General features: G+C 43.3%; 2 protein-coding genes across 4 annotated transcripts; both read right to left on the reverse strand.

Annotated features, from left to right (window-relative positions):
• Nucleotides 1-29,675: 29,675 nt before the first annotated feature.
• On the reverse strand, nt 29,676-50,270 carry Nup42 (nucleoporin 42). Its single transcript, XM_052173043.1, has 7 exons — nt 50,052-50,270; nt 47,383-47,605; nt 44,620-44,714; nt 39,250-39,326; nt 36,805-36,891; nt 31,449-31,533; nt 29,676-30,715 (listed from the first exon to the last, which is right to left on the reverse strand). The coding sequence occupies exons 1-7, from the start codon at nt 50,176-50,178 to the stop codon at nt 30,147-30,149; spliced, it is 1,263 nt and encodes a 420-aa protein (XP_052029003.1). The 5' UTR covers nt 50,179-50,270; the 3' UTR covers nt 29,676-30,146.
• A 4,269-nt stretch (nt 50,271-54,539) lies between these two features.
• Nucleotides 54,540-102,942, reverse strand: Klhl7 (kelch like family member 7). 3 transcript variants are annotated; one of them, XM_052173046.1, is made up of 12 exons: nt 102,648-102,735; nt 102,116-102,209; nt 82,661-82,763; nt 81,837-81,930; nt 81,510-81,634; nt 76,631-76,806; nt 73,018-73,192; nt 70,278-70,420; nt 64,369-64,609; nt 58,431-58,632; nt 56,827-56,924; nt 54,540-56,004 (listed from the first exon to the last, which is right to left on the reverse strand). In XM_052173046.1, the coding sequence occupies exons 2-12, from the start codon at nt 102,164-102,166 to the stop codon at nt 55,721-55,723; spliced, it is 1,692 nt and encodes a 563-aa protein (XP_052029006.1). In that variant the 5' UTR covers nt 102,167-102,209; nt 102,648-102,735; the 3' UTR covers nt 54,540-55,720. The 3 variants fall into 3 exon arrangements, with proteins under 3 accessions (XP_052029006.1, XP_052029005.1, XP_052029004.1); XM_052173045.1 differs by having other exon boundaries at nt 102,116-102,321; nt 102,648-102,730; XM_052173044.1 differs by lacking the exon at nt 102,116-102,209 and having other exon boundaries at nt 102,648-102,942.
• Between the last annotated feature and the right edge of the window lie 41,237 nt (nt 102,943-144,179).

A 144,179-nucleotide genomic window follows, 5' to 3' on the forward strand; every position in this document is an offset into this window, starting at 1 on the left:
ATGCCTTAGGGCTGCTGTGCTGCCCAGGCGAGGTACAGGGCCTGTTCTCCTGAATGCTGCAGCCAGTGAGAGGTGGGGCTGCAGGTGGCAAAGGGCAAGAGGAGGGGGCATCTCTCTTTTGCCTACACCGTCCCATGGCAGACAAAGTGGCAGTGACAGCTCTCCAACACTCAGGCCCTCAGAGCTGGATCACTCACAACTCCACAACCAGCGTCAGCTCTACTGTGCTTCCCGGCTGAGGTGCAGGGCCTTCTCTCCTGAACACCACAGCCCTCAGACATCAACACGCCTCAGGTTGGCGCTGACCAGGGACGTGTGCCTGGCCTTTGTTGGTAACAGACTCCCACTGCTGCTGGGTCATGGACCCAGACGTGGCCCTTGGTGGCAGCACAGGCCAGGACCTCACCAAAGCCTTAGGTGGCATCACCAGCTACTCATGTTAGGCTAGTCCTCACCTCTCTTCACTGTGCCCACATCACTCTGCTTCCTTCTCTAATATTCCTCCACCACTTGCCTGCTCATCTTGGTGACGCCCAGGGCCTCTACGTGTCTGGGGTCATCTCAGGAGTCCTATGCCCTACCCATGCCTTGTGGCTCTGAACAGAGGTTGTCTCAGGCATGGTCTGTTTGCCTAGGTCCTGTGGCACTAGGCTATGGGCCATCTCAAGCTCACTCCTTGTCAGGGCTTCGAGGGCCTCTTTTTATACATGTATGTATGTATGTATGTATGTATGTATGTATGTATGTATGTATTTAAATGTATGTGCTTTGTGGGCATCAGAGAACAACCTAAGGTTTCCTTCCTCTGGAGACATCTACTCTCTATCCCTTAACTTTGCTTTGAATCAGGGTCTTATGCGGCTCAGGCTGGCGCCAGCTATGTCACTGACTGACTCTCCTGTCTCCAACTCCACGGTGCTGGATCATCACGGACACACGTGTGCTACCACACACGACGTCTGCTTCTTTCCATTTTGATACAGCGTCTAATTTAGCCTAGGACTTGACAGGTAAGCTAGGTGCCCCGTGTCTGCCTCTCAGCTCTGGGATGACCTGGCTCAGATTGTTTTTCTGTGAGTTCTGTGGACCAAGTCAATGTTCTCACGTTTCCAAGACCAGCACTTACACAGATGACCTCTGTCCAGTGTCTAGAGTTTATTTTTACACATGTTGTTTTTATATTAATTAGCATGTTTTTATCAAGCATAATGATGGTTTCAAGTGGGGTCCTGACCTCACTTGCTCGTGGATTCTCTGACTGCATTTCCACTTCTAATGTGTTTTCCTTCCCTGGCTAACCCCCTTTCTGCCTCTAGGCTGTCTTCTTTCTTTTTTGGTACAAATGAATGTGTGTGTGTGTGTGTGTGTGTGTGTGTGTGTGTGTACAGCAAGGGCAGAGGTCAGTGTTGTATGCCTTTCTTACTCACGGTCCACCTTAGTTTCTGAGGCAGGGTCTCACTGAAGCTGGAGCTCACAGAGTCACTCTTCGAGCCTGGATGGCCACTGAGCTGCAGGGACCCTCCTGTCTCCACCTGTCCTGGCGCCCAGGGCTAGAGTTACAGACATGGGCAACTGTGCTGGACTTTACATGAGCACCACGGATCTGAACTCAGAGCCTCACACTTGCATAGCCAGGATTTGCTGAGTGAAGCACTCACTGCTCCAGCTCGAGCTCTGCAGTTTCTCAGGGTGCCTGTAATGGAGGCATGAGGAGAAAATCAGCTTCCTTACCCTTTTGAGATTTTTGAAAGGTAACTATGTGCCTTCTATCTTCAGCTCCTGAAAAAGCAGATTTTAGACTCTTCCTACTTAAAATGTATTTTCATTTTTAACTTGTGTATTATGTGTATATTTCTATGTGGAGGTTTGTGCACATGAGTGCAATGATCACAGAAGCCAGAAGAGGGCACTGTTTCCATGAAGCTGGAGTTACAGGCAGTGTGAGCTGCTCAAAGTGGTTGCTGGGAACTGATCTCAGGTCTTCTGCCAAAGCAGCAAGTACTCTTAATCTCTGAGCTCTCTCTCCACCTCCTGCCTCTTTTCATTCTAACACAAAAGCTAGAATACTATACACGTTATTATCTGTCATTTTCTTCTAAGATCTGCGGGCTTTCCCTACAGCCCACAGACTGGACTAATTTTTTTTTTTTTTTTTTTTTGATTTGGTTTTTTTGAGACAGGGTTTCTCTGTATAGCCCTGGCTGTCCTGGAACTCACTCTGTAGATCAGGCTGGCTTTGAACTCAGAAATCCACCTGCCCCTGCCTCCCAAGTGCTGGGATTAAAGGTGTGCACCACCACTGCCTGGCTCTGGATCATTTATAAACACATATCCTATCACTCAGTGTAACTCTATGTAGCTGTACCCTGACTTACTGAACTGCTGCCCGTCTCCAGACTCTTGTTGTTACAGACAGTGCTGGAGAGAATCATAGACACACGCTTCCATGTGTCTGTAGAGAGTTCTTGGAGCTAAACCAGGCATGGCAGAACACCGGCCAGATGACGAGAGTGTTGGTATTGTGTTAGCTTGTACAAGGCAGCTTTCCCATGGCACTCACTGAGGAGGGACATTCCCCTGCAGCCTCCCCAAGAGGGAGCTGGAAACGTCTAACAGAGAACTCAGTGGGTTTCCTTTGCTCCCTGGTCATGGAGACATTTTTGAGGTATACTGGAAAACCATAAATGGGGTCCACGACCATCCACATGAGGGTGGAATGAAAGACAGCAGCAGTGTGCGTGTCCCTAATGCTGTGGAGAGAAAGAAACCAACGGTAAATGCAAACGTGTGGAATGGCGGCTTCGTGGGTGGGACACAGGGTGTGTTAGTGTGTAAAGTGAATCATGACAATATAGTTTGGATTTCAGCACACTGGAGGTTCCGAGCACACAGTAGACTGGCTGGACAGAGTCTTGTCTGTGAGTCAAGGGTGGGTAAAATCCTGCCTTGCCCAGCCTTCTCTGTCTCCCCAGTGGGAACTCAAGATGGGGGTCACTTGATCACCAGGACTATAGGAGCACCTCTGTCATATTTTATTAGGTTATGAGTCAGAATGACTTTATTTTTTTTAAGGGAAGATGTGATCAGGGATTTCACCATCTATCCCTATCCCAAAGATATAAAATACTAGGCATCTATTCAGGAAAAGTTGCTTATGATACTGTCAGTCAGTGTGTGACCACTCTGTCCTCCCCTGTGCCTGGTGTGGGACTGCAGTGATGATTTTAGAATTTGTTTTTTTTTAAATCACAGAAATATTAAAAGAATATGTTTTCATTTGAATCCCAAGTGTGGGATGTGAGGCTGCTTCAGATTGTCCACAGCCGCTGACTATGATTTGCCTCGTGCTCTGGCAGGGGTGTGATTTTGCCAGCTGCAGATGGTTTCTGCAATTGTGTGACATTTGGGATTCTGGGGACTTTTCAGAGGGTCTATTAATGCTAGGGACCTGAGAGGGATGGGGGGTTGTTGGTTATAGTGTGTTAAGTAGTCATGTACAAAGGAACAACAACAAAAAGAAATTAGATATGCTGACTGCCAAGATCAAATTTGCCCCAAAGAACTCGACGGCCCTAATCAGCAGAAAGTAGTCAGAAACTATAACGTCACCTCCTTTCCAACTCCTGCTAACCTTTTCTCTCTTATCTAGTGTTAGGGGGTTGAAAGGGTGGAAGAAAGAAGACCCCACAAAGTAGCAAAAGACAGCTGCACACGACTGCCCACCAAGCCCTGCTTGGTTCTCCCATAGATGGTGGCATTTCCCCACACAGGCTCCTCAGGCTGGGAGCCTGCGTGTGACAGTGGGCTCCTTCTCCAGGGTCCCTCTGTGTTCTAGCTTCACTCCTCGTTCCAGTAGGTAGGGGTGAGATTCAGAGTCCTGGTGTATGGCTTGGGCCTGAGAGTGGGGGAAGGACTCTAAGTGGACCTTGCTGTTACAGGTAGTTTAATTCCCTTTGACTTTTTGTTTTGTTTTGTTTTTTGTGTTTGTGTTTGTTTTCTGATCACAACACATTGAGAGAAATGCAGAGAAAAATCTCTCTCCTGTTGAGATAAAGGCACAGAGCGGGGCCCAGATGTCTACACTGCTGGGCATCCTTCACTATCAGACGACAGGGATGGGGATCTGGATGAATTACACCTAACATGAGTTGCAGGCTAATATATAGGCAAGGGAGGTTTTGTGTAGTAATCAGGCATGCCAGGGAGGAGCTGAGCCCCAGAACTGACACTTCATGTTGTTGATTTGAACCGTGTTTCCTTGTTGGCCATGTGCCTTTCCTGAGAGTTGGAAACATGTTGTGTGTACATGAGAATCCCAAGTTTTCTGGAAGATTCTTCCAGAGAAGCTTTCTCACTTAACTCTATGCCATGTTTATACCCTGCTACTTTCCAAAGTTAGTTACAATCCTACCTCACCAGTGGACTTCCTGTCTTGGTCCTGGACGGGACTCTTGCTGTGTCCCCTTGGCACAGTGGAGTTTAGTCTGCAGAGAACAAGATCTCCTCACTGTGACAGTGAAAGTTGCAAGCCTCGCTCGCCCCACGGCCTGTGAGCTGCTCAGCTGCTGTGAACCTCAGTCCTGTCCAGTGCCGGCTGGCCCTGGCGATCACTGGCAAGGCTGGTCTGAGAGTCCCTTTGCCCTCTCCAAGCCTCCTTCCTGTGGGTCACCACGGCTGTTTGGCTCAGTGGACGCCGTGCACCCTGGGAACGCCTCTCTCCCCTTGTCTTGCTCCTCCGCCAGCCTTACCTTGCCCCTGTAATTGATCAGGGATCACATGGCTCCGTACTTCCAGGCTCCATCTGGGCAGAAGTGGGTGAGACAAGAGGCTCTGACTACACCAGGTGATTCAAAGCCAGGAGGACATCATAAAGAGCATCAATTCTGGTTAAATTTGGTCATGCTGTGTAGCCAGTGTTTTGAAAAAAAATATATCCGTCCCTTTGACTCCTGCTATTTAATCTACAACATTTGAAATAAAATTTTCCATTCCACCAAGCCCCATATCTGGGTTGTAACCAGGATTTTGCTAATTTGTGGGTTCTTCTTTCTTCTACCCTCCCAGCCCCCTAGCACTAGATAAGAAGGAAAAAAAGGATAGAGGGGAGAGGAAAGCGACCTCTGAATAAGGTCAGGGGTTGGAAATGGGGCAGCCACTTCCTGCTGATTAGGGACATCGAGTTCCTTGGGGCAAGTTTGATCTTTAATGTCAGGATATCTAATTTCTCCTTGTTGTCATTTCTTTGCACATGACCACTTAACAAACCATGGCAAACAACAACCAACAACCAACAACCAACCAACCAAACAACTACCCCTAACAACCCACCAGCCCTCTCAGGGCCCTAGTATTTAGAGACCTTCTGAAAAGTCCCCAGAATCTCAAAAGTCACACAACCACTGAAACTATCTGAAGCTGGCAAAATCACACCCCTGCCAGGGCATGAGGCAAATCATAGTCAGCTGCTGTGAACAATCTGAAGCAGCCTCACATCCCACACCTGGGACTCAATACTCTTATACTATTTCTGTGTTTTTTAAAAAAAGAAACCAGAATTCCAAAATTGATACTACAATAACACTCTTTGAAAAAATTTATAAACTGGATTTCACCACTGTTCCCCCCCCCATTTGTGTGTGTGTGTGTACTGATGTGTGAATATGTGTATGTGTGTTAGTGTGTGCTGATGTGTGTGTGTACTGACTGACGTGTGAGTATATGTGTATGTGTGTTAGTGTGTGCTGGTGTGTGTGTACACTGGTGTACATTCACTTTTATATATGTGTGTGCAGATCAGGAGACAAAGGAGTTGATTTTTTTGGCATCACCTACTTTCCCCCTTATTTTTGTTTCTCTTCTTTACTTTTGTTTTCTGTAGACAGTATTATGGAGCCCAGGCTGGACTCTAATTTAGCTTACCTCTCCTTCCCCAGTGCTGGGATTACAGGTAAATTCTAACACACTGTATTTTTACTTCCATTTTGGAACAGGGTCTCTCATTGGTCAGGAGCTTGACAAGTCCACTAGGTGGGCTGACCAGGGTGTTCCAGGGTGTGTGTGTGTGTGTGTGTGTGTGTGTGTGTCTGGCTCCCCAAGGCTGGGATTACAAGTGTGCACCACCACTTCCTCTGGGTTCCAGGTATCAAGGGGATTTCCTTATTCTGTAAGGTCATTACCTAATTCTGTCTGTCTAATCTCTAGACTTCATTTAGAATGTTTTGTTTTGTTTTGTTTTGTGAGACAGATTCTCTGGCTATCTTGGAACTCGCAGGCTGACCTCAAACTCAGATCTGTCCGCCTCTGCCTCTACCTCTGCCTCCCAAGTGCTGAGATGAAGAACAGTGCTTAGAATGCTCTCCTATGACCTGAGTGAGAGACACACGGGGCAAGGGAGCACTTAGCTGCTGGTGAGCCTTCCTGATGCGGATCAAGGCATGTCACTCTCTACAACCTGTGGTGCTGGCTGCTGTCCCCTCAGAATTCCCTGGAGTGACCTTTCTATTTCTTTATTCTCTTAGCACCCTCCTCAGAGTCCTCCCCACAGACCTCTGAGCTGAGCTCTGATTGCCTCTGCTCCCACTCAGCTAGAATCACGGAGTCCCTACTGCATGCACAGCACCACCAGCCAGCTGGGGAAAGACAGGCTAAAGAGAGCAGTGGCTTTCAGTCAGGCTACCCATTATGTGGCTGAAGTGGCAACACATGCTCACACACACATGCACACACACACACACACACACACATGCACACATACATGCTTCTGCAGTTGCACAGTTTCCTTAGGCATATGATCATTGACCTGGGAAAATTTACCTATAGCCTTCGTGAGAGAGACCCAAATACAGACAGTGAAAAACTCATCTGACACAAAGATTCAGTTCCCCAATTGCCTTCCTTTGCCCTGGACATCGAGGCCTTTTAGGGAACACTAGAAAAAGACGAATCCATTCCACAGTCACCTGTCTGAGTATGTGGTCAGTGCCTTCTGCAGCTCTTAGAAGAAGCATAGTTGGTGAAGTTGAAGGGTTTACTGTCTGCGCCTGGGTGGATGTCTCTGTGGCTATTAGACAAGGGTGGGGCTGGATATAGGGTTGTAGGTCCCACTGAGGTTGAGAGGAGGAGACATGAAGTAGACCTTGTGCCCAGGAATCCAGTGTCTGACATGACTGTACATTTGTACCTGGGTGTCTTTGAGTGACACAGAAATTGAAAGGTGAAATCACTTTGGACACAGGACTTGGAAAAGTCAAGCTGGGATGGACCCAGAAGCCTCGCTCGCCACTGAGGACAGCTCTACAGAATCAGAAGGTGCGATCAAGCAGCCAAGGGAGAAGAGCAACCTAACATCCTACCCAGATGGAGAGCCTATGAATCACAATAGTGACCAGCCTGGCAGGATATCCCTGATGGAGCAATAGTAGCATTTTTATCTTGGGTAACCAATAACTATCTGATTGGACTTACAGTTCTCTTGATAGAAGTGAATTAATGCTTGGTACTGTATCCCAACCAACTACTCTTGGCTTGAAGGTCATAGGCCCTAGACGAGACCTTACTACTGCCATGAAAAAAAGTATCAATATAATTTCTAACTATATTCTAACTGTATTCTAAATACTCTTTCACTCATCAAAGAAGCTTCCGTTTGACACAGATGGTGACTGTTATAGACAACCACAACTGATCAAAATGCAGAGAAAAAAATGTGATTTGGGCATGCCTACGCCCAACTGGCATATCTACCATCCATCTCCTAAGCTTTGGGGAGAGAAACCTGGAAACAGCGGCACAGTGAGGGGCTTAGGGGTCTGAGTTGCTGGGCCTGTTCCAGAATGCCAGGTGCATCTACGAGGGTGAGCGCTTGGGTACATTTCAATTAAAGTTCAGTTGTAGAACAGGAATTAGGCAAAGAGAAATGTAGGCTCTCAGCAGGGACATGTGTGTCCCAATGTCATATGTTGCACTCACAAGTATGGGGAACACAACCTGTGTGCTCAACAAAGGCCCAGCTTTCCCACTGCTTTCTTCTGTACAGGGAGTTTTCTCACTCGGCTCTTTATGCTAGGTTAATATTCTGTTGCTCTGGCCAAAGTTGGCTAGAACCTTCCTCTACTAAGGGACTTTCCACCTTGGTTCTGGACTTGAAGGAGAATCTTGAAGAATCTTGAAGGGGTACTGCCCCTCAGCACTTTGGTATTGTGGTAGTTTGAATAGGAATGGACTCCACAGACTCCAAGAGTGTTTGAATGCTAGGCCAGGGGGTGTGGCACCATTAGAAAGTGTGGCCTTTTTGGAGTAGGCGTGGTCTTGAACAAAGTATGTCATTGTTGGGGCGGGCTTTGAGTTTTCTTAGGCTCACACTCCAGAGTGGAACACAGTCCTCTTCTGTTCCCTGCAGATATGGATGTAGAACTCTCAGCTCTCTCTCCAGTACCATGTCTGCCTGGACACGGCCATGTTTCCCCCCATGATAACAACAGACTAAACCTCTGAAACTATAAGCCAGCACTGATTAAATGTTTTTCTTTTTAAGAATTGCTTTGGTCATGGTGTCTCTTTACAGCAATAAAACCCTAACTAAGACAGTTGGCTAAAACCATCCTCTACGAACAGGACTTTCTGCCTTGGTCCTGGACCAGACTCTGTCCACATCCCAGTCACTGCTCCTCAGCACATTGGTATTTGGTCTACAAAGAACAAGATCTCCTAATTGTGGCAGTGGAAGATGCATGCTGTATCTGCCCCTTCCCCTGTGATCTGGTCCGAGAAGCCTTTCAGTGTCCAGGCCTCCTACTTGTTGAGTTTCATTCTTGTTTGACTCTGAAGAAATGTCCCAGCCTGAGACTTCCATCCACTGGGCACCCATACCTTTTGGAGCTGGGGGGCAGGGCCTGTGACTCACAATCATTGTGGTATAAGGATCTAATCTGACAGGAGTGGGCAGGAGACAAGGACCTTTTAGATAGTACAGACTGAGCAGGACGCATGCTCAGCTCTGATTTTAGTTTTTAGGTTTGAAGAGTTTATTTTACCAGTATACACACACACACACACACACACACACACACACACACACACACCCAAGTGGATGTATATATACCACAAACATGAAAATTATCACCATAGAAATTCGAAAAAGGCATTGGACGCCCTGAAACTGGAGTTATAGTTTTAAGCCTCCATGTGGGTGCCGGAAACCAAAGCTGGGTCCTCTGCAAGAGTAGCAAAGGTTACTAACATCTTAGTTATCTCTCCATATTCGAAGTCTGCTTTAAAAAAAAAAAAACAAAACACAGTGTACTTTGTTGTGTGTATGCATTAGTGTGTATTTGCTAAGGCACACTGCTTCTGTGCACAGGGGAGTGGATTTCAGAAGAAAACAATGTGTCATTTTTTTTCAGAGGCCAACCCCTCTCTGGTCCTCCTCGGATTACCCTTCTCTCTCTGCTTTGGTTTGAAAGCAGCTCTAATTTAGCCCAGGTTAGATCAGATTGATTATGTAGCACCCCATCTTTTCATTTCCAGCCCCCCTCTCAGGTAGACCCAGTTCTCCAGAGCTGCTGGATGGCTGCACCCATGCCCACAGTGACATGTCTGCTCCAACAGGCCACTACACACATGAGCCACCTGTGCTGCCTGTAGATTTTTAAACAGATGACCTTGATGGGCATATATTGATTGATTATACATAGTGTGTATACATGATATGTTGTGCTCACATTTGCCCACTGTTGTCCCCCTTCTACTCCTGTTACCTCCCTTCTTTTTCCCAACTAGCTCACCAACGACACTCTTGTGTTTCTCTCCCTTTCTTTCTTACCCAGTGAGTTTCCTGAGTGCTGTTTACTTGAGTGTGGCTCAGGGGCTGTACACATGAACATGAGCAACTGGCCCAAGGTAACACCATTGTGGAAAATCGTCTGTTTCCTTTATCAAGCATTTTATATCTCTATAAATCCTCCAGGATGGGAGGAACCACATGAGCCCCTCTCTTCCATAACAGCGTGCAGATATACTTCATTTGTAGACTTGTTTGGAGAGGAGTTTCTAGTTCGTACCAGAATTGAACAGGAAATATAGAGAGCTGTCTGTTCTCTTCCCGGCGTTACATCTCCCCAGCTACCAGCATCCACCCACTGGTCCATGTGCCACAGAGGCTGAACCACAGCCACCCCATTACTACCCAGAGTCCATACTGGACACTGGGATTCCTGTTCGCTGTGCATGCAGAGGATCGTGGAAAGGGTGTGTACCAGGCACCTGCCATTGCAGCGTCAGGGGGTGTTCCCCCCCCCCCAAGTCCTCCAAACCCTGCCTGCTCTTCCCTCTCTGCAGGTGTATCCAGGGCATCTACTGATACATTGTCTTTCTCGAGGGAGCAAGCGCACAGCTGTAATCCTGCAGTAGGCAGTCAGTGTGTATCTCTTGTGTCTCCTGCCCTTCAGGACTGGTCTCCTACTTTAAAATCTCACACGATTCAGGAGAGAGGCTTAGGGTCCTTTGTGACACACCAGCAGCAGCCGGATGCTGTGAGGAGGCCGCTGGAGCAGCAGTGACAGTGGGCACACAGAGGCCAAGGCAGAGCTCGGAAGCAAACGACCCTCCCTGCCGCAGAGAGGAAGCATGCCCACTCTTCGCAGCCCACTCTTCACAGGGACCTCTCCACCTCAGACGGCCCGGAGTGGCCGCCTGCTGCCTCGTCCTGGCCTTTGCTCTCCCTGGCCTCTGCGTCTTTCTGTCTGCTCCTTTCATGCCATCCATGCCTTCCCCACTTGCCAGCCTCTTTGGTGCACCTGTGAGCTCTGCTCTGTCACCCCATTGTTCCCCCACACAAGCGCCATCAAGTCCCTAAGCAGCAACATGACCAGAAAGCTGAGAAAAGATGGAAAAGAAATGAGTAGTGACTTTCTGTCCTCAAGTTACTCTCAGCTTAGCAGGGTAACAACGTTCTCTCTCTCTCTCTCTCTCTCTCTCTCTCTCTCTCTCTCTCTCTCTCTCTCTCTGTGTGTGTGTGTGTGTGTGTATGTGTCTCACACACATGTATGCTCTCTATTTCTCTTTCTCAAACATATACTCTGTCTCTCTCTCTGTCTCTCACGCACATACTCTGCCTCTTTCACACATATTTTCTGTGTCTCTGTCTGTCTCTCACACACAAATACACACATGCACAAGCAGTTGCACATATACAGCTTCCAGCTGTATATAAATACACATGTATCATATATGTACATATACATATATATCATATAATATACATCATATACATACACAGCATACACATACACATATACAGCACACCATCACCGAGATGGGAAAATTCACCTATAGCCTCCATGACAGGGATCTGGACACTTCAGTGAAAAACTCATCTAACTCAAAAATTTAGTGTCTCCTTTGGCTCCCTTTGCCCTGGACATGGGGAGAGGGAGGGAGGGGGGAAGGAGGGAGGAAGAGGGGGGGAACTGTCTTGGTTAGAGTTTCTATTGCTGCCATGAAACACCATGACCCAAGCAACTTGGGAAGGAAATCATTTATTTGGCTTTGGATACTTAAGCATCTCTATTCTTCATTGAACCAAGTCAGAACAGGAACTCAAGCAGGACAGGACCCTGGAGGCAGGAGCTGATGCAGAGGCCATGGAGGGATGCTGCTTACTGGCTTGCTCGTCATAGCTTGCCTAGTCTGCTTTCCTACAGAACCCAGGACCACCAACCTAGGGATGGTGCCACCCATCATGGGCTGCCCCACCCCGTCAATCACTAATTAAGAAAACGATGCCTTACAGTCTTGCCTACAGCCCGATCTTATGGAATATCTTCTCAGCTGAGGCCGCCTCCTCTCAGATGACTCTAGCTTGTGTCAAGGTGACATAGGCAGCACACACTCTGCTAAGCTGAGAGTCGCTTGAGGACTGAAAGCCACGGCTCCCTTGAGTTCCTCCTTAGCTCCCTGACCATGCATCTTGCTTGTCATTTGTATATTTTGAGTCAGGACTTCTCTCTGAACCTGGAGCTCACTGGTTCTTCGTGACTGGCCTGTCAAAAAGCCACGTGGATCTGACTTTGTCTACCAGCCCCAGAGGCAGCTTAAAATCATGCTTCACTGTGTTCAATTTTATGTGTTGGGATCTGAACTCAGGTCCCCAGGCCTGAGGCCTAGCACTTTAGTGACTGACCCTTTGTTCGTATCCAGCCCTAGAGTTCCTTCTTCTTGTTGTTTCATTGGTTTTGTCTGTTTTTGTTTCCAAGACAGGGTTTCTTTGTGTAACATTGGGTGTCCTGGACTTTGCTCTGTAGACCAGGGTGGCCTGGAACTCAAGAGATCCTCCTGCCTCTGCCTCAGTGCTGGGATTAAAGGTGTGATCCACTTAGCTCCACGTTGGCTCCTGTTGTACTGAGCCAGCCCCTGGGGTTTTGGTGAGAGGACTTCAGTCGCTGGCTTCCCCTCTTCTTCCTTCTCCAGGCTGTTATAGGCTGTCAGCGGGAGGAGCAGTGACATGCAGATCTGTCCATAAAATGCTATAAAATGTGTGTTCTCACCAAGTATCTGCGCTATCTGATCTCCCAAGACTCTAGAGCCCACTTTTGCAAATGAGGAATAGGAAACTAAGCCAAGCCAACACAATGGAGGCCCAGCCTAGCAGCTGGCACGACCTCAGTTCTGTCCTATTACAGCCCTGGCAGGATGAGGTGCACTTCTCAGGCCAAGGTGGCATCAGGGTTAGATGGGGTTACTAGTCAGGCGGCCACACTCAGGCGCAGGGTAGGTGCTGGTTGTTAGGTTTCCGTCCTGGGACAAGTGGCTAAGGTTCATATTTAACACATCAAAATGGACCTGGCCTCCAGGTTCTCCCAGCATCCCTCAGTCACAGGGCGTGGCTGGCATACTATGGTGAACTTTCCAGCCCAGGGGCTGGACTTCCTGTCCCCCAGAAGCTGTATAATCCAGACATTCTGGCTCCCACTCTCCCCCTTCTCTGCCTTTTTCTGTCACCCAGTGTGCACACAGGCTCTTTCTCTTTCCCCTCCCTTCTGTCTCCCTATCCATGGTGACTTCCCTGACCTTGTTCCTTGGGACCGGGGATTTCGCCTGAGAGCTGCCCCTCCCATAAACATGCCTTTATACTTTAATTTGAATTGAATTGGCTCATTTGGGAGCTGGAGGATGACTGGCCCTGGTTGGTCCTGGGCCCTGGAAGTGGGATGGAGTGGCTCTTCTCTTCCCCTGGCTCTGCTACTATCCCCAGTTATGCACCAATGGGAACAAGTGTGTGTGCTGGAGCACTACTCAACGCGCGCTCTCAGTGCACAAGACCCGCTAGACCAGGTCGCCCAATGATGTGTTTATAAAAAGATAAAGAGAAGGGGTGGATGTCTTGGTGGATGTGTGGTGAGTAGGTCCCTGGGCCTGGGAACATGAACTTAGTTTGATCCTGCCACAAGACAGAGAAGTTGTTCCTGTTCCCTTACAAGCTTTCCCTGAGATGTCTGGATTCAAACAAGTGTTTCCTTATGATAGAAGCTGTTCAGCTACTGGGAACTCCCTACTTCCCCCAGGGCCTGGGACCTTGAATTTAGTTTCTCCCTATGATTAAATGGAGCCTGGAACTTTTGCTTGTTCCCAAAATTCCACCTTCTCCCCCTTCCCCCCTCCCCCTCTCCTCCCCCTTCCTCTTCCTCCTCCTCCTTCTCTTCCTCCTCCTGAGAACTTGGGTTCAATTCCCAGCATCAACATGGTGGCTTACAACTATTTGTAACTCCAGGACAAGGGATCTGACAGCTCCCTCTGACCACCTCACGTACCAGGCATGCTTGTGGTGTACTAACATTCACGAAGGGAAATCACTCATGCTTGTAACAGTTTAGAAGGAAGTTTATGATTCCAAGAGCAGTAAATGGAGCTTGGCTCGAGAGGTTTCAGAGAAGAATTTTAGCATGTTGTCTAGAGATCATCCTTGTGAAATTTAGTGAAGAATCTGGCTGCTTTTTGCCCTTGTCCAAAATTGTGCCTGAGGCTAAATTGAAGAGTTTTGGATTAGTTACATTTGCAGAGGAGATTTCAAAACAGCCTAGTGTGGACTGTGTCCTGTGGTTATTCGTGGTTTAATGCAGAGTTATAGTGCAAAGGAGCACACGGAGCATGGGAAATTACAAAGTGTACCATTTGTGGAAAAAGTTGGCACCAGGAAGACTTGAGCAAAATCCTGTGTTCAAGGAGATAAACAGGTGAAAGATCAGATGGTAAATGGAATAAATAGAATGATGACCTCAGAGGAAGACCCGCACCCAGCTAAATTTCCAGTTTGTGTAAGGGAGTTAAAGAAAAGCTTAGGTACAGACCTAGTGGCACAGGCCTTTAATCCCAGCACTCAAGAGACTGAGGCATACAGAGCTCCGAGTTCAAGGTCAGCCTGGTCTATAGATCCAGTTCCAGAACAGCCAAGCTTGGGCAGTGAAGGAAATCATTGGGAAGAGAAAGCTGGTGAAGATGTAATTGAATGAGGGGGCCGTGTTCCAGCTCCAGAAGCAGCAGAGCTTATAAACTTCAGCCATGTGGTTCTGGCTTTAGAGTCAAGGATAGAAGGAAGGAGTTTGGACTTCCCCTCTGCGACTAAGGAACGTCTCGGAGGCCAGGTGCATGGCAGGGGTGTCCCTGCACGGAAGCCTAGGGAGGCCATCGTGTGAAGCTGTGAAAGTGAAGCCTGCCTGGCCTTGGAGAGCCAAGAGGTTAGAGACACCAGCGCCTGCCAAGGAGAGCTGCTAACAGGGAGCAGAACCAGCTTCAAAGAAAGATGTGTGTTGCAGTCAAAGCTGAGAGGGATTGGAGATCTAAAGAGTGCTTTGATACCAGACACAGAGATGCAGACTCTGGAATTTGCCCAGCTGGGTTTCTATCTTGTTTTGGTCCAATGTTTCCACACTGTTCTCTTTTCCCTGTGTTTCGGAATGGTAATGTATGTCCTGTTGGAAGTTGTGATCTGGTTTTGATTTTGATTTTGTAGGGGATCACGGTTAGGAGATTGTATGAATCTCCGAAGAGACTTTGTACTTCAGAGTTTTAAACATTGTTGAAATTGATAGACCATGGAGACTTTTGAGGTTGGACTAAATGCATTTTGCATCATGTTATGGCTACAAGCCTATGGGGGCAGGAGAATGCAATGCTGTGGTTTGAATAGGCATGGCCAACATAGACTTGTGCTTGAAGGCTTGGCCATGGGGAGTGGCACTGTTAGGAGGTGTGGCCTTGTTAGAGTAGGTGTGGGCTTGTTGGAAGAAGTGTATCATTGTTGGGACGGGCTTTGGGGTCTGCTGTGTTCAAGCCATGCTCAGTGTGGCACTCAGTCTCCTACCTGCTGATGAAGATGTAGAACAACTCTCAGCACTTCTCCAACTCCCATGTCTGCCTGCTCTGCCATGTCTCCCACCATGATGATAATGGGCCGAACCTTTGAAACTGTAAGCCAGCCCTAATTAAATGTTTGCCTGCTGCATGTAATTTTATAAACATGCTTCTGCCGTTGCCTGGGCCACAGCACCAGCTCCAGGCTTCGCTCCTGGATTGGCTGCTCCTGGTCCCAGGCCTAACCTGTCTGTTCCTCCTGCCTTAGCTCCGCCCATGGCCAGCTACTGCCTTTCCTGGGAGTTCCTGGGAGGGGCTGCCAGCCTCTGGGAGTTCCCAGCCCCTTCTTGCTTCTGTTTTGTTTCTCTCAGCGCTTGGCCAATGGATGCTGCCAGTCCCACTCCCAGCTTGGTAAGCTGCCATCATTGACTCAGCTGTCTCTACCCACCTTTGCTCCAAGGAATGAAAAACATTCAGACATTTTTGTTATCTTAGAACTGGCCAGAGAGCACAGTAGAGAGCACACAGAGAGCTGATAGGGCAGGAGATTGCTGGGCACAGAATCTCCTGCCCTATCAGCTAGCCTATATCAGCTATCAGCCGCCGCTGCCAGTGGTGGAGGCTGCTGGTTCTAGCTACCCCAAGATCTTACATGGCTGTAGTGTGCTTCTCTTCCCAAAGCCCGGCCTCAAAGGCCTTCTCTTTCCTTGCATCCCTTCTTCCTCCTGGGACCCAGAAGTCCCACCTTTACCCTTCACCCAGCAATTGGCTTCTGCCTTCTTTATTAACCAAATCAAGAACCAATTAGGGAACCAGTTTTAGTATCAGCTTCTCCCCTACATTTGCTTTTATAAGAGTTGCCTTGGTCATGGTGACCATTTACAGCCATAGAAACCCTAACTAAGACAGATGTTTTCATGCACAGCTGGTGCTTTTCCTTCTGACTTCTCAGGAGTAGATATTTAATAAGAGGTAGCCAGGGCCAAGTTCCTGTCACAAGAAATTGGTTTACTGACCACTTCCATCCTCAGCTGACTGACTCCAGTGCTCTTTGGAGTGGAAATGAATCCTGCAGACCTCGAAGCTTTTGATCTGATCTAGTCATGTGTGTCTTGCTTTAGATAGTGTTTCCATGTCAACTGGGAAATAACCATCTCTTTGGCAAGGAGCTATGGAGGTGCAGAGCCCTGCCTACAACTTCAACAATTTAAAACTTTGTTCTGAAATAACATCAAAGGCATGGAAGAGTTACAAAGTTAGCACATTGAGAATGGATGTGCCCTTACTCAGACTTACTGATTTTACGATTTCACTGTATTTATACACCTAACGTACATGCATGCACATCATTTTTCAGTGAACTCTAAGTTGCAGACTTGACTTAAGCTCCTTTCCTCATCTTCAGCTGCTGTTCCTGAGATGGAGGATGGTCTTCAATGTGGCAGTGCATATGGCAACATTGGGGGACGTAACTCCAATACAGTGATCAGTACAGTGATCTGATATTGGCATTCATTTCAATAACACACTGAGCAGTTTTACCCCACATCTATTCGTCAGGATCCTATCCAGGGTCATGGATCATATCTGGTTATGTCATGTTTATTCCTTAATCTGGAATGTTATTACTATATCCCATTGTGTTTCTTGATATACCATTGGTAAAGACAAGCTTTTGTAGAATGCTCCTTACTTGGGAGTGATCTGATGCTAATATTTAGTTACACTTGGGTCAGGAAAACCAAACACTTGATTTTTACTTCCTTTGTAGCACCTTTCAAGCTCAATAGCCTTTGTATTTTGATCAATAAATTAAAGATGATAGGATTTATTTATTTATTTGTTTATTTATTTAACACAAGGTCTCATGTATGCTAGATTGGTCTTGAACTCACTCTGTAGGTAGAACTGAAGTGTTTGCTATCTTTGCTGGGTTTTATTCAGTGCTAAAAATCACACCCAGGGCTTCCTGTAGGCTAGGCACACATTCCACAAACTGAAAAAAATATATGTTGTACAAGGCATAGAACCTGGGACATCATTGTTGTCTGATTACATCTAGGAGACTATCACTAAGGATGGCCACTCAAATTCTTTTTATAATATATTCACTTTTTGTGATCATAAAACTCAGTAAGCTTAGCAGGGTGGTAGTGGCACATGCCTTTAATCCCAGCACTTGGGAGGCAGAGGCAGGCAGATTTCTGAGTTCGAGGACAGCCTGGTCTACAGAGTGAATTCCAGGACAGCGAGGGCTACACAGAAAAACCCTGTCTCAAAAAAAAAAAAAAATCAGTAAGCTTGTTCTGATTTCAGTATACATAGGGACTCTGAAAAATGTTTAAAGTGTGATTTACAAAATGTTAACGAAATATAGTTTACATACAGAATAACACACGTTTGTTAGCAGAGTTTTAGAAGAGGCATTGCATTTCCCATTACTCTGGGGTGATGCCCACTTACCCTTGAAATTTATGGGGCTGCTTTTCTTTCGGAATTTCAGAGCCTTAGCATAACCCCCATTGTAAAATATTCCTGGCAAACCTGGAACTCTTGTGATGACTGTGTTTGCTTAGGTAATGGCCCCTAAACCATCTAGATCTGATAAGATTTGGTATTCTGGAACTGACTTGCTAAACGGCCTTTTGTGTAACAATCAATAAAGAGCGGTCCCGACCTTGAAGCTGCCAGCCTTCAGTCCTTTAGAGACTCATCCCACGGCTGCCTAAATTCATCCTGCAGTGGGTCTCTCTCCTCCTTTGACCAACTGTCTCACATACCCCAGAACACCGACACGCCCTTTTTTGTTACAGCAGGTCAGTTTCTATAGAAGGGCACGCCGTGCAAGTCTGCCCTGCACTTGGTTTTCCACACACTTTAGTTCTCTGGGTTGGGATAACTGCCCTGTATATGTATTCACCTTTTTAACAAGCTTTTACACATAAATCTGACAGCTCTTTAGAGCTAATTGGTATATTTCCAGCGATTCTTTACAGGGTGGGGATAGAATGGGAACTTTCATAAGGCTTTTAGGTTTTGGCTAAATATGGGCATGGAGGGCAAAGAAGTCCATTTGGCTGGGGTGGGCCTGCTGTGTGGATTGAATCCAGGTGTGCTGCAAAGCAAAGCCTCTGGGCAGAGTGGAAATTGGGGCCTCGCATCGCCTGCCTGCATACCTCAGATCCTGCCGGATTTGCCCTGGGACCCACCCACGCTGCCTCATTTCTTTTCTTTTCCATCCCTTCTTTACAGATGAAAATTCTAATCAGATCCTTTTATGTGTGTGTGTGTGTGTGTCTGTGTGTGTTTATAGCATCTTTCCCCTGACAGGTTTGCCATCACTTCACAGTTTGGCCTTTTGGAGTGAATTCTGAGAAGAACCACAACTACTTGCCTGGAGGAGAGACAACTGATTGTCCGTTGCAGGATGTCTGGCCTCCAGAGGGCTTTTGGTTGTTCTCTCACGCTGTTAGCTCACTTCCAGAACTATTAACTGAGTAGTGATCACGACTCACTCACGGCTAAGTTCTTAGAGATGGACGCGCTGGTTCCTGGAGGAAACAAGCACGCAGGAGGCCTTTCAGCACCCCTCAGCCTTAGAAGCTGTCAGTGACAGCCCTTATGCTTAACGCCTGGCATATTCTTGAAAGCAGCAATGCATTTTTAAAACACGTTTTAAGGTTTGATCAGGGTCCAATATGGTGCAAATATGGTTTATAACAAAAAATGACGGACTTATAAATTCAAAACTAAATTATTCAAAAGGGAAGACTTTGAAAGCCACAGCAAAGGGCTTTAGATTGCACTGAGGCCAGAATTAGTGCAGAAGCTTGCACAGCACATGCAGTGCTGGCTCAGGTCCCTTCACTTGTAGACGCTTAGGAAAAGACACTGCGGTTAGCCGGCTGATGTAGTGGTGGACCACGGCCAGCACTGGCAAGCTAGACATGCCTGCTTAGAGACCAACCTTTGGTTTTAAACCCTTGGTATTCCTTTGTAAGATGCTGTGGTGCTTTCAAGTCTGCTTTCATCCTTACGGTCAGACCATATCTTATGTCTGCATTGCAGACACTTGTGAAAGTCTGAAGTGGAAACTTAAGGGTTTTTTGGAGAGTCAATTGGATGGTGTTTTGCTGGGGCAAACAGGTGACAGAACGTTTCACTGAAGCAGACACAGGAGAGAGGATGGTCTGCTAAAGCAAGCACATGAAAGGACACGTGATGAAAGAAACTTTGCTAAGGACATGTGTGTATTGGTCTGCCTTACACTGCATAGTTGAGCTCCATTGGTCAGGACTCCATGCACCAAAAAACTTCTGGGGTGTGCTGCAGATTTTGCAGCTTCTGCAGACTCGGGCTGATTGGCAGAGTGACGTCAGCTGAGACGGACGCACGTGCTGAGGCACGACCTGTGGAGGACACGTGATGTCTGGTGTGACTAGGACTCGACTGAGGCCTAGTCAGGCTTGCTTACAGAGCTGGCTGCGTTGCTTGATGTTCGCTTCCCTGAGAGGCACAGCGGAGAACGTCCCCTGGCTGAGAGAGGCACAGCGGAGAACATCCCCTGGCATTCCTGTCGGCTCTGCTGCTTCCTGCTGACTTGAGCCACGCCTGAGGCCTGGCTGTCTCCGCTAAGTAGTGCCACCACTGCTGACTCATATTTGCTATCCTGACTCTACCGAACTGGATGGCTGGTGTATCCGTGAAGTGCTTGTGAGTGGACTGAGCTGCCGCTGCTGCTGACCTGTGTGAACTGAACTGCTGATCTCCACACAACACAGACGGGAGTTGCTTCATGAGGGCTTGACACAGTACACACTCTGTGAGAGGCCAGCTTTGGCCTGCATCCTGCGTCTGCATCTCACTGACACTATGATCTTGGGTAAGGGAGAAACTTCTGTGCCTCACTTTTCTCACCTGTGAGATGGGTTGCACAGGTATCCACGTACACAGTATGTTCCAGTTTTATCCTGATAACTAAATGAGTTCTTTACCTGCTGAGCCATCTCTCCAGCTTGCTAGCCAGGCTTTAAATGCTGAGCCATCTCTCCAGCTAGCTAGCCAGGCTTTAAATGCATCTTAAGCGACTTTTCCCATGAAATCAGGAATCTGATACGCTATGATTTTTTAATGTATTATAAAAATTATTTTATAAATATAAATTAATAAATATATAATGTATTATATTTGTCTACTAGTATAAAATGGGTCTGCATGCCTCTGAAGGCCATCTCCTGCAGTGCCTGTGGTAGATGTGCTCACCCCAGACTGCTGCTGGAAGAGACTTGATCCTGGGTCTCACCCACTCCCCAGGGAGCTGTTGGCTAGTGTAGGATTCAGAGAATTGAAGAAACTGGTTTTTTTTTTTTGAAAAGTCTATACACAGAGAGTCTATTGTAGAGCAAGATATAATTGCATGCCATGAATATTAAATGGAAGAAATATAAATCCAATTAGCAAACATGTGTTGATCCTTCTTCTCGACTAAGCATTGTTAGCAGTCCAGCTGGTTGGTCTTCTGCTTCAAACATTAGTCCTTAGAAGTTTTTAATTAAAAATTGTTTTTTTTTTTTTTTACAAGTTTTATTGTTTTGCTGGGTTCTCTGCAGGAGGAATGTAAGCTCTTAAGTGCTGATCCATCTCTCCAGGCTCAGCACTGTGTTTCTAAGTTGGTTTTTTTCCTTCAGGGCTCCTCTCCTGAAAGTCTCATGAGTAAATGGAAATCAGCTGTCTATGCTGGGCTAGAGTTTGAGTTTCCACACGCAGCGAGTTACCACACGCAGGGAGTTACCACACGCTGGGTTGAGACCCCCCAGGAGCCGATTCTGATGCAGTCACACTAGGGTCTTCATTCAAGCTCAAGCCTGGGCTATCCCACCATTCCCGATGCAGCAGGATGGGAAGGCGACGCTCGGAGCCCTCAGCAGGACAAGGCTTTATAGGTAATGTCAAGCCAGGGAGTTGGGGCCTGGCAAGCATCTGACTGAATGACAGATGGGTGCTCTGAATCGAGACCATGAACTATCACACATGGTCTCAAAGTCCAGCTGGAGCTCCCAGACTCATCCTGATTGGCTGCTGCAGAGAGTGGCTAGGGAGTAACCCTGGGGTCTGCGCCAGAGAGAAGCTATGGAGCTTTTCTTGGAACTTGGGTACAGCTTGAGTTTGGCCACAGGTCAAGTTCTCAGGTTCTTTTTCTTTTAAAATGGAGGCCCGTCCCAAGACGGAGTAGGTCTGGCCTCTCACATGCAGAGGCAGAACAAATAAACTGGAATTACAAACATGTAACTTTGACACCATTCCCATTTCCCATGATACATCTCTTCAGATAAAACTGAACCTTTAAAACAAATGTGTCTGGGAATGCCAGCAACTTAGCGCTTGCAAAGCCCACCAGAAACAATGTTGCTGGTTAAACTCGTTCCTTATTAATGAATAAACCTTGTTCATTCAGTTTGCCATGTTAGAGTACAAGAAAGTTTTCAAAACAAAACCAAGCCAGCGTGGTCTGAGGGAAACTGCATTCCACATTATCCTGGAAGCTTCCCTAGAACCTGAGGGGTTAAAGGCGCAGTGGGCCAGTATGGCAGGGTAGAGGTGGGGTGGGAGTGTGACAAGAAGGGACAACGTGGAGAGCAAGTCCTGTTGTAGGAAATGGACTCGAAGGCATTTAACAGGGCACAAGTGAAAGATGTGAAAGCGAAAGAGAAAGACAAATTGGAGACAGTTTGTGCTCACCCCCCACGGCCCTGGAATTAACCAAGTCTTTTTAGTGGCAATTAAGCAGAGAGCGGAAAGTACAGCCAATCTTTAACTCACTGGGCCGTGTTAAAAGTCAGAAATGGGTTGGTCTAGAGAGATGTGTAAGATGATGATGATGGTGGTGGTGGTGGTGATGATGATGATGATCAATTGTGATGATGATGGGGATTATATGATGATTGATTAAGAACAATATGATGGTGATTGATTGTGATGATGATTGATTATGATGACGGTGAATAATAATAATCAGGTATCTGAAGGAGAAAGGACACATGGCACACTTCTAAAACCCACTCCATAAATCAGCTCAGTTGGAAGCTATGGCTTCAATGGTGGCCACAGATCATAATGCAGGAGCATTATGGAACAGGCATGACAATTCATCATCAATGCAAGGCACTAGGACAAAGCTGAGAAGCCAGATCCTGGACTGGGGGGTTAGCTAGATCTTGGTTCTTTGGAGATAGAAGTTGGAAGGCTACTAAAGCTCCCTGTCTATCACAAAAAGCAGAGGCTAAAGCTCCCAGTCTATCACAGAAAGCACAGGTCCATAGAGTGGGATGGAACACTATGTAGCCCTTACAAGATGGAGGCAGGTCATTATACTGGAGTTAGTCCAGTCAGCACAAAGGCTCTGCCTCTGCCAAGTGTGAAGCTTCACTGAAGGGCTTCTTACAAGGCCTGGGCTGGGGATACCATAGATGCCCGCCACCAGAAGATCCAAACTGAGTGGTTCCCATAGGTTGCAATGGGCCTCTTTTTGACTTTCCTACCTTCTGCAGAATCATATCCTATCTTTGACCAGGTCAGGGCAGAAAACACCAGAGGAGAACACCAGCCACGGCCTATCCTCTCAGCAGGAGCCACTGAGTATGTGGTAGAGAAATGGGGGAGAAAGAAAAGCTTGAGTCTAATGAAGAAAGATGAGGTGGAGATGGGAGGGTGGAGAGGACCAGTGCCTGCCCCACCCAAGGCCACGGTCAAGTGCCAGCCTGTTACTGCTGCTGAGGCCATGCCGTGGTTGGAGTCTGTGTCGATATTCTTGTCATAGCCACCAAAGGCCATGTGGATCCCTGGTCTGGGCTGCTGCCTGGGACCATGCTGCTGTCCAAGGGTATGCAGAGCTGTTAGTGGAACACCCTTCCCTCTCCTGCCCACTGCTCATCCAGCCCCTCCCTCTCCTCCCCCACCGGATTGTCAATCTCCTCCCGTGGACCGTGGACCGGGAAGCTCCCTGCAGTTAGGAAAGACTTGCATCCAACTGGTTGAGAGGAATGGTTCTCAGGGGAGGTAGACAGGTTTACGGAGGACGACACTTGAGCTGGTCCTCTGGTCTCCATCCCCCCCCCCCACACACACACACGTGCACCTGCACATACATGGACACGAATTCTTCCCTCACACACTCAAAGCAAAGAAGTGGATCAACAAATGGATAAACAAGACAGTGCTATTCAGGCATAGGGATGCTACTCGGCAGCCAAAATGCAGGCTGCTGCTGCTGCTTATCACTGCGGTTGAGTCTCAGAAGTGTTACGCAGAGGGAAAAGACAGGCAGAATAAATGGCTTCTCAACAAGCAGTGACCCTCCCTACAGGGTGAGGGGGTTGGGGACTGCTGGCAAAGGGGAGAAAGAACTTTCAGAAGTGACAGCCCTTAACCTTTGGGGGAGGGGTGGTGGTCACACAGGCCTGTGCTTGTCAGATCCCACTAGGAAGAGGTGCATTTAATTGCATGTGATTCAAATACTGCACCAATAGCAATTTAAGAGAGAACCGCACTGTACGCCAGTGGTTGTGAACTTGTAGCCTGGGTTTGGGGCCACAGTAGCACATTCTTGTGTGGTGTGGGGCTATCACCAAGGCTGTTTATTTTTGTTCTCTTATGGTGCTGCATTTGGGTTCTTTCTTCTTATAAAAATGTTTCTTTCCTCATCTTTTAGATTTGGTTATGTTTGTCTAAGGCTAAGAAGCCCACAAAATCTATGTGACTGACAGTTGTTCCCTAACGAGGGAAGGCCCACTTTCAATGAGGACTCCCTTTTCAGCCAACAAATTATTAATTGTCCTTTGTGGCCACACTCTATGCCAGGCTGTGGTCAGATGTGGTGGGGATGCTCAAGAGGCTGAGAGCGAGCATTGATGGGTGGGGGTAGGTTGGATATTACATAAATGCTCAAAGACATGTCAACATCATAGTCATAGAAGACACACACGTGTGTAAGGAGACTTGGGCTGCCTCTCTTGGTCTCCTGCCCGTTGAGAAGGGATGCTCTGTGGTTATTCAGCTCTGCCCTCTTGACCAGGTTCAATTCTGAAGCAGTTCCTAACTACAGCCAAATCCTGGGCCTGGCACAATCTTAGCAAATGCTCCAGTGGCATTTTCCAAAGTCACATCCTAACCGCAGAAGAGGATGTGTTCAGTTCCCAGCACTCCCGGGTGGCTCACAACCATCCATAACTCTAGTACTAGGTCTGATGTGACCTTCTGACCTTTGATGTCATGAAGTGTGCATGTGTACACATCTATACATGTATGCATAAGGTATGCACATGGTGCACAGCTATACTTGTAGGAAGAACACTCATACACCTAAGATAAAAATAATCTAAAAAATGCCTAAACTTGGAAATAATCTATTTTCTATCTAAAAATGAATAGCTAAACAAATTATAGTCAATCCATAAAACAAATATTACTTTCAATTTAAAAAAATACCAAGTCGCTGGCAGGGGAACATAGGCGACCTCTAAATGACTTCTCCAGGGCTGGAGCCAGGGCTCAGCAATTAAAAGCCCCAGCTGCTCTTCTCGGGACCCAGGTCTGATCCCCCACATCATATGGTAGCTCATAAACATCCCTAGTCCCAGGACCAGCCCCTCTTCTGGCAATGGCACTGCTTGCATGCAGGCAAAACATACATCCTTACAATTTCCAATAAATAATTGAAAAAGTGGAAGCTGTGCGGTGGTGGCGCACGCCTGTAATCCCAGCACTTGGGAGGCGGAGGCAGGCAGAGTTCTGAGTTTGAGGCCAGCCTGGTCTACAGAGTGAGCTCCAGGACAGCCAGGGCTACACAGAGAAACCCTGTCTTGAAAAAACGGGAAAAAAAAAAGAATGAAAGAAAGAAAGAAAGAAACAAAGAAAGAAAGAAAGAAAGAAAAAGTGGAGCTTCATGGGTCTGCAGCTAAAAACTCTTGCAGAGCACCCAGGATCAAGCCCAGCACCCATACGATGGCTCACAACCATCTTTAACTTCAGTTATGGCTCACAACCATCTTTAACTTCAGTTCCAGGGGTCTGGTGCTCTCTTCTGACCTTGATAGGTACTAAGCACGCGTGCAGCACACACACATATGTGGTGCCCTGTGGCAGGATTTTCCCTGTCCAATTAAAATATTAGTGCAGCAGGAGGCCTGTGATTGGACAGGGAAAGGGGATGCAGAGCTAAGAGTTGCGGAGATGGAGACAGAGAAGACAGGAGAGGGGAGGAAGCGATATGGAGGACGAACAGGACGATTCAGGATGAACAGATCTAGAGCGGCTCTAAATACCACAGATAGATATATAGGGATAGAATTATCAATTGGCTCTGAAATTGTTGTGTGGGCATCTTGTGAATTCATTGTTATATGAATCTGACTGGTTAACTATAAGCTTTGGGAGTTTACTTGGTTAGTGTATTGTGATCTAACCACGAGGTGGGCGCTCATTGCATGGGGCTGGCCTGGCAGTGACCCACCAAGGGAAATTAGCGAGTTGGGTGGAGATGTAGCCGGAGCCCTGGGCCAGACAGTCTGCTGAGATGAAAACCCAGCGTAGCACGGGGATTTGCTGTTCTATTTTATATTTCCCGCAACAGTGCCCAATGCACATCTACGTACATATGTGGTATACATACAGGCAGTCAAAAACACATAAAAAGTAAATTTAATAAAAAGATTAAAGTAGTGACTCCATCCAAAACCATGAAAACTGTGATATCCGTGTTTCCTTACATCAGAGTCCTAGGGAGAGCAGTCCTATGTCTAGTGTCATGAGAGTGGTCAGCAGCTGCCCAGGCTGCAGAGAAGGGTCATTGGTGGCGGGGCTCTCAGGGCTACACTGGGGATGGAGATATGCAGTGTTGGTCTCATGTGTGTATGTCATGTTGTGTTTGAGGAAGTCTGAGCCCTCAAAGAAGCAGAATGAGGGTGTGCTTTAGACCAGGAGGCCAAGGGCCATTTGCATTAGTCTTTTCCCAGAAGGAGTTTCTGCAGCCTGAGTGAATTTATGGAGGGCTTGGGGCAGAAGGACTACTGCTGACTGGTGTCACCAGTAAGACCAGAAGATATACTGGGATACGGGGCTATGCTTCAAAAAGGAGACAGTGGGGCAGGGAGGGAATACCGTGGTTGGACCAAGAGGTGTTAAGTCCTCCTGGGTGGAGCTTGGGGTCAAGAGGGTTGCAGGTTGACTAAGTTTGAAGAAGGTGGAGTCAAAGTTTCAGAAGAGTGGGCTATCAAAGTGGTAAAGAGGTGTTGATGGCCATGGTCGGTCTCTAAGCTGGACACAGAATTAGTGTGACCAGACATAGAATCATCTCCCTCCTGCTGACTTGGTTTTCTCTGCTAGGCCTTGTCACTGTGGTTGCTAACCTGACACTACCGACCTGGACTGCTGGCGCATCTGTGAAGGGTCTGCGAATGTCTCTCCTGCCGCTGCTCACCTGTGAACTGAACTGCTGACAACAGAGACAGGAGCTACTCCAAAAACCATTTCGAAGCAGGTCTGTATCCTTTCTTTCCCACTACCTCTGGTGGATGGTGGGCTAAAAGGGAGGTTAAAACGTTTAAGAACAATCATTAAAAGTAAGATTTGAAAGAATTAAAAATACAAGGAAGAGCTGAAGTGGGTGATGTTTGGCTCCCGGCATTAGGGAGTGCACCGTGGAGCACAGCCATTCATGTCATGGCAGCCAACAGACACGGCCGGCACCTCTGAGACTCTTCCTCCAGCTAGCTCCTGGAGCCCCCACAACCCCACCACACCAACAGCTGGGGACCTAACCTGAGGAAGCTGGACCGGGGGCATCTGACAAGACATACTAGGATTAGCCATCACAATCTCTACTCAGTATTTTCAGTTATACTCACAACGGTATAAAGACCTATGTCCTAGAATCTGCCAATTTGGTATTGTCTACTCACAACTGGAGCTGAGTTAAATCACTCAGCAATGGGCAATAGCCAGATAAACCTATATGCTATTTTCGTAGGGTTTTATTGCCGTGAAGAGATACCATGACCATGGCAACCCTTATAAAGGAAAATTTTTAACAGGGGCTGGGTTTCAGTTCAGAGGTTCAGTCCATTATCATCATAGTGGGAAGCATGGCAGCATCCAGGCAGACAGACATGGCGCTGGAGGAGCCAAGAGTTCTACGTATTGATCTGAAGGCAGCCTATCTTTCACAGACAGACTCTGATTCCATGCTGGGTGGAGTTTAGACATAGGAGACCTCAAAGCCTACCCGCACAGTGACACACTTCCCTCCAACAAGGCTATACCTACACAAGGCCATACCTCCTCCTAATAGTGCCATTCCCCGTGGGCCAAACATTCTAACACATGAGTCTATGAGGCCAAACTTATCCAAACCTTCATAATTACTACTATGGAAAGTTCTTCAGGATACTTTATAATAAGATACAAAATAATATGATTCCTCATAATAATACCCTGCCTCGTTTTAGTTATCAGATGTGGGTAAAGACGTAACACTGGAGTGATGAGCGTGTGGTGGTTTGAATGAGATGCTCCCCTCCCCGACCATACTGCTGTAATGCTTGGTTCCTAGTTAGTAAAACTGCTTGAAGATTAGGATTTAGAGATATGATGTAGATATCTATTAATTCTCATGGCCATCCAACCATCCCCCCTGTCCCTCCCCATATCTGACAGTGGGGAGGTAGGGGGCATCTCCAGGAGACAGAGACCTGGGATAGGGGAGGCACCCAAGAATCAGTGGGGGTGTCCTTAGCTTTGACTTAATGTGGGTCTGCATCTGCCCTGCCTCAGGGCACAGCCACAGGGGAGGTGTGACATGAGGAGTGCCTGACCGCTGGGCCTCAGGGAAGCACCTAGAGACGGCTCTGGGGGTGAGAGCAGTCAGACGTGGGAAAGCTGGAGCTGGTTTGGGGGTCCCTGAAACTGTGACAAGGCTGGTACAGTGGGGTTCTCTGACTCTTGGACATCCAGAAGAGCGGAGAACGGATTGGGAAGGGGGCACAGGCTGGGGACAGCATCTAGCCCAGGACCTGGGGAGAAAGGGGAGCGCCAACTTGTCTCAGAGGTGATTGTCCTTAGCTCGGTGGAGGCAGGCTGAAGTGCAGAGAGGCCTTCTACAGGAGATTTAGTTGCAGCAGCTCTGTAAGCAAAGACTTGCATGTTCCCCATGGCAGTGGTAGATGACAGAGACAGTCCACGTTTATCCATATTGTTTATTGGTTAATCATTGTGGAAAATGGATGCATACTGTACCGTACCCACTTCTCAGGGTGGTCTCCAGATTAAATCATGAAGTGGAAATTTAAGAGTTCTTTGGAAAATTGGTTGGATGATGCTTTTTTCTGGGGCAAATATGTGAAAGAAGGTTTTGTTAAAGTGGACACCGGTATTAAAGGCTAAGGCAGACTTAGGAAGGAATGTTTCACTGAAGCAGACACAGGAGAGGATATTCTGGTAAAGCAAGCACACAAAAGGACACATGATGAAAGATTCCTTGTTAATGACAGGAATGTATTAGTCTGCCTTACATTGCGTAGTTGGGCTGTGTTTGCCGGGACTCCTCAGAGAGAAACGCCTCTGACGTTAGATGGGAATCTCAGTGTTTAAAGGTCAGACGATGGGTCCTCAGGCAGTGAATGCTTTGCATGACGGCATGGCCATCTGGAGGGCCCATCTTTCAATAGCCATTTAGTTTTGTTTTTGGTTTACTATGTGCATGTGTGTTTGTGAGCAGGTATGCGTGGTGGCCAAAGGTTGGTGTTGGGTGTCTTCCCTATCATTTCTCCATCCTTCTGACAGCATTTCTGGAAATGGCTGGTCAGCAAGTTCTGGGCATCTCCCTGTCTCTGCATCTTCAGTGCTGGGGAGACAGAGTCACGCACTCGCATGCCTAGGTGCAGGGTGTCACTGAGATCCTCACACCCGCATGCGCAGCAACTGCTTCACCCCCTCAGCACCTTCCGCGTTTGCTTTATTTTCCCCCATATAAAAAGTCAGGGCTTGGGACTGGAGACATGGCTCACAAGTTAGGGGGACTGCTGTTTCAGAGGACTAGAGTTCAATTCCTAGCACCTCTACACGGTGCCTTACAACAATCTGTAACCCCAGCTCCAAGGAATCTGATCTCCATAGGCACCAGGCATGTATGTGGCTCTCAGACACACATGTAGGCACAAGTCAGAGTTGCGGGATGTAGCATAGTGACAAAGAATTTGCTTGTCATACAGGAGACACTGTGCCTGGGTTATCTCCAGCAACCATTGTTCCCATCCCTATTTAAAGGGAAGGAGAATGAATTGGAACAGAATGAGAAAATTACTTTATTCAGTACACTGTACTTTTTAGTTCCACTCATAATTACAGCACAAAAGATTTCCCTTGCTTATTGACTTTCTTGGCTGTCCTTTATTTAGCTAAGTGTTTAGAAAAGTTAAACTTTAAAATCCCTCAATTACTGAAAGCTTATGGGCCATATATATAAATTCATTCAATCTCAGAAGCCAAGGTTAGGGATGGGGGATGGGTCAGGTGGGCCTGGCCTGGCCTGGGGAGGCCGCAGTGTGATCCCCAGCACTCCAACAGCATTGCTTTAGAAGCCATTCAGATCTTTCTCTTGGAGGGTCCCGCACAGAGCTGCTGGTCTCTTACTCATTCTGTGCTGTCCACACTGGCCTGAATTTGTGGTGTTCTGCTGCTTAGCTTCCCAGACTGTAGGCAGGCACGACATGCCTAGCTAAAGGCACTCTTTCTGTATTTAAACCTGACCTTTATATGGTCAGAAGCTCGACAGGTGGTGGCTTCAGAGGGATTTTCCCCAGGGTAAACTTCTGGGATTGAAACTGCTCCAGTTCTTCCTTCGTCAGCTGATCCCTGGGCGTGAACAGTGCGTTATCAGTGGCACTGGAAGCTGGGGCAGAGGTAGATATGCCACTACCTGCAAACACGTCCATGGAAGGTTTAGCAAATACAGCCTGAGAATGTGGGCTAGGACTGCCAAAACCAGCCACAGAGCTGCCGCTTCCGAAGGCAGGGGCTGTGGTAGGGCCAAAGGGACTCGCTGCCACAGAAGCTGGAAGTCCTGAAAACCCAGGTGACCCAAAACTGGAAGCTTCCGGGCTCTTGAATGAAAATGAGGCAGCAGACACAGCTTCAGGGTTCCCAAGTCCAAAGGCTGGAGTGGAGGAAGAGAGGGCGGAGCCAGCAGAGGGCCCAGTCCCAAAGGCCGGGGGACTTCCAAACACTGATGCACTTCCAGAAGGAGCAGTGGCCAGTCCGGGGCTTGTTTTAAAACTAAAGTTCTGAACAGTACTGCTGCTGCTGTTATTCCCTGGAAAACCTACACACACAGATTACAGTCAGAAACTGTGGCCGTGCCACTCCGCTCTCGCATTTCTGACATGTGTAGATACTGAACAGTTTAGGGACCTATGAAAACAAAGTTAAACCGCCCTCTAAGCCCACTGCCCTGTCAGACTCTCGTGCCCATGAGAGTCAGGGTGGGTGTGCACTCTCGGCTTGAAGGCTTTTCAGCAGAGCGGCCTTGTGACTGCTGCGCGCTGACAAAGGTCTCAAAGACACTGCGGCCACACTAGTGTGCACTATCAAATTCCTGAGAGCCTTGCCATGAGGGCCAAGCTTGCCTTAGACAGCTGACTCTTCACTGCAGCCTCTGCAGGCTAGAATTATGTGTGTATCATCACGCCTAGTCTCCTATGAGGCTGAGAGACATTCCTAAAATGTTCTTCTAGAGCTGGGCGTGGTGGTTCCATCTGTAATCCCACTGCAGGGGGCAGAGACAGAAGGATCACAGTCCAGGTTTACAGAGTGAGTTCCAGGCCATGCTACCCGGTAATACCCTGCCTCAGAGATAAAAGAACTTCTCTAAGCTGAACCACAGTACCCCCTCCCCCACCGCACCAGCCAGCCTTTCCAAGGCATTTGTGGAGGAGTTAAGTTCTTCAAGGCTCCATTATGGAGGACTTTGTGAGAACTATTTAAAATGGTGATTCAGGTTTTCTAAAGTTGAAATCTATAGAATCCCAGTTTTCTGACCACACTCTGTCTCTTACCTGGTGACCCAAATGTCCCTGCTTGCTTACTTCCAAATCCAAACGCAGGTGCTGCTTGACTGACCCCATCCTTTACATCAGAGAGCTTAAAAAACCAACAAATACTTCATGAATAATTATCATGGACTGTTGCTATACAATACATTTTAAAAATGTATTATTTAAATATGCACTTTTAACAAACAAAATGTCCATAATGTGATCAAGAAAAGGAAAGGATACAATTCTCCATAAACTATAAAATCAACTAATATGAACATCTATATAAAACTGCCCTAGAAATAAACAATAGTTATCTCTGGTTGTGGAACAATTTTAATTTTACACTTGTTAAATTTGAACTTGTTAAATTAAAATTATTAGAATTCAATTTGTTAAAAACATTATAATCAGAAAAACATTTTTATCAAGATACATTGTATCCATATAAAAAAACTTCAAGAATAAATAAAACTGCATTCTAAAAAACCACACATGTCAGTGTTTATCAAGTTAATCTGCATTTGTTAGTCAGTCCAGATACAGGGGAAAGGCGTCAGAGGTGCCCAGTGCACCTACTCAGAGGCCTCAGCTCAGCACAGTGTGATAAAAGCTTACTACTAACACTCACTGGGACTGCCTCTCTGCTGACTTTCAAGGAACCTCTCACCAACTCTGACTCCTTCCCTCAAAGACACCTATCTTTCCCTCTCCCCCCTTCCTCCCTTCCTTCCTTTCTGAGACAGAGTTTCACTATGTATTCTTGCCTGTACTGGAACTTGCTACATAGACTAGGCCTTGAGCTCACAGATATCCACCTGCCTCTACATCCTAAGTGCTGGGACTAAAGTTGCATACTGCTGTACCCAGCTTGAAAATTTTGAAGCTCAGCTTTCTTTCCTAGGGAGTTTCTTAGACAATTTTGTGTAGTTCACAGAGAGCTAGTTTTCAACCTTCCTAACACTACGACCCTTTAATACTACTTCCTCATATTGCAGTGCCCCCCAACCATAAAATTATTTTAGTTGCTATTTCAGAACTGTAAGTCTGCTACTGTTATGAACTATAACATAGATATCTGATATGTAGCTGTCTCCTATATGGCCCTGTAAAAGGGTCATCCCCTTGGGTTGAGCAGAGATGACTTGTTTGATACACTTCAGTCCTAACACACTTAAAATCACACACAGACTCCTCCTGCCCTGAAGGGCTCCCCGTTTCCTTCCTGGGCAGATAACCCTTTCTCTACTTTTTGTCTCACACCAGCAGCTCATTAGCTTATCGCTACAGACTGTGCCACTTCATAGTTTCATAATGACAGAATTATAACTTTTTTGTTTGTTTTGTTTTTGTTTTTTCCTTGTTTCTTTTACTGGAGCAATAGTCATCAATAGGCAAATGGATAAACAAATGTAAGCACATCTACACTCATGATCAAAGAGTAGCAGTGAGGATGCGCTAAGCCACTGAGGCCGGGTTGTTCCAGGGACCTTACAACATTAACAACGACCTGGAAGCATTCTTCCCCGAGGGAAGGTCTACAGATCCTTAGACTCAGGCATTACTGGTCTACCAGCCTCAGCAATGGTGATGGGTCACTTCTCAGACGGGGTCAGAATGTGCTGGAACAACCCTACTGAATTTAAAGAGTGTTAAACATCTGTAAGATGGAGTAAATGCATCTTTAAGTAGTTGAATTTGTAGCAGTTTCTAACTTTCAAAACTAGTCTTACCCAGTTAAAAACCTTTTAGAAGTTTAAAATTTATAATATTTAGACACAAGGTCTAAGCATTCCCAGCTGTCTTGGACTCCAGTATGTAGATTAGGTTGTTGCAGATTCAGAGAGATCTATCTGTCTGTCTCCCTAGTGCTAGAACTAAAGGAGTCTACCATGTTTAACTGAACATTGGTTTTAAAAAGCACAATTGTCCCTACTTTTCTGAGAAATAAGTTCTAGAGCTTCAGCTCTAGGTGACCATGTAGTAGGGTGTGTGTGCACAGGGTGAGGTGTATGGGCACAGGGTGAGGGTGTGGGCCCAGGGTGAGGTGTGTGTGCACAGGATGAGGGTGTGTGCACAGGATGAGGGTGTGAGCACAGGGTGAGAGTGTGTGCACAGGGTGAGGGTGTGTGCACAGGGTGAGAGTGTGAGCACAGGGTGAGGGTGTGTGCACAGGGTGAGGGTGTGTGCACAGGGTGAGGGTGTGTGCACAGGGTGAGGGTGTGTGCACAGGGTGAGTGTATGTGCACAGGGTGAGGGTGTGTGCACAGGGTGAGAGTGTGAGCACAGGGTGAGGGTGTGTGCACAGGGTGAGAGTGTGTGCACAGGGTGAGGGTGTGTGCACAGGGTGAGAGTGTGTGCACAGGGTGAGAGTGTGAGCACAGGGTGAGAGTGTGAGCACAGGGTGAGTGTGTGTGCACAGGGTGAGAGTGTGAGCACAGGGTGAGGGTGTGTGCACAGGGTGAGGGTGTGTGCACAGGGTGAGTGTATGTGCACAGGGTGAGTGTGTGTGCACAGGGTGAGGGTGTGTGCACAGGGTGAGGGTGTGTGCACAGGGTGAGAGTGTGAGCACAGGGTGAGAGTGTGAGCACAGGGTGAGTGTGTGTGCACAGGGTGAGAGTGTGTGCACAGGGTGAGTGTATGTGCACAGGGTGAGGGTGTGTGCACAGGGTGAGAGTGTGAGCACAGGGTGAGGGTGTGAGCACAGGGTGAGAGTGTGAGCACAGGGTGAGAGTGTGTGCACAGGGTGAGGGTGTGAGCACAGGGTGAGGGTGTGAGCACAGGGTGAGAGTGTGTGCACAGGGTGAGAGTGTGAGCACAGGGTGAGTGTATGTGCACAGGGTGAGGGTGTGTGCACAGGGTGAGGGTGTGTGCACACAGAGTGAGGGTGTGAGCACAGGGTGAGGGTGTGTGCACAGGGTGAGAGTGTGTGCACAGGGTGAGAGTGTGTGCACAGGGTGAGAGTGTGTGCACAGGGTGAGGGTGTGTGCACAGGGTGAGGGTGTGTGCACAGGGTGAGTGTATGTGCACAGGGTGAGGGTGTGTGCACAGGGTGAGAGTGTGAGCACAGGGTGAGGGTGTGTGCACAGGGTGAGAGTGTGAGCACAGGGTGAGTGTATGTGCACAGGGTGAGGGTGTGTGCACAGGGTGAGAGTGTGAGCACAGGGTGAGTGTATGTGCACAGGGTGAGGGTGTGTGCACAGGGTGAGAGTGTGAGCACAGGGTGAGGGTGTGTGCACAGGGTGAGAGTGTGAGCACAGGGTGAGAGTGTGTGCACAGGGTGAGGGTGTGAGCACAGGGTGAGAGTGTGTGCACAGGGTGAGGGTGTGAGCACAGGGTGAGGGTGTGTGCACAGGGTGAGAGTGTGAGCACAGGGTGAGAGTGTGTGCACAGGGTGAGAGTGTGAGCACAGGGTGAGTGTATGTGCACAGGGTGAGGGTGTGTGCACAGGGTGAGAGTGTGAGCACAGGGTGAGGGTGTGTGCACAGGGTGAGAGTGTGTGCACAGGGTGAGAGTGTGAGCACAGGGTGAGGGTGTGTGCACAGGGTGAGAGTGTGTGCACAGGGTGAGAGTGTGAGCACAGGGTGAGAGTGTGAGCACAGGGTGAGAGTGTGAGCACAGGGTGAGGGTGTGTGCACAGGGTGAGGGTGTGTGCACAGGGTGAGGGTGTGTGCACAGGGTGAGAGTGTGTGCACAGGGTGAGAGTGTGTGCACAGGGTGAGAGTGTGAGCACAGGGTGAGTGTATGTGCACAGGGTGAGGGTGTGTGCACAGGGTGAGAGTGTGTGCACAGGGTGAGAGTGTGAGCACAGGGTGAGGGTGTGTGCACAGGGTGAGAGTGTGTGCACAGGGTGAGAGTGTGAGCACAGGGTGAGGGTGTGTGCACAGGGTGAGGGTGTGTGCACAGGGTGAGGGTGTGTGCACAGGGTGAGAGTGTGTGCACAGGGTGAGAGTGTGAGCACAGGGTGAGTGTATGTGCACAGGGTGAGGGTGTGTGCACAGGGTGAGAGTGTGTGCACAGGGTGAGGGTGTGTGCACAGGGTGAGAGTGTGAGCACAGGGTGAGGGTGTGTGCACAGGGTGAGAGTGTGTGCACAGGGTGAGAGTGTGAGCACAGGGTGAGGGTGTGTGCACAGGGTGAGAGTGTGAGCACAGGGTGAGAGTGTGAGCACAGGGTGAGAGTGTGAGCACAGGGTGAGAGTGTGAGCACAGGGTGAGGGTGTGTGCACAGGGTGAGGGTGTGGGCACAGGGTGAGGGTGTGGGCCCAGGGTGAGGTGTGTGTGCACAGGATGAGGGTGTGTGCACAGGATGAGGGTGTGAGCACAGGGTGAGAGTGTGTGCACAGGGTGAGAGTGTGAGCACAGGGTGAGGGTGTGTGCACAGGGTGAGGGTGTGGGCACAGGGTGAGGGTGTGGGCACAGGGTGAGGGTGTGGGCATAGGGTGAGGGTGTGGGCATAGGGTGAGGGTGTGGGCATAGGGTGAGGTGTGTGAGCACAGGGTGAGGTTGTGGGCATAGGGTGAGGTGTGTGGGCACAGGGTGAGGATGCAAACCATAATCCTTTACAGAGACTTTGTTTTGCCCTTCAAATTACAAATGAAATGAGTGGCCCCTGGTTTTGGAAAGACTCAGTGTAGCAGTATATGGCAAAACCAGAACAGGGAAGTGGGAAGGGTTGGGTGGGAAAACAGGGGGAGGGAAGGGGGCTGATGGGACTTTCAGGGAGTGGGGGTCTAGAAAAGGGGAAATCATTTGAAATGTAAATAAAAAAATATTGAATAAAAAAAAAAGAAAAAAGAAAAAAGAAAAAGAAACATCCTCTACCAAAAAGCAGTAGGGGGCTGGAAAGATGACTCACAGGTTAACAACACTGTTCTTCAAGAGGACCTGATTTCGGTTCCCTGCACCACATGGCAATTCTTAACTATAACTCCAATTCCAGGGGATTGGACACCCTTCTCCGACCTCCACTATATCAGGCACATACTTGGTGCACAGATATACATGCACGCAAAACACTCACACACATAAAATAATGGAAATTAAAAAATAAAGCAAATAGAGCTAGTGTACACCTTTAATCCCAACACTCAAGGTGGGCACAGGGGTCTCTATGAGTTCCAGGCTAGTCAGGGCCATTTCAGATAAAACCCTGTCTCAAGAAACACACGAAAAGCAACAAAAAGCTAGACATGGTAGAACATGTCTATAATCCCAGCATGGAGGAGGCGGAGACAGGTGGATGTGAGTTCAAAAGCAGCCTGGGCTACATGACAAGCTACAGACAACCTAGTCTACTTACTCTTGTCTTAAAAACCAACACAAAACAAAATAGACTAGATAAAGACACTTCTTTGAAGAAAATTCTTCGGTACTCACCAGAGCTCCTTTGGTTGACATATTTAGATTTTTCAGTTCATTTATCCTATTCCTCCACTGACTTACTAGCTGTTGAACAGAGTTTAGCTGGAGAGAGAAAACAAAAATAACTCAGGATTGACTGTTTAAGCCCTGCTCCTGTTTGCCAGAGATATTCCAGGTCTAGCTGCCTCTTTCTGGTCTCTCACAGCTGACCACCTAGAAGTACAGAACTGATGCTATCTGGGCAGGAGGGAATTCGGTGTAGTAGCTGGAATGCACGTCTTGACTGTAGACAACAGAAATAATTTCCTTCAGGCGCCAGCTACTCTACTGCCCCACTCAGACTGGTTTCTTTCTGATGTCTGCTCTGTGAGTATTAATCTGTTGGGCAGAACTCAGCTTTCCTGGTATCCCTCATGGATCAGCACCAATGGAAACAGAAATGTTTTTCCGATGACAGATGGTTTGAGCTGTAGGACTGGTCAATGGGTAACTTATAATAAAAATAATATGCCTTATCATGACAGTACATCATTATCAATTTAGACAACAAAACAGTTTTTAAAAGGCATTGACCTACAAAAAATTAACAGTTCTCACTGTGATGATTTAAATATAATTGGCCCAGAGGGAGTGGCACAGTTAGGAGGTGTGGCCTTGTTGAAGGAAGTGTGTCACCAACCAATAGCCTCTCACAGGCTCTCTTCACAGTGCCAAGCCTCAACTTCTCTCCATGACTCCTTCATGGCTTCAAAACCAGTACCACATGGGTGAGTCTTACACATTACCAAGTCCAGCCACAGCACAAGGTACAACCTTGGCTTTCTCTGGAACACAACTGCTTTGTGATCGCAGAAAACACTTCCCAGAATCTCAGTGTCTTAAGCACTGCCAATTTCTTAGCTCCAGATAACCTGCATCAGTTGTTCCAGTAACCCCTTCTATTCTTGCAAGCCAGAGCCACATGGCCAAAGCTGCTGAGTCCCGCTGCTTGCTGGGGACTGAGTATGGCCTTGGTCTATTACATCATCACCAGCCTTGTTTCCAACTCCTTCAGTGCCCAAGCCTGGCTGTCCTGGAACTTCTTCTGTAGACTGACCTTGAACTCAGAGTCTGCAAGGCTCGGTCTCCTTAATGCTGGGATTAAAGATGAGTACCACCATGCCTGGCCTTCTGCTTTTCTTTACTTGAAACTTGCTATGAACTTGGCCTTGAACTCAGGGATCTGCCTGCCTCTGTCTCCTGGGATTAAAGGGATGTACCTCCATGTCTGTACCTAAGCTTTTCATTATAGATCTTAAGTTGAAAACTGAGACTAGCCATCACGATCCATCCCTTGTCAATTTGATTCACAATGGTATCTCCTTATTTCCAAATGAAAACAATAACTAGGTCAGAGTTAAAGCCTAACACAATATAACTCTCCCTTATACAACTGCAAATGCATAAGCTTAGCTGGGTGGGATCTTGCCTCAAGGTCACCACTCCCTTAATTTCATTTACTCTCCTAGACACAGGATTTAGCCCCGTTGTACTTCCTATGCCCCTTTACCCTTTGAACCATGCATTTTTAAATTTTTCCTTCCTAAGCTTGCTGTGCTTGATGAAAACGCTCTTTATAAGAGCAAACTGCAGGACAACGTCTATGTTGGATTTTTCTGAGATTTCCTTTGCCAATGCAATTAATATAAATCTCTTTACTTTAGCCTCAAGCAGACTCTTTTGGCAAGGGCAAAAAGCAGCAACATTCTTTACCAAAACATCAGAAGAACAATCTCCAGGGTTGAAATCACCCTCAGCACCACTGTCTTCCATATTCCTACCGGGCAGACCATTAAGCCCCACTTAAAACATTCCATGGCTTTCCCAATCAAAGTACCAAAATCCATACTCCCTCAAACCAAGCACTGTTGGGCCTATCATATATTGCTATGATATGATACCCAAATCCCTGGTACCAACTCCTGCCTTAGGTAGAGTTTCCATTGCTGTGAAAAGACACCATGACCAAGGCAACTCTTACAAAGACAAACATGTAACTGGGGCTAGTTTACAGTTTCAGTCCATTATCATCATTTTGAGAAGCATGGCAGCACGCAGGCAGAAATGGTGCTGGAGGAAGAGCTGAGAGTTCTGTATCTTGATTTGAAAGCAGCCAGGGGGTGGGGTGGGGTGGGGTGGGGTGGGGTGGGGTGGTGGTGTCTCCTTTCTGTAGGCAGCTAGGAAGAAGTTCTCTTCCACACTAGGTGGAGCCCAGGCATAGGAGACTTTCAGGGCCCAGTCCCTCAGTGATACTCTCTTCCAGCTAGGCCATACCTCCCAACAGTGCCACGCTCTATGGGTCAAGCATATTCAAACCACCACTCTCAGCAAACATGCCACAACACAGGCAAGCCACTACACACACAAGGCAGTAACTGGCAGCCAACGCTACTGAGGAAGAGGAATAGAAAACAAACTTACATAGCTCTGTAAGTTATTGCTGGTTAAGAAGTTATGGTATTCAAGCCTCAACTCCTCGGGTGAAATGTCTGTGAAACCTAAAGTGAGGAATCAGTTGGAATTTAAACAGTAAGTACTGTTGATTCTGGTAGTAAAGCTAGAATTTGAGACAAAAATGTGATAATGCTGGTTATCAGAAACATTTCAAGGTCACAGGAAAAAAATCAAAACCAATACACTAATGTTTAAATTAATAAATTGGAAGAAAATGTTATTTCACCCTTGAACGAAGAATTCTGTAAAGATAAAGAGTGAAGGAAATCAAGAGCTGACTACAGACACAGTCAAACCAATGCTGTTATATCTGCATTAAACAAAGGGCAGACGAGGAACCAGGAACACCACAACTGCATACACACGAGTAACATTTTTAATACAGAAGCATTGTTCCTAAGTCAGTAAGAGACAGGCAAAGACAGAAATACAAACAGCTCACTACAATTTCAAAAGGTGAGTAAATAAAAGAAAACTTAAAATTCAACTTAGTAATAAAAGACCGGCAGACGTTAAGAACAGATGGTCACTGTCACTCAGGTGTTGTGACGGATGCTGTTCTGAACACACTAAGGAGTTTTCTGGGGTGAACTGTCCATAAACAAGCACAAGTGCTAAATGCTCAGACTCTGACCTACATTTCTAGGATTTAACTTCAGATACTTGTGCTATGCAAAGGAGGTGTATTCTAGTACTTCCATTGATAAATGTAGAGCAGTGGGGCTTAGGAATGTAGCTCTGTGGTAGAGTGTCTGCCTGGCAGGCACGGGATCTGGGCCCTGATGAAAAAGCAAGTACGGAGAACAAAACTGCACGGTACTTCATATATACATGCATAAATAATGTGGGGCATGGATGTTTTGCCTACATGAATACATGTGAGCCATATGTGTGCCTCGTGTCAGATCAAAATACCCTGGAACTGGAGTCACAGTCAGTTCTGGGCTGCCATGTAGAAGCTAAAACTGATTACAGGTCTTCTGGAAGAGCAGCTGGTATTCTTAATATGCATATATTTTGAAGGAAATACCAAAAATGTCCCAGTTTATCTGTACCACCAAGTGATTTTATTGTCTACACCAATGACTGTACTTTTAACACTGAGGACATTAAGAAAGGCAATGTTCTTATTTTGACACAGATGTCCTTGGAACCCATGTACCATTTAGTTTAGTACAGTGCAAAAAGCACTCAGGAGTCATACTGGATTTGTTTTTCTGTATCTAAAATATTAGCACCCTGCTGGTTCAAACAGAACTCAACTTTGGCTGAGTCTGTGCTCACGGCCACAGCTCTAAGTTCATCACCAGCAATCACTTTCTGACTTGTCTCCCGGCCTCGTCTTGTCCCTACTCCTAGCTCATTCTCCCTCCTTCCTGCACCTGAATCAGCTTTCTCTAGTCAGACCACATCCTTCTGCTGAAGCTCTTCAACAGCTGCCTCCACAGTGTAATCAGGGCCGATATCATATGGAGCTTGGCTGACGCTCTGGCTCTGCGCTGTGTGTTTGTTATTTTTCTTCTGTTATTTGGGCTCATTGCTCTCACCTCGAGGCCTCCGTACTAGCTATCATATTGCTGGGAATGTTTTCCCCCAAGCTTCCTATAACAGATACCTTCTCTTTATTCAGGGCTTAGCTCTTAAAAGGATTTCATAAGACTGTAACAACTCTCCATCAAGGAACTCTGTTCACCTCAATCTCTAGTCTTTCAAGCTGTGATCAACTAGTTTCTTATCTGAATCACAGAATACAGAAATTAGAACACAGAATTATTTGAACAGCTATTTTCTCAGGTTTTAAAAGGACAGTATGTGATGGCTAATCCTGGTTGTCAATGGCACTCTTGGAAGACCTTCAGTTGAGGAGCTGCCTGTTAGACTGGCCTCTGAGCATGTCTGTGGGACATTTCTTAATTACCAATGGTGGATGAGGGCGGAGGGCCCCGCTCAGCAAGGTTGAAACCCTCCCTAGGCAGTCGGACCTGGGCTGTGAGAAAGCTGGCTGAGTACCCTGGGGAGGCCAGCCAGTGGGCAGTGTTTCTGGGCTCTGCTTCAAGCTCGTCCTGCCTTTGGTTTCTGCATGGGCTTCTCTCAATGATGGGCCATGAGCCTGTAAGCCGAATAAAACCCTTCTTCTCCAAGCTGCTTCTTCATGGTGTTTATTACAGCAACAGAAAAGCAAACTAGGACCTGGTACAAAAGAAACATTCTAGCCACAGAGAAAAAGTTTGCTCTTTGTTTGTTTGATTTTTATTTTTTGAGACAGGCTTTCTCTGTGTAGCCCTGGCTTTCCTGGAAGTAGGTCTGTAGACTAGGCGGGCCTGGAGCTCACAGAGATCACCTGCCTTTACCTCTAGAGTGCTACGATTAAAGCTGTGCTCCACCACCAAACAGAAAAGTTAGGTCTTTATACTGAAAATGCAGCCACATACATTTTCCAAAACAAAAGAGTCCGATTAGTGAGGTGGACAGCTCCCCTAGTCAATGGAGCTCATTAACATTCGGCTTCTCAGCTAGGTTAGGTTGTCACAGTGTGTGTGTGTGTGTGTGTGTGTGTGTGTGTGTGTGTGTGTGTTCTGGAGCACTGACATGTCAGTGTGGATGTCTGCAGAGGTCAGAATGCAGTGCTGGCTCCCCTGGGACTCTTTAAGCCAGCTGTGAGGCAGCCACCCTGAGTGCTGGAAACTGAACTCACAGGCTTTCTCTGTGTAGCACTCCTAACTGCTGAGTGGCCTCTCGCCGGCTCTGGCGCCAGTTCCTGTCCGTGCTGTCTATGTGCTTCTGCATTCATCCTGCTATTGGCGGTTGTATACAAACTACATCCTGAAGACACGCCACTGGAAAAACAAGTCTCAATGGCCTTTTTTCAGATAAATGTGGCTATAGAGTGGAAAGTTTTTATTTTTTTTCATTTTTCAAGACAGGGTTTCACTCTGTAGATCAGGCTGGCCTTTAACTACAGAGATCAGCCCATCTCTGCCTCCCAAGTGCTAGGATTAAAGGTGCGTCCACTATGCCCAGTAAGTGGGGGAGGAGGGGTGTTTAAGGGCCAATTATAAAGCAGATGCAAAGCTAGTGAACTTTTGTGTGGTTGTGTTAGTTTGTTAGTTCACCATGCATGTAGAATGGATTTCGGCCAGTGTGTCTGTAACAAGACACTTGGTCTTGAACATGTCCTAAGAACTTCCATACATAACACAGGCCTGTCTAGAATGCAAAAACAAAACCTCGAGCTAACCCTGGAGTCCACGCATACTCATGTGTCTTACTAGTCTTCTAGAAGAGATTTGTAAAGACTGAGAAGCTGTTGTCCTCAGGTGACAGAAAGGTTTCCCATGACTCTACCTTGTCCTAGGAAATCTCAGCTTTACTATTGGCAGTAACCCTGCTATTCTCTGCCACTCTTGCCCCTTGAAGTGACAGGTTTATCTCATTCACTGTTCAGAAACTATCTGCCCAAGCTAAGTGTGAATAACCACAGCTGCTACACTTTCCAATACAATTTGTGTGTGACAGAAGTCCCTTAGAGTGAGCACTGCATGTGTACAGGGCAGAAGCATGGTGTGGATGTGCCCTCCCCCCCTTTGTCTAAGATATTTAAAGTGCATAGTTAATGGCTAAGAAGTTTTAAAAATCAGTGATTTTTATTCCATTAATAATAGGGATAATTTTACCTCCTCAAGTTAGGATAATATTCCAAATTCTTCTTTCCATGATTACTATAGTCTACTGTTTGTTGCTTTGTCTCAGTTTATGTTAAATTCATCAGTTTTGCTCAACAATACTTTTGTACCAATACTATACATTTCAACCATGAAGTGGTCATTAGTGTCTAGGTACTATTATGAAAACTTTTATGAATGTATCCAGTTCCTACAGATATCTCAGGGATAGGTTGCCAGATTTAACTAACAAAAAAAACCCAGATGTCTACATGAATTAAAATTTCAAATATAAAACAAATTTAAGTATGTCCCAGATATTACACAGGATACATGTTGAAAATATTTTCTTTTTAAAAAAAGATTTATTTATTTTATATATGTGAGTACACTGTAGCTGTCTTCAGACACACCAGAAGAGGGTATCAGATCCCATTATAGACGGTTGTGAGCCACCATGTGGTTGCTGAGAATTGAACTCAGGACCTCTGGAAGAGCAGTCGGTGCTCTTAACCACTGAGCCATTTCTCTAACCCGAAAATATTATTTTCTTATCTGAAATTTAAATTTAACTGAATGTCCTATACTTTCCATGGTCACCCTATGCAGGGCTCTCTATATTTCATATTTTGAAATGTAAATCAGAGATGTAAGACATTAGACTTTAGTCTACTTGTGAATTAAGATTTCATACTTGGCAGTTCTTAAATACTAGTATTTAAACCAACCTAGGGCTTACAAAATTTATCATTTCCTTACATAAACTACCATTATCTTAAATGTTCTATTTTCACAGTTTCTTGTTTTCTTTCGTTCAGAACACAGTGTTCCTGGAAGAACCCCAACCACTCAGGGTTTATGTGTCCCTCGAATACAGGTCAGGGTTCAGGACAAGTGAAAGTCAGTAAAGAGTTTTTACCTGAATAAGAGAGTGATGGAGGTGAGCCGGAGGTGAGGGTGAGGCCCAGTGGCGCTCCTGGAATCTGACCCTGACTTCATGGCTCTGCTGGGCCACACCTGTTGTCTCCTCAATAGGAGAGACTCAGGCTCTCTGTGAGAGGCTTGGAAGAACTTGGTAGCCATAGGGGTCATGGGAAAAACAAAATGGAAAAGAAAGGAATCTTCTAGAAATGCCATCCCTATGGCTCCTTGGGAGTCTCAACAGGCTTTTGAAGAAGCAGTGTTCTTGGGAGGGAAGAAGAAGAAACGTAAGGCAGCAGCGAGGTCTGTCATGGAAGGCAGCAGGGGACCCTCCTGGCTGCTGAGTTAACTAGTGAAGACATCCTGAGGGTTTACAGAGGGAGCCAATAAAGCTGAGCCTCTCCTTAGGTTGACGAGTTAGAAGTGTGGTGGGTCCTTATTCTACTATTCTTTCTTGAGAATAAATAATACAACTTCAAAAAATTACATTATGGTTCTCAGTCTCTGAATCATGAAGTTTAGCTGGAATACTTGGATACTTTAAAAAAAACCAATTTCTAGCTGTGCCTAAGTTTGGAATACATTTATTTAGCATGGCCTAGTTTTTGACAGTAGAGATTTTATATTTTAAAAACACATACAAGTGCAGGGCTGGGCCCTCAGCCTAATGGCCCGGCCGTCGTAGCATTGCGCAGGTCTGGGTTCATCCTCACCAAAAACCAACCAACAAGTCAAAAACACGTTTCCCAGTTACCTGAAATGCTGGGTTTCTTTCTCACTGGTGAGTAAACAGAAAACATCCACTGCCCCGATGACTCCCAAACTTCTACATCCTTAACGATTCCTTCCCTGGAAAAATGAGAAATAAAAATGAGAGTAATAGATATTTTCACTTGTTTGTTAAAATTTGTTACTTATGAAGTGAATGACTACAAATTTAAAATTCTAGTAAATATATAAATTCATATATTTTTCATTTTCTTTTCTTTTTTTGTTTTGTTTTTTGAGAAAGGGTTTCTTTCTATAGCCTTGGCTTTCCTGGAACTCACTCTGTACACCAGATTGGCCTCAATTCAGAGATCTACCTGCCTCTGCTTCTGAAGTGCCAGAATTAAAGGTGTGCATCACCGCCATCTTATTTTCTGAAGACTCTTTTCCACCTTAGAAGTTTACAAAGCTATGAGTGCCGAGCTGAGCATGGGGGACACAGCTGCAATCCCAGTACCTGGGTGGGGGAGGAGAACTGTGGAACCAGGCAGGGCCATGCAGTGAGTCTAAGGCCAATCTGGGCTGGACATTGTTTTTAAAACAGCTAACACCTTGCATTTTGTAGTTACAAATAATAGTAAATTATTATGCTGAATAATTAACAAATTATTCAAGTTACAAATATAATGCTGAATATATTAAGTTACAAATATAATAAAATATAATGCTGAATAATTAACAGCATTAGCTTAATTCACAGAAAACTAATTGATATACTTAAAAATCGTCATAAATATATGTTTTAAAGAACTAAATCAATGCACAATATTTTTAATTGTAAACAATAAAAAGTACTACTATCAGTTATAGAGAATCACTAAAATTTAAGAGTGGGTTACAGGACTTCAGATATATTTTACTTAAATTTTCTACTTTAAGTACAGGAAATAGGCCCATGTACTTAAAAAATATATTTTTAAATAATTTAATTTTAGTTCTGTGTGCCTTGGTGTTCTGCCTGGGTGTGTCTGTGTGTGGGTGTCAGATGCCTTGGGACTGGAGGTACAGACAGCTATGAGCTGCTGGGTGGGTGCTGGGAACAGAACCCGAGTGCCCTGGAAGAACAGTTCAGAGTTCTTAACTGCTAAGCCACCTCTCCAGCCTTCAGATCTGTGCACTTAATCGCTAATATGGACAAAGTTATAGATACATACGACTCTAAATTAATGTTCCTTTTATATTGAATGTGACTATTAACTAGTAAAGTGATAGGTATCACAAAGAGCATGTTATTACATGTAGAATCACAATAGAACTTTGCCTTGTTACACACAACACACACACACACAAACACACACACACACACACACACACACACACACACCAATTGATGCTTGCCCAAAACAGTTTAAGATTTAAGTTCAGTCCTCAGCATTTCAGAAACAACCAGCTGGTGAGGTGACACACACATTAGTCCCAGCACTCTGGAGAGAGGCAGTGAGATCTGAGTTACACACCAGCCTGGGCTACATAGGGAGACCTTGCTTTCAAATAAAACAAAGCCCGCCTGCCCCCTTTAAAAAAAATATACCCCAAACAAACCTAAAGATCCACTGTTCATAGAAATTCAAACAGGATAACCGAAATAAAGGTTTTATAAAGAAAAATATGTGAAATTATCAGTAACTTTGAGGATAGCGATTGTTCTGGCTGTTTAAGTAAGACTAACCTTTGAAATGTGCTAGTACAGTAGGAAGTGGACCAGAGCAGACAGACCTAAGAACATACACTGCTAAGAGACATGGTCTGAGATGCTCACAGTGTGTACAGGCTGGCTGAGATGTTCACAGTGTGAACAGGCTGGCTGAGATGCTCACAGTGTGAACAGGCTGGCTGAGATGCTCACAGTGTGAACACGCTGGTTGAGATGCTCACAGTATGTACAGGCTGGCCGAGAAGCTCACAGTGTGTACAGGCTGGCTGAGAAGCTCACAGTGTGTATAGGCTGGCTGAGATGGTCACAGTGTGAATAGGCTGGCGGAGAAGCTCACAGTGTGAACAGGCTGGCCAAGATGCTCACAGTGTGAACAGGCTGGTTGAGATGCTCACAGTGTGTACAGGCTGGTTAAAGTGCTCACAGTGTAAACAGGCTGGCTGAGATGCTCACAGTGAGAATAGGCTGGCTGAGATGCTCACAGTGTGAACAGGCTGGTTGAGATGCTCACAGTGTGTACAGGCTGGTTAAAGTGCTCACAGTGTAAACAGGCTGGCTGAGATGCTCACAGTGAGAATAGGCTGGCTGAGATGCTCACAGTGTGAACAGGCTGGTTGAGATGCTCACAGTGTGAACAGGCTGGCTGAGATGCTCACAGTGAGAATAGGCTGGCTGAGATGCTCACAGTGTGAACAGGCTGGTTGAGATGCTCACAGTGTGTTCAGGCTGGCTGAGATGCTCACAGTGAGAATAGGCTGGCTGAGATGCTCACAGTGTGAACAGGCTGGCCGAGATGGTCACAGTGTGTACAGGCTGGCTGAGATGCTCACAGTGTGAACAGGCTGGCTGAGAAGCTCAGTGTGAACAGGCTGGCTGAGATGTTCACAGTGTGAACAGGCTGGCTGAGATGTTCACAGTGTGAATAGACTGGCTGAGATGCTCACAGTATAAACAGGCTGGCTGAGCCATGGGACCATGGGTCACTTTTCTTGTTTTGCTTACTCTGATTTTTAAAACCATTTTTTTTTAAAAAAAGACACTGTAAGTGCTTCTGGAAAAACCAAGTAACTGATTTTCTATGATACTTTAACTCACAGAAGTTTCTTTTCATCTTTCTGCTCATCGGAGAGAGGTGAAGCAAAAGGGTTTTGAGACGACCCGAAGCCCCTGCTGGTGGAAGCTCCAGAATCCAGAGAACCGAATTGTGGTTTGTCCTGCGCTCTGCTGCCACCCCATGGTGTGGGCCTGGGGAAGCTGGAAGGCTGGATGACACTGGTGTGCCTTTGGCTGCTGGTACCCCACCCTCGACGGTCACTCCCTAAAATAACCAAGAAAACAAAACAATCAGAAGATTGGTAACTTTTTCATATCTTGAAAATCTCTATTACACTTTAGTTTATTATGTTTTGAAATTATGCAAAGGCTAATAAAGTGCTATTTTCTAGTAATTTTAAGTGGTAATCCCTTTATGATTCATAGTTTGTTATATGTTATAACAAATCACATAATGTTCTATTTACATTAAAAAATGAGAGCAAGGCCAGGCATGTTGGTGTACGAATTTAACCACAGCACTGTGGAGAGATACAGGCATATCTCTAAGTTCCAGGTCAGCCAGGGCTACATAGTGAGGCCTCATCTCAAAAAAGCAAATAAAAAACCCAAAACCCAAGCTGACAAAAAGCAACAACAAAATGAGATCAATGTGATTGTCTTAGTCAGGGTTTCTATTCCTGCACAAAACATCATGACCAAGGAGTAAGTTGGGGAGGAAAGGGTTTATTGAGCTTACACTTCCACATTGCAGTTCATCACTAAAGTAGGTCAGGACTGGAACTCAAGCAGGTCAGGAAGCAGGAGCTGAAGCAGAGGCCATGGAGGGATGTCTCTTACTGGCTTGCTTCTCCTGGCTTGCTCAGCCTGCTCTATTATAGAACCCAAGAGCACCAGCCCAAGGATGGCACCACCTTGATCACTAATTGGGAAAATGCCCCACAGCTGGATCTCATGGAGGCATTTCCCCAACTGAAGCTCCTTACTCTGTAATAACTCCAGCCTGTGTCAAGTTGACACACAAAACCAGCCAGTACAGTGATCATAGAAATATAAAGATATATTGCTGAGTTCAGTGTTAAACCTATTAAATTAGCCATGGGGGATAAATAAAAAATACTCTAAACATCTCTAAAAGCTGTGGAGTGAGCCTGGCATGTTCAAGGGTCTGTCTGACCTAGTGCTGGATGTGTGTGGGTGCTTCTGCACCAGGCTCCTGTCTGACCTAGTACTGGATGTGTGTGTGTGCTTCTGCCCTGGGCCATACAGAAACAATGAAGGAAAGAGAACAATGAACAAACTGGATAGTAGAAAGGGTTAATTTTTACTTTCTGTCCTTAAATACATATTTCTTTACTCTGTGGACACAGTGCCAAATACCTATCCTTCATATGGAGATTACAGAGCTTACTAATAGGTGGATAAAGTACAGTGTAGATTTCTAACAACTCATAAATATAAAAAAAATTAGCCAATAGGACTTATTTCAGGTTTTGATACTTTTTAAAAAAAATCTTATCACTTCCTAGATGATGCTAGGATAAAGAAATTCTTAGTATTTAGAAAATATGTCATTTAATATATATTAAAAACAGAATGATAGATATACTACTCAATAAATCCAAAGAGAAATAAGACAGCTGAACTGCATCTCTGAAGCAGGAATTAATGGCAATTTTTTTGAAGTTCCAAATCCTTTGGAAGGGGATTACACAGCATGGAAATAAAACTTTTATGCTGCACTCGTTGGCCCTAATTTGGGCCTTAAAATTCCAAAGCATTCTTTTTTTTTATCCTAAAGTTTTATTTACATGTTATTTTTCACCTAATTTTCTATGTACTGTACATTTATTTGCAAATTACTACATTTAAAGTAGGTTTCCTGCGTCCAAAGGACAAAGACTCTCAGCAGTCCCTGGGAGTACACCACTATCTATCAGAACCTGAGTCCTAATTTGGAGTCTTTCACTAGACGGGTTGCAGATGATGCAATCTGTCTCCTTCACGAAGAGAGTAGAAACATGAAAGCACCATGTACCACGGGCTGGAGGAGCCTTAAAGAGAAGGGGAAAGAGAAGCCCAAACTGATAACCTCAAGAACTGGGTTTCACTAGGCAGTGGTAGCACATGACTTTAATTTCAGCACTCAGGAGGCAGAGGCAGGTGGAACTCTGTGAGTTCAAGGACAGCCTGGTGTACAAAGAGAGTTTCAGGACAGCTAGGGGCTGTTACACAGAGAAACCCTATTTTTGAAAACCTAAAACCCCAAACCAAAACCAAATCAAACCAAAAACTAGGTTCCAAAACTAAGAAGTATTTATCTGACTTGTAAAAACCTTGTGTTGTGCTGGTTTAACGTCAGGCCCCTGAATGCCCTTTCCACAAAACCCGTAAGGTTCTTGGCTCAGTGTCGTAAGCTACCAACTAAAGCCCAAATTTTAAGAGCTTGTGATTAAGGACATGGAAGGGGAGAGTAGGGAAAAGGTTTGAATGGACCCACACGAATTCTCCCAACCACTGCCATTCACCAAAAAGGAGGTTTTGATGAAGATACTTCTGATTTTAAAACGCAGAGCAGCACCCAAGTCCAAACGTCTGTCTACGTCTGACCAGCCTTAAGACTAGTCCAGTTACTGGGCGACTCGTCGTAAGCCAGGGCAGGGGTCGGGGTGGAGGTGTGCGTCTGCATCACGTGGCCAGGGGACCTTCACCTGAGGGTGGCTGCTGCTGCGGTGGCGGCTGCCGGGCCCCGCCCGCACCCCGGGCGCCGGGATGCTCGTTCCAGCAGCGGTCTCCGAAGCGGCACCGGCCTTGAAGGAAAAACTGGCAAATGGTCATGGTAGCGCCGTCCCAGCTAGACCCTACTCGCGGTCGAGGGCCCAGGCTTCCGCAACCGCGGTCCGGCTAGTGTGACGTCATCGCCTCGCGCCCAGAGGGTCTGTGACCTGCTGTGCGGTGAGAGGGCTTTAGCCAATGGGATTTGAGAAGAGCAGAGCTGTCAGCGCTCGCTCGCTCGCTCGCTCGGGTAAAGGAGTCCTGAGAAAGCGGGGTGTTGAAAAGGGACGCAGGCGTTGGATCCCGGAACCAGACCCGAATCTAGAGGATATCAGATAAAGCAGACAACCAGCAACCCTCTAGTTGGCTGTATACAGTTAGCGAGACTCATTCGTTCTTTACATTTACTTAGGGGGAAAAAAAGGTAAAAACGGGCTCAAAAAAGAAAAAAGGCCTGGCTGTTTATCAAGAGGGGAAATTTACAGAAAGCCAGCTATAGCCGGGAAACAGGACTCAATGCAGGCGAAAGCATCTATTAGTTTCTTAGTCGGTACTGTCTTACAATTTCACCTAAATGCTGCCATTTGAAATTGTATCAGGAAAAATGAAAAAGTGTACCAGACACAGAAGCAGCCCGCTTTTCCTCAGGAGGATAGTTTCAGATAAGTTTGCTGAAAATATTCAACTTACTGTTTTTGTTTTGTTTTGTTGAGATACAGTCTTACTATATAGCCCTGGCTGGCCTCAAACCCACAGAAATTGACCTTAGTGCTAGGATCAAAACCGCACACCCTGTACGTTTCATGTATTAACTTTACAATTCACATACAGGAGCCTGTATCCCTATAAAACAAGTACACTATATAAAAAGGAAATGAAAGTGCTCTTGGAAATTAAAATTGGATACCGGGGACAAACTAAGAGTTGAAGACAGCTTAGGGATTCCTCAGACTCAAAGTATACCATGAGTCTCATTTTACATTTTGGTTATGCCAGAGGATGGAGAGATCAAAAGCAAAATTCTAATTAGTAAGTCTAATTAGAATTTGCGATGGTAAATACTGTCAAGTTGATTCCTTTTAGAATTACATAGACACATCTTCGGACTGTGAAGTGTTAGGCTTATGGTCCCCACAGACACACATCTCTGAGCAGATCTGTGAAGATGCTTCCAGAAAGGTTGAACTGGAAAGCAGATGTACCCTGAATGTGGATTCTCAAATGAGTGGGCACACACTGAGTAAAAAGGCAAATTCAAGGTGAACATCCACTGCTGTTGCCTGACTGCACATGCAATGTGACCAGCTGTCTCATGTTCCTACTGAAATCCCTTCCAAGCTGTGACAGATCTGTGAGCCACAATCAACACGTACTTCCCGTGGCTACTTTTGCCAGGTTTTGTCAGAGTAATAGGAAATGTATACATTCTAGATAGTTCCGTATGTAGGTGTAGCCCATCCTAGTCTCAAAGTTAGTTGTCCTCCTGCCTCAGCTTACCAAAGTGTGAACTGCCACTATTTTGAATCTTCACCCCCCCCCACAAACACAACAAATTGAGTTATATGTTAAAAAGGAGTGAAAAGGAGTAAAGATCAGAGTGAAACCTTAAAAATCTTTGGAGAAACTAAAGGATCAATCAGAGTTTAATGCTGCAACCCCGAAATTCATATTACCAGCTTACGGAAGTTTAGTGAGAACTGGTTTGGTGCCATATTGGATGGAGTAAATTGGATTTTCCCTAATGCAAACAAGTCAAAAAAGAATATAGACTTAGTTGAATAACTGTTTATTAAATGGCACAGTTTGATATTGGTATATTAAAATACTTCATGACTCAAAGTTTTCATGAGACTATAATGACAAGCTTTAAAAACTAGACCACAAAGCCACAATTACTGTTTATAATCTGTAACAATTTTTGGCTACTAAAAAGTTCATACTCAAATTGTGATTCTCAAAAGTAAAAATCATGTATTATCAAAATAGACCACTTCAAAGGACAGAAGACTGACAAACCCAGTATCTATTGAAATGAAAGCAGAGTATATTATAGGAGAGGAACTTCTTGAAAAAGTAATGAAATGTACTTTGTATACAAATTGTTTACTTTTACCCATTATCCTTTAGAATTGTGTATGATAGTTCTGGGGTTGGGGAAGACACGGTCTTATTAGGAACATAATATAGGCTATTAGGGGTAAAGGAACTTTATTGAAAGCTTTATAAAATTTGTTATGTGTTCTAGTTAATTAGCAACCTAAAATTAAAAAGAACAGCTAGTATAGTTAAAATATTTTAACACTGCTGCATATTCTACAGGGGTAGCCACTCTTATCAGTATAATTATAGCGCAATAAATGAGTATTTTGTCACCAGAAAATTCAGCTAGGTTAACAATTCTTCTCATGTTTACCATATGCATGCATGTCCTTCACTGTGTGCCTGGGACTTGCAAGAGGGCACCGAATCCCCCAAAACTAGAACCGTAGATGATTGTGAGCCTCCAAGTGGATACGAAGGACCACACCCAGGTCCTTCTTCTGCAAGAACAAGGGCCTCTCTAGCTTCAACTAGCCACATTTTAAAACAGTACAAAGTTCAACATCCTACATAAAAATGTTTGCAGCAGTCAAATCTAGTGCTGTAGGGTGCTTGTTTCACTATGAACCCCCGAGATTGTGTTATTTACTGAAAACAAAAACAAAACAATTTCTAGTTGTGGTGTAGCTCAGCCTTTAGCACATACCCCTAATTCCTCTGGCTGGAATACAGACATGCCTTTAGTACACAGCTTTAATCCCAGACAATGAAAGTAAAGTTAGTTTGTAGAAGGAAGCAGCTATGTTTGAAAGTGATGTCTGAGAGGCAGAGTGACGAATCAGAAAAGATTTGACAGAAACGGCTATGCCCAATGCCCCCAAGAGGAGGATCAGGAAGCTGCTTAAGAGGGAGCAGAGCAGAGCGAGAGGAGGTAGTCTGACCAGACAGCTGTAGAGAACAAGCGCGACACAGGTGAAGTCAGAGGAGCCAGAGAATGAGGGGAAGCTACGAGTAGAACACATTGCCAGATGTAGTCTGAGGTGAAGCAGAGCAATGTTTCCAATCAGAGACTGGGAGGGAAGCCAGAATGAATCAGCCTGGAGAGGAGTTTGTGCCAGAACAGCTAAGTTGAACCAGCCAGAGTACAGAAAGAACTAGGAAGGGGTGAGCTTATTCAGCAGTAAGTCTCAGAGGCTGAAAACATTCTAGGCCTAGATTAGATTGTACAGAGGCTAGAAGTTTCCAGGACTGGGCCTAGGTTAGCAGACAGAGACAGTGAGCCTGAGATGACAATTACATCAAGCAAATAAAAGATAATCTTATGGTCTGGAGGTGGAGGTTGCCTAAGGCTGGAGTTTGTAAGAGTGTACTGGGTTAAATAGTGTTCCTCAAAAAATTCATACCTATCCAGAACTCCAGAATGCATTTTCATTTGCAAATAGGATCTTTGCAGATGTGCATAGTTTAAGACAAAGTCCCCGAATCCTTCTGATGTGGTGATGCATACCTTTAGTCACAGCGTTTAGAAAGCAGAGGCAGAGGTGGGTAGATCAGCTGGGGATGGCTATAAGGTTAAGGGCACCAGCTGTTCTTCTAAGGACCTGGGTTTAGTTTCCAGTACTCACGTGGTGGTTCACAACCAGATTCGGGGGGGGGGGGGGGGAAGGATCTGACTCCATTTTCTGACTTCTGTGGGCACCAGGCACACATATGGTACATACATTTATTTATACAAGTAAGTTAAAAAAAAGGAATGGTCCAAATAAATGCTGTTTACAAAAGAACTATGTGACGATAGTTACACAAGAGAAAAGAAACGGCCATGAAAAGAGCAATGCAGCTCTAGGCATAAACTAAGAAGTAAATGCCGAGGACCACTGGCAACCAGCAGCAGGGGTGCGAATGGGCTGTGTGCTGGTTTTGCCCAATCTTCCAAAAGCCAGATTTGAGAAATCTGGCCTCCTAAACAGTGAAAATACATTGGCCATTTTAATCCATTAAGCAAGCAGTAGTTTGTAGCACTCTAGAAAGATAATACATGGGAAACAGGGAGTGATTACTACTAAGTAGGGTTTTTCTTTTTTGGAGGAGTTATGAAAACATTTGAATAATACAATGATGACTGTACACAGTTAATATAGTAAAAGCCACTAAAACAGTACAGTTTAAATGGGTGAACTGTATGTCTATGGCTTCCATCTCAATAAAGCTGTCTATACATAAGAACTTGACAGATAAACCTGTCATTTTTCAACTTCACTTTTAATTTAAACATTTTAGAGTCTGTTCTAACCTCTACATAGAGAAAAATTTTAAATGGAAACTTCCACAAATTTTAAAAATATTATTGAACACGCTTAGAATGAATAAACAAAGCAAATCTATTTAAGTTAAAAATATTTAATATCAGATAAAAACATTGATTGACAGTTTAACATGGCACATTTCATTCATAGTCAAAGGGTAAAACGTTACTGGAAAAAATTAATAGGCCGTTTGGTAATTTGTTGTCCACATAAAAGCAATGAATGTGATACATTTAATGCCACTTATTACAGAACTTTTAGAGAAAACTCAGTTATCTCTAACATGTTCTGCTAGGAGAAAAGAAAACCGTATTTTTTAAAAACCATATGATACTGGGCTACAATTATCAGTGCTTTTCTAGTAATCTAGACATTTCTTCAAATAGCGTTTCTTCTCCTGGTTAGCCGGTCTTACTGATTGGGTCTCGCAGTAGAGAATAAGGACACTGAGCACTTTTTATACTGCCGAGTAAAACCATATAAATGAATGATGGATACTAAGCTTAATATTTTATGCAGAAATGTGTAATATTTCATTTAATTGGACTGAATATATTTCATGGGTAATTGGGTAGAGTTAAGTCCCAAAAATCTGTGAAATTTTGTGAGAAAGTGTGTGTATTTGTGCCGCTCTTGCTTACTTTAAAATGGAATAATTTGGCACTAAATCAAATAAATGAAGACAAGCAAAATACATAACACTATTATAGTTACTCTATCAGAGTTTACCATCTAGAATTGTAATTTATACTACTAGTTGGTTCTTGACCAAACAGAAACAAAAAGACCTAACTACATAGCACTTACACATTATGAAAATAGAATCTAGAGCTAAGCTGAGGCTACTTTTCTGATGAGCATGCCCCACTCTACCACAATCAGTTAAATAGTTGCAATTTATGTTTTCAAGAAGTGCTTGTAACTTTTCACATTTTCCGGCTGATAGGTTTCTTGGTTATATGGCCAACTAAAATATGGTCTTTGAATTAAGTAAGGAGGTCCAGATCATATAAACTGTTATCTTACTGGAACCTTACTTTATCAAAATACCGGATTAGAACTTCATAACCCAACTCTTGGGATAAACCACTGCAGATGAGCAAAAGTCCATTCCTTGTTCTTGTCTCTAGATTCTATTTTCATAATGTGTAAGTGCTGTGCAGTTGGGTCTTTTTGTTTCTGTTTGGTCGAGAACTAAGTAGTAGCAGTATGACTTACAATCCGAGATGGTACACTCTGATAGAGTAACTATAATAGTGTTATGTATTTTGCTTCTCTTCGTTTGCTCCACAAGTATCAACAACACAAATTAGACAACTTGTGACTGGGAAAGCACGGACTTTGGAGTTGGCAATCCACTTGTCTGTTTCAGTGTTATACTCCAGGATGTGCCCCAATCTGCCTACACCCTGAAAACCTGCCAGGACATAGATGATAGAGCCAACTGCTGCACACTTCACTGTCACGCCTCTCCATGGCATCGGTGACACCATCTTCCATTCATTTAACTTGATATCATAATACTCCACGTTGTCCAGACCACCTTCAAAAGAGCAAAGTATGAGAACTGTATCAGTGATTCTTGGATCTCTTCACAGATTTAAAAAATTTTACATTTTAGTTTCAAACTAAAATTGTTAAACACATAGGATATAAGAGCTTTATAATCATTACCCACATGCTCTCTACCTAAATACTTATTCTTAAACATAAAAGAAATTGACAAATTTTTAGAAACATATTTTTCCTACAGAGTTAAAACAAACAAACAAACAACAACAACAACATAAACCTCACACGTTTTCTACAAATGCTCTATCCTGGAAAAGAAAATTAAAAGTACCAGTGATTTGCTTCGATTATAAACTATTTCAAATGTTTTTCTATCTTTTAGCAATTTATGGAAAATACCAGCGGAGAATAATAACAGAAAAGAAGTGTTTTACTTAACACTTAAAATACTTGAAAAAAATGAAGTATTATTTCTAGATTAAGTTCATATTTGTCATTATTTAAACTAATTATTTAAGATTATTATTAGCATTACATAAGAAAATGAAAAGGTCAATCTTAAAGAGTAAAGATACTTCCAAGCAGTATTTAAAGTGTTGAAAGCTAAGACTTTTTAATATTCAGATATCTCAACTGCTCAGTATTTTTCAGTCAGATGTGATAGCACTTCCTATGGGCACATGAAAAGGCACAGACCTGTCTGAGGTAGTCACAATCACTGCTTGACATGTCATAAAGTTTGTTAGTGCTTAGACATAATGCTGTGTGGATTCAATTTTAAAAAATGTTCCAGTAATTTAAGAACTTATCAGCAAACCCAGAGGAACTAAAGAGTTAAGTTAACATCATATACCTAAACCATTCTGACCACCAACAGCAAATATCTTGTCCTTCACAAACACCAGCCCATGATTCTTCCTGGGCTCAATCATTGAACACAGCTCAGTCCATCTGGAAAAAAAAAAAAAAAGGTTTTTGTGTGCTCTCTTACAAGAAAGAAGTGAAAGACTTCATCTTAATAGGATGGGCTTGCTACCCAAACAAACACTCACTTACTACAATGTTTCATACATATACACACATGTATATATACAGACAGACATAAAACCTCAAGGGGTTTTAGATAATCATTTTATAGTTTTATAGGTAAGGTAAATTGGGGACTTTAATGGGATATAAAAACGGGATGAAAGAGCTTATGCCTTTTGAAGAAATCCATTTTCCATAGTTTCCAATAATTCTTGGAATGGCAACAGGGGTGAAGAGGAAAACTGTAAAACGCCACTCACATCCTTTTTTCTCTTCTGAGATAGGGCAGGGCCCCTCTGTGTAACCAGAGAACTACAACTTGTAGTGTAGAAGACGCTGGCCTTGACGCGTGATGATCCAACCTCTGTCTCTCAAGTGATGGGAGTACACAATACACCCCACAGAGTGAATAAATACATGTGGGGATTTTTATAGCCACTACTATGGATGCCACTATGGCCCTGGTTTTCAAGAAACACACACATTTATGTGTGTGCTTACCCAGGTAAAATACCAATCTTGTAGCTTAAAAAGGGGAGCAGTAAGTACGGTTCCTTCACTGCTTCTATATAGTAAGTTGTCTCCATCTATTACAAAAATATCTGACTTGGAAAATTCTGCTTACATTTTTCTTTCTTTTCTAAATATGTCAATAATATAAAGTTCATGTTTTTATGTACATACATTCTGAAACCTGACAGGTTAAAAGTAGCCTAATGTCACTTGCTCTATGCAGGACTCTCGAGTACCTCTCCAGCACCAGGTCTGCTTGTATGCCACCATTCTTCCTACCATGATGATAATGGACTAATCCTCTGAACTGTAAGCCAGCCCCAATTAAATATTTCCTTGTAAGAGTTGCCATGGTCATGGCATCTCTTCACAGCAATACAAAACCCAAGACACATTTCGTAAATGTTGTTTTTTTAGAATTGAAAGCAATAGCGAAGAAGAGGAGGAGGAAGAGGAGGAAGACGAGAAGTAAGAGGAGGAGGACTAGGAGGAGATCACAGTTTCCCAACTAAAATGCTAGTGCTTATTTTGAGCATAGGATTTATTGGGAGATATGATCCATGTAATGACAAGAACCAGTTTGTAATATTGCTACTTAAGAACAAAATTATTCTAAGTTTTCTCCCCTTCTCTTCTACATTTCTTGGCCTCTCAAATAACAATACTTTATGAATCCAATGGACCAATCAGGTGTATCTTATTCATATTTACTACACGAGCAGGACCAGAAAGAGAGGGGCTCCCATGTGTGAGAAGGTCAAGTTATTTCCTAAGATTTCAGGCTAGTCAAGTGTATGGATATTCTGAAAACGAGAATTACATCTCTGTTGGGTTCCTTCTACCTTTTTGCATCTTCATCCAGTGAGCTTACGGCATGTAACAGCATTGACAGGATCATTTTAAATAGATACATACGTTTCTGTGGCAGGATCATACACTTCACAGGAACTAAGCACTCTCCCGGAAACATTGTTTCCTAAGCTTCCTCCACAGACATAGATGAGGCCATTGGCCTCCACCATCCCATGGCTGCAGCGCTGGGTCAGCATGCTGGGCTTCGTGTGCCAACTCTCAGTTCTTGTATCATAGCACTCAAACAAATAGAGAGCTGAGTTTCCTGTAAAAGAAAAGGACTCCAATTGAGAGGCTGGGGCATGAGGACTGTGAATGAGGCCAGTCTGGGGTATATAGTGGGACCCTGTTTCAATACCCACACTGGAAAAGAAAGGGTCCTTCCTACACTTATCATACTCGGGCTGGAGTGGTTTGAACTGAAATCACTATAGAGCTAGATGAAAAGAGGGAAGAATTGAGGTTTATAGAGAACATTTTTCTATTTACCACAATAGTGTTTTTAAAAAGCTAGTAATCTTGTATGGATCTTGAAAGGCATCACAAAGGGATCTTTGGTTCAGATTTATTATATATCTAGTATTCTATAATTGCAACTGTTTATTAATAATAAGACAATGTGCAGATGAGCCCTAAAGTCATCCTGGTCCTTACTTGAATACAACATCAAAGTATCAAGGTGTATTTCTGTCTGGTACACTAATTATGCATTTTCAGAGCAAACACATATTTACTATATTTTGTAACTTCTGCAAACTGTAGGAACTCAGAATTTAGAAATAATCCCAATAAAGATTAAGTGCTTCTTGTCCTTTCTATAAAAAATAGAAAGGACTGAGGAACTTTTATCTAATTATTTCAATTATTTCTTTTCTTTTTCTTTCTTTCTTTCTTTCTTTCTTTCTTTCTTTCTTTCTTTCTTTCTTTCTTTCTTTTTTTTTTTGGTTTGTTTGGATTTGGTTTTTTTGAGACAGGGTTTCTCTGTGTAGACTGGGCTGTCCTGGAACTCACTCTGTAGACCAGGCTGGCCTCGAACTTAAGAAATCCACCTGCCCCTGTCTCCCAGAGTGCTGGGATTACAGGTGTGCGCCACCACCACCCGGCTATTTCTTTTCTTTTTGAGACAGGGTCCCACTATGTAGCCTTGGCTGTCCTGGACATTAATATGTAGGTGCCAACTTTTAGTTCTTGTATCATAGCACTCAAAATAGGGCTGAATTCAGCCTTGAATTTACAGAAATATGCCTATATCTCAACGAGGGGATTAAAGATGTATATCACCATGCACAATCATTAGCACATAAGTTATATAATAATTTCTCGGGTTTTCTTTTGCTATTTTTATTGTTTTGTTTTGTTTTTGAGACATAGTTTTTCTGTGTAGCCCTGGCTATCCTGGAACTCACTCTGTATACCAGGCTGGCCTGAACTCAGAGATCAGACTGCTTCTACCTCCTAAGTGCTAAAGTGCTAAAGGTGTGTGCCACCATGCCTGGCTCAGAAATTTTTTCTTTGGTTTGATTCTGACTTAGAGGAAGACTTAAATTGACTTTATGTTAGTTTACTACTATAGAAAAGGAAGTAAAGTCTGACAGAAAACTGTTTCCTGTCTTCCTGAAAGAAAGTAAAAATTTCTTATCTCCCTTGTTTTGTTATAATGGCAAATAATTAAAAACGTGATATATGGGTCTTTCTAAATATTTAATAAAATTCTATAGACTTTGAAGATTGTCTAGAACATTCAAGTTTCTTTATCTGACTTGCAAATCCATAATAAAAATTTCTATCTTAGTTATCTTGTAAGGCAATATGGAAAAACATTAATTTAAAATACTGTTAGAAAGAAGGTGATTTTTCTTTAGATTTACATAGTTTTCACTTACAAATCAGAACTTACTGTACAAAATTGACTTCAATATTTTATGTATGACAAAATGGAGTATATACTAACTATGTTTCAAACCTAAGACCTTGCAACATTGAAGCATCACATTTTGTTACATTTTAAATCCATGTGTAAACCATTAGTAACGGCAGGCCCAGAAATAACTCCACTGGCAGCTGCTCAGTGTGGCGCTCAAGGCGGCTTGGATGGATGGATGGGTGGCGGTCTCTTCTGCCTGTTCCCTTCTTTGATCCTCTTTCACTGAGTTCCTATGAAAGCACCAAGGACGGGCTTCTGAGAGACTCAACAGCTGTAGCACTCAACTACAGTCTAGAGAGGTTAGACATAATTATTCCTCACTGTGACTGCATTTTTCCTTCTAGAAGCATTATTTCAGATCCAGGTTATACCTCGTTGGACAATAGCCACGGGAATTCAGACCACAGAGTAGAGATGCATGAGACAACAATAACTATTCACTCAAGACCCTTTCCCAAGCAGTGAGGTGTGAGATGCGAAGAAAAGGCAGGGCCCGAATCATTCTCACATAGAATAGTAACAGGCTATGGAGCTCTCAATGTGCTAGAGAATGAGGGGAAACAGGTTAGAACTGTAGTCATACTGCTTTGAGTTCTGTCACTGTCTCTAGGAATCTAGCAAGTTCACAGGGAAGTATTCCTAAATTAATATGCATTCATTTCACTGTTTTACATTTAAATAAAGATGTAGTATATGACTTTTACCTATAAAGAGAACTCGGCAGAAAAGACAGACTTTGGGAACCACAAATATACACAAAATTTCCATCTGAGAAAATTAGTGAAACAAAGGGACTGAATTACTTGTATTTCCAATGCAAGAACCTTAATTTACAATTAAGACATTATAGGCTCAATATGATACATTAGTAAACTAGTAAATATGGTACGGTAAATAGGAATAGCGCCCCCCCCCCCCAGATTCACGTATTTGAATATTTGGACATAGGAAGTGGCACTATTAGGAGGTGTGGCCTTGTTAGAGGAAGTGTGTCACTGTGAGGGCAAGCTTTGAGGTTTTATTTGTCAATGCTACACCCAGTGTGACAGTCTCCTCCTGCTGCCTGCGGATCGAGATGTACAACTCTTAGCACCACGCCTGCTGCCGTCGTGATGACGGACTAACCCTCGGAAACTAAGCCAGCCCTAATTCAATGTTTCTTTTAAAAGAAAGAAAAGGATAGAACACTTTCACCTAATTCTAAACTGAGAGTTTGAGAGGAACAAGTAAAAGCATTAGTCATGAAGAGCAATAACTTTCACCAAGTTTGTTTGATAAGAGAAAGGGCTTCGCTAGACAGCCCTGACTGGTCTGGAACTTGCTCTGTAGACCAACCAGGCTGGCTTCAGACTCATAGAGATCTAGCTGCTCCTGCTTCCCAAGTGCTGAGACTAGAGGTGTACCTACTAGAGGTACTCCTGGATGCTACCTTTAAACAAGTGCCTAAATCTGGAAGATTTAGTGGAAAATAGTATTTAGCAGATATTACAAATATACTATTTGAGGGGCTGGATAGATGGCTTAACAGTTCAGAGCACAGTCTACTGTTGCAGAAGACCTGGGTTCAGTTCCCAGCACCCACATGGCAGCTCATAACAATCTGTAACTCTAGTACTAGGGGATCAGACACCATCTTCTGGCTTCTTCAGGTACTATGCATGCATATGGTATACCTACATACATACAGGCAAAACACTCATACACATAATAAAGTAATAAAGTAATAAAGGAAAAACAAACAACAACAACAACAAAACAACATACCAACAAACTCAAAACAAAAAAAAACCCAATCCAAATATCCTATGTTAAGGTAAAAACCTAACTCAGTGTTAAAGCAATGAAGTTATTGCTTCTATTGGCTTTAGGTATATTTGAAATATACTATATGATATATGATAAGAATGCTTTTAAAAATAGTAAAAGATTGTGTTTTAAAGTTACATTTAGAAAAATCCTGTTTTTTCTTATTCTCATTTCATATGTAGCAGGAAATAAAAACTTAAAAAAACAAAAAATAAAAATTTTGGGCTGGTGAGATGGCTCAGTGGTTAAGAGCACCGACTGTTCTTCTGAAGGTCCCGAATTCAAATCCTAGCAACCACATGGTGGCTCACAACCATCTGTAATGAGATCCCTAATGCAGCTGTCTGACAGCTACAGCGTACTTACATATAATAAATAAATAAATCTTTAAAAAAATTTACAATAGTTAAGTATGCTGCTTCAAAGTCAAACATTCTGTGGGCTAGTTAAACCACAAAGAAAAGTAAACCCTTAAATCCCACGCCTCAGGTTTACTTGGTTCCCTAGTTTGAAGAGGAAAGCATTAAAAAAACTATTATATGCCAGTCTATTAATCTTTAAGCTCTATTGATCCTAGGCTGTACCTAGGAAAAGAAAAATACTGAGTCTAAAAAATTACTAGACAGGTATTTATACTTACACCCATACTCTACACATTAATCCATGAGAACAAAATGTAGAGCAGTGACCAGGGATGTGCCTTACTTGGTAAAGTACTTGCCTCTGAGGCACAAAATCCCAGGTTTGAAAATCCCAGGTTTGACAGTCGCACTGCAAACCAGTGATTATGGTAGCACAAGCTTGTAGTCACAGCATTTGGGAGATCAGAAGTTCAAGATCATCCATAGCGACAATGTAAGGAGGAAGACAGCTTGGGCTACATGAGATCCAATCTCCAAACTAACCAACATGCCAGCCACCCAGCCAAACAACTAACTAGCTCCCTTTTTTTTTTCTTTTTTTTAAAGCAAATGAAAACAATTGTCCGTGAGTATGATAGCTCATATACATGACTGTAGCACTTAGAAGGCTGAACAGGCAAATGTTGAGTGTGACCACCCTAGTCTATGAAGTAAGACTCTAACTCAAACAGTAGAAAGAAGAAAACAGAGCATTTGTTCCTTTATTATTATTATTCTCTATATATTATATCCTGACTGTAGTTTCCCTTCCTTCTCCTTCCCCCAGTGGTGGTTTGAACAGGTTTGGCCCCCACAGACACATGTTTGCATGCTTGGCCATAGGGCGTGGCACTATAAGGCGGCAGGGCCTTGTACGAGAGGCTCTGTCCCTGTGGAGGTGGGCTTTGAGGTCTTAAATGCTCAGGTACAGTCTCCTCCTTGCTGCCTGTGTATCAAGATGTAGAACTCTTGGGGCTGGAGAGATGGCTCAGCAGTTAAGAGCACTGACTGCTGCTCTTCCAAAGGTACGAGTTCAGTTCTCAGCAACTGTATGATGGCTCACAACCATCTGTAATGGGATCTGATTGAAGAGAACAAGAGTACTCCCATATAGAAAATCTTTTAAAAAAAAATTGGGAAGTATATTTTTTAAAGAAAAGGATGTAGCACTCTCTGCTTCTTCTCCAGTGCCATGTCTACCTGTCTGCTGCCATGCTTTCCACCATGATGAGAATGGACTGAACATCTGAACCTGTAAGCCAGCCCCAATTAAATGTTGTCCTTTGTAAGAGTTGCCTTGGTTATGGTGTCTGTTCGCAGCAATGGAAATACTGACTAGGACAACCTCCAAATAACAAGTTCTAAATGGGTCAGTGAATAAGTAAAACTCAGCAGACCTAGGAGGAGAGTAAGCAAGTCCTACTCAAAACCAACAAGTAGAATTCAAACACTGTCAACCATCAGTTCACCATAAAAAGGCAATTTATCTATAAAGATGGCATTACAATTTTCTGTTATTTTAAATTCTGTTTATGGGTATATGAATATGCTAGCAGGTATCCAGGGGCCAGAGGAATTGAATGCCTTTCAGAGCTGGAGTTCCAGATGGCTGCGAGGCCATCTGATGTCTTCTGGAGCAGCAGCACGAGAGGTTTTAGTCATAGCTCTCTCTAGCCCCAATGCTGGCACTCTTGTCAAAACTTGAAGGTCAAAGTAAAACTTATAAGGAAACAGGTTCTAAAATGTTAACAGACATACACTTAAATTACCAAAGTATTGGGACAAATTTTCTAAATTTTTTAAAACTATGAATGCCAAGAAACTTGGATTAAAATACTTCTGTTAAACAAAAGTATCAACAGGGTCTTACCTACTTCTGAACCTCCAGATGTATAAATTTTGCCTTCTGCAGCACAGGCAGCAAGACTGTCTCGAGGTGTTGGAGGGCCCAGTTTGGAATACCAGCTATCCTTTACAACATTGTAGCAATCCATTCGCTTGATGGGAAAAAGCTGAGAACCTCCCAAAATGTATACTACATTGTCCCAAAACACACATGCTGCATCTCTTCGTTTTTCAAAGGGGCAGCGAATGTCTGTCCAACTGTAATCCTGAAAGGAAGGGCAAGAAGCCTTAGAAACAGAAAGCATAAGTGACCAAGCACAGATAAAGATAACACAAAGAGACTGGATTTTTGTTTACATCTAGTGCCCAGTTTAAACTGAGTGGTGTCTTTAGAGTGCTGACTAGCTGAGGTAGAAATAACATGACTGATGGCCCAGGGCTTTGAAACATATATAGCTGGATAGACTATGACTACCCTGTCTTGTCATCAAAGCTGGAAGATACCTCTAAAGTAAATAAAACCATTGTTATTTTATAAGGACTTTTTTATTGTTTTTAGTTATGTGTCTGTATGTGGGATGTGCATGTGAGTGCAGACTCTTTAAACAATGTGCTTCAAGTAGCTGTTTTCTGCAATGATTACAAGCACCAACCAGTTCCTTAATGTCTGCTTCCTATATTCTCTCTCTCTCTCTCTCTCTCTCTCTCTCTCTCTCTCTCTCTCTCTCTCTCTCTCTCCTCCCCGTTTCTTTCCTTTCCCATTCATTCATCCATTCTCCTTTTTTTTTTTTTTTTTTTTTACTTCCAAGCTAGGGTTTCTCTGTGTAGCCCTGACTGTCCTAGAACTCACTCTGTAGACCAAGTGGTCCTTGAACTCAGAGATCTGCCTGCCTCTGCCTCCCTGAGTGCTGGGATTAAAGGTGTGTGCCACCACCGCCCATAAAAAGATGCCTTTATTTGCATGTCTGTTTGTTTTGTCTTGTCTGTGCTTTTTCTTTTAGCTTATTACCACTCCAATTATAATAGGAGCAATCAGCTTGAAACCTATTTAATCATGTATAAAACAAACTCACCACCAATTAGTAGACCAGATATGAACAATAATTGTTGAATGGAAATTTAACTTAAAGTTTCATAATTTCAAAATAACGATTAAATCAACATCTAGTAAGACATAGGAAGAACAAGAATGAAAGAAGTTAACAAGTTAACTTGTCAGGTATGACAAGTAACCATCACCACTTCAGCAGACCTAGGAGTAGTAAGCAAGTCTCTATTTACACTGAAACTACTATAATGCTTTTTATGTGAAAAGAGATTGAAGGTGGTGTCCTGAATAAAATTCTGTGTCATTTTGACTCTAAATTCTCCATTTCATTGTAACAAAGTCTTACTGGAAAATGGTGACATGTTCCAGTGTGTGCTGGCTACAGCTGCTCTCAGTCAACTGGCAGCTGCAAGACAAACTAGACCTGACTATTAATGTATCCATTTGTCCCTTTACCAGCTCAAACTAGACCTGACCATTAATGTGACTATTTGTCCTTTTACCAGCACTGATCCTGGCTCAGGTAATGAGCTGATGTCTAGCCAACACTCACCCCTTTCTTATCTAGTGATAGCTTTGCAGGATGTTTTGTTTTTCCTTTTTAGCATATATCAAATGTTGAAAACCAAGGGTTTTGTTGTGTCATTTTTTCATGTGCCTATAAAGTTCTTATTTATGTCCATGTCCCCAATTACTCTCATCTTCTTTTCCCATTTCCTTTGGGTCCTTTTCTCTTCTAACTTCATGCCATTAAAAAAAAAAGAAGAGTCTACCTACATATGAGAAAACACAAGATACTTGGCTAGCCGTTTGGCTTATCATTTTCTATGTTTTGTGGCATCCAAAGATGCTTCTATCCACCTACCATGTATATGGCACAGGGAAGTCCGTACAGGTTTGCCATACTGACACTGTGTTCCTACTGCTTTCCAAAATAGCTGAAAAAACCATCAGGATCAGCAGCAGATTCAGTGATTCCCAGTCTCACTGAGTAAGGTGCTCTGTGTGTGAATGTTACTGTTGAGTTCCCTATAAGAATATAAAGTATTTATATCTTTTAAGCATCTGTTGTGTCAGATGTTCATTAGATTAGAATATATCCTAAGACTTTCTATTCTGTTCTAAACTCCTAGGAAAGCATTTGCAGGGACTTTAAACTCTTAATGATACAGTTATTTTTTTTGTTTGTTTGTTTGCTTTTGTTTTAAACCAAGGTAATCTACATGATGCTCGTCTACTGCACAAATCCACCACAGAACAGAGAAATACAAACTCAGCTATAGGTCTCACCACTCTTCACATGGCTTACTCAAAGCTATATGGGAAACGTTCTCTGTAACTGCAAGGTAGCAGTAACTATCCTTTTATGAGCTTCAACTAAACTCAGGCTGAAAAGATTGGTCACTTGTTCTTTTAAATGATCTCCAACACCTGCTATTCTTCAAATTAAAAATAACCAGGGAGGGGCTGAGGAATTGGCTTAGAGGTTGAGAGCACATACTTCTCAAGTCAGCTTCCCAGCACCAGTGTCAGTGGCTCACAGCTGCTTGTAACTTCAGTTCCAGGGTATCTGTGATGGCTATTCTTGGTTATCAACTTGACTATGTTTAGAATTATAAGTGCAAGTAGCTCGATACACCTGTGAGGAATTTTTTCTTTAATTAAAAAATGTGAAGTGGGAAAACCCACTTTTAATCCAGATCTTATTAGGTTGGAAGATCCACCTTTTATCTGGGCCACACTTTCTGCAGGTAGCCTATAAAAAGGACAGAACAAGGACACTTGGTCTCTTTGCCTGCTTGCTCTTGCTGGCTTGTCCATTCCTTCACTGGCTGTAGAACCTACTTCTTCAGGATTCTGGTGTATATTGAAGACCAGCTGAAATATCCAGCCTCATGGACTGAACAAGTCCTGGATTCCTGGACTTCGCATTACTGAACAGCCACTGTTGGATAGCTGGATTACAGCTTGTAAGCCACTCTAATATATCCCTTTACACACAGGTGTGCGTGCACAGCACACACACTCCCATTCTATCAGTTCTGTTCCTCCAGAGCAGCAGTTCTCAACCTGTGGGCCAATATCCCTTTGGGGGTGTGGATTCTGTTAAATGGCCCTTTCACAGGGATGAGTCACCTAAGACCATCAGAAAACACAGATATTTACATTATAATTCATAACAGCAAAACTACAGTTATGAAGTAGCAATGGAAATATATTCATGGTTGGGGGGGTCTCCACAACATGAGAAACTGTGTATAAAGGGTTGAAGCATTGGGAAGGTTGAGGACCACTGCTTTCCAGAACCCTGAACAACAGAACTTTTAGTACCAGGAGTGGGGCAACCCTAATACAGTATCTGATACCCTCTTTGACACCATGGGCAAGGAGACTCCTGTGAACCCTTACTCTCACACAGACAAATGCTCATACTCCTAATTAAAAAGAAATCTTAACATGCTTTATGGGGCTCTTCCTACATTACAAATTTAAGAATGAAAATAACTTTAGAGGTAGCAAGATAATTCAGAGATAAAGATATCTAAGTTGATTACCTGAATTTAATCCTATCGACCTATAATTTATACTATTTCTCAAGAAACTTACAATTTTTTTTTTTTATTTTTGAATCAAGATCTTGCTAAGTTGTAGGGTCACTCTCAAACTCAATCTCAAATGACTCTCTGCCTCAGCCTTCTGACCAGTGGGGTCTACAGGCACATACCACTATGTGCCTCTCATTCTTGCTAACATTTCTGGATTTTTTAAAAATTCAACTGTTATTGTACATGTCAGACACTATGTTTAATAACTATTAGCTACATATAATATTGTAATGGTTTCCATTTTTCAGAAGGTAATTTAAGTGTTCTTTGTAAGCATTTCTGAGTACAAAAATACTTATTTCAGCTACCATGTTGCACCTTAAATTCAGCCTGTTTAAAAAAGGACTATTTCAATGTCCTTGGCTATGCCTGTGTATGTAAATGGAGAAGAGGGAGAGATAATCTTTGTTTTTTTAAATATGCACATGGTTCAGCATCTCTGGGAAGTCCATCTCATTCCTATAATCTGCCACCCCAAGTAGCATACTGAGAAAGGGATCTGATGTCCACTCTTGATAAATGGAGATAATATAGTTGAAGAAAGATGTTTTGGGTCCGTCAGCTCATAAGTATGACATTTGGGCATACCTTAGCGAAGGAATCAGTTCAGTTCTAACTTAGGCCATGCAGGGGAAAGGAGAGTTGTTTACAGTTCTCTGAAAGTTAGAGGAACATGTAGCTTTTGTGTAATCAATAAAATGGACAAAGGTACTTAGGGAGGTAACTGTGGCCCAGAAAAGTAATCCAGTATATTTAATAAATAAGTATTTCATTGCAAAGTCATGTGCTTAGGTGCTGAGAAAACAGGAAAACTAGAAAGGATGTGGACAGCATGTATAAGTTCACACATCACCCACGCATGTGTACCAACTGAAGCATCATGCATGTATAAGCATGGCATCCTGCCTTCCCAGGTCCTAGTCAGCAAACCTCCTTTCCTTTGGCAGGCTTACTAACTCCCTTCTGAACTGCGACCATGCAGAAATCCAGATGGGAACTGAGCACTCCATTCTGCCTGCCCCCTCCCTACCTGTGCAGTTGCAGAGGACAAACCACGCCCATTTGTTTATCCTCTGTGTGTGGCTGTTTACCTTCTATAGCAACACAGCTGAGGAGCTGTGGCAGTGAAGAGAAAAATCTGCAAGGTAGAAACTAATTTCCTCTGCTGTTTTTATAGAATTCTGCTAAGCCCCTGGTCTACAGTAGGTTGGTGTAAGCAGGACAGAATAATGGCCAAGCTCCTCCTACATATTAGATATAGGATAACTGAACTCGAGAGCAGGAGAGTCCTTTAATAAGTAGAACAGATTATGGTAAGTATGGCCCAACATATGCTTCCTTCATATGGCTTCAGGAATGTCCCCATATGACCATAGTACACAGCCAGAATTCTGGAGCACATTAAAGCCAACTATCTTTAAGTGGGTCTCTGTCTTCTGGTTCTACAGCTTGCTCAAACAGAGAGTATATGTTTGACACTAGATAACCAACCATATCACTAACCCATACCCAGAGTTGTATGATCTAACCACAAAACTAAGACGGCTCTAAACAACACAAGACTGGATTTATGGAAGTTTCCCAGACAGACTAAGCACAAACCTCACCCAGCAGTCCTTTGATGTACCGCTTTTTCCATCAGCTAGGACAAATGCCTACATGGATGCATTCCCTATCAGCTAACAGACTTGAGCAGCTAAGGCAAGTTATAGCCCTTCTAGAAATTGTCCAAATATTCTTATTTGGCAGGATTTTAAATAGCTTTAGTGTTCATTGTCTTTTTTTTTTTTAATTCGATATATTTTTTATTTACATTTCAAATGATTTCCCCTTTTCTAGCCCCCCACTCCCCGAAAGTCCCATAAGCCCCCTTCTCTCCCCCTGTCCTCCCACCCACCCCTTCCCACTTCCCCGTTCTGGTTTTGCCCTATACTTCTTCACTGAGTCTTTCCAGAACAAGGGGCCACTCCTCCTTTCTTCTTGTACCTCATTTGATGTATGGATTATGTTTGGGGTATTCCAGTTTTCTAGGTTAATATCCACTTATTAGTGAGTGCATACCATGAGTCACCTTTTTAGTCTGGGTTACCTCACTTAGTATGCAGTGGTTCCTTTTAAAGCACTCTGGAACAGTTATAGGGGCATTTGAAATCCAGTTCTCCATGTCTTACCCTATAATATTAATGACTAGGCAACCAATTACGATTTATTGTGTGGAAGATGTTAGTGTATATATGTGCTCAGTCCCTTCAAAATGAAAACTGGTATCAATTTAGTTACCTTTGGGTTAAAATATCTACAGGACTGTGGTTGGGAGCCTCCAAACAGAGCTATGTGGTAATCGTGTTTCTTTCTTCTAGGCCGTGTGCCACCTGCAAGTTCTTCTCTATCCTCAGGAGACAGTAGATGGTACCTCATTCCACCTGTACAAAAATACATAATAACACTTCAACAACTTCAGGCACTGCCAAGTCAATGCTTTGAAAAGGAAAGTAGTCCCCTCCTTTCCCCCTGCCCTGCAACTTAAAATTATTTTTTGATCTCTCTATAGAGAGAATCAAAATCTTTTTCACTGTTCTAGAAAGAAAGTGGAAAAAGGCAGGATAAATATCTAAGAATTCTCATCTTAATAAATGAAATTTATGATCCTCAGAAATCAATATTACTAAGACTGTGTCACCCACCTACTACATACCAATGAATTCTTTGGTTCCTTAAGAGTAGTTGTCAAAATAATAATTACTGAAATCTAGATCTCTTAACCCAGTGACTTTAATTTTTTTTTCATGAAATAAGATTCACTATACGACAGAGGAAGCTGTCGTTTAACTAATAGGCGGCCTCTTGACTCAGCTCCTTAATACTGAGATTACAAACGCATGCCACAATCATCAGCTCTGTCTAAGGTTCACGTTACAATCACATAGGAAATCTCTATTTATACCTGGTTCCTATCACAGACCAATTGAAATCTCTAGTGGGGGCAACAGGGTATTTGCTGTGTTAAAGGGACCCACTTTCCATTCAAATGTGGTACAAAGAATAGCATCTTCAGAACCTGCGACTTTGTTAGAAATGCTGGCTCCCACAATCTAAAGCCTAACAAACAAGATCATGTACTTAACAAAACCCGAAGTTAACCCAGATGTGCATAATACTTTGAGAAGGACTATCTTAGATTAAGTACAACAAGGGCTCACAACCACTGTGGCTCTTCCTTACTGTGGTAAGGAGTCCCATACTCAAGAACTGCTTAAGCAGTGTGGGGAAAACACATTACCTATCAATGTTAGACAATACAGGAAAACTATATTCTCTACCTCATATAATCTTTTCGACACAACCTGAAATGAGTTTAAAAAAAAAATCTCATAGAAGCAGCAAAGGAAAAGTGATAAGCTATGCCAATGTTTATTATACAAAACAAAATCGCAAAGTTATCCTATTAGTAAGATCAAGTCCGGCAACTTTATAAGACCAGGCTAAGTGCCTGGATGCTGCGTGCCAAAAACAAAACAATTCTTCAACGTATAAAGGATGCCTAACTACTCTTCACCACTTTTTATTCATCGAATTTTCTGAGATTAAACAGCTGAACACAGGCTATGAATCCTCAAACTAAGGCACCCACTCCCTCCACACACGTTCCTGTTGGTCGGACTTGTAAGGACTCGCTCCTAAGTGACTCACCAGCAAAGCTACACACTCAAGAAGAGCTAATGATGAACATAATAGGCAGCGCTCAAAGAAAATACAGGCAACGCAGGCAGCACAGTGCGTTCAAAGGACACATGAAAACAGTTGTGTACTGCATTCAGGAAATGAGAAGTCAAAGTACATTCAGACTCACAAAAATTAAAACTAGCTGAAATATAAGGTTTAAAAAGAAAAAATAAGGAAAACTCTCAGAAAGGGGACCAAAATGGAGACAGAACTGGAAAGACCAAGAAAGATGAGACAGTCAATGGCTAGAGAACCACAGTATTAGTAATAAAGACCTTACAAGTCAGAGGCTGAAAAGAAAATGCTCAACCTCATTAAAAAATATAGACATGCATTACTACAAATTTCAAAATACCAGGATTAAATAAAACAACATACTAACCTAACAAGATTAAAACAAAAACAAAAAAGAAACCAATTGGCTCTCGGATTCTCAAAAGACTATTATAGCCTGCAGGTAATGGAGCAGTGCCTTCACAAGACTAACCACAAGACTGTTTTCAGCATGTGTAGCTTAACTAGCTTCAATGTTTTATAGTGAAATAAACATGAGACTTATCAAATCTCCAAGTATTCATTAATTAACAGGAACCTTTGGAAGATGTGCTCCACCACCAAAACAGATTAAGAAAGGGAGTCAAGTATGGTGGGGCACAGCAGCAATCTCAGCGCTCAGGAAGGCTTGGGTTTCAGACTAGCGGGGGGGGGCTTTACACTGAGAAAGCTGTCTCAAACAAACAAACAAACAAACAAAAAAACAGAGAGAGGAAAACCTTGTACTCAGAAGAGAACAGATTAGCCCCAGGACAAGAACTGTATACTAGGCTCAGGCTAGAGGCCAAGCAGCACCGGAAGGAAGACGCAGAAGGAACGCACTGAAAAGGATGTTTTAAAGAAATAAAAGCAATGCATTAACTGTGGCACTTTATGAAAGCATATAAGGCTTCTAGGTTAGGCAGGGAAAAAAGACACGAACATATTATTAGCTCCAGGCAAATAAAGAAAACCTGTTTAAGGAAAAGAAAGGTCAAGATGGGATGCTACCTGGCTAAATAAAAAGGAAACACTCTGAACGAAGTACATGAAAGCTACTGTATACAAATTAGGACAAATCTTCACTTTCTTTCACTGTACTACTGAGGCTAATCCTTTCCAGGGACTGAAAGCCCTAAGGGATCACCATGATAAGAAGACAAGATCTTGAATGTTTTCCCAGATTAGTGAGCTTTGGAATGGGTTTTTAGTCCATGCAAAATGGCCATGTAAGCTACATAGAAAAGGTAGAAGGGGAACATACTTATCACCATCTTAAGGCATTCAGGATTATCTTGAATTAGTGGTTCAGCTTGTACGGTCTTACTTAGGAAGTTCTTCGATATGAGAGGAAACCTGACTTTAGCAAGGATGTCAACCATGAACGGCTGGCGGTTGGGCTCATCGTATTTGAGCCACCTCACGGCAGCATCATAAACCTAAAGGGGATAAAGCAAACAGCAGAGGTCTGAGGTGGAGGCAACAGCCCAAACATCTACTTTATGTTCACACTCAAAAGGGACAATTACTTATTCTCAGTATTTTGTTCAAATACTTGTTTGCATTCCTCAGTACCCTACTATATCTCAAACACTTTATATGCTGCTTCAGTTTATTTGAGTTTGCTATAACTAACTACTAACACATACAGTAATGGAGATAATGTTAAAATTGTGATTAAAAAAAAAAGACTTATGGGATTGGAGAGATGGTTCAGCTGTTAAGAGCATGTACTGCTCCTCCAGAGGCTGAGTCTGGTTCCTAGTTCCCACGTCAGGCCCATGGCACAGGAAGGCACAATAGTCTCTAACTCTATAGCTCTTGAGGATCCAATGTTTCTAAGGGCACATGTCCACACACATGTTCATGTAATTAAAAAATTGGATTCTCAGAAAAGCTTTCTTTTTATTTACATCTCTGTCTGTGTCTCCATGTATTTATTGGTGGGCACGTGCAGGAGACGTTATCTTACTTCTTGTAGATGGACTTACAGGCAGCTTTGACCCATCTGATATGGCTGCTAGGAGCTACACTCAGGTCCCTGGCAGAGCAGCAAGAGCTTTAACCACAGAGCCAGCCATCTCTCAAGTCCCAAAATGTGTGTGTGTGGGGAGGTGTTTTTAAAACAACAACACACAGCTTCCTTTTCAGAAGCAGACACATAACACGGAAGTCGTCTGCTGGCTGGTGATATCTCCAACATACGCTCAGGTCGGGACACAGACTTACCAAGATGGCTTCCGTTCCAGAAGACATCAAAGTTACTTTATCTTAACCTTGTATGTCTACAGTGTGACTCAACAAACTTACCTGCTTTAGGAAATTTAAGATATACAAATTCTATGCTAATAAAATATAGGATATTTATAAGAACTGCTGTAGCATTCATTTAACTGCACTGAACAAGTTCAAGTTCATTAACTAACTTATAAGTCATAAAACAGCATCAACAACTTATTCCATATACATACTCATCTAGTATACGCATGTACATGCATTCAGACTACTCATTAAACATGTTTGGGCTTGTTAATAAATTATGGGAAATTAATTTTTAAAAAAAGGCTTTTTATTTTATAACAGGTTTAGATTGCTTTTTTGCCTTTTGGATAAGATCAAGTGCAGAACAGATTTGAATTCAGTATTCTCTGTACCCAGTCACTGTAGTATGAAGCATCTGTTATAACCTGTAAGTTAATACTCCTATATGAACACTATAGTATTTTTATATTTCTTTAGTGTTTATCTGGCATTATTTTCCTTCCCACTGTCCTAAAAGGAGACCACATTATATTCAGCTAAGAAGTCATCTAAAGAATTTTTACAGAATGTGGTAGCTTCTCAGACTTTTTCTTTCTGACAACCTTAACAGTTCTGAATTCTGGTGAGGTAAACTTTCCAGTCTCAGTTTGCTTGATATCTTATGCATTACCTTAGTATTTTATGTTTCTGGAGAGGGCGATCACAGTGATTTAGTTTCTAGTGCTGTGATAAAACACCATGATGAAAAGCAACTCTAGGAGAAAAGGGTTTATTTTAACTATTTCTCTAAGGTCACACTCAATCACTGAGGGAAGTCAGGGAAGGAATTCAAGACAGGATCCTAGAAGCAGGAGCTGAAGCGAAGGCCATGAGGTACTCTGCTGGCTTAGTTTGCTTTCTCATACACACCAGGACCACCTGCCCAGAAGCTGCACTGCCCATATGGGCTGGACACTCCCATATCAATCATTAATCAAGAAAATGGTCCGCAGACTTGCCACTGGCCAGCCTTATAGAAACATTTTCTCAAATAAGATTTCCTCTTTCTAGATATGTCTAGGTGTGTGTCAAATTGACAAAACTCAACCAGAACAGTGATGCTTTGCTATTTTATCCCATCAAGTGAGCATGTACTCACTATGACCTGACTGATGACCCATCAAGTGAGCATATATTCACTATGACATCACTGATGTCCCATCAAGTGAGCATGTACTCACTATGACCTGACTGATGTCCCATCAAGTGAGCATGTACTCACTATGACATCACTGATGTCCCATCAAGTGAGCATGTACTCTGACCTGACTGATGTCCCATCAAGTGAGCATGTACTCACTATGACATCACTGATGTCCCATCAAGTGAGCATGTACTATGACCTGATGTCGCATCAAGTGAGCATGTACTATAACATCACTGATGTCCCATCAAGTGAGCATGTACTATGACCTGACTGATGTCCCATCAAGTGAGCATGTACTATGACCTGACTGATGTCCCATCAAGTGAGCATGTACTCACTATGACCTGACTGATGTCTCATCAAGTGAGCATGTACTCACTATGACCTGACTGATGTCTCATCAAGTGAGCATGTACTCACTATGACATCACTGATGACCACCAGCAGACCATGTCTGTCAGGTTTTCCAGTATAAAGTCACTTTTGCTTCACCTGAATACAAGCCAGTTAACTGAAGAGAAAACAGATTTTTCTTTGTTTTGTTTCTTTTGACAGTGTCACATTACATTGTAACTAGTTTCAACATCTTGGGTCCTAATAATTTCTTTTTCTTTACCCTCCTAGGTAATTGAACTTTAGGCACACTCCTGTGCTTGACATTCAGAACTGAGCTGCTTTTTTTTCATATTATCTGATCAAGTCCTCCGACTGGAAAAATCTATGTTATATGAACAACATAGAGCAAAATAACATGGGTTAAAGAAAAATAGCAACTCAAAACCTGTGACCTTATCTCAGTATATCATTTCCTATTGCAGTAGTAACAAATCACTAAAGACTTAGTGACCAAAAACAGATGAGGATGTGGGGTTAAAATATAAGGACTGTGAGTGAGTTTCCCTATTGAAGCTACACAACCTGCTCCTAAATAATTTTGACCAATTTACACACCTAACACTTAAATTGATGGTTCTGGAGAAGAGAATGTAAATCAAGAGATGCTGGGCTAAACAAGGTGCCAGAAGGGTGACCTAGAGACTACATAATACAATATTAATTTACATAGTAAACATTTATTTATATTTCAAGTCTCTTCTGACCTATCTGCACTTTGGACCTACCCACCCTCTCATCCTCATCTTGGGTACATCTAAGCTCCTATCAACATGTAAACTAACAAGTTCAGGAAACCTTTTGGGCAACCTGTAAGTTTTATCTCTACCATGCAATCTATCTTTCAAATAATCTAGACTTAATAGTCTAGACTTTCAAATAGTTCCAAGAAAAAGGCTTTGTGATGGTGATGTATTTATTATAAAGAACACATTCTCTCTGATTTCAAGACTTCTTGTTGTCATATATTACAGCATCAGCCCCAAGGAACTGAGAAGCATTTGCCAAGAAATATCTAAGAAGACACTTCAGTTACCTGATCCTCTGCTCTTACAGTCAGGGTGTCCTGGCTGAGAAGATGTGTCACTCGCTTGACATCAAGTTGTAGAAATTCATCCGTTTTGTAAACTTCAGTGAAATGCTGATGAATAAAGTCGTCGGCTGTTGCTTTTAGTTCAGGACAGTCCAGACACTCTGCAAGCACACTTATACCTAAACCCAGAGAAAAGACACTGCTTTCAGACAAACATATTCCAAGAACTTGAGAAGATAATGCTGGGAAACAATCTCAAACTTAAGGCTTGTCTGGACTACAGAGTAAGACCCCGATTTTAAAAAACAAAACAAAACAGTACTATGTGTTTTAGGGAATTCAGGGGAGGAGAGAAAGCAAACTTAGTGGATCTCAAAAAATTAGATCCTTTTTGTTCCAATAATTTGTCTATTTTTGTGGCAATTTGAGATGATTTTTAGTCAGACTGCACTAAACTTTTGCACTGTTTGAGTGGGGGGGATAGCTGACTTCTGCAACACAGACAAAGAGTTCATGTGAGAACTTGGCATTGGGCTGGGAGACAGGTCATCAGGTAAAGCGCTGGCCTCCAAGCCTGATAGCCTTGAGACCCACATGGAGGAAAGGAATCAACTCCTGCAAGTTGTCTCCTGGCGACAGGCACACTAATTCACAACACATCCAATTAACAAAAGAACTTGACAATTCAATTTTATCCCATTGACAATTATTTATGATATTCAGGTTTTCTTATACTCTCCAATATGAATATACTTTTTCTCCCTTATAAACTTTGTATCTTTTTATATTCAGCATTTTCCCATTTTTTTTTTACTTTGTTTTAGAAGGAGTTTATATTCTATATAAGGAGGCAAAGTACTGTCTGCAAGCCAAGTTTAGACAGTCCTCAATCTAATGGTGTACCACCTTGTCATGGTTAGTGTTTATTAAACTGTTATGAGCTGAGTTGTTATTTTGTTATTGTAGCCCTGAGTAGCTGGAACTTGATAGGCTTGTATCAAGTCAGAGAGATCTGATTGCCTCTGCCTCCTAAGTGCTGGGATTAAAGGCACCATGTCTGGCCAAGACAGAGTTTTGATGTTTTCATAATTATACTCATCACTACTAACCAATTTGCTAAGGTAGCTGGTATTTTTCATCTCCTTTGTATAAATGAACTGATTTGTTCCTATGGCATTCTGAACATTCAGGGTAAAAAGCATATCACATCTATCTATCTATCTATCTATCTATCTATCTATCTATCTATCTATCTATCTATCTATCTATCTATCTATCTATTTGCTCACACCAATGAGAAAAGTAGACCTGGCCTGTGGTTTATGGCTTAATTATTAACTGGTTTGTGAATGAATTCTCAATATGTAGTTAGATTTGCCTGAAACTCACAATCCTTTTGCCTCAGCCTCTTCAGTGCTAGGATTACAGGCATGTGCCACCATAAAAAGCTAAAACCTTTTCATTTGCTTAAAAATATCACTGATACTGAATGTACTTTTTGGTTTTGTGTGTGAACTTGACACAAGCTGGAGTTATCAACAGGGAAAGGAGCTTCAGTTGGGGGAAGTGCCTCCATGAGATCCAGCTGTAAGGCATTTTCTCAATTAGTGATCAAAGGGGAGGGTATAGTCTTGGGTTCTATAAAAAAGCAAGCTGAGCAAGCCAGGGGAAGCAAGCCAGTAAGAAACATCCCTCCATGGCCTCTGCCTCAGCTCCTGCATCCTGACCTGCTTGAGTTCCAATCCTGACTTCCTTTGGTGATGAATAGCAGTGTGGAAGTGTAAGCTGAATAAACCCTTTCCTCCCCAACTTGTTTCTTGGTCATGATGTTTGTGCAGGAATAGAAACCCTGACTAAGACACTGAAATTGCAGGGACTATTGCTATGACTTTAAGTATGTTCATATTTTAGCTTGTTAGTAATCTTTGACAGTGAAATAATTGAAGGATGAAATTTCTGAGTAAATCTATTACTAATAAACTTTAGAAGGCACTTTTAGGTTTATTCTAAATTTCCTATCATCACACACATTAATTAATCTCCTCTATTATTATCATTTAAAAATTATTTTTACTGTATATGTGTGTGTTGCCTGTGTATGTCTGTGTACCATGTGCAAGTAGTATCCATAAAGGCCAAGAGAGGGTGTTAGACCTTAAGAACTGGAGTTACAGACAGTTGTGAGCTACCACGTGGATGATGGTAAACTCAACACAAGTCTTCTGCAAGAGCAACAGGTGCCCTTAACCACCAAGCCATCTCTCTGGCCCTCATTTTCATCACCTTAGATTGAAGAAGGGAAGAATTCTTTCTAAAAAAGACATTTATTGCTGGATCTAAAATAATTTTACACTAAAAAAATGGTACTAAGGGAAACAGAGTTTTATACACATTTATATACACACACATCTTTGTTCAAAGCAGGCATTATGCTAATCCTATTTCTGCGAATCTTACTTACTGACATCAAATTTAAATAATGAAAGTTAATCTCATCTTTGGATGCTCACCAGCATTAACTGATGAGGACATCCCTCCTGAAATCTTTCCAGCTGTCTGAGGTTACATTTCCAGGCTTCCTGCCCTTCTGAAGCCATGTCCTGCCTGCTGTGCTGCTGCTGGGGGTCAGGCCCTGTGCACTTTTCCTTTTAGGAACTCGATGTTTTCTGGTGGTTAGTCTATATAAACTCTCCAATTGGATTCATTCTTCGGATCACAGTATAAACATTCTGTGATAACTAAATTTTTGTTAATCAAAATCTACTTTTCCTAAGCCTGATTTTTTTTTTTCTGAGGAATTTGGGCAATTATGAGTATCATAGTCTCTCAAGTTCCCATTCTGCTTAAAACAACAAAAGCTATCTTATTTTATTGGGCACAGTAGCCTATGCCTTTAATCCCAGCCCTCAGTTGGTGTGGGCAGTGGCAGTGAATGTCTCTAAGTTCTAGACTAGCTCTGGTGTGCACATGTGAAGTTCCCAAGCCAGCCAAGGATACAGACCCTGTCTCAAAAGACAAAACATCAGCTTATTTTGCCATCACTAAAAAGCCTAACCAGGATAATCTTATTGATGAAGCTGATACTTTCATGACATAATCCTCCCTACATAGTTAGAGACCAAACTTTTAAACATAGAAGTTATTATGTGGGACATTTCATACTCAACCATACTAGGACAGACAGAGCAGTTTGGTTTTCTGTAACCTAACACTCTACTTATCTTTAAAAACCTAAGTTTTGATGGTAACTACGTATAACTAATCTACCACCAGTCACAGTCAGCACACTCTTGTCCTCCAGCGTCTCTAGCTCCAAGTCATTTTGTCAGATCCAAGATCTCAATCTTTAGAGATCACGGCTCATGATGCAGACTTTGTACCCGGTCTGACACTGTCCTTTAGGTCCGAGTGACGTCCCCTTTGTGGTTTGGTGGCTTTTTTTTTTTTTTTTTTTGAGACAGGGTTTCTCTGTGTAGCCCTGGCTGACCTGGATCTCACTCTGTAGTCCAGGCTGGCCCGGATCTCAGGAATCCGCCTGCCTTTGCCTCCCAAGTGCTGGGATTACAGGCGTGCACCACCACTGCCCAGCAGTTTGCTGCTTCCTTGATTCTCCTACACGCTCCTGAGGCTCCTGTCTCACACCGTGCCCTGCTTCTTCCTTCAATGGCCCTTTCATCTTTCAGAACAGGTTTCTTTTATTTACAGTACTGTATCATGCATGAGCAGTCTCCCAATTGATCTTTAGTTTGAATTTTAGGAGGTATCTACTTTACTGTTCAATGTGACTAAATGTCAAGACTGAAAAAGCATAGGGTTTACACCTTTTCAAATATCTTTTCTATTTTTAATTTTTTTCCTATTTTTTACATCAAATTTTCCCTCAGGAGCTATTCATTTTGGCTGTTGAGTTATTTTCTGTCTCTCAAACTACTAGGCTTCCTTAAACATTGTAAGATTTAGTTTTGAGACCAGGTTTCACTATACAACCTTGGCTAACCTGCACTAGCAATATAGACCAAGCTGGTCTTGAATCTGCCTCTGCTCTCTCAGTACTGGATTACAGACATATGCACTATCATGTGTGACTCAATTCTGCCTAATTCATTCAGTTTTCATGGGTTCCCTTAGCACTGTGGACTTTAGATTGTGTAGAAATCTTGAGCAGTAGAGAAGCAAAAGGAAATCTTACGCAGGAGTTCTCTAACCGGCTGGCATGACAGCTGTGCTCAGATCCACAGAGAAAGCAGACAGAGCAGGTCTTCTCAGCCCACCGTTACCAAGTTACTGAGAGACTGATTGTAAGACAAGGTCTCATACTGTAGCCCAGGCTGGCCTTGAATTCGGGGCCATTTTTCCACCTCAACCATTATGCCTAATTGAAATCTCTGCCTTTGTCACAGGCCTAGGCCAGACTCTGGCTCTTCTTTAGGTCACTGAGGTCACCTTATCAACCAGCTGTGTTAACAGTGATGACAGCTTAGCAGCAGAATGCTTACCCAGAATGTACAAGGCCCTGGGTTCCATTTCAAGTACCATAAAAACAAACAGAAACCACACAAAATGGTAGCAGGAAACAGGCAAATGCCTGTATGCTCCCTTTAGAAGCACAATACACAATACACAGCAAAAACTCACCTGTAGGTTCTACATACTATATTTTGTACTACTATCTCTATGACTTTTTTTTTAAAGACATTTTTGTTTGCTACCTTTAAAAAAATTTTTTTTTTTAAATTTTATGTTTAAAATTTAAAAATGTTTGATTGGATAGTATCTATAAGGTTAAATGAAGAGTCTTACTAATATGTTTTTTTTCTTTATTTAAATACACAATGAGGATTTAAAAAAAAAAAAAAAAGACCAGGAATCTGGTATGTCTTACCAAGACAGTTTGAAGCATCAACTTGCTCTTTCAAAAAATCCACACACATTTTCTTCACAGGTTCAATCTGGTACTGATTTGCTGCATCTAACAAAGACTGAACATTGTTGCTATTCACAGAAATTCTGTAAGTTAAAGGGAATATTAATTTCACATAACTTTTAATTGCTTAAATAATATTAATGTGAAGCATTATGCTCCCTCTAACTCCCCCATTATAGTTTTTTGTTTTAAGAAGTCAGGAGCAAACCAATTTGTTGCAATGATGTTTTTCTGTGTCAGACCCCAATTTTACTCCCCCCAAAAGAATGATTCTTTTTAACTCACCTAGCAGTATAAGCAAATTCCACCAGCTGTTCAATAATATCAGGTTCTGCATCCTTGAGTTCTACTTCGAAGGACTTAGATTCAAGCATGTTAGCTGACAGGACAGAAGAAACACGAATGACAGCAGCACTGAGGGTTAACTGAGGAACCAGCCACACCAGCTAATAGTGAATACAGTGAACACTAGGACAGCTATCTCTAAAGGGAATAAATGAAAACACTCTTCATGTTGTAGCAGCCGGTGTTAGTAGCACCTGTTGGACTGATCTAAGAGCTTCCTCAAGTGTAAATGAGAAAGACAGAAATCCAAGTCCTAAAATAATTCAGCGCCACTCTTCTCTAATATCCCTCCAAATTTTCAGAGGTTGGTAGGACACCAAAGTCAAAACGTGAGGCAGGTACATTATTTAACATGATGAAGATCACGGACGAGATAGGTGTCGTGATGAACACTGCAATCTCAGCATTGGGAGGAGGCAGAGGTGAGAGGATCACTGAAAGTTCCAACCTCGCCTGGGCTTATAGCAAGCTCCTGTCTCAGATCAACAAAACAAACCTCATAAGGCAATACTGAAGGGTGTAATCAGGTTCTAGGTCTCAGTTAAAAAAATAGACTTCTTTCCACTACAGTGTGTCTCATTTCTCTCTTGGGGCTAATGAAGGAGCACTCACTGTGTGACCGACATCCCAACTGACCACTCTCATTCTCTTTACTGTCTTGTTGCCTACGTTCTAAAAAGCTTTAAAAACTAGAAAAAATGTGTATTTAGACTCTACCCAATTCTCATAGAAAAAAACAATAGTTTTTACCTAAAAATACTTACTTGTGAACATTAAGTTAAAAAAGTGACTGGCTGCAGCCAGAACAACACGGTGAGCAGGTATCTTTCTTTCCTGGACCATGAGGATCACATCACATAATGTTCTCTAGTAAAAAGAAAAAAAAAAGCATATAAAATCTGGCTTACTGGTTATAGCTCAGCAATATTAAGCATAACAAAGTAGGAACCTACCAAATGCTGTAATGACTATACATATTATATGTGTATAGGATACTTATATCCTTTCCACACACTTTAGAATGCATTTGTCAAAGACTTACAGAGTGTCTGTTAGATAGTATCAAAATTTGGCACTATACTTATAATGTATATTACAGCATGAAACCTGTTATATAATTCATAATCCTACCAGTCAAGCAATTATGGAGAGATCTAACAAAAATTTAAGAGAGATGCTAATAGAATAAGATGATTAAAAAAAATCTTCCAGCGATAAATTAAATAATGTTTTGTTGACTTTGAATTTTTTAAAAGTCAATGAAACAGGTTGCAAGGCTGTTAAAAAGCTCTGAAGTTTAGAAAGGGCTACTGAATTAGATCAACCTATTGGAGTTCTAATTCCAGAATGGAAAAAACGAAGTGTGTTGCCTTGGGGAGGAGATTTTGCATTTGTTCCAACAAGGAAAGAAAAGCTATGTTTTCCATCCTGTGGTGGTTTGAATATGCTTGACCCAGGGAGTAGCACTAGTTGGAGGTTTGGCCTTGTTGGGGTAGGTGTGGCCTTGTTGGGGTAGGTGTGTTTTGTAGGAAGAAGTTTATCACTGTGGGCTTTGGTTTTAAGACCTTTATCCTAGCTGCCTGGAAGCCAGTCTTCTCCTGTTTGGTTTGGGAATAAGATGTAGAACTCTCGGCTCCTCCTGTGTCGTGCTGCCATGCTCCTGCCCTGATGATAATGGACTGAACCTCTGAACCTGTAAGCCAGCCCCAGTTAAATGTCCTTATAACAGCTGCTTTGGTCATGGTGTCTGTTCATACTACTGTTTCACAGCAATAAAATGCTAAGACACATCCAAATTGTTGGAAATTAAATTTGACAGGAGACCCCCTGAAGATCTTGGCTGCAAACAGGAAGAAAGAAATCAGTAAGACCAAGAAGGCATGTAATTTATATGCTGATTCCTCTGCATGGGAACAGTTCTGAGACTGGCTGAGACCTAATTGTCCATACATTTTCATAACTCTTGTTGGCTACAGCATTCTTATGACCTATTACATGCCATCCTTTCATATGGTATGGATGGAGATTTATATTGAAGCTAAGTTATACACTCCAAACTAACTTAAGAAAGATGTCTTTCACTTGCTCAAACATAGAGCATAGAATTATCTTTAACTGTTATGTGCACAATGTCCATTCCATATGTATGTTAATGAAGAAATGTGCATTACTTGTGAGTTTGTGTTTGCAGATAAAAAGGACTAGACGCCAGCGAAGACAAAACAAGTAGCATAGGTGATTCAGCCTCACATACTGTTTCAATTGCTGTTTCATCAAAACTTCCACTATTTATGAATGACCCAGTTCATGACAGTGTTTTACCAAATCAGAAAGCAGACTGAAATAGTAGCTTTGTTTAAATTCTCCCTAAGACATTCTAGAGGGCTTAGTTTATTCTCTCATATTTATTATAACATTTCATCTGACCTATGTTATCTTCATAGGTCATGCTTGTTGTCTTAGTTTGAGTTTCATTGCTGTGAAGAGACACTATGACCACAGCAACTCTTATAAAAACATTTAATTTGGTCTGGCTTATAGTTCAGAGGTGTAGTCCATTATCATGGTGGAAACATGGCGGCATGCAGGCAGACATCGTGCTGAAGACAGAGCTGAGTGGTCTACATATCTATGCATAGGCAGCAGAAGGGGACTTTGTGTGTCACTGGTGTAGCTTGAGTCTATATAACCTCAAAGCCCACCTCTGCAGTGAAACAATACTCCAAAAAGCCCATGCCTACTCTAACAAGGCCATACTTTCCAACAATGCCATTTTCTACTAAGCATTCAAACACAAGTCTATGGGGGCAAACCTATCCAAACCACCATACTTGTGAAAATAGTTACTATTCTATTGTTGTGAAGAGATAACTATGACTAAAGCAACTTAGAAAAGAAAGCATTTATTGTGAGCTTGCTTACAGTTTCAGAGGATTAGTCCTTTAGTCCCTTATTAAAAAGCCAGGCATGGGGCAGGCAGGCAGACAGAGATGGGATCTGGTGTGGGCTTTTGAAACCTCAGAGCTTACTCCCCTTGACATATCTCCTCCAATAAGATCACACCCATTCCAACAAAGCCATATCATTCGTTCATTCATTCATTCATTCATTGAGACAGTTTTTTTCCATAGCCCTAGTTGTCCTGGAACTTGCTCTGTAGACCAGGCTAGCTTTGAACTCAGAGATGCACCTTCCTCTGCCTCTTGAGTGCTGGAATTAAAGGGTGCCACCGCTTCCCAGAAAAGCTATACCTCTTAATCCTTTCCAAATCGTTCTACAAACAGGGAACCCAAAAATTCAAACTATGGAGACCATTTTCTGTCAAATATTCCACTCCCTGGCCCCCACAGGCTTGTAGCCATACCATAATGCAAAATGCATTCAGCAGAACTTTAAAAGTCCCCAGTCTTTCAGTTTTAAGACTGCTTAAAAGTCCAAAATCTCTTGGAGACTCAAGGTAATCTTTCAACTATAATCTCCTGTAAAATCAAAAAGCAGATCACTTACATCCAACATATAATAGCACAGAATATACAATTCTAAAAGAGTAGAAAGGCATAATAAGGAAATACTGGATCAAAGTCTGAAAACCAGTAGGGTGGACTTCAAATCCAAAATCTCTATGTCTGATGTCAAAGGGTTTATTAGATGCCCCTCCCCTCCAGCTTTGCTGACTGCAGCACATTGCCCTCTTTGGGGCTTGTTCTATATCCTGTCTGCACCGCTCCTTAGCAGGCATCCCTCGGCTCTGGCATCTTCAAGAGCTTTCTTAGGGTCTACAATGCACTCGGCTTTCTTCTTCATGGCGTCATACAATGGCCTCTCTGGGTCTCCATGCACAAGCTCCCCCTGCAACCAGTTCAGCCTTAGCAGCTTTCTCAACTGCAGAAGGTCCCATGCCACTTTCATGTGTATGCCTTGAAAAAACCAGAACCAGGTGGCTGATCCTGCTGCTTGCTGGGCCAGGAGCACAATCCCCTCCCTGACTTACAGCTGACTTGCTGATGGCTTCTGAGTTACAAGATTAACTGGGTACAGACTCACCCTCAGGGTACCAATTCTTGTATTATATTTTGAATTCAACCTTTCTTTAAACTTCAAATCTCCTAGAGCACAAGACTTGGTACCAGTATTACACTTCTGGTGCTCTTTTTCTTCTCAAACTGTACATTTTGTATTTTTCTTGCCAAGTTTGTTCCTTTTCATTTTGTTAAGTTTCAAAACTGTGACAAATGGCTGATGTGCCTGCCTACTTAACATGAAAATGAACCTGGCCTTCAAGTTCTCCTTATCATCCCTCAGTCCTTACATGTTACAGGGTATGACTGGCACAGCTACCCTCTTACTATGAACTCTCGAGCCCAGGGGCCCTGCCCTTCCCTAGAGGCTACCCTGCCCCTCTCCCCACTTGGCTCAGGGTCATAACCACTCTCAACTCTCCCAGATGTATCTGACTCTGGCTATACTCTCTCTTTTATCTACAATAAACTTTCTCCTCCACCATACCTAGGAGCAGTCCTGTCCTGTCCTGCCAAATACTGTAACAGGGACTGAGGGATTCTGAGAGAATCTGGAGGCCAGGTCCAATTTTACATTAAACAGGCACACCTCAGCTATTTGTCCCAGGTCTGAAACTTAATACACAACATATCTGAATAAGACTGATTACTAGCTGGGCAGTGGTGGTGCACACCTGTAATCCCAGCACTCTGGGAGGCAGAGGCAGGCAGATTTCTGAGTTCGAGGCCAGTCTGGTCTACAGAGTGAGTTCCATGACAGCCAGGGCTACACAGAGAAACCCTGTCTCGCAAAAGCCAAATCCAAAAAAATAAAAATAAATAAATAAATAAATAAAAACCAAAACAAAACAAAAAAACCAAAAACAAAAAAGACTGATTACTAAAAACACTTTGACAGTCACTACACTAAGCTGTCTTGAAATCTCCTCTGCCTATGACACTGATCCAAAACACTTCAATTTGGCCTCTGGTAAAAGCTTAGGACAATGGCAAAGAGCAGCAATGTTCTTTGCCAAAATAACACTATAGTTGCTAAGCCACTTGCTAATATTCACCCCCTCAAGAGCAGGGTTTACATGGTCCACATTGCCCTTATTACTACTGTCCTCAATGCTCCTACTAGGCCTATTAAGCCATACTTAACACATTCAACCATTTTTCTAGTCCAAAGTCCCAGTACTCCATATTCCTCTAAACAACAGCATGGTCAGACTTGCCACAGCAGCACAATGAGGGCAATGTGGACTATGTAAACCCTGCTCATGGGGGGATGAATATTAACTTGCCTTAGTGTTCTGCTGCTGTGAAGAGACACCAGGACTAAGGCAACTCATACAAGAAAACATTTAACCGGGGGAGGGGGGGCTTGCTTACAGCTTCAGAGGGTTAATCCATTATCATGGTGGGGAGAATGGCAGCAAGTAGACAGGCATAGAAATGGAGAAGTAGCTGAGAGCTAGCTATATTGTAATCCAAAGGCAGAAGGGAGGGAAGAAGGAAGGGGAGTGAGGGAGTGAGGGAGTGAGGGAGGGAGGGAGGGGAAATGGGAGGGAGGGAGGGAGACTGTGTTGGCATTGGGGTTTTGAAAATTCAAAGCTCCAGAGACATACCTTGCCCAACAAGGCCACACCTTCTAATCATGTTCAAATAGTGCCACTAACTGAGGATCTTTCTCATTCTAACCACAACTGTAACCCCCAGTGTGGTTAAAAGTCAGTCATGGATATATTCCTGAGTAGACTGTAGAGTTAATCATAAATAGATAAGATAAATCAATAAAAGAAAAACTGAGCTGGAGAGATGATTCAGTAGTTCACTTCTTGCTGAGTCTAAGGACCAGAGTCTGGATCTTCAGAACCCACGTGCAATGCTGGACGGGCTTGGGTTTGCCTGTCATTCCAGCCTTGGACGGTAGAAAGAGAGCCCCAGAAGAAGCTGGCTACACAATTCAGCAATACTCACAAACCTGGGTCTCACTGAGAAATCCTACCTCAGGAATAATGTGGAAAAGCTATCTATGGAGTAGGATTCTGACATCAACCTTGGGCCTTCCACCTGCACTCATATCACATGTGTGCATGCACACAGATGCACACACATGTATATCAGACCACACAGCATGGAAAATGGAAGAATGAGAAGGGAGGGAGAGGGACAGGAAGGAGAGGGACAACAGGGATAGAAGGAGGGAGGAAGGAAGGAAGAAAAAGGACAAAGGGAAATGGTGTCCTTACCACAAGAGATTAGTCACCTTTTTGGGTTGTTAGTAAAACAGACTCAATCCATAGTAAAATTGAAGACATAAATTTTAAAGCCTTTCTGGGAATTGTGCTTATTCCAAAATGCAAAGAAAAATAAGGCAGTTAGCAAAAAGGCAGTTCCACTGGCCAGCTCTTGGTGACCTAGCAGCTGCTTACATAATCACCAGCTGGATAAAAGGTGTGTGCCTGCACAGAAGGGCCCCAGCCTAGCCAGATCTCTTCTCTCTCCACCTTCCTCACTGATGTTTCCCTGTCTCCCTTCCTCTTTCTAGATGGCCTTTAATTCTCCTCTTCCCCAATTAACTTCTTACACTAGATCAATAAACCTCTTACATTGTACCTGCTGTGTTGTGCAATTTCTCAGAGGTATATCTTGGCACAGCACGACAAGAGTACACCGGCACTGGCTGGTTTTGTGTGTCAACTTGACACAGGCTGGAGTTATTACAGAGAAAGGAGCTTCTTTTGGGGAAGTGCCTCCATGAGATCCAGCTGTGGGGCATTTTCTCAATTAGTGATCAAGTGGGGAGGGCCCCTTGTGGGTGGTGCCATCTCTGGGCTGGTAGTCGGATTCTATAAGATAACAGGCTGAGCAAGCCAGGGGAAGCAAGCCAGTAAGTAACATCCCTCCATGGCCTCTGCATCAGCTCCTGCTTCCTGACCTGCTTGAGTTCCAGTCTCCTGACTTCCTTTGGTGATCAACAGCTGTGTGGAAGTGTAAGCGGAATAAATCCTTTCCTCCCCAACTTGCTTCTTGGTCATGATGTTTGTGCAGGAATAGAAACCCTGACTAAGACAACACCCATACCTCAATTTATCCTATCAAAGACTAGACTTGAACATGCATCCAATCTGAGTAATACAAATAGAAAAGAGAGAGAAAAACATAAAATTAGACTATATTAGAAGAGAATTTTTTAAGGGGAAAATAAGTCAGACCAAACAATTATGAAAGAAAAAGAAACAGTTTAACTACCCTCTGGAGGAAGGGAGGACAAGATACACTATTTGTTAAAAGAAAGGACAGTATTATAGAAAAAAAGTTTTAAAAAAAGAATTCAGTTTAAGACGAAATTATTTCTCTCAGAAATAAAGCATGGATCTACAAAGTTTTATAAAATTCTTTTTAAAGCTAAATAATTTTTTCCTTTGAGCTAAAGCCCTTCCTTTAAAGACTAAAGAGGAGTTTTTCCTGTATTAAGTATTTTGAAAGGTGATTATGGTGGGATAGGCTACAGTGGAACGTATCTAAGAACTTATGGAAATAAGACTCCAGAACTCCTCAATTCTAAACATAAACCTCATAATTTCCAATGTGGAAAATTCAACATTAAAAAAAGCAATGGAGGTACAGCTATGATGAGTACATCAATCATCTGGAGCCAAAATCAAGAAAAGTGTGTGTGTGTGTCTGTGTGTGTCAGTGCGCTGGCTGGTTTTGTCTGTGGAGCCATCCCTGGGCTGGTAGTTTTGGGTTCTATAAGAAAGCAAGCTGAGCAAGCCAGGGGAAGCAAGCCATAAGAAACATCCCTCCATGGCCTCTGCATCAGCTTCTGCTTCCTGACCTGCTTGAGTTCCAGTCCTGACCTCCTTTGGTGATGAACAGCAGCATGGAAGTGAACAAATTAAACAAACCCTTTCCTCCCCAACTTGTTTCTTGGTCATGATGTTTTTGGTCTAGGAATAGAAACCCTGACTAAGACTCTGTGTGCGTGTACGCCTTATCAATGTCAGGTTTACCTACCAAATACAAAACACAAGCAAGTAAGCTGAGGCTACCTGAAATATATTTGTATTACACAGAGAAAAAGGCACTAGAGACATTGACCATTTTGTTACAAATAAGAATTTGTCTGCTGCTCCTTTGTTCACAAAGTGTGGAAAATTCAAACATCCAGGAATGATAAAGTTTTAGGGCACCCTCTAAAAGTGACACTTATCCTTATAGAACCACAGGCCTTAAAGACATCTGTTATATTCTCCAACTACTACAAATTGAGTACAAAGAGGAAAAACTCCTTCAGGAAATAGATTTACAGATAGAGGAACTCCACAATGGGACAGGCTCAGAAGAGGCACATCCAAGGTCCCTAACAGCTGGAGGAGCGAAACTACAGAAGATGCAAGGCCACAATCTGCTTTGTACAACCCCTGGCAGCAAATAGGGGTAGGTAACTTCTCCAGTGAGGGAGGGAAGCTCTGTCACTCAAGAGAACTTGGCACCTTCAGCCATACAAGGTCTATAAACAAACAACAAAACCAAAACCACTGAACCTTAAATATGCAGAATAAACAACGAAGAAAAGAAATGCAAGGAAACCTGGGTACTCAGTCTAACCTTTTGGCAAATTTCTAACATTTTGCACAAGAAAAAAGAATGAATCGTAACCTAGAGAAGCAACAGTCTGAACACAGACAAAAATCTCTACTTTAAGAGATAAATGGTTCCCCTGGAGGGATAATTCATCCGAGCCGGGTTTTGTCTGACATTCTACGGACCAAAGATTGAGGGTGGAGTGGGAGTGCGTGCAACCTGTTATTGTGCAATCTTAGCCAAAGCTAAGATTTTTTCTTTGAAAATTATCCGTGCTAAGCCAGGTGTGGTGGTACACATCTTTAATCCCACAGGCAGGAGAATCTCTGAGTTTGAGGTCAGCCTGGTTTACAGATCAACAGTCAGGGCTACACAGAGAAACCCTGTCTTAAAAAACAAAAAACTATCTGTTCTGCCAAGCAATGCTTTACATTTTACTTTGTATTTATTCTCTCTCATTGTGCAAAGTTATAGTATGATAGATGAATTAAAAATGCCCTTTTTTTCTTTTGAATGAAGTGAAAATCAAAGTATCTTTTTCAATTCCCCGAGGACCTTTTACCTCTGCTTCCAATATTAATGTACACACACACACACACACACACACAGAGAGAGAGAGAACATTATAGTAGTTTTAGTTTCTTCTTAAAGCAGCAGAATCTATTTTCAAAGGGTCTTAATCTCCTCTGGGAAGAGGAAGGGACCAGTGAGGGATGGAGGGAGACAAAGGGGGATAATGTATAGGGACAGAAGTAGGTGAATACAGCCAAAGACCACTATATGCATGGAGAAGAATGTAAGAATGATATTCATGGGCTGGAGAAATGGCTCAGTGGTTAAGAATACAGACTGCTCTTCCAGAAGTCCCGAGTTCAATTCCCAGCAACCACATGGTGGCTCACAACCATCTGTAATGAGATCTGACACCCTCTTCTGATATGTCTTAAGACGACGACAACGACGACGACGACAGTGTACTTACATAAAACAAACAAGTAAATCTTAAAAAAAAAAAAAAAAGAGTTTAGGGTTGGAGAGATGGTTCAGAGGTTAAGAGCACTGACTGCTCTTCCAAAGGTCCTGAGTTCAAATCCCATCAACCACATGGTGGCTCACAACCATCCGTAATGATATCTAAAGCCCTCTTCTGGGGTATCTGAAGACAGCTACAGTGTACTTACATATAATAAATAAATAAATAAATAAATCTTTGGGCCAGCGTGAGCAGGGCTGGAGAGAGAAGACAAAGTGTCTGAAGACAGCTACAGTGTACTTACATATAATAAATCTTTTTTTTAAAAGTTTAAAAAATGAAATCCACTATTTTATATAATATGTGCTTGTATTAATTTCCTATAAGAAAAAAAACATCTATTTTCATATAATTTTGCCTTGTGTTTTTAGATAGTGTCTCTATCTAGCCCTGGCTCTCCAGGAGAGAAAGCATACAATATGTAAGAGCCTGTTGACTAGGGTGACATGGAACTCACAGAGATCTACCTGCCTCTAGCTCTAGAATGCTGGGATTAAAGGTATGTACCACCACATCTAGGTCATATATAGAATGCTTTCTCTGTTGCCAGAATTAATAGCATTTAGGATGTAGGACAGGGAGGCAGGCTACTTTTAGCCACGTTTACACTAAAGTTGAAGCAGAAAGACTTGCAATTTGGCTAGAAAACCCTGTGTAAAGTTGGGGGCCAAGAAGACATGGTTTGAAAAGTTAGGGCTAGTGTTAAGAAGCAACTAAGAACTTAGCATCAGGACAACAGGAAAGATGGCTTGAGAGCTTCTTAAGGATTCACTAAGGTCCAACCAATCCAGGTTCAAAGATATGGGTGTATCAAATTCACTTGAATGACTTCCTCTGAAGAAAAGAGAACTCCAAACACCCTACTCTCAAAGGGCTGCCTAGGAAGCTGGCTTCTCCAGGTTTCACTTCACTGTGCTCAATCACTCCAAAATCATGGCAATTTTAGCCTCTAAGTGACTGGTTATTGTTTCAAGCTGCAGTTGGTGGCAGAACCTAGTGCTGCTGTGATGGTGGTATTACAGACAAGACATGATAGAGCTGTAGAAACTATGAGAACAACAATGCAATGACTAAGATTTAGTGGATATGTCAAGTAGGTCTCCTTTCTTCCTCCCCAATGTTGCTATTACCAGGACTTAATCTCTGGCTGAGCAGTATTTGAGGGCTCTGTTACTTATCAAGTTCCCATAGATCCTCCATCCATCTCCCAGTTCAGTGTACTCAGTTTAAGTGTTTCTGCTCAGATGAAAGGGCATCCTGTGATGAAAGGGCCCAGGACACACAGTTCTGCGGTGGGACAGAGTCCCAGTGGAAGGACCTCCTGAGATACAGCAGCTCAGGAACCTTACACCTCTGAGAGGAAGCCTCCTCAGCAGAAGTATTGCAGCTCCCAGGAGAGGGCATCCCCAGCTGAGCTGAGCAGCTCAGGAGCCTTAGTCCGGCTCCTCGTTGCTTCCCTTCTTTTCATTGCTTCTTCTTGGCTTCTTTCTACAAGAGAGTCACACTAGGCAGAAAATCTCATGAAAGAGATTTATGGAAGGGCCCAGGATACAGAGGGATGAGTCCAGAGGGCTGCCCTCTGCTCCCGGGTAGACAGCAGTAAACTGGATAAGGGGGAAGTGCTTATATAGGATTTCTGAGGAAATCTTCAGGGCAGAGATTTCCAGAGTGAAGATTGATGAGATTTCAAGTCATGAGCTTGTAGTAGCTTAGGGATTGGTGGGTTTCCTGCTCAGGGATTGGTGGGTTTTTGTGGAAAGCTCAAGGGGATTGGTGGGTTTTTCTGCTCAGGGATTTTTTTTAATCCCCTTTTCCCTGCATCAGGCCTTAGTTATGATGGGAAGTCCTTCCTGGCTACAGCTGGCTTTTGCAGAGGCACCATCTCTGGTGGGGCTACTGGGGGCTGAGGAAGACACTGGAGAGCTGCCACTGTGGAGAGCTGCCACTGCAGACAGCTCCTGTGAGACAGCTCCTGAAATGGTGTTTCACAAAAGCTAAAGGAGGAAGGGTATCCACTGTGGACAGCTACTCATGCTGGAAGTAGGCAGAGGCAGGAAAGTCAATGCGCTACCATGGACAGCGCCTGTGGCTCCTGGAAGGGCTGCAGGATGAGATCATTGATGTTGTGGTACAATCATTTAACAAAGCTGCCATTTTGGACAGCTCCTGTGGGACATTTTATTGCTGGGGCCATAGGCTGGGGCAGGAAGGACGGACCTGCCACCACTTCGATGGCTTTTGTGGTGTGTCACTCAGGGACTTCACTCAGTCCTAGCATCAAGTCTCACCCATGGTGCTAGCAGTAAGTCCCTCTGATTCTGCCCACCCCCACCCATGCCACCTGCACCAGTACCTTCCCCTAACAACTAATCACAAAACTATTAGTACTAGTCCATCTTGGTCTCTCTTCCTGACATCTATGCACCTTATTCTCAATGGCTTCTCAATAGCCCCCCTCCCCACTCACAAATCAACACCAAGTATCTTAGGGTGCTGAGCAGTTTTGTATTTTCTACATAATCTGAAACCTGCCAAAATGCAAGAAAATAACTCCCACTCAATACAACTGAAGTAAAAGTATCAAACATAATCAACAACTCTAACTCCAGATGTCCAAGTCTCAGTGCAAACACCAAGATTATCAATCCTACAGTAATATTCCCCAAAGATAATAACCCAGATGAATCTCAAGACAGAACTGAAAAGAACAATCCTAGACATGGTCTAAGAGTGTAACTGGGAAAACAGAAAACTGAATGAATTTAAAAAAGGACAGGAATAAACATCATTTAGCCTGAAGCAATACAAACAACTGACTGAAATAATGATACAAATATAAATATAATTGAGCTATAAATACACATAATATATGAATATAAATATACTGGGATATATATATATATATATATATATGTATATATATATATATATATATATATATATATACTGAAATACTAAAGAAAACCAAGGCTGAAGTATAAACATGGAAAAAAATTCAACAGCCTGTGAGAAAATTCAGTGGAAAGCCATACCAACATGTAGTTCACACAGATGACAGACCATCTGGACATGAAGACAAGGTAGATTATTGCCCACTAAACTAAAGAGAATGATTAAGTAAAAGCAAACAAACAAAACAACACCACCAACAACAAAACCCTTCAAGAAATAAATATGAATAAACTTTGGGACATCATGAAAGATTAAATCTATGAATCATAGGCATAGACAAATGAGAACAACTCCAGATCACAGATACAGATCTTCAAATAACTCCCCCAAACTAAGGGAGATGCCTGTTTAGACACGAGAGGTACAGTGTGTCCCAGCTTCCTGTTCTCCCTGTGTGGAGCTGAGACTATCATTAACCATGCTCTCTTTCTGTGGCCATGCCTTTCCTGCCATAATGGACTCTATTCCTCTGGAACCATAGGCTTAAGTAACCTTTTCAGGCTGGAGAGATGGCTCAGCGGTTAAGAGCACTGCCTGCTCTTGTCTGAATTCAATTCCCAGCAACCACAGGGTGGCTCACAACCATCTGTAATGGGATCTGATGCCCTCTTCTGGTGTGTCTGAAGATAGCAATGGTGGGTGTACTCACATATATAAAATAAATAAATTTTAAATGCAAAAACAAAAAACATAAACCTTTTCTTCTTCAAATTGCTTTTCTCATGGTATGTTAGATTTAAGGCCTGCTTCAACAGGAAACTGATGACCCATACTGTAAATTTGGCCAAGAGCCTGTAGCTAGAAAAAAAAACTAGTACTCTCCTCTTGTTAAACTGATATAGTATCTAACTGCCTCCTAAATACTTATTTCTAGCCCCTAGACTAGTCCAGAGTTTACCTCCTCAGAGAAGCTTCTTTTGACAGTGGATGGAAGTTAATACAGAAGACCAAAAATGATCAAAGTGCAGAGATATCGTCACTGTGGAGTACTCCTGCCCAAAGGGAACCCACTCACACACCAACCTCTGAACACAACAGGCAGTCGCACTCACCAACTCTCAACTACAGATGTTACACAAAGCTGCACCCCTACATGAGATGCTACATGGATGCCGGAAGACAGTCAGGTTTCCTCACGGGTAGGTAGCCTGATTTAGTTAACTGTGCTTCACTGGACAGCTTTATAGCAAGATGCATGACAACACTGATTGGACCAGCAACTTTTATGATGGTGGGAAGCTGATATCGGGACGGGGGGGGGGGGCACAAGAGAACTGGGCGCTGGAGGGAAAGTGAAGAACTGATCTGATCAAAATAAAATGTGCTTATGTAAAAGACTAAGCTGAAAAATATCCTTACAAGACACAACACAGTAATCTATGCTCAAACTGGAAACTCCAGAGTCAGTCATTTTTGTAATCCCCGAGTGGTGCACCTCAAAATCTGTCAAATCAGCTGCTGGTCCCTCCTACCCCACAGCTACAGTAAGTAGTAGTCCCTCAGGAGCTGTTGAAATGGCAGTTCCTGTCAAAGTGAAGGCTCCTCAACACCTTCAGCCTATAGCTATTACAGGAGCTGTCTACAGTGGTAGGTCTCCTCTCCCACCTCAGCTGGACCTGTCTCTCTCACAGGAGCTGTCCACAGTTGTGCATCTCTTTTCCTGCTTAGCAGGAGCTGTTCCTCAGGAGCTGTCCTTCCTGCCTCAGCATACAACCATCATAAAATATCACTGCAGGAGCTGTCCCACAGGAGCTGTTCCACAGTAGCATCACCTCCTCTCCAGCCTCCCCAAGTAGCTCCACAGATATGTTGCCTCGGCCAAAGCTACCTACAGTCAGGACTTCCCATCCTAACCCACGGGCCCAATGCAGGGAAAGGGGGTGAAAAACAGCCACCAATCCCCGAGCTTCTCACAAACTCCACCAGTCTCTGAGTTCCCTAAACTTAGAACTTGAAATCCCACCAATCCTTGATCTGGAAATCTCTGCCCTGAAAAGCCCCACCTCCTATGAAATCTATGTAAGCACTGCCTTTGTTCAGTTCCCTGCTGTCCACTCCTGGGAAGAGGGCAGCCATCCCTGGATTCATCTCTCCACTCCTGGACCCTCCATTGTTGTTTTAACAAACTAAATTCCAATCGTTAGATTTTACCAAATGAAGAAAGACTCAGGAGCCAGATACTGTGGTGGAAGCCTGCGTGCTCAGAGAGGCAGGGAAAGCGCCAAGCTGACCTTCCTACTCCACCAACTACATCCCAGAAGGACAAGACTTTCTCCTCCACTGTTTGAAATACCTCCTGACTCAGTGTTTCTGCTTATGTTCACTCCCTCTCAGCTGGTTGCTTGCTCAGCCCCTTGACCTAGGATTGACTTTACTCTTGGATTAAAGGTGTGTCCTTAGGGCGAAGCCACTCGAGTACTTGTTTACAATAAACAGAAAGCTCTTGGGTTAAAAGTGTGTCCTTGGACTGAGTCATACCACACACAACAAGGTCATAATCTTGGGGTTCACAATGTGATCAAATATACTGCAACACTCCAAGAAATCTCTTATGACCTGCTGCCTGGTCTAACTGTCTCACTGGAAGACGCCAGGAGCACTGAAGAGAAGGAAAGATGGCACCAGTGGGGTGGGGCTGAGGCTCCTCGGCTCTGCTGGGATACCCTCTCCTGTGAGCCACAAGACCTCTCTGCTGAGGACGCTTCCTCTCAGTGCTGTGTGGGTCCCAGGCTCCTGTGTCTCAGGATCCCCTTCCACTGAGACACTGTTCCACCTCAGAGCTGTGTGGGTCCTGAGCTCCCAAATCCCAAGATACCCTTCCATCTGAGCAGAAACACAATTTTAGCTAGCAAGCCTATCCAATTCTCAAATAGGCTTTGTGTTTCTCTCACAGAACTCCCAATAACAGGTTTAACACAAGGTTTTAAATGATAATTATATCTGAACTCATTTCATAGTGAAAAATGCAAATTATATCCTAAAGATATGCCCCCAATAAAGAAACACATAGCCATTATTAACATAAAAAGATACATTAACTATATATGAATAACAGTGATTATGATCCAGCCTTGTAGAGCCTTCTCATATTATTTAATGAAATTAATCACAACAAAAGGTTAGGAAAATCAAATGGCACTCTAATTAAATAAGATGCCACTGTTCACTCATTAGAAGAGCTAAAGTAACAAATGCCATTACTGCCAAGCTGTCAGAAGTACACATTTGGCACAATTATGTTGGAAGATTTGAGAACTGTGTGCTAAAACTGAATGTGGTATCCTCTCTGTAATAACTCAGTAACTTCCCTCCTTGGCATTTGCATACTTCAGTGTGGTATAGTGCTTGCTCAGCATGTACAAGGCCCTGGGTTTAATCTCCAGTGAGGTATAAAAGAAAAAATGGAAACAAAATAAACCCAAGTATGCACTGCATGATTCTATGTTTATTTATAAAAATAAAGTCATAAAATAATGGTAATTATTGTGGGAGAAAGCAATTGTGAAGGCACAAGAAACCTTTTCTTTTTTTGTACTGGTCACATTTTAGTCCTATTATTAGGAATGTATTCACTTTATAATTACTGAGTTTCAGATCTGTAAAACTTAACACTTTATCAGAAAGTTCACTTTAAAAATAGACAGAAATGACCAGGATGATGAAAGAAAAAGCACAAACCCCAAAAAACCAAGACTGCTGTCTCCACAGAATGCTACTTCTACAGTCTGTCTGTACCTAAGCTGGTGCTGAAAGTTACATACACTGGTAATTAGACAATGGGAAAAAGGCAGCCCTTTAAGAGGTAATGAAATATTAAGGGATTCAGGAGCGCAATATGGTTCCTGTAAGAGTGACCTAGGGGCTGGAGAGATGGCTCAGTGGTTAAGAGCTCATACTGCTCTTGCAGAGGACCTGAGTTTGGTTTTAGCACCATGTTGGTTATTTTATGCCTATAACTTCAGGTGCAGGGGACCTGATCCCCTGAAGGTACCTGCAGCATGTGTACTATCCACTGTCTATGCAGCCATGTGTACAATGCAGTCTATATAGTCATGTGTACTATCCACTGTCTATACAGCCATGTGTACTATTCACTGTCTATACAGTCATGTGTACTATCCTCTGTCTATACAGCCATGTGTACTATCCACTGTCTATAGTCATGTGTACTATCCACTGTCTATACAGTCATGTGTACTATCTTCTGTCTATGCAGTCATGTGTACTATCCTGTCTATACAGTCATGTGTACTATCCTCTCTCTATGCAGTCATGTGTACTATCCTCTGTCTATACAGTCATGTGTACTATCCACTGTCTATACAGTCATGTGTACTATCCTCTGTCTATGCAGTCATGTGTACTATCCACTGTCTATGCAGTCATGTGTACAATGCACTGTCTATACAGTCATGTGTACTATCCTCTGTCTATACAGTCATGTGTACTATCCTGTCTATACAGTCATGTGTACTATCCACTGTCTATACAGCCATGTGTACTATCCACTGTCTATGCAGTCATGTGTACTATCCTCTGTCTATGCAGTCATGTGTACTATCCTGTCTATGCAGTCATGTGTACTATCCACTGTCTATACAGTCATGTGTACTATCCTGTCTACAAAGCCATGTGTACTATCCTCTGTCTATGTAGCCATGTGTACTATCCTCTGTCTATGCAGTCATGTGTACTATCCACTGTCTATACAGCCATGTATACTATCCACTGTCTATGCAGCCATGTGTACTATCCTCTGTCTATACAGCCATGTGTACTATGCACTATGCAGCCATGTGTACTATCCTCTGTCTATGCAGTCATGTGTACTATCCACTGTCTATGCAGTCATGTGTACTATCCTCTGTCTATGCAGCCATGTGTACTATGCACTGTCTACACAGCCATGTGTACTATCTACTAGACAACATTCTTTAAAAACTCATTGTATGAGTGGATTTTTATAAGAACACCTGTCACTTCCCCCAGTCTCAGTTCTTCTCTAATAAGCATGCCTTGCTTCCACACAAAGCGATTCCTTTATTTTCATGGTGCACTACATGGTCCCCAACAGATGTTGAACAGATATTGGTAATGTCTTGGACCTTCAAAATCAAAAACTAAATAATTCTGTTTTCTTCATAATTACTAATCTCTGATTATTTTGTTAGAGCAACAAAATAATGGCCTCATAGCAGTACATAAAAGAAATGACCTAAATTGTGCTACCTAAATCCATAAACAAATTAGTAGGTAGGGTAGGGACTGGAATTGTGGTGTGCTAATTTCAGCCTGTTCTGAAATCTTAAAAGAATGTTTCAGGGTATATGTGGGGTGCCCTTGTCATCCAAGCACTCATTACCTACATGGGCAATAAAGAGGTTAAAAATGAAACAAAATATGACACAAATTTGAGCTACAAAGTATTTACCAAAGACTAAGAGCTTCCTCAGCTCTTCCTCAGCTCCTGCTTCAGCCTCTCCTCTCAGCTGGCCAGCCGTCACTCTGTACAGTTAAATCTTCCCTGTGCCAGGAGCAACACTGTACAATCAACACTTCTACACATCTTTTTTAAAAATGTGATTTGCATGAAAATGGCCCACATAGGCCCATAAGGGGTGGCACTATTAGGAGGTGTGGCCTTCCTGGAGGAAGTATGTCATTACGGGGTGGGCTTAGAAGTTTCAAATGCTCAAGCCAGTCCCAGTGTCTTTTTTTCTACTGCCTGCCGATCCATGCAAACTTCTCAGCTACCTCTTCCAGCACCATGTCTGCATGCACGCTGCCATGCTTCCCGCCATGGTGACAATGAACTAAACTTCTGAAATCTGTGCGCCAGTCCTAATTAATGTTTTCCTTTATAAGAGGTGCCTTGGCCATGGTGTTTTGGGACTTGGGATTAGGAAAGCAGTTGAATGTTTTCAGGTCTTAATGAGCCATACTAGAAAGAAATGTTAAACAGTAGATGAATGGGGTGGCGGGCTGGTTCAAATGGTTCCAGAGAAGATTATTAGTATGTGGGCTAGAGACAATGCTTTTGGTATTTTGGTGAAGATTGTAGTTGCTTTCTACCCTTGTCCAGAAATCTGCCTGAGGCTAATTTGGAAGGTTATAGATTAACAGCTTTGGCAGAAATTTCAAAATAGCCTATTCCCCGTGTGGTTATCAGAGTCATTTTTAGATAGATCTATAATAAAAAGAAAGATGAGCAAGGAAAAGATACAAAATGTACAGTGGGGAGAAAGAGCACCAGTAAGTGGAATGGTCCTTGTTCTCAAGGAGATGAAAAGTTTAAAGAGCCTAATTCTAAATGTAATATAGGGAATGGTGACCTTGGGGCAAAACAATCTTTCAACTTGTGAAAAGTTTAGGGCCAGACACAATGGTACACACTTTTAATCAATCCCAGCACTCAGGAGGTAGAGGCAGGCAGAGCTGAGTTCAAGGCCAGCCTGGTCTATAGACTGAGTTCCAGAACAGATAAGATTAAGCAAGAAAGGACCACGGTGAAATGTTTAGAATAAGGGATCCATCGTGTTCCAGCCTCAGCAAGCATCTGAATCCGGCAAAGAAACCATAAGACAAAGATGCAGGAATCAATTAAGGTGATTAAAATGATATAGGAGTCTATAATAACTCAACAAAACAATGTAAATCAATACAAAATGGTACTAGGCATCTTTTTAAAATGCAGGAATCCACCAAGTTGATAAAAATGCTACAGGAGTCTGAAATACACCCAAGTCAATGATGAGAAAACATCACACAGATTAAATTAGCCACAGTAGAGGGGTCAGATCCCAGGGTGCTTACCAAGTATCCAAATTCTTCTTTGTATTCAGTAGCATAACCTTGATTTTTCCTCTCCTAGCTGTAGTTCTATTTTAACAACAAAAAAGCTGTCACAATATTCTAAAGCCAAGTCTAAGAAATATGAATTAATTTTAAAATCAAAGAACTAAACAACATGCAGGTTCAGACAATCTTCTGGTAACACCTGATGCTGTGACTTTGTTTCAGCCTATCTAAGGAATGAGGTAATGCTTTACAAAGCTCCAGTCTACGGATGACAAGGTTTGGGGTAGTAGGAGTACACCAGAATGAGCTTAAACACATTTAAGCACCAGTCAGCTCGATTTAATTACCACTACAGGTACACATCAAAGACACCTGCAATCTCAAATCATCAATTCTGTAGATCTCAAAAAGGTTACACAAAAAGAACACGAATACGAAAGAGATACATTTTAATAACGAGGCCAGCCATTTATAGCTATTTCAGCATAAACGACATTAAAGATATCGGCATTGAGAACACAGTGTCCACTGCAACAAGAGCAGTGTGCCAGCTTGTGAACAAAGGGAAGACTGCTGCGACCAGTGTTTGCTTGAAGAAATCAGGAGCTGGTATCTTCCGAAATAAATCTCAAGATTCTTCTGCTGCCCATACACTCAGCAAAAGCGCCAGAAAGGCGAATTGGGTTTTTTCAATCACTCAGGTTTATGTAGGGCTTTGTCCTCTTGAAAAACAGATTTCAGAGTCAACACACTGACAAACATCCCCAGAATCCCTAATGTGTTCTCTACCAAGTAAAGCTCATGAAACCAAAAACCAACCAAGCGGCGTCGCCCCTGCTTACCGGTCTATTGGAGGTTATCATCTCGTCAACTAAGACATCTACTGTCGCCATCGTTAGACCGTGCCTTTCCGTTAACCCACCTTCCAACCAAAGGCTGCGGTTTCTCGAATACACGGCAAAATCAAAAACAGCACAAAGAGATCCTCTTGGTGACAGTGGCACCAGAGCCCTTAAAAAACGGCTGTTTACTGGTGACTGGTGTCGCCCTAAATGAGCAGGTATGGGATGATTCGTCAACTAGTGCCACTTGGGTGACCGACCGGGCGGCGGGGCGGGAAGCCTCCCTCCGAGAGCTCCAGATGACACCGCACGTAACGGAAGGCTCTAGGCCTCACGGAGAACTGGAGGAGACCGGTTACACAACCGCCCCGGAGGCCCCCCGCCCGCCCCAGGAGTCCCCGCCGAGCGGGCCTCGGAAGCCCCGTGGCGGAGCAGGCCGTCGTCCGAGGCGCCGGGCCCCTGCCCTCCGCCCCCGCTCCGCTCCGCTCCGCTCCGCTCCGCTCCGCCCCGCCCCGTTCCGCCCCGCCCGCACCTGTTTCCTCATGTTGTTCATGACGCCCATGAACCCCGCCAGCAGCTTGGCTTCTTCGCGAGCCGCAAGTTTCTTCTCGGTTTTCTTCTTGCTACTCTTTTCCACGCCAGAGGTGGCCATCTTCTCTTTGCCCTCCGCGGGTTCGCGGCGACGGCTTGCCCGCCACACGCGACAGTCGGGAGCACGGCTTTGGCGGCGGAGCGAGAGGAGCTGCAGGAGCGCCGAGGGAGGACGAGACGAAGCCAACTCGGCCACGGTTACAAGCGGAGGGAGTCCCAAGCATGCGCACTGGGTCGGGGGCGTGAGCTAAGGAGGAGGGGCGGGGCAGTGCGTCACAGCCTCGCGACGTCCTAGCAACTGGCTGCGTTGCGCGAAGCGGCGTTGTGGACCGTGGGTACCCCGGCCTGATCCGAGTTCACGCGTGCCTTTCTTCTACCAAAGGCCGAGTTCCCAGGTTTAGATTTCGTGGTCATCTATTTTGGATAATCATATGATAGAACAAACTAAAACGTCTCCCCATGACGTAAGCTACCTGATAACAGGGTCAGTTTTTCACTGCCTTGTCAGACTAGAGCTCATTGTAGGCACTCAGTAAAATTGCATACTGCAAGGCAAAAGGGTTGTTTAGGATGAGCACAAGAATTACTTGTTTGGGATTCAGAAAGCAAAACCATTGTCCTATCGATTTCTCCTTAGCGTGACATGCCTGCCTGTTTAGTAGGCTATCTTTCTCATTAAAACAGAGATCTGGTGGATGGTGGTAGTGGTGGACACAGAGGGTGGTGGACCTTTGAGAGAAACCCTGTCTGGAAAAACAAACAAAAAACAAAAAACCTAGAGATCAGGTGTCAGTTCCAGCCAGCTTCAGTGAGGCTTCCCAGGGAGTTCTACTGGAACACAGAACTCAATCCTAGAACTCACAGAAACATGTTCATAACTAGAGGTTTTTTATTTTGCTGTTTAGGAATAGGACTGCCTGAAGTTGTTATTTCTAATAATGAATACTTTCTACATAGCCTCAGCCATGAAGGACTGAACAGAGAAGTTTTATGTAAAAATTATCTAGACTGCTGTTGGTCTAAAACAATAACTGCTTAAAAGAAAATTAAATTATTCTAAGCCACATCAGATCAGCAATAACCTAAAAAGAAATTAAACGTGTCCTAGTCAGTATGTTTCTTTATAAATTTCTTTATAAAAGAGATTAGATAAATATTTATATCTATGGGGGGGAGGGGAAGGAAAGTTAAAAAAAAAAATCAAGGCATTTACCAAACACACTGGTAGGAGCGTTAGGTTGGTGGTCCACAGCACAGTGGAAAAGTCCTTGTAGAGGTTTTAGACATATATATATATATATATATATATATATATATATATATATATATATATGCCCCCTTTCAACATTTTTTATTTAAAGTAACTTAAATTTAAATATATTCTGATCATATTTTTCCTCTCCCTCAAATTCTTCCAGATCCTCTCCCCATCCCTACTCACCTAACTTTAAGTTGGTTCTCAAACAAACAAACAAATCCAATACTGTAACAAAACCAATAAAATATATAAAGCAACACCCAAAAAGAAAAACAAACACTAAATAGAAAGCTAAAGAAAACACACACACACAAGCTGGAGTCTATTATATATTGGTCAACTACTCATGAAAAGGAGACCTTCACTGGAGCGATTGGTATGCCCAGTGTCACTCAATTAAACAAAACTGGCTTTCCCTCTCCTAGTGGGTATAAATGACAGCTGAGTTCTTACCTTCACCCTAGTGGCTTTGTTTTCATGTATTCATGCATTCATTTTTCAAATAAAACAAAATATAAGATAAAACAAAACCTATCACTTTGAGATTGGACAAGGCAACCCAACATAAGGAAGAAAACCCATGAGAAGACACAAGAATAAGGCTCACTTGTTCACAAACAGGAAAAACACTAAACAGAAAAGTCATCCTATATGATCAGAGGACCTGGCGCCGACCCATGCAGGCCTTGTGCATGCGGTGTCAGCTTCTGAGTTCCTGTGAGCTTTGCTTATACTGATTTAGTGGTCCTTATTTTCTTGGTGTCCTCCATCCCTTCTGGCTCTGGTGCTCTTTCTACCTCCTCTTTGCAGAGTTCCCTGAGCTCTGATGGGAAGGATTTAATGGAGACATCCTAGTTAGAGCTGAGTGTTCCAAGGTCTCTCACTTTGGTTGTAATGCCCACTGTGGGTCCCAATATCTGTTCCCATCTGCTTCAGGAGGAAGCCTCTCTGATGATGGCTGAACAAGGCACTGACCTGTGAGTATAACAATATTTTTAGAATAATAAATATTATTTGTATTTTATTACTACACTGTTTTCTTTCTTTCTTTTTTTTTTAGACTGGCATTATTTGATTTTATCCAAGGTCCCTAGGCTATCTAGTCTCTGGTTCTTGGCCACCCAAGGAGTGTGGACTGCCCAAGCAGAGTTGGTTGGTTACTTTGGAAGCTTTGTGCCACCATTGCCCTAGCATATCTTGTCGGCAGTACATCATTGTAGATCAAATTTGTTGCTGGCTTGGTGTTTATGTTTCTCTTTTGTGCCATGAAGATTGCATTCCTGTACATATCACAAAGCAGTGAAAGGTCTATGTAGGTACCAGCTTGGCATTTCCATGTTCAATGAGTTGTATCGATGTTGTCTTCAGTAGTAGGGTCTTGCTGTCAGTTTGTGGACAGCAGCCTATAGTCTTGGCAACAGCCTGGATGGTTGGGGATTACAATAAGGTTCTGTTGGCCAACAGCTCAGTGAGATGTAACCCAATCATGGTCCTGGAAGTTTAATTTGATGACAAGAGACGGCCAGCTGAAACTCTGTATCCCCTGTTATTTGGTCATTTCTTTTAGATTGACTTTATATGTGTATGTATTTTAGGAAATTTCTATACTCTTAACCTTAGGAAGGTGGAAGCCAAAGGTCTGTTAAGCTTACATTCTGAGAGGTGTATCTACTAATTATGAAAATGTTAGATCAAATACAAATATTGATGTAGATGGATAAGCTGAGCCCAGGATTGTTGGCTCCCTTATATCATCCTGTGTCTCCACATCCACAGCCATCCGCAGTATGCAGGACCTTCAGTGGAGATGCTGCTTCTTCAGAGAAAGTTGGTTCATATTTGAAACTTTATGATCTCTCTTTATTAGTACAAACAAGGTAATAGACAAAATAGCAAGTAAGGATTTGTTTTTACATACCAGAAAGATGTATGTTTGTTTACATAATTTTTTTTAAGTTAGGGGTTCTCTAATGTCTGTTTACTTTAGCTAGTTGATAATTGAGGACTTAAAAGTGGGGTACTAGCAGCCAGAATTACTTAACATAGAAACCTGGAGGGAAAAAAAAAACGTACTTTATTAAATGAAGCAGAATGCTGGACCTAATTCTAAGCCTCTTGAGACAGCAAGAATCCATGATTCAAAGTCAGAAGTGAAGGCAATATGATAGAGTGCTATTTCTAACAAGGCAAAAAGAAACATGAAAAAAAGCATACATGACTCTCTCCTCCTCCCATCCTCCCATCCTCCCATCCACCCTTCTCCCATCCTCCCATCCTCCCATCCTCCCATCCTCCCTCCTCCCATCCTCCCATCCTCCCATCCTCCCATCCACCCTTCTCCTAGCCTCCCATCCTCCCATCCTCCCTCCTCCCATCCTCCCATCCTTCCATCCTCCCATCCTCCCTCCTCCCATCCTCCCATCCTCCCATCCTTCCATCCACCCTTCTCCCATCCTCCCATCCTCCCATCCTCCCATCCACCCTTCTCCCATCCTCCCATCCTCCCTCCTCTCTCCTCCCATCCTCCCATCCTCCCATCCTCCCATCCACCCTTCTCCCATCCTCCCATCCTCCCATCCACCCTTCTCCCATCCTCCCATCCTCCCTCCTCCCATCCTCCCATCCTCCCATCCTCCCATCCACCCTTCTCCCATCCTCCCATCCTCCCATCCACCCTTCTCCCATCCTCCCATCCTCCCTCCTCCCATCCTCCCATCCTCCCATCCTCCCATCAAGACCTGATTCTCAGATGTTGCTCTTCACTTCTGTCTCAGTCTGTTCTATAAAATCTACTTTTTGAGGCCAGATGTCTCAGTGTTTAAGGATACTTATGACCAAGACCCAGTTTTATCCCGGAAACTGCTTGGTGGAAAGAAATGCGCGCGCGCACACACACACAGAGAGAGAGAGAGAGAGAGAGAGAGAGAGAGAGAGAGACAGAGAGACAGAGAGACAGAGAGACAGAGAGAAAGGAGAGAAAGAGATCTATTGACTATCATCTGTCTGTCTATCTGTCTTATCTGTCTGTCTGTCCGTGGTGGTTTGAATAGGAATGTCCCGATAAATTCATATATTTGAAAGCTTAATTGTTAGAGAATGGTGCTATGATGCTACTTGACAGGGATTAGGAGGTGTGGCCTTGTTGGAAGAAGTATGTCACAGAGGGTGAGCTTTGGGGTTTCAAATGCTCAAGCTAGCCCCAGTATCTCTCTCCATCCTGCTGCCTGGATCTGAATAGAGAGCTCTCAGTTATCGAATCTTCTGGGTTGCTGCTGTGATTCCCACCATGAGGATAATGGACTAAACGTCTGAAACTGTATCTAAGCCCATTACATACTTTAAAAAAAATGAGAGTTGCCCTCGTCATGGTATCTTTTCTCAGCAGTAGAACAGTAACTAAGACAATATCTGTATACATTTATGTATATTAAAAATCAGCTCATGCCAGGCAGTGGTGGCACATACCTTTAATCCCAGCACTTGGAAGGCAGAGGCAGGCAGATTTCTGAGTTCGAGGCCAGCCTGGTCTACAGAATGAGTTCCAGGACAGCCAGGGCTACACAGAGAAACCCTGTCTCAAAAAAAAAAAAAAAAAATCAGCTCACACCGTTAGAAACACACGAATCCTTCTTTCCTCAAGATCACACCTGAAAGAATGGTTGCCAAAAAATGAACCATAAAAAATTGAGACACAAGCTACTAATTAACACAGAAACTTTGATGGTCTATTGGAGGGCATGTGGGACCTACAATAAAGGGTAAGGCATAAGGCAGGCATTAGAACTGGTAAGGCTGAATGAGCTCACACCGTGGGGGGAATCTCAGAATTCAGACCCACAAGAGTGAAGCCATTCCCTGCCTCCCTCTGCCTACACACTGAACCATGAGGACTATGGGCACTGGGCTCATGTGGCATAAACACCTGGGACTCTTCTCCATGCTAATAAGATAGCCTTGTGCCTTCAGCCAATGAGCTTCCCTTCCTGGGTATTTTCTTCCACAAAAGATATATAACTAAGTCCCTAGTTCACCCCAAATAAGGTGTGTGGACTCATATCCACCATCAAATAAACCACTAGGAACAAGCAAGGATCATCTCAGACAGCTGGTTCGTTAAGGATCAACACAGGGAAGGAAGGCCTTTGACTCAAGAGACTTGCCTAACTCCCAAGGCTTTTTCCCCTCTAGACCCTCTGGTACTCGTGGCCCTTGCTCCTAATCATCCTGGATTTTGCTAGTCCCAGGCCCCACCTTCCCCTCCTGCCTGGTGCATAGATGCCCCAAGGCATAAGATAGACCCCCCCTAAACATTCCTGACTCTTTTCTCAACAGTACACCTGGTGCCCAGGTACCCAGAGAGGAGACCGGGAACAACTGTGGACCCCTGTTTCAGACTTTGTCCTGCCTCCTTCCAGCAGTGTGCCAGGTGTCCAGGCATGCCATCCCCCTACCCCTGAGAGACAGATTCAGGTATGAGAGTCAATGTCTCCTTTAGGTCCTCTGAATTTCCTCTGAGACGCTCTGATTGACCTAAGGTGACCACACAGCCTGCACACTCAGTAGACTTTACTGAGGAAAGGCTTTAAAAATACAAAAACAAGCTGGACAGAGATGGCATATACCTTTAATCCCAGCACTTGGGAGGCAGAGGCAAGCTGATCTCTGAGTTCAAGGCTAACCTGCTCTTCAGAGTGAGTTCCAGGACAGCTAGAGATGCACAGAGAAAACCTGTCTAGAAAACAAACAAAACCAAAAGCACTGGATAACCAACATGTTCACTTATTAGGTTCCCATATATCCTTTAAAAAACCCTAAAAAGACTGTCCCTGAAGGGGTTTAAGTGATCACTGTAGTTCTAGCCTGCCATCCTCCAATTCAGCAGCTTGAAGTGAAGCTCTTTTTCCTTACCTTTCCTTTAACTCATGGCGGCTAAGCACTTGTTGGGGCTGCTCTTTCACATATCACTTATTACTGAAATTTGTGGAAGGACCACAGAATTTAGAGTCCATAGACAGTATGGAGAGTATATAGCACAGACATTAAGTGTTACCTGGATATAAAATTAAATACCCCAAGACATCCTGTCTTGTTCTTATCTGTTAAAGTAGGATTTGATATCAAACTGGCAAGAGGATTCTTAAAGATGCTTAAGATGCCACGTGGCTGTGGAAAGGAGGACACCCAGAGGACTGCCTGCCGCCATGCATGGCTCCAGCCCAGGGAAACACCCGGGGTCCACTACCCATGTGGCCTGCCCACTGCAGTCTGCAAGTACATGGTGGACAGGTGGGAGAGGAAGAGAGGTGGACCAGTTAGAGCATTACGAAGATGGAACTGAGACTGGAGGGCGAAGGGGAGGAATACCATGTTGGGCGTACCCTGAAGTGCTACCAGAGGCCATGTTGAAATCCCAGGCCCTGTTGCAACTGCTGGCCATGGCAGGATTCATGGTCACACAGCAGCAGGGGTCTGTGTTGTTGTCCATGGCTCGTATTACCGCACTAAAGACCATGCAGACATCCCTGATCTAAAGCTGCCACCTGGGACTATGTTGATGTCTGAGGGCTATTCAGAGCTGGCCCTATCCCTCAGGGCTGTGGCACCCTGCAGAGCTGGCTCTACCTGTTATCAGCTGAGAAGCAGGAGGCACTCAGGAGAGCAGGCCCAGTACCTCACCTTGGCAGCACAGTAGAGCTGGCCCTGGTGGCAGGGGCAAGGGCCAGCTGGCCCCAGGGCATGAGTGTGAGAGAGCTGGCCCTACCTCTCATCTGTCATGATGTGTGGCATGGGTGCAGGGAAGATGCCCCCTCCTTGCCACCTGAGGCATTTGGGAGAGCTGGCCCTATACTTGCCTGCTGCAGAGTGTAGCGTGGGAATGTGGACCCTGCACCTTGACTGGGCAGCACAGTAGAGCTGGTTCTGGTGGTGTGGGTGCAAATGAGCCAGGCCTGGGGGCGTGAGAGTGAGAGAGTAGACCCTGCTGTTGGCAGCTGCCCTTGGGTGAGCTATCCCTGACAGTGCTGGAGAGCTCGCCCTGGTGGTGCAGGTGTGGGAGAGCTGAGGAGGCGGACGGTGCACTCAGCCACCACCTGGGCTTTGAGTGGGCCCACCCTAACATCTAGCTCATCTGTGAACTGCTGGAGCGTGTAGAAGGGCCATTCCTGCAGGTCCAAAGCTGTAGGATCTCCATGACACAGGGCAACAACAGCTTATCCCTGAGATTCAGGATTGATAGTATAGCGGAAGCCAGAGTCCTCAGACCAGACAAGTGTTCATTGCAATGAATGTTTGCAAGTCAAGATGTGTGGACAAAGGGCTATACTGTGTGACACACTGCAGCCTCCAGGATGAGACTTTTTATGCTTTCTTTTAATTTTTGGTTTTTTGAGGGGAAAGTTGCCAGGGTAGAGGGTGGATATATAGGGAGGGGGAGATGGGTGCGCTTGGGGTGCATGCTGAACCTCGCAAAGAACCAATGAAAAGTTAAAAAAAAGGAGAAACGCTTTCGTTGGTATTAGTACAATGTGCTCAGTATCACTTTTCTGAGTTAATAATAAAATGATTTAATAATTTCCCTAAATGTTTCCAGCAGAATTCTAATCTCATAACCCTCTGCTTCCCCTGTCCTTCCATAACTGGCTCTCTAGGAGCACACCTGAAGAACAGATGGGCCTGGCCAACCCTGCTTTGCCCCTTCCTGTCTGTCATCCTCACAGTAATGTATAATGCAACACCATGACACGGGAAGTAATGTCTCTAACAAGCCTGGCTACGCCCTCACCTTGTTGCTTCAGAATGGGGTGTGCTATGAACTTCATGCCTATGATCCCAGTAACAGGAACCCTAGAGCAGAGTGTTTGCATGGTCTCTTCACCATAACGGCATATGAAACACGCACAGATGAGATGCCACCTGCCTGGGCTACTTTTCTGAGCCTTGGAAGAGCCATGGCTTTTTATTTTTCTGCCTATCTGTGAGTAATAAATCTGCTTTGTCTGACCTCTTGCATGAATGGTCTGTCTCATTGGATTTCTGAAAATGATAGTTAGCCTTTGCCAACAACTCCAAGAAGTATCTAAAAAATAACCTCCTTGGAGAAAATCCCACATATATTTATATTTCAGGTTTGGAGATTGGTGGCACCTACTGTGTGAATCTATTTTACTTAGTTGAAATGTCATCTCAGGTGGTCTACATTTTTCCATGAATTACCCACTCCTGTATCCACATGTGGTGTGGCTTGCTAAAACCGTACTTGATCTGTGGGGCTTGACCTTTAACTGCTACAGGTGTTGGATCAAGGCTGAACACACACACACACACACACACAGAGAGAGAGAGAGAGAGAGAGACAGACAGACAGACAGACAGACACACACACACACACAGAGAGAGAGAGAGAGAGAGAGAGACAGACAGACAGACAGACACACACACACACATACACACACATATGCGCGCGCACACCGGCCAACTGGTATACCTTGGTATATGGCATCAAGTGTTCTCTGGACCTTGAATAGAGGGATATTGCTATTTTTCTGTTTTGCAATTCATCTAGGAGAGAATACAGGGGACTGAGCCACTCATGGTCTGGACCATATATATAAATAAAAAAGGCAATCTGTAGAGATTGCAATTAGGAAAGCAAAGCAAAAGCTGAAACCCTAGTGTTTTCATAGAGACTCAGAGAAAACATTAAGCAGAGAGTGAAATTTGCTGAGGTTAACCAAGCTTAAAATTCATTGTCTCAAAATTCATTGAGAAAAATCTACTTGCAAGGTTGTGAGGCTAGTAATGTGTTCATATTATCATTTGGTTTTATAAAATTAATAAAAGATGTTAATTATAATAGTTTGAACATTGTCTCATTCCACTAATTTCCTCTCTAATCCATTTCTTACTTTCAGGGTGAGTTGAAGGTATTTTGAAGGTATTTTGGGAACTTAAGGACCAATAAAGTTGAAAATCCATTTTATTATTGCTTAGTGGACAGTGCAAATCACTCTGAGGTCTGCATGTAAGCTCTTTTCAGGCATTTGCATGTAGGAATCTCACTGGGACTATCCTTATGCCAACTGCCCATCTGTTTTGTAATCCAAAGGTGCAGGACCAGTGATATTACCACAATGCCTTGCAGTACTCACTGGAGGAAGTTTGGTAAATTCTTTGGTAAATTCCTCAAATCATCAGCTATGTAGAAACTACAAGGCAGAAATTTGGCACTATAGTCAGGGGTAGAGGAAATAAAGTTGTTGTGCTTACATTTTAAAGCCTAGTACATGCATCATAAGGATGAGCTCAACTTCCTGAATGGCAGAACAAGGCCTCTGCAAACCCTTACTTTGTGATACCAACAAGAACATTCGGAAATTGTCAAAATGAACTGTTTTAGAGTGCTATAAATTAACTGAAGGCTCATAGCCACCACAGAGTATGTATTCAATAAAAATGGCTTAATCTCTGTAAGAACAATGAAACGTGACATTTCTTTTTTCTTTCTTTTTTTTTTTTTTTTTTTGGATTTGGTTTTTTCAAGACAGGGTTTCTCTGTATAGCCCTGGCTGTCCTGGAACTCACTCTGTAGATCAGGCTGGCCTCGAACTCAGAAATCGGCCTGCCTCTTCCTCCCAGAGTGCTGGGATTACAGGCGTGCGCTGCCACCACCACCCGGCTGAAATGTGACATCTCAACTCTCAACAGTCCTTTTGCCTATCCCCAGATTACTTGAAAATCAGTCACCCAATAACTGTGGTGGCAATGCCACCCACAGCCTAGAAGCTGTTGAGGAGCAGGGCAGGTAAGACCTGCTCCCCAAGCCCCACCAAAGCCAGTTTCTGGACTTTCTTTTTTTTTTAATTAATCATTTTATTTGTTTACATTTCAAGTGATATCCCCTTCCCATCCCCCTCTTCCTCCTCCCCTTTGCCTCTATGATGGTGCTTCTCCACCCACTCACTCACTCCTGCCTCACTACTCTAACATCCCCTTAGGCTGGGGCATCAGGCTTCCATAGGACCAAGGGCCTCCCCTCCCATTGATGTCAGATAAGGCCATCCTCTGCTACATATATGTCTGTAACCCGCCATGTATACTCTTTGGTTGGTGGTTTAGTCTCTAGAAGCTCTGGGTAGTCCAGTTAGTTGCTATTGTTCCTAGTATGGGGTTGCAATCCCCTTCAGCTCCTTCACTGAGATCCCCAGGCTTAGTCTGATGGTTGGCTGTATCTGCATCTGTAATGGTCAGGTGCTGGTAGAACCTCTCAGGGAGCAAGCAATTCTTAGCATCAGCAATAGTGTGTGTGGGGGGGTGGGGGTGGGGTTGGTGTCTGCAGATGGGATGGATCCCTAGGTGGGGCAGTCTCTGGATGGCCTTTCCTTCAGTCTCTGCTCCATTTCTTGTCCCTGTCTTTTCTTTGGACAGGAACATTTTTGGATTAAAATTTTTGAGCTGCGTGGGTGGCCCTATCCTTTAACTGGGGACCATGCCTATCTACTGGAGGTGGTCTTTATAGGTTGTATCTCCACTTTGTTGGGTATTTTGGCTAAAATCATGAGAGCCTCTCACTTCCCTAGAGTCTGGTACTTTCTAGTGGCTAGAAAGTGGCTTTCAGTTGACCCAATTTACAGATTGTTTTGTAAAAATAACCCTGTCAGCAAGACATTTCATAAAAATAAGTGGCATTCCCTTTTGAGTTGTTGGCCAGGCCTGACTCCCAAACAGCCCATTGCTGGTGCCCTTAGTAACTCCCTCCCCTCTAAGGTGTAAGGAAGTCCTTATTGCTGAACATACCATGTATTTTAGACACAGGGCCCAGAGGCCCCCAAGCAGGTCCTGACCCGAATTCCCCTCCCTAAGGACTAGCATTTATGGAAACAGAAGGCATCCTGAAAGCTTTCGAAAGAGGGAAGAAACCAACAGCCTACTGAGCTATGATATCTCCAAACCATGTCAATGACCAGCATGGGGCGATAGTCCTATGGGTGCAGTAGTGGCACACAGTCCTTGGTAGTAACCAACTGCTCTCTAATTGAATGTAAGACTTGTCCAAAAAGAGGGATACCATGCTTGGTACTGGATACATACCTAACTACTAATCTGTGCTAGTGAAAACATGGTTACTGGAGGAGACTCTGCAACTACTATTCAACTAAACCAGCAAAATCCTTAATAATCTATAAGCCTTTGTCCTTATTCACAGGTAAGTCTTAACCCTCATCAATGAAACTTCTCTTTGCAACAAAGGAAAACTATTCCAGAAAACAACAACCAACCAGTCTGCATGCTTGTGGATATGTATCCACGAATTCAGAGTTGTAGTATGTATCCAGTCCCAATGGATACACCTACAAAACATTCTGGCACCTGAGACTCAGAGAACATTATAGAAGAGGGGGTTGAAAACTGGACAAGCTATAGAATCAGGAAGATTTCTGTGAGATGGAATTGCCTAGTAATTTTAGAAGCTCTACCTATATAGTCTCACCCAAATATGAGCTGAACAGGAATGACATCAAGGCTCTTAACCCTACACAAATAACTCCAGGCTGGGGGTGGGAAAGGTGATCCTTCCCAGGGAAGAGTATACAAATGCTTTGTCCAGTTTCAAATGGTCAGCCCTGAAAACATGCATACAGGTAACAATATATGGGCTCAATGGGTTATATTTAGGAATATATATATATATAGACATATTTGCATGCCATCAGAGAAATAAAAAATATAGACCTAGTAAGATAGCACTTCATACCCCTCACATAATCCTGTCTTTGAAAGACTGACCACATCAGGTGTTGGTGAAGCTATGGGGGAGCTCAATGTGTACACTGTGAGAAGGATGTGAAACAATCATGGACCTTGGGAAAGGGATTGTCCACTGCTTAAAGCTGACTGTCGGCCTGCTACATGAACCAGCTATTCTGCTTCTAGATGCTTGCCCCAAGGAAATGAAGACATATGCGCTAGTGAAGACAAAACTCATCAAACTTTTATTTAAAATACTTTAAAATTGAAAGCATTTCAATTTCATTGTTTGCCAGGTGAAGGCAGGTAGAATATTCTTAATCTGGAAATCTGAAACCCAAACATCTGCAAAATCTAAAACTCTTTGAGCATAAGGTCTGTATTAAGAGTGTCCAACCTAGGAGCTGGAAAGATGGCTCAGAGATTAAGATCACTGGCTGCTCTTCCAGAGGTCCTGAGTTCAATCCCCAGCAACCACATGGTGGCTCACAACCATCCTGTAATGGGATCCGATGCCCTCTTGTGGTATGAAGGAGTATATGTGTATACGCTACATAGATTCTATCTATGCAAATAGAGGACTCATACACATAGGACAAGTAGGAGTGTCCACCCTTTGGTTTCTGTGGCCCAAGTTGGGTGAAAAAGAATTGTCTCTTTACACATAAAATATCTTGAAGCCCCCCTGTCTCTTTCTCTGTGTGTGTGTGTGTGTATTTGTGAAGTTTTTAAATACTTAGATATTAATGTAAGATATTAACGTAAGGGGAGTCTTAACTTACCGGAGAGACCCCTGAGTGGACCATGCATTCCTGGAGACAGGAATTGATGCAAACCACAAGAGGAATTTTTATTTTAATATCCAGCATGCTGGGGTTGCCCACATGGAGAGAGAATGACTCCCCCCTCTCCCCCTGAGCAGGGCTGCGCGGGTCTTTATACAGTCCTTAGGGCAGCCACCATTAGGCACAATGTGATTGGCAGAACAGTGTTTCCTTTAAACTAATTGGTTGTTAGGGGATGAGGTAGGTGGCCAACGGACTCTGGGCCTTTCCTAGCCGCGAGGACCTCCCTGTGGTCTGAGGAATGTAATTTAGCCTCTCTCTTCTGGGAGGAGCAAGTGTTCCATGACTTTTTCAAAGTATCTGAGTTAACCCTTTTATTAAAATATTTAAAAGATGATATAAAATTGCCTTCAGGCTATGTGTACAAGGTATACAAAATATAAATTAACTTTGTGTTTAAACTTGGGTCATATACCCTGCACACACACATGAATATACCACAGATATTCCCAAATCTGAAATGTTTCAAGTCCCAAGCCTTTCAGACAAATGATAATCAACTTGTATCATGAAGTAATAGAAAGGAATTAGCTAGGCATACTTAAGTTGCAGACAAAAACAGTATCCAAAGCATAATTCTACTTAAATAAAGGTTTAAACAACACAAACTGTCTTTAATGACAAGAAACAAATCACTGGAGTATTGGGACACAGGTTGTACACATGATGGACAGGGAGGAAGGACAGAGAAGGGAAGAATCTTGATCACAATGATAGTTTGTGCCAATTCATGGCAAAAATGATCAAATCACACATCTCAAGTATATGGAGTTAATTATATGCCCATTAAACTTCAATTAAATTGTTAAGCGTGAGTCCATGATGGCTTTTGCGTATATGAGACATGACACTTCATTATTTGAAAAACTTAGTACTTGGCTTTAACTAATACATTTAAGCTGATAAAAACAAAAACAAAAACAAAAAATACTTGGAAACATGGTTAGTTAACATTAAATTGTTGCTGGGTTTTTTTTTTTTGCTTGTTTTATTTATGTATTTATTTCACAATAGGGTTTTATTATGTAATATAGGCTCACCTCAAACTTGAAATTCTCCGGTGTAACTTTTTTTTTCCCCGAGACAGGGTTTCTCTGTGTAGTCCTGGCTGTCCTGGAACTCACTTTTTAGACCAGGCTGGCCTTGAACTCAGAAATCCGCCTGCCTCTGCCTCCTAAGTGCTGGGATCAAAGGCGTGCGCCACCTTCCTCAACCCCCCATTCCCCCCCCCCCCCCAACCCCCCCCCCCCCACACACACACCTGGGCTGTAACTTCTTAATTGCTAGAATCATGTGTGGTGCAGTTAACTTTTTAAAAAAAAAGTTTTAATTTTTAATTTTATTTTATGTGTATGTGTCTTTGGCCTGTATGTAAGACTGTGTGGTACTTGTGTGCTTGGTGCCTATAAAGGCCCAAAGAGGTTGTTTTCTTGTATGCCCTGGAAATAGAATTATAGAAGTCGATGATCTGCTATCTGAATTCCAGGAATCAAACTCTGGTCCTCTGGAAAAGAAGCCCTAGTTCATGATTAACTTTTAAAATGGTGTTTTGGTTTTTTGTTTGTTTGCTTGTTTTTCAAATCTGTATTCCCGATGGAACAAATGGACCATGGCAAATTATCAATATGAATAAGCATATATACATACATATATAGTATTACTTTCAAAGCCTTAATGGGGTTAAACATCTTTCTGTGTACCTGTACTGGTACTTGTAGTTTTCCTTTGTGTGGTGCCTGTTTGTCTTGGTTCGTTTCCTCTTGGGGCCTTTTCTTTCTCGGTTTGTACATAGTCTTGGTTGAGGTAGCTTTTAGCCAAATTGAGCATGAAGTCATTTGCATGTAAAATGTTGAGTAAGTCATTGCAGATGCAGTATTGGGTCTCCAAGGGAAAGAAAACAAATGAACAAAAACAAAATTAAAGGAATGAAAATGATCCAGTGGAGGATTGAGTGACCTGGAAAAACAAACGTGTCCGTGCGTAACCCTAGCCAGCCAGACTTCCTTTAAGAATCAGTAAGAAGTCGCTGATGTTTGTCAAAGTGTCTGTCCTACTCTGGCTATTGTTATTGTTGGTTTTTTCTTTCTTTCTTTGTTTTTTTGTTTGTTTTGTTTTGTTTTGTTTGTTTCTTGGGTTTTTTTTTTTTTCCTCTTGGCAAATTCCAATTCGTTGTGGCCTCTTAAGACTCCAGGATTCCACAGAGCCGCCTCCGCCCTGGGAATCTGGAATGTGCTGCTTCTGCAGCTGGCCTAGATATCTGGCACAGCGCCTCTGAAGCCCAACCTGCTGAAGACCGCCATGGTCAGTCTTGACTAAAGACCACCTATGCCGTTACCGCTGTTATTGAGCAGCAAGACACAGAGCTGCTGTCACAGGAGCAAGCCAAATAGCTGTGGTGTTTGTGTGCTTGGCCACCTGTCCTGATTACTGCCTGCCGCCTTAGATAGCGAGGACGCCAGGCCCGGCTCTAGTTGCTCTTCACTGCCCTCAAGCCGTGCTCACGTATTCTCAGACTTTTTACGTGATCTGCAAAATAGGATGTTTTAATATTTTCCTCTTAAGCAAGTGTGCCTTCCTCCCCAGATTCTGTTAATTTAGGCTCCACAAAACCTGAAGCCACCCGATTCCAGGCAAAACTCTGCGAGAAGTGTTTCTGATGGGGCTGTTGGTTTTCATCTTTTTTTTTTTAAAAAAAAAAACTTTTAAGTGGCAGAGTTGGGGAAAAGAATCAAAGCGGGCTGATTTCATCCCTGCTTCTATATCCTGGTATCTACAGATAAGGCTTGTGAGCTGGCTAGTTTTATGTCAACTTGACACAAGCTAGAGTCATTTGGAAAGAGGGACTCTCAACTGAGAAAATGCAACCATACGAATGGACTGTACCTAAGTCTGGAGTGTATTTTCTCTTTTTTTTTCTTTGTTTTCTTCCTTCCGTCCTTCCTTTCTAGTGCTGGCAAGGCAACTAGGCGAGCTGCAGAGTTCACGCAGGGCCAGGGAGCCTCTTCCTGGTGCATCTCACTCCGCACTCCCTCTGCCGGCCAGCCATCTCTCCCGAGGGGGACCCTGAGTTCCTCTCGCTACCACGCAATGCCCCACACACCCCAAGAGCTGCACCTCACCACCTAATTACCCAGTTGAATCAAGACTTTTAATACTTAATTAACCAATCAGATTTATGTATAAATAATATTACAATTTTCAAGATGTCAATACAATAATTTTAGAGCCAATTGATAATGATAAAAGCTTTATCTCAACATTTCTAACCTTATAAAAAACAGAAGCCGGGCGGTGGTGGTGCACATCTGTAATCCCAGCACTCTGGAAGGCAGAGGCAGGAGGATTTCTGAGTTCGAGGCCAGCCTGGTCTACAGAGTGAGCTCCAGGGCAGCCAGGGCTATATAGAGAAATCCTGTCTCGGAAAAAAAAAATAAATCCAAAAAAACCAAAACAAAAAACAAAAAACAAAACAACAACAACAAAAAGCCGGAGCTATTTGTGGCTAGTAAATGCCATGCAGATCCATGTCCAAAGCCATCTCGATTCTCCTCTCTTCTCCTCCTGCAACCTGTCTCCCCAACTCTTAGCTCTGCCTCCCTTTTCCTGTCCAATCACAGGCCTTCCACTGCCCTAATGTGATTGGACAGGGAAAATCCTGCACTATAGCACTCCTTCTGTAGGTGTCTCTGTCTGCCTCCCCCCTCTTGTGAATCTTGCGAGTTATTCACCCTCCGGACCTTTGGGCAGAGAACTGGCAGTCTCCGGATGACTGCTGCGCAGGGTGGCAGGCCAATCCCCTGGGGCAGGTGGAAGTAATCTTGGAGATAGGGGACCAACAGAAATGTCTTCTGGCAAACTGCTCCTTCACGTAGCCTTGAGACTTGAGAAACTGCGTGGCATTCTTCACATGAAGGTTGGGCACATTCTTGTCCACCAGCTTGGAGTGTTTGGACATCTTTCTTGGCAACCACTTCTTCCTCAAAAAGAAGTTGATAGGTGGCAATCCTTCGTCTTAGGCATCAACATCATGGCTGCTGCAGAGTCCGAGGTGGAGGATGGAAAGGAAGAGGCATGTGTGGCGCAGTGGCTCTTCCTGGATTGTATTTTCTTAATTAGAGATTGACAGGAATGGTCAAAATTCTGTTATGGGTGGGTCCTGTTGTCTTGTTAATTGTGAAGATAGCACCGTGGAGGCACTCCCTTATCTCCCGTGTTTCCCACATATCTATGGACTACCCCCTCTGAGCTAGGCATAACCAAACACAATCTTGCTTTTGAAAGAGGAGGAAACCAGAAGTGGACTTGGCTCTGAATAGAATTGATTTAGTCAATCACTAAGCACTATTTATTTTCTTGCATATCTTAAATTTAAGGTTTTTTTCAGGGATAGGATTGCTTTGTTTTTCCTATTTCTAAGGCTTCAGTGTAGGTAAAAAGGTCTAGACCATGAGCTTTCACCACCATACACTGTTTCCCCATGGCATTGAAAGAGTAATGCAGGGAGAACCTTCTTTCAAACAAGATGGTAAGTCATTCTATCAGCACGTTCCTATAATCCCAGCAATGGAAGGTACAGACAGGAGGATCAGGAGTTCAAGGTCATCCTTGGCTATGTAGAGAATTTGAGGTTGGCTGGGAAGTGGTGGCGCACGCCTTTAATCCCAGCACTTGGGAGGCAGAGGCAGGTGAATTTCTGAGTTCAAGGCCAGCCTGGTCTACAGAGTGAGTTCCAGGACAGCCAGGGCTACACAGAGAAACCCTGTCTTGAAAAACCAAAAGAAGCAGGAGGAGGAAGAGGAGGAGGCGGGGGAGGAGAGAATTTGAGGTCAACCTAGGCTACACGTCACCTTGTCTCAAAAACAAAACCTAAAGAGGCAGTGTTTAGACGCTTCAGATAGATCTGTTTCCATGGTTACATCCAGGAGTGTGGCAGTTCTTTTTCTACCTTTAATTAGCATACAAATACATATATTTATTCTTTCACTTTCGACTGATTCTTAAATTAAAAAAAAGTGTAATTTAGTTATAACTTCATCCTCATCTAAAAAGATTGGTTGGTATGTGTGTGTGTGTGTGTGTGTGTGTGTGTGTGTGTGTGTGTATTTATAAGTTCTAAAGAAAGAGTCAGGAATAAAAAGCAGTCTGTCAAATATTCTAAAAAAATTGAAATCCAATGAAGTTGATGTATTTCTTATAATTACATAATTGGTTGATTGCCTGTGAGTCATACACCAATTTATTTCAACCATAACTTGTGAAACTGAAATGCCATTTTTAGTTTAAAAAAAACACCACCACGACAATACACCATGCCTCGGATGGATTTCTGTCCCAGGCATTTAGTGGTGCCTCACATTTGCTAAATGAAGGTCAACTTTGGCTCTGATTGAAGAGTATCTCACAGCCACCTTGATTCAAGAGTATAAATATTTATGTGGGGCGAATATAAATACAAATATTTAGTTGGGGCGGTGTGAAAGATTGAAAACACAATCTTTTCTCATTGTATAAATTATCAAACTCTTCTGATTATTTTGCTTCCTTCAAAGTCATTTATCACACACATAAAGACAGGAGCGGAGGAGTGTCTGCTGCCCTACACCACCTAACCCAGACGTCCTTGGACGTGGATTATAGAGCATAGCTCAGTCCCTGAGGGGATTCTGAATGTACAAGACCCACTACTTGCTCCCGGGTGGTGCTCGCTCTCCAAAGTTGATGGCAGAAGCCCAGCAGGAGACTGCTTTGTCAAAGATTACTTCCTCAGGAAGACTGACACCTGAGAACAGAGTAAACAGAGTAAAAACTATTGCAGTGAATGCTCATTACGTGCTAGCCACTGTGAATGACGACTACCTTCACCGCCTCATTTAACAACAACAACAGTACTTGGCAGAGGGAATATTACTAGCTTCGCTTTGCAGGTAGAGAAATAGGTTTTGAGAGGTTAAGCAACTTACCTTGGGACACAGAGGGCAGACAAGGCTGCCTATCTCTTGAGAGGTTGTGTACCCATCATTCTCAAGCTCTGGCTTGGATCCCAGCACCACACAAACTGAGTGTAGCACTGCATGCCTGTAATTCCAGCACTTGGGAGGTGGTTAGCTATACACAGAATCTGAGGCCAGCCTGGGCCAGAGACTGTGTCAGAGAGGCAGCAGGAGTGGTAGGGGCACATTCTTGCGCCGTGACATATCCACTCCTGATATTTCCAAGCACCGGAGCTTTGGATAGGCCTCACCATCATCACCTACAAGCACACAGCCATAGCCCTGAATGTATTCATCTGCATATTCATATGTGTATAAGTATATATGAATGTGTGAAATTGTCAAAGTAAATTAGAGATATTTTGTTTTACAAAAAGAACTTGGAGTAGAAGCCAGGCTTGAGGGAGCATGCTTCTAATCTTAGCACTCAGGAAGCTGACATGACATGGTACACTTGTGAATACACACACACACACACAGAGAGAGAGAAAGAGAGAGAGAGAGAGAGAGAGAGAGAGAGAGAGAGAGAGAGAGAGAACTAGCTTAATGTTGTTCTTACAGTTTCCCCACAGGAGGAGAATGGACAACATGCGGTGTTTTAGTGGGGTGGGGGTGGGGTGGACAACACCCTCTGGGCAAATTGAGCCCAGAAGCCCACATCCCTACTCTATTATACTAACCCTGAATACAGAAGTAGGTTTGTCCCAGTAGAATCAAACACTCATTGACTGAGTGAACCTGAGCATGGCAGATTGAAGTCCAACAACTCATGGCTACCTTCTTATAGAACCCCAAGTCTTGCTATCACCCAGACACTTCTCAATTGCTGCCATGATGCTCTCCCCCCAATCCCTATCACTGACTGTGGAGGCCATGGACTGCCGGAAAACCTGGAATTCCTTGAGTTCTCTTCTCTGTCCGCGTCCACCTTACTACTCCGTGCATGGGTGTCCATCTTTGAAGAACTTCGACAAATGCTTTATCCACTAGGCTCACACTAGGAACTAATGAAGGTAAGAACCACACAAAGAGCTGACTCTTCCTTCAGGGCAGCAAGCCCCTGAGACCCAGACACCTCCTCACTGAACCAGAGATGACTGGAAGTGCACCTGAGTGACGTCACATAGCCATATTGCCTGAATGAGCTTGTGAAATCTATCAAGAATTGAGAACCATGTAGCAAACATATCCCTGATCAGCCCAGGACTTGTTCCAGATACACTGGGAGATGCTAATAAAGAGAAACTCAGCAAGCTCGTGGGATTACAGTTTCTGTCCACGGGAGATGTCTGTCAGAGGTCTGATGACAGACAGAGCACCCCTCTGACCAGCTGTATTATCTTCTCATTGCTGTTAAAGAACGCTTGACAAAAGCATCCTAAAGAATGGTTTATTTTGGCTTGAACGTGGACAGGAAGGTGTGGTGACAGGAGCTGCCCAGCTAGTGACAACTCATCCACTGACAAGAAGCAGAGGATAACAAACCCTGGCACTCAGTATGCTTTCTTGTTTGTATTCAGCCGAGAACCCAAACCAATAGAATAGTGTCACCCATATTCAAAACCTTTCTAGAAACGCTTGCACAGTCACACCTAGCACTGTTTCTATGGCGATTCTACATCCAGCCAAATTAACAATGCAGACAGGCATTCGCCCTTCTCACTTTCATTCCTAAGCCACCTCACTGCTCCCTCTCCTCGTCTCTGCCTCAAGGAAGCGCGGCCTCGAAAGGGCAGAGGGTCAGCTGCCCCAGGCAGCTTTCGCCTCTCTGCACCCCGGCATCTCATCTTTTGTGCCGGGCAATGAGAGCTGCTGTACCGGCTCGCTCGTCTACATTCTAGGGGAACAAGATAAACTTCTCAACTTGCTTCTTTCTCAAGCCAAGACTGGGGGGACTGTGAATCCAGCTTGCATTTGCCCTAGCATCTGCTATCCTGCCAGCCAACCACTGGAAACAGTAAATGAAGAACCCACTTTTTCCCCCTACCATTTCATTCATCAGCTTCCTGCTCTCTGGCTCTTCAGAGAGGCAGCAACACTCCAGACGCTAAACCAGGGTTTAGCGTTACTGGGTGTAAACCCTGGGTTGTTTTCAGCTTCTGGCAAGTGCTATCTACATGACAATAATACTGTAGCATCTCTGGGGCAAATTTCTCCGCATCACCTTATCAAACGCTTGAGGGCGACCTCCAGCTTCACAGCTACAGCCCCATTTAGGCTTTTATCAGTTAAGGATTGGCAGTCAAGTCTACACTGGAAACCTAGTTACAATATTCCTGAGGGTAGTTGGGTAAGCCCTGACTTCCAGGACTCACCATGTCCCGCACTCAACGCTCTTTCTAGAACTAACTTCTCCAAACTTCTCTTTGAAAAGAAGCTAGTATCTGACATACCACAACTGCTAAAACTGCACACAAAGTTGTAACAGGTGTGTGCCCAAGGTCTGATGTTCAGATTCTACATGACTTTTCGGACCTGAATGTGTGAGATCTATCTTGAATGCTCAGCAGCTCCCTTGGATTACCAGATAACTCTGGATTATGTTTTGTTCAGGATTATGTTGTGTTATGGATTATGACCATTCCCTTTAGATGTCTTTGCAACCAGTGTGAGTCGGAACTGTTCATTTTTCCAAGATTAATAGCTCTCTTGGTGACAAGGCCAAGGGGACCCTGTCTGTGTGGCAAATAGTAGGTATTCAGTAAATGAAATAAATGTATGAACCTCAATAAATTATAAATTCTTCTTGGTGCTTTTCTAGCATTGGAATGTTATTGTTGATGCAAAATATAGTTTTCACTTCAAAAAGAATAAGAGAGAACTTATTCTGCACCATACATAATTGCTCTTAAACTAGGCACACCTGTAACTCCAGCCCTTAGGACAGCACTTGGGAGGCAGAGGCAAGAAATCTCTGAGTTTGGGGGCAGCCTGGTCTACAGAGAGAGTTTAGGACAGCCAGGGCTATACAGAAAAACTGTCTTGAAGCAACCAAATCAAACCAACCAAACAAACAAACAAACACCAACTGATTATGACCCAAGAAATTACTTTAGACTGCTCTGCGTAGCATATTCTGCCACAGATATGGTAACATGATTTTTTTTCAGTCACAGAAGAAATTGTAAGGCATTTGCCTAAGGCATTGTTGGGGAGCGCTGGAATAGGCAGGTTAAGGTAAAGTGGGGGGAAAACCCACCTCTAGGTCCTAGATGCTGTTTGATGGCATTGCAAATTTTAGGATTGGTGGGACCCAGTTGTACTGGCTGGTTTTGTGTGTCAACTTGACATAGGCTGGAGTTATTACAGAGAAAGGAGCTTCAGCTGGGAAAGTGCCTCCATGAGATCTAACTGTGAGGCATTTTCTCAATTAGTGATCAAGTGGGGAGGGCCCCTTGTGGGTGGTCCCATCCCTGGGCTGGTGTTCTTGGATTCTATAAGAGAGCAGGCTGAGCAAGCCAGGGAAAGCAAGCCAGTAAGAAACATCCCTCCATGGCTTCTGCATCAGCTCCTGCTTCCTGACCTGCTTGAGTTCCAGTCCTGCCTTCCTTTTGTGATGAACAGCAATGCAAAAGTGTAAGCTGAGTAAACCCTTTCCTCCCCAACTTGCTTCTTGGTCATGATGTTTGTGCAGGAATAGAAACCCTGACTAAGACAAATTGGCACCAGCGTAGTGGGGTATTCCTGTGACCACCTGACTATGTTTTGGGGAGGACTGTGGAAGGACTTTGGAACTTCAGGCTAGATGAACCATTTGGTGTTAAGAGTTTTGTGGAATGTTCTGTAGGAGCTTGGATGAAAATGGTTTTTTGTTGTTGTTGTTTTTGTTTTTATTTTTTGTTTTTTTTTTTTTGTTGTTTTTTTGGATTTGGTTTTTTCGAGACAGGGTTTCTCTGTGTAGCCCTGGCTGTCCTGGAACTTACTCTGTAGACCAGGCTGGCCTCGAACTCAGAAATCTGCCTGCCTCTGCCTCCCAGAGTGCTAGGATTACAGGCGTGTGCCACCACCGCCCGGCTTGGATGATAATGTTAAGAACAGTGCTGAATGTTAAGAAGATGGAGGCCTGGCTTGTGAAATTTCAGAGGGAAGATGAAAGACTCTTAAAGGGGCCATGCTTTGATTGTGAAGATTCTGTGGTTTTGGTTAGCTAGGGCTGAAGAATCAGCTGTGAGTAACAAGATACCAGAACCACTAAAGCAAACCTTTGTGTTACTGGGACTATTGATGCTGGCTAGCTGGAGCTAAGAAATTAGCGGTGATTAAGAAGAGACCAGCATCACTGAGGTGAAATCTTCTGGGAAGTGTTTTCTGAGAGCACAGAGGCTGTGTTCCAGAGATAGCCACAGTTGTATTTTGTGCTGTGGCTGGACTTGGTACTGTGTAAGAGTCACCCAGATGGTTCTGGTTTTGAAGGCATGAAGGGGTCATGAAGAGCAGCTGAGGCTCTTGGCACAGTGAGAGGCCACAGAAGGCCATTGGTGAAGGTGCAGCCTCAGTTGCAATTGGTGGCCCAGGACTTGAAGGGGTCATGCATAGGAGCAGAGGCTTATCACCATGAAGAGAGCCTATGAGAGGCTATTGGTGAAGCCTAATTACAGTGGAAGATAGCAGTGTTTTGGAGATGCCAGTACCATGCGATGACCACCAAGAACAGCAGCAGCAGTGGAGTACAGGCAGCTGGAGCCTAGAAGACAAGCTGTGTGCTACAAAGGGCAGAGTTGAAGAAGTGACCCAAGCCCTTGGAGGAGCCCAGAAGATCGTGAGTTGGATCCCAGACATTGAACCATTGGAGTTTTAGTTTTGCTTTTGGTTGTGACTGTGCTGATATGTTTCCTTCTTGAAGGAAGAAAGTATTTTAGTGGAGCCCACAGTTAAGGGACTTTGAATTTTAAAAGACTATGAATTTTAAAGATACTGCACATTTTAAAGTGATCGAACTTTTAATATGTAAAGACTGTGGGACTTTTAAAGTAATTTAGATCTTGGGGATGAATAAGAAAGTAAGGGTTGAGGCTTAGTAGTGATGTGTTTGTGTGTTAAGTTGACAAGGGGTCAATTATACTGGCTGGTTTTATGTGTCAACTTGACATAGGCTGGAATTGTCACAGAGAAAGGAGCTTCAGTTGGGGAAGTGCCTCCATGAGATCCAACTGTGAGGCATTTTCTCAATTAGTGATCAAGGGGGAGGGCCCCTTGTGGGTGGTACCACCTTTGGGCTGGTGCTCTTGGGTTCTATAATAGAGCAGGCTGAGCAAGCCAGGGAAGCAAGCCAGTAAGAAACATCCCTCCATGGCCTCTGCATCAGCTCCTGCTTCCAACCCTGCTTGAGTTCCAGTCCTGACTTCCTTTTGTGATGAACTGCAACATGGAAGTGTAAGCTGAATAAACCCTTTCCTCCCCAACTTGCTTCTTGGCCATGATGCTTGTGCATGAATAGAAACCCTGACTAAGACACCAGTGGTTGCAAAGAATACATTTCTGAGATTTTTACCTAAGAACCAAAGGATGTCAGAGCAGACACTGGGGTGGGCAATGAAGAGTCTCAGACCATTTGTCTCTGACCACCAACATCCTCATCTTCACAGGCCACTCAGCGTTTTGGAAGTGCAATTTCTCTCTCTTTGGAGATAGCATTAACTCTTTAGTGAGAAGCAATGGCTAGAGCACACCATTGCTCAAGACTCACTTGACATTGGTGGCTACTTGCTTTAGACAGGGGCAGAGGAAGCCATTCCTCAAGGCTGAAATAAAAAGTTCTTGGCATTTGAGCATTCCTGTGGCCAGTGGTGTTTGTCTGGACTGAGTGTTTCCACGGGCTTGCTGTCTTGTTCAAGTATTGAATGAGTGCACAGAAACAGAGCAGCAGTGGTCAGCAAGACGAAGCTCAAGTGTGCAGCCCTCAGCTACCTGAGCTGGAGTGCTCATTGCTAGGGGTTTCCCTCTGTGAATCCCCAGGAATGGGAGGTGCAGTGTGGGTAGTTTTCCGATCTGATTGAGAGGCTTGGGTATATAATCTTTTGTTCACTGTGTAATGTCCTTTGCCATGATGCATCTGATTTTAACCACATGTATACTGAATCCTGCAAAGGCATAAGATAATAAGTAGATGATTTTCTCTGGGTGTTCACTCAGAGGACATGGTTTGCCTTACTGTGTGTGCACCCCAAACCAGTGCAGACTGGATTAGCACACTGCCCCTCCATCCTAGAATTGTTCCAGGATGCATTTTGCCACAAATGAGGAGTTACCAAGAGGTTGCTAGGAAGCTCTAGGAACGACCAGATTGCTTTGTTTGGAGAGCGACGTGCGTGGGGCTCCATGCAAGTGCAGCTTGCAGGTTGCTAAGTGCTTTGTGAGGAGAGGTGTGTGTGTGTGTGTGTGTGTGTGTGTGTGTGTGTGCGCGCCTCAAGCCAAATGGCATCCCCGGTTGCTAAGTTAGCAAGCACTCTGCTTGCCTGACCACTCTCATCAAGTACATATGAATAGTAAGTATATTTTTATAGATAATCTGAGCATTGTCTGATTATAACATAATGATTATAGCATAATACCTATCATCTGTGCATATATGTGTGTGTACACATGCCTGTGTCTGGCACATGCGAAAGAGCAGTATCTTAAGTATTTGCACCTGTTTGGGAAACAGTTGAGGGACTTTAGAGATCATGTGAGTTCTACACTCAGGCCAGTGACCACCATGAGAGGAATCCGCTTTGGTGCCCTCTGGTTGTCTTTCAGGAGAACTGGGTGGATACCTGAGCCTCTAACTCAGATGTCGCTGTGTTCATGCTAATCAGAACCTGTAAGTCCAATTTTTAGTCATTATTTTTAAGTTCCCTGGGTAGCACAGTATGCAATCTTGTGTCTACAAAAGCTGCAGCTAAGGAGAGGGGGTAAAAATTTTTTTAGAATCAAGTGATAACTGATTTCCATCAGAAGGAAAAACTCGCAATGGGAAAAAATTGTCTCTTACTTTAGAGAAAGCCCCAGGGACTGTAAAAAAACAAAACAAAACAAAAAAAAAACTATTCCAGTGTCCTTAGAGACCACGGAAGTCTCTGTCACTGCCAAATGGGAAGTTAAAATTAATATTTTATGTATCACATCAAACCAAAAATCTAGTTCAAACCCAGAGGACTGGAGATTATTTGACTGGAGCTCGGGTTTTCTTGCTTATGTCCCTATCTTGTTCCCACGCTGTGCCTCATCTGTTTTCTCACCATTCCCCTTCCCGTTTATACAAAAACATACACAGGAGTATAGTAAGGAAACAAATTGGAATTAAAAAACAAACTGTGTTTATACTTCTCCCCAGACTCTATCTTTCTCTGTTAAGGTGCCTATTTAACTAAAGTATTTGCTAAAACCTGGTTTCCAGATTCTCTCAGCATCCCTCAGTCCCTACCTGTAATCCTGTTAAAGGGCGTGGCTGATTTTTCTTCTCTGCCCTCTGCCCTCTGCCCTCTGCCCTCTGCCCTCATCCCTCCTTCCTTCCCTCCCTCCCTCCCTCCCTCCCTCCTTCCCTCCCTATCCCCTCTCATTTCGCTAGTGCAGAATGCCTTTTGTTTAAACAATAAGCATATTAAAGTCGGAGAATGAAACCTCAGATTCTGTGAAATGGAGGGCACTGATACTTAACATGCTTGGGGAAATCAGCGTAAATTCGAGCCTTTCAAGAGACATTTTCCAGCTCCACGATTTGTCAAGAAACCTTGCACAAAAACCTCTCGCTGGCTTCTGGCACTCACACCCCAGCCCCAAGGCTGTGACGCTTTTCTCCACTAGAAGGAGCTCTATGCCTTAGATAACAGCAATTTTCAAGACTGGAGACAGGGAATAAAAATTAATGGGTTACAAAATAGCCTTTGCTTTCTACTACTGGAAAGCAAGGACCCATGCCTTGATAACAACGACAATTGTGAGGGGGTACGCGTGGAGCCCCCCGCCCCGCCCCCAACCGACCAATTTGTATGTAGAGGTCAGAAGACAACACCTCAGGTTATCAGTCCTCATCTTCCATGTGTTTTAGAAGAATCTCTTGATGTTTGGTGCTATGTACACCAGCCTAGCTGCCCCGTGGGCTTCTGGGAGTTCTCCTTTCTCCACTGCCTATCTCACAGGAGAAGCACTTGGATTGCGGATACATACGACTTTAAGTAGGTTCTGAGAATCAAAGTCAGGTCCTCATGTTGTAAGGCAAACTCCTTGTCCATTGAAGGATTGAAATCCTAGAAGACAGGGATTCATTCTTTAAGTGCGCTTGAGGGTGAGCGCAGAAAGGGCTGTAGGACCAGATTAAAGGAGTTCCCGTGCAAGGTTTTGATAGTTAATGATGAAGTGGCTGTGGGTTATTTCTTTGTTTGTTTGGCTGGTTTTCTGAGACAGGATTTCTCCGTGTAGCCCTAGCTGCACTGGAACTTGCTTTGCACATCAGGCTGGCCTCAAACACAGAGATCTGCCTGCCTCTGCCTCCCGAGTGCCAGGATCAAAGGCATACACCACTACACCCAGCTGTGATTTCCTTATGAAGTTCGTAAGGTTAACGAAGAGAAAAGTTACCCATAAAAGTGTTAAGTATGGGCTGGAGAGATGGCTCAGTGTTCCAGCACAGACTGCTCTTCTGAAGATTCTGAGTTCAAATCCCAGCAACCACATGGTGGCTGACAACCATTAGTAAAAGAGATCTGACGCCCTCTTCTGGTGTTTCTGAAGACAGCTACAGTGTACTTAGATATAATGATAAATCTTTAAGCCTGAACAAGCAGGGCTGAGCGGGAGGGAGGGGGGATGGGCGACCCGAGTGAGTAGAGGTCCTGAATTCAAAGTCTCAGCAACCACATGATGGCTCACAACCATCAGTACAGCTAGTGTACTCATATACATAAAATAAATAAATCTTTTAAAAAAATGTAAGTATAAGACATGTAAGAATGAGAGCAATAGATTTTTCACTTATCAATATAGTAAATTAGACAGAAATTTCTTTCCAATTAGTTGTATGTCTAACTAAAGATTAATTTAAAAAAGATTATTATAATCATATGACTTTCTCATGTAGGTATAAAATCAGTGTGAAAGACTTTATTTAACTAGTGAAAAAATAGTGAGTCAGAATTTTATCAAAGAGAAAGAAAAAAGTATGGAAATGAATTTATAAATAGGTGCAAAATACATCTTTTAAAAAGACAATAGTCAGTTGCATTCCATGGCAATTTGTATTTCCACACAATTTATAATATTATTAGATTATTAAAATTTAACCAGGTTGTAAAATATTTCAATTAAAACCTTGAAAAGTGTGCCAGACAAGAGTGCCAAAAATCTTAAGAATTTCATTTTTTACCTTTTCCTTCCTGCCTTCCTTCCTTCTTTGTGTGTGTGTGTGTGTGATGGTGTGTGAGCTCACATACACACCATCACACACACATGTAATGGCAAAGCTCACATATAGAGGCCAGAGGGCAACTTGCGGAAATAAAGTCTCTCCTTCTACCAGGTGTGTTCTGGGGCTCAAACTCCAATTGCCATATATATAAATTGGCATGTGTCCTTAGCTGCCGAGCCATCTCTCTGGCCAAGCTTTTCTTAAAGTTCATATTCCCTGTTCTGGTTGGATTCTTTTGTCAGAGCCGCTCTGATGATAGATTAAGTTATTCGCCTTCATGTCTCTAGAGCTAACTAGCTGTCCTGGGTACACCCGAGCTTGTATTGGAATCTTGGAGGCCAGTCTGCGTCCACTTGAGCAACTAGAGCCGACTGCTAACGAGGGAAGCCCAGATGCCTGTCAGATCTGAATCGCAGTCCTTGGGTTACAGCAGTTCCAGTGTCTGGCTGTGTTACCCATGCTGGCTGTGGTGCCTCCGCTGTGCTGGGTGAGGTAGCTGCTCAGTCTTGGCTGATCTGGATCCTTGAGGGGCTAAGACTTGTAGACTAGACTCCCAGAATCCAAGGCTTAAAGCTCCAAGTCTCTCTCTGTCTCTGTCTCTGTCTCTGTCTCTGTCTCTGTCTCTGTCTCTCTCTCTCTCTCTCATAAATAAGCCTATCAAGTATTAGACATCATCATGTACTTTTACATGATAATTAGACATCATTAAGTACTTTTTCTACTTTGTGACTTAAATGTCCCTTTGTCTATTCCCATTCTTCCTCACCCTCTATTTTACCATTTCTTAGTCTCTTTTATAGTTTTTTAGGCTTTCCCCAACTTACACCCATTTATATATAAGTGTGGTGTGCACACATGTGTATGTGTACACGTGTGCATCTGTGTGTGTGTGTGTGCATTTGTGCATGTGCATGCACATGAATGCGTTGCCATTTAGTATCCACATATGGGACACAGCATGTGTTTTTGTGTGTGTGTGTGTGTGTGTATGTGTGTGTGTGTGTGTTTCTGAATTTGGGTCATCTTGCTTAACATAATTTCCAGATCCAGCAAATTAAATGATTTCATTTTCTTTGTAGCTGAACAAAATTTCCAATTTAAAAAGTGAGTCACATTTTCTCTCTCCATCCCTGTGTTGGTAGACAACTAGACTGGTTCTGTTTCCTTGCTATTGTAAGCAGAACAGCAATGACCATGGGTAAGCAAGTGTCCCTACTGTAGGACATGGAGGCCATTGTTTATACGCTGAGGAATGGTACAGCTGGATTACCTGGCAGTTCTGGTTTTCATTTTCTTAGATACCCCCACATTGATTTCCGTAATGACTGTATTAGTGAGCACTCCCATAGGTAGTGAATAAGGGTTTCAATAATCTTGTTTCTGGTTTTCACATTTTTCCCTGACGGTTTAATTATAAAATGTAGATTATCTTTATTTCTTTGTCTGTCTATAAGAAAAACACATACTGGGAAGAAAAATCATAAGTAGATATTTCTGTTTTAAGAAAGTGAGAAATTGATTGTCACACAGAAACCATGAAGAAAAGGAGAGAACTGGCCATACAGAGAAAATATCCTTCCAACTTTGCATGCAATTTGTGGTTCAATATCCATGGCAGACGTCATTTGCTTGTTAGATGTGCGGAGTCTCAGGCCCTGCTCCAGTTCAACTAAAACAGCATCTACAGCCTGCTAAGATTGTCAGGGAATTTGAATGGAAATTTCTGAAAAACCTTAATCTACAGTCTTTATTTATGATAAAGAGACTATTTAGGAGCTGGATATCTCTAATCATATCTCTAGACCAGAATATTCGCCTGAAAGGTTTAGTACTGTTAGACATGGAAAAATGGAAGTATAAATCCTTTTGTGCAGAAAAACAGTGTATCAAAAATGAAAGTCTGGAGGCCAGTAAGTTGGCTAGTCAATAAAGTTACTTGCCACCAAGCCTAAGACCCCGAGTTCAATCCCCAGGACCCACACTATAGAAAGAGAAAACCCATTTCAGAATGTTGTACTCTGACTTCCATATATGTGCCCACAAACAAACACATAAAATACAAGGTAAATAAACATTAAAGGTTCACATCTCTTTGAAAGGCAATATTTAAAAAAAGATTTATCTATTTGTAAGTACACTGAAGATGTCTTCACACACCAGAAGAGGGCATCAGATCTCTTTATGGATGGTTGTAACGCACCATGTGGTTGTCAGGATTTGAACTCATGACCTTCGGAAGAACAGATGGTGCTCTTACCCACTGAGCCATCTCTCCGGGCCCTTGAAAGTCAATTTATTAAAAGGAAAAGTGACTTTCAGTTATAATATTTCAATTTAATAACTAGTGGTTTGAAGTTAAATAATTCTAGACATTGTGATAAGATTTCAAATTCAATTGAGATTTAATCCTTTAGCAACCTAAATCTTGCAGAGCTGATAATCAATATAATAATGGCATATACATTGCATTATTATAAATTATCTAGGATATTTACAAGAAGGTAATACAGCAAAGCTGTGGTTTTCCTTTTGCTGTGGCTAGAGGTGTAACCGAAACAGCTCAGAAGGGAATGGACTCCTTAGCTCAGGTTCTCAGAGTTCAGATCATGATTGCTTGGCCCAGTGTGTGCTGCAGAATAGGATAGGAAGCAGGAGTTGTGGCACAGGAGAAGAGACTTCATAATGGAGAAGAGGAAGGGAAAGGAGGGTGGCCAGGTTAGCCTTAAAAGGCACCTTTCCTGAGATTTACTTTTGCCAATACCATCCTAGTCTTCAAAGTTCCTAGAACATTGTAGCCAGGTGGAGATGGAGCAGTCACTACAAGACTCTGTTGTGGTGTGTGTGTTGGGGGGAGCATTGCATATTCAAACCCTTCAAACCATTCGGGTCTGCAGACTCATGCAATAAATAATAACAATAAATAATAAATAAACATGTTTAATTCAACTTCAGGAGTTTCCAAATTATTTTTATTTAAGGTCTTTAAAATATTTATTTATTTTTATGAGTGTGTATGTGTGGGCGCATGTACATATGCACACCATAGGTGCCCCCAGAGGTCAGAAGACATATCAGACACCCTGGTAACTAGTAACCAACATGTGGGTGCTAGGAAGCGAACCTGGGTCCCCTGCAAGAGCTCAACCATTGGGCTATCTCTCCCTCCCCAAGAGTCTCTAAATTCTTGTCAGTTCCAACATTGCTCAAAACTCAGTCCAAAAACCCTACTGAGATTCAAGGCAAAGCACTTATCCATGAGCCTCTGTAAAATCCAATGAAAGCTACGTGCTTCTAAGACACACAGCAGAGAGTAAACGATTTCATCCCAAAGGGGAAGGGTAGAAAGAAACGACTGGACCAAAGTGACCTAACAAGGCAAACATTATTTTTTTTACCCCCGATTCTGTGTAGCATCTGAAGTGGGTGGTGGTTTGTTGGAAGCTCCAGCTGACTGGGCAGCCTGCCCCTACAGCCTTCCTAGCTGTAGTCTACAAGGCTTGTCTCTCATCTTGGACTGGTTTATTTATTTATTTATTTATTTATTTATTTATTTATTGTTGTTGTTGTCTGTGGCTCTTTTTTTTTTATTAGATATTTGCTTCATTTACATTTCAAACGGAATCCCCTTTCCCTGTTACCCCTCTGAAAACCCCCTATTCCCTCCCCCTCCCCCTTCTTACCTCCCCTGCCAATTTCCTGACTTGCATTTCCCAGTTCTAGAGAATCAAGCCTTCACAGGACCAATGGCCTCTCCTCTCATTGATGTCTGAAATGGTCATCTTCTGCTTCATATGTAGCTGGAGCCATGGGTCCAAAGATTGTCTCTTTGGTTGGTGATTTAGTCCCTGGGAGCTCTGGGGATACTGGTTGGTACATATTATTGTCTCTCCTATGGGGCTGCAAACCTCTTCAGCTCCTTGGGTCCTCTCTCTAGCTGCTCCATTGGGGACCCTATGCTCATTCTATTGGTTGGCTGTGACCCATGGGTGTTTTGATCCACTTGGATCCACTCTGTTGAAGGACATCTGGGTTCTTTCCAGCTTCTGGCTATTATTATAAATAAGGCTGCTATGAACATAGTGGAGCATGTGTCCTTATTATGTGTTGGAGCATCTTCTGGGTATATGCCCAGGAGGAGTATAGCTGGATCCTCAGGTACTGCTATGTCCGATTTTCTGAGGAACTATCAAAATGATTTCCAGAGTGCTTTTACCAGCTTGCAATCCCACCAGGAATGGAGGAGTGTTCCTCTTTCTCCACATCCTCTCCAGCATTTGCTGTCCCCTGAGTTTTTGATCTTGGCCTTTCTGACTAGTGTGAGGTAGAATCTCAGGGCTGTTTTGATTTGCATTTCCCTGATGATTAAGGATGTTGAACCTTTCTTTAGGTGTTTCTCAGCCATCTGATATTCCTCAGTTGAGAAATCTCTGTTTAGCTCTGAACCTCGTTTTTTAAAATATGGTTATTTGGTTCTCTGGAGTCTAACTTCTTGAGTTCTTTGTATATATTAGATATAAGATATTAGGATTGGTAAAGATCTTTCCCAATCTGTTGCTTTCCATTTTGTCCCATTGATGGTGTCCTATGCCTTACAGAAGCTTTGCAATTTTGTGAGGTACCATTTGTTAATTATTGATCTTAGAGCAAAAGCTATTGGTGTTCTATTCAGGAAATTTGACCCAACACCATTTGTTGAAAATGATGTCTTTTTTCCACTGGATGGTTTTAGGTCCTTTGTCAAAGATTAAATGGCCATAGGTAGGTGGGTTCATTACTGGGTCTTCAATTCTATTCCATTGATCTACCTGCTTGTCATTGTACCAATACCATGCAGTTTTTATCATTATTGCTCTGTAGTATAGCTTTCAGTCAGTGATGGAGATTCTGCCAGAAGTTTTATTTTATTTTATTTTTTTATTTTTTTATTGTTTTAATAGTTAAAGAAACCTGTTGTGTGAATAGTTTTTGCTATCCTGGGTTTTTTGTCATTCCATAAATTTGGAAATTGCTCTTTCTAACTCTGTGAAGAATTGAATAGGAACTTTGATGGGGATTGTATTGAATCTGTAGATTGCTGTAGGCAAGATGGCCATTTTTACTAACTCTGCCAATCCATGAGCATTGGAGATCTTTCCATCTTCTGAGATCTTCAATTTCTTTCTTCAGAGACTTGAAGTTCTTGTCATACAGATCTTTCACTTGCTTGGTTAGAGTCACACCAAGCTATTTTATATTATTTGTGGCTATTGTGAAGGGTGTCATTACCCTAATTTCTTTCTCAGCCTCTTTATCCTTTGAGTATAGGAAGGTTACTGATTTGTTTGAGTTAATTTTATATTCAGCCACTTTGCAGAAGTTGTTTATCAGGTTTAGGAGTTCTCTGGTGGAATTTTTTGGGTCACTTAAGTATACTATCATATCATCTGCAAATAGTGATACTTTGACTTCTTCCTTTCCCATTTGAATCCCTCTGACTTCCTTTTATTGTTTAATTGCCCTGGCTACTATATTAATTGCTTGAATACTATATTGAACAGGCAGGGAGAGAGGGGACAGCCTTGTCTAATCCCTGATTTCAGTGGAATTGCTTCAATTTCTCTCCATTTACTTTGATGTTGGCTACTGGTTTGCTCTATATTGCTTTTACTATGTTTAGGTATGGGTCTTGAATTCCTGATCTATTCAAGACTTTTATCATGAAAAGGTGTTGGATTTTGTCAAATACTTTCTCAGCATCTAATGAAATGATTATGTGTTTTTTTTTTCTTTGAGTTTGTTTATATAGTGGATTACATTGATGGATTTCTGTATATTGAACCATCCCTGCATCTGGGATGAAGCCTACTTGATCATGTTTGTTGATTGTTTTGATGTGTTCTTGGATTCTGTTTGTGAGAAGTTTATTGAGTTTGTATTGATATTCATAAGGGAAATCAGTCTACAGCTTTCTTTCTTTGTTGGGACTTTGTGTGGTTTAGGTATCAGAGTAATTGTGGCTTCATAAAACGAATTAGGTAGTGTTTCATCTGTTTCTATTTTGTGGAATAGTTTGAAGAGTATTGATATTAGGTTTTCTTTGAAAGTCTGATAGACCTCTGCATTGAACCCTGGGCTATTCTTGGTTGGGAGAGTATTAATGACTGCTTTTTATTTCTTTAGGGTTATGGGATTGTTTAGATCATTTATCTGATCTTTAACTTTGGTATCTGGTATCTGTCTAGAAAATTGTCCATTTCATCTAGATTGTCTAGTTTTGTTGAGTGTAGGCTTTTGTAGTAGGATCTGACGATTTTTTGGATTTCCTCAGTATCTGCTGTTATGCTTCCCTTTTCATTTCTGATGTTGCTGATTTGGATACTTTCTCTGTGCCCTCTGGATAGTTTGGCTAAGGGTTTATCTATCTTCTTGGTTTTTTTCAAAGAACCAGCTCCTTGTTTGCTTGGTTCTTTGTATAGCTCTTTGTGTTTCTACTTGGTTGATTTCAGCCCTGAGTTTGATTATTTCCTGCTGTCTGCTCCTCTTGGGTATATTTGCTTCTTTTTGCTCTAGAGCCTTCAGCTGTGCTGCTAGTGTAAGCTCTCTCCAGTTTCTTTTCGGAGGCACTCTGAGCTATGAGTTTTCCTCTTAGCACTGCTTTCAATGGGTCTCATAAGTTTGAGTATGTTGTGCCTTCATTTTCATTAAATTCTAAAAATTCTTTACTTTCTTTCTTTATTTCTTCCTTGACCAAGTTATCATTGAGTAGAATGTTGTTCAGTTTCCATGTGTATGTGGGCTTTCTGTTGTTTTTGTTGTTATTGAAGACTAGCCTTATTGTGGTGATCTGATGGGGTGCATGGAATTATTTCAGTCTTCTTATATCTACTGAGGTCTGTTTTGTGACAGAGTATATGGCCAATTTTGGAGAAGGTACCATGAGGTGCAGTGATGACTTTAGATGAAATTTTCTATAGATATCTGTTAAATCCATTTGGTTCACAACTTCTGTTAGTTTCACTGTGTCTCTATTTAGTTTCTGTTTCCATGATGTGTCCATTGATGGGAGTGGGGTGTTGAAGTCTCCCACTATTAATGTGTGGGGTGCAATGTATGCTTTGAGCTTTAGTAAAGTTTCTTTTATTATTATAGGTACCTTTGTATTTGGAGCATATATGTTCAGAATTGAGAGTTCTTCTTGGTAGATTTTTCCTTTGATGAGTATGAAGGGTCCTTCCTTATCTTTTTTGATTACTTTAGGTTGAAAGTTGATTTTATTCCATATTAGAATGGCTACATTGGCTTGTTTCTTGGGACCATTTGCTTGAAAAATAGTTTTCTAGCCTTTTACTCTGAGATAGTGTCTGTCTTTGTGCCTGAGATGAGTTTCCTGTATGCAGCAAAATGTTGGGTCGTGCTTATGTATACAATCTGTTAATCTATGCCTTTTTATTGGAGAATGGAGTCCATTGCTTTTAAGAGATATTAAGGAGAAATGATTGTTGCTTCCTGTTATTTTTGTTTTTAGAGGTCAGTTATGTTTGAGTGTCTCTCTTCTTTTTAGTTTGATAAAAGATTAATTTCTTGCTTATTCTCCTGTGTAGTTTCCCTCCTTTTGTTGGTGTTTGCCATTCAATATCATTTGAAGGGCTGGATTTGTGGAAAGATATTGTGTAAATTTGTTTTTGTCATGGAATACATTGGTTTCTATATGGTAATTGAGAGTTGTGCTGGGTATAGTAGCCTAGGTTGGCATTTGTGTTCCCTTATGACATCTGTATGACATCTGCCTGTGATCTTCTGGCTTTCATAGTCTCTGGAGAGAAGTCTGGTGTAATTCTGATAGGTATGCCTTTATATGTTACTTGACCTTTTTCCCTTACTGCTTTTAATATTCTTTGTTTAGTGCATTTGGTGTTTTAGATATTATGTGACTGGAGGAATTTCTGTTCTGGTTCAAATTATTTGGAGTTCTGTAGGCTTCTTGTATGTTCATGGGCATCTCTTTGTTTAGGTTAGGGAAGTTTTCTTCTATAATTTTGTTGAAGACATTTACTGGCCTTTTAAGTTGGAAATCTTCACTCTCTTCTATACCTATAATCCTTATGTTTGGTCTTCTCATTTTGTCCTGGATTTCCTGGATGTTTTGGGTCAGGAGCTTTTTGGATTTTTCATTTTCTTTGACTGTTGTTTCAATGGTTTCTATGGTATTTACTGTATCTGAAATTTTCTCTTCTATCTCTTGTATTCCATTGTTGATGCTTGTGTTCATGACTTCTGACCTCTTTCCTAGGTTTTCTATGTCCAGAGTGGTTTCCCTTTGTGATTTCTTTATTGTTTCTACCTCCATTTTTAGATCCTGGATAGTTTTGTTCAATTCCTTCACCTGTTATATTTTGCTTTCCTGTAGTTGTTTAAGGGCTTCATTCTGTTTACCTGTGTTTTTTTGTATTTCTTTAAGGGAGTTATTTATGTCCTTCTTGAAGTCCTCTATCATCATCATAAGCTGTGATTTTTAAATCCAAACCTTGCTTTTCCAGTGTGTTAGGGTATCTAGAACCTGCTGTTGTGGGAGAATTGGGTTTGGATGGTGCCATGTTGCCTTGATTTCTGTTGGTAATGTGCCTTTTGCCATATGGTTATCTCTGGTGTTGCTGATCCTGCTGTCTCTGGCGGGTGTTTGTCCTTCCTGTGTGCCTGCAAACCTGTCTCAGCACCCCTGGGTGACCAGCTCTCCCTGGGATAGAGCGTTGTGGCTCTGCCCAGCTCCTGGGTGCAGGTGGAGCCCAGATGGACCCTGTCCCAGCTGCTCTGTCACTCCTGTGTTCCTTGCACTCTTGCCTGTACTGGCCCACTCAGTCACCAGAGAGAAGATGGTGGCATCACCTCCAAAGCAGGTAGTCAAATCACTCCCTGGGATAGAGCATTGTGGCTCTGCCCAGCTCCTGGGTGCATATGAAGCCTGGATGGACCCTGGCCCAGCTGTTCTGCAGCTGCTGTGTTCCCTGCGCTCCTGGCTGTACCTGCCGGCTCAGTCACCAGAGAGAAGATCATCTGTGGCTTTTCTTAACAGAAGCTCCGTTTTGTCGGTGTGTCTGCCCTCCTGGGCTCGACACTGAAGCGTAGGTTTTGCACTGACATCTTTATGTCTTGCCCCTCAGGACTTCTGACAGACAACCTGACTGTCACACACTGCTCACCCTTCCATGCTTTCCTTTCATGTGTGGTTCTGGAGAAGTCCTCATGACTCTAAACTCTTAAATCCTGCATGATGGCGAAACCACAATGCCCAGGTCAGCTCAAGCAGTATCCAGGCTTTGCACTACAGCTGGGGTGTCCTCTGAGTCCTGGGCAGCTGGATAAGCAGAGCACTCTGGGGGCCACTCAGGGGGAGGCCTCATTCCTTCAAGCCTATGATGGCTGGGTTCTGGCTGATTCCCCAGGCAACCTCAAGGCAACTTTCTTCCCAGAGTGGAGGCCTTAGCTTGTGTTACAGCACTAATCTTTTCAGAAACTGAAACTTTGTTAGGCCCGATATTACACATTACAAGTCTTTCAAGTTGGTTCTTTTTTTTATTTTTATTTTATTTTATTTTTTTTACTTTTTGTTCCTATTCTCACTGTAAACCTGGCTAAAAGCATCCAGCAACATTAATACCACAGCTTGTATGCTGAACTGCTTAAGATTTTCCTCTCTGATCTCAGCACAGAGACACAATGTAGAAAAATTCTTTCCCACACAGTACATCATTCACAGGGTCAAGTGCAATTGCTATCTGAAAGCACTGAGCAGACCTTCAGTGTCCTCATTCCTGTTGCTTTTCTTATCCTGTGAGCTCACACTGCAGTTTCCCATTAAGCAAAGCTCACAGACAGCATGCTAGCATATCCTTAGGCTCTTTCCAATTCCTCTCTCAAATAATTCCAAGCCCCACCCCAATCACAGCCAAGATCACATCTCTTGGGCAGCAAATATCTGACACAAACATGTTGAAAGAGAAAAGAGTTTATTTTGGCTCATGGTCTTAGACAGTTTAGATTGTAGTTGTTTGGTTCTCTGAGCTTGGACCAAATATCACATTGAGGATTAGGACAGCCTTTGCTTCTGGCGTTCAGGAAGCAGGAGAGGGAGAGAAGGTGAGACTTAATGTTCACAACGTGCCCTGGGGCCCTATTTTCCCCATGCAGGCCCCTCCTCCCAATATTTATATAATCTCCCCAAATAGTGCCACCAGCTGGGGACCAAGTGTTCAATAGGTGAGCCTGTAAGGAACATTCCCTGTTTGAACCCTCATAATTGTTGGCATCTGGGAATCGCCACACAAATGACTCAGACACCGGTCTCAGTCAAATAGGGCTGGTTTGTTGAATGCACACCACAAGACTGACAATCAGAGATACAGTCCAGACTCAGGAGCTAAACTTCAATTCCCAGCTAGTATCCTATAGAGCTTTTTAAGTCTAGAATCCACAAACATCTGTGCCAAGTTATTCTACCAGTCAGGATTTAGGGATAGGGGATTTCCTTAGGAACATGTCTTGTACATTTTTCCTGTTCTCATTGGTTGGGGTATTCAACTGTGGCAGGGGACTGCCTTCCTAACATTCACGTCTTAACTTGACAACCAGGATGCACATGTCTCTTTCTGCCAAGCATGATGCCAGTTCCCAGGGGGGATGGTCTTGGGAACTTAAACTTTATTCAACCCCTACTCAAAATGGAAGTTGTGTTCCAAATGGCTTCTTATATTGGTGCAGGTGTCTTTCTTAGGTTGAGGTCCATTCCAGGGGCAGCTTATAAAGGCAAATATCATAAAAGCTCACACACAGGTGCAAAATTGCTGCTGGGTGGTTGGTTTGGGTCCAAGTTTATTGTGGGTAATTATACACTGACTTTTGTTGTAATTGGTTTCCAAGAATACCAAAGCACAGAACACAACAGGATATGCAGACGACTCTCCAGATAACATTAGTAATAGCAATGGCACAGAATGTCTGGCTAGACAGGCAATAGTTATCTAGGCCTTAACAATAATAATCACCCTTTTTCACTCAGGCGACTGAGGCAGGAAGACCGCTGAGTGATTTTCTAAAATACTCCTCCACTTCAGCTTCAGCAAATGGAATTTGTCAGTGTAACAGCAGTGGCTGCTTTTAAAACTTCAAGTGCTTTCTTCATTGTTCTTTTGCTTAAACACACCTTAAAAAAAACAGAGCTCAGAGTTCAAAGCCGGTCTGCCTGCGGGAGATGTTGCTGTGGGTAAAAGTTTACCAGCACTGGCGGGAATGTGGGAGGCTCAGACAAGACCTTGGCTTAAACAAACAAAGGACAACAAAAGATAGCAATGGTCAGAGCGGGGAGCACCCTAGAATGAATGCTGCACCCCCTCTTTGGGGCTCCTTAGACCTTGAAGCATTCCATATATATTTGCTCAGCTCCTAGCATCCTATCCAGCATAGAGTATTGAAAGGTTTCCTGCAGGTGGGGGGGGGGCATCAAACTGATCTGAAATCCCATCAGGACTTGATAAAATCTGAGCTGACCTCTATGATGAGAAGTGCTTGCTGTTTCTGTTCTTTTGACTGCTGACACAGAAGCCTCCATGGCCCTTTCTTTGACAGGGCCGAGCATTGAGCAATACGATTGTGCTGATGCAAACCTTAGTGGACAGTGTAGACTGTCCTCCCGTCTGAGTGACCATCCAGACAGGAGGAACACAGCACATTTTTTGAGTCCGCTTGAAGAGAGAGAACACTCCGTGAACCATATTGTCTGTTCCCTGCAGACTGCATCTCACTGGCTGCTACATGAGCCCCATGGGGCTGAGATTATGTGTTCAGACACCCATAGTGCAGACATATTGATGTTCAGTTTCAAACCTAATAAATGTCCCCTGGTTACAAGGAAAGCAAATGGCTGACCAACGTGAAATTGGCACATCTCAGGTCCAGCTGGTGTGTTAGATCCTTTCTGGGCATATGAACCTAAGAGATGCTAATGGTATCATGCCCTTCAAGGGCTCACTCTTTTAGTTTTGTTTGCTGTTTGTTTTGCTCTAGTTGATCATCATTTCCAGTTCATGTCTCAGCAGCGGAGAGCACTGCCTGCTCTTCCAGAGGGCTGGGATTCTGCTCTCAGTGCTTCTGTGGTGGCTCACAGCCATCCAGTTCCAGGGGCTCTGATACCCTCTTCTGGCTTCATAGGTACCAGACACACACCATGTACAGACATACATTCGGGCAAAACACCCATACACACAAAATGAAAAATAAAAATAAATTTTAAAAGGGGAAATGCCGTGGACATTTTCCATATTAAAGGTAAGGAAGCTACAGTGGGTGAATTGGCGGAGTCTGTCAGTGAGCTTGGTATACAGCCCTTGAGGGCAGACATAGCATTTTCATGATGTAATAGCAGCCACAGCACAGTGCTTGAGACAGAGTAGGTCCTGAACAGAGGCTGGTTGAATGATTTTTGAAGGTGGAGAAAATAGGGCAGAAAGGATTCTGGGAGCGAGATCAACTTGCGTCTAGTCCCACGGCCTTCCTAATCATCAGTGTCTAGAAACGTGGTGTCATACTGCATAGCTCTGACCACAGCCTTTAATGTCTCTGTACACTGCAGAGGACGGCAGGGCCTGTGAGCCTGCAGGGCTGCATTACCGTGGACAGCGACTCAAGCAGGCTCCTCTCATTAGCTGATACGTTTCTTCATTTGGTAAAATTATATTGATGATGGCACTACATAAAACGAGAAGCTTCCTCAGGTAACATATGCATTCCCAAACCCGATCACTCTACCAGCCTAACATCCCACAACCTACCCTTGGCCAATGAGATGAGGCTAAAGTGAAAGACATCAAGTCCAGTGCCATTTTGGCTCCTACTCCTCGCTGTGAAGCCTTGGAGAAGCATAGACTAGACTTCTCTGAAGGGCCGGACAGAAATACTTCCTGTCTTCTTCTGCCTCGCTCTGGCCTGGAAGGCCACCGGGGTGAGGACTTGAGGGGCCCCAGAGGAATTTAGCAAAAACAGGGCACTGGGAGGAGACATGAGGATGGCGATTGTGGTATGATTGTCCCCCTGCTCTGCTCCATCCCACGTGACCGCAGACCGTCAGCCCCTTCGCGCAGTCCTTGCTCCCTTTTACCGGAACTGCTTGTTTGTCCCACCCCCACCCCCGTTTTCTGGAATAGTGAGCCTTCCCTATTAATACTAATCTGTTCTTTGTCCTACACTCTAGTTACACCCTCTCTGCCACCTAAGGTAATATGGT

This window comes from Apodemus sylvaticus, chromosome 2 (assembly GCF_947179515.1).
Source record: "Apodemus sylvaticus chromosome 2, mApoSyl1.1, whole genome shotgun sequence".
Lineage (NCBI taxonomy): Eukaryota > Metazoa > Chordata > Mammalia > Rodentia > Muridae > Apodemus > Apodemus sylvaticus.

Excerpts from the sequence above, each read along its gene's own strand:
- Klhl7 (XM_052173044.1), bottom strand. The coding sequence starts at position 102,767 with ATGGCCACCTCTGGCGTGGAAAAGAGTAGCAAGAAGAAAACCGAGAAG. Across the intron at positions 81,931-82,660 it reads TTTTAACTTAATGTTCACAA|CTAACATGCTTGAATCTAAG; the intron begins GTAAGTATTTTT and ends CTGTCCTGTCAG. Across the intron at positions 56,925-58,430 it reads TATGATCCTGCCACAGAAAC|ATGGACTGAGCTGTGTTCAA; the intron begins GTATGTATCTAT and ends TTTTTTTTCCAG.
- Nup42 (XM_052173043.1), bottom strand. The coding sequence starts at position 50,178 with ATGACCATTTGCCAGTTTTTCCTTCAAGGCCGGTGCCGCTTCGGAGAC. Across the intron at positions 47,606-50,051 it reads GCAGCAGCAGCCACCCTCAG|GGAGTGACCGTCGAGGGTGG; the intron begins GTGAAGGTCCCC and ends TGGTTATTTTAG. Across the intron at positions 30,716-31,448 it reads AGGGACATTTGGGTCACCAG|GTTTTCCAGGGAATAACAGC; the intron begins GTAAGAGACAGA and ends CTGTGTGTGTAG.